This window comes from Neophocaena asiaeorientalis, unplaced genomic scaffold, assembly GCF_003031525.2.
Source record: "Neophocaena asiaeorientalis asiaeorientalis breed wild unplaced genomic scaffold, Neophocaena_asiaeorientalis_V1.1 scaffold329, whole genome shotgun sequence".
Lineage (NCBI taxonomy): Eukaryota > Metazoa > Chordata > Mammalia > Artiodactyla > Phocoenidae > Neophocaena > Neophocaena asiaeorientalis.
Window position 1 is genome coordinate 720,659 of NW_020175082.1, and position 138,425 is coordinate 859,083.

A 138,425-nucleotide genomic window follows, 5' to 3' on the forward strand; every position below is an offset into this window, starting at 1 on the left:
TCACAATATTGTCTTCCAATCCATGAACACAGGATGTCTTTTGTATTTTTAGTGTATTAGTGTAAAAGTCTTTCACCTCATTTGTTAAATTTATTTTTAGGTGTCTTATTTTTTAGGTAATATTACAAGTGAACTGTTTTCTTTTTAGATTCTTAATTGGTCTTGTGTAGAAACATAACTGGTTTTGTTTGTTGATCTTGTACTCTGCAATTTTGCTGAATTATTTATTAGCTCTATTAGTTTGGGAGATTTTCCATATAGGATCATGTCTTCTATGATAGAAATAGTTTTACTTCTTCTTTTCTAGTTTGAATTCCATTTATTTCTGTTTCTTACCTAATTGTCCTGACTTGAACTTCTGGTACAATGTGGAATAGCAGTAATGAAAGCAGGAATACTTGTCTTAATTCTGATCTTAGGAGGAGAGCTTTCAGTCTTTCATCATTGATTATATTAGTGTGGGTTTTTCATAAATGCCCCTCATCATGTTGAGGGAGTTGCCTTCTAATCTTAGTTTTCTGGGTGTTTTTATCATTAAAAATGTTGAATTTTGTTACATGCTTTATCTGAGTCAATTGAGATGATCATGGGTTTTTTTCTTTCTGCTCTATTAATGTGGTTTTTGCATTGATTTTCTTATGTTGAACCACATTTGTGTACCATGTATAAATTCCACTTGGTCAGAGTATATTATCCTTTTCATATGCTGTTGGATTTGGTTTGCTAGTATTTTGTTGTTTTTGCATATTAATTCATAAGGGATATTGATCTATAGTTTTCTCTTATTTTGGTGTCTTTGGATTTGATAATAAATAAGGTAATGCTGGCCTCATATAACACTATGTAGTATTCCTCCCTCCCTCCCTATTCTAGTTTTCAGAAGCGTTTGAGAAGGATTGATGTTAATTCTTCTTTAAATGTTTGGTAGAATTCACTGTAAATTTTTTGGTCTTGTTTATGGTTTCCCTTGTTGTGCAAAAGCTTTGAAGTTTCATAAGGTCCCATTTGTTTATATCCATACATATTGTGAAATATTTTGTTCTAGTTCTGTGGAAAAGGCCAGTGATAGTTTGATAGGGATTGCCTTGAATCTGAAGATTGCTTTGTGTAGTAGAGTCATTTTCACAATGTTGATTCTTCCACTCTAAGAACATGGTATATCACTCCATCTATTTGTATCATCTGTAATTTCTTTCATCAGTGTCTTATAATTTTCTGCATACAGGTCTTTTGTCTCCTTAGGTAGGTTTATTCCTAGATATTTTATTCTTTTTGTTGCAATGGTAAGTGGGAGTGTTTTCTAGATTTCAGTTTCAGATTTCTCATCATTAGTGTATAGGAATGCAAGAGATTTCTGTGCATTAATTTTGTATCCTGCTACTTTACCAAATTCATTGATTAGCTCTAGTAGTTTTCTGGTAGCATCTTTAGGATTCTCTATGTATAGTATCATGTCATCTGCAAACAGTGACAGTTTTACTTCTTCTTTTCTGATTTGGATTCCTTTTATTTCCTTTTCTTCTTTGATTATTGTGGCTAAAACTTCCAATACTATGTTGAATACGAGTGGTGAGAGTGTGCAGCCTTGTCTTGTTCCTGATCTTAGTGGAAATGCTTTCAGTTTTTCACCATTGAGGAAGATGTTGGCAGTGGGTTTGTAATATATGGCCTTTATTATGTTGAGGAACGTTCCCTCTAGGCCTACTTTCTGCAGGGTTTTTATCATAAATCGGTGTTGAATTTTGTCAAAAGCTTTCTCTGCATCTATTGAGATGATGATATGGTTTCTCTTCTTCAATTTGTTAATATGGTGTATCACATTTATTGACTTGCATATATTGAAGAATCCTTGCATTCCTAGAATAAACCCCACTTAATCATGGTGTATGATCCTTTTAATGTGCTTTTGGATTCTGATTGCTAGTATTTTGTTGAGGAATTTTGCATCTATGTTCATCAGTGATATTGACCTGTAGTTTTCTTTCTTTGTGACATCCTTGTGTGGTTTTGGTATCAGGGTGATGGTGGTCTCGTCGAATGAGTTTGGGAGTGTTCCTCTTTCTGCTATAATTTGGAAGAGTTTGAGAAGGATAGGTGTTACATCTTCTCTAGATGTTTGATAGAATTCGCCTGTGAAGCCATCTGGTCCTGGGGTTTTGTTTGTTGGAAGATTTTTAATCACAGTTTCAATTTCAGTGTTTGTGATTGGTCTGTTTATATTTTCTATTTCTTCCTGGTTCAGTCTTGGCAGGTTGTTCATTTCTAAGAATTTGTCCATTTCTTCCAGATTGTCCATTTTATTGGCATAGAGTTGCTTTAGTAATCTCTAATGATCTTGTGTATTTCTGCAGTGTCATTTGTTATTTCTCCTTTTTCATTGCTAATTCTATTGGTTTGAGTCTTCTTTTTTTCTTGATGAGTCTGGCTAATGGTTTATCAATTTTGTTTATTTTCTCAAAGAACCAGCTTTTAGGTTTATGGATCTTTGCTATCATTTCCTTCATTTCTTTTTCACTTATTTCTGATCTGATTTTTATGATTTCTTTCCTTCTGCTAACTATGGGGTTTTTCTTGTTCTTCTTTCTCTAATTGCTTTAGGTGCAAGGTTAGGTTGTTTATTCGAGATGTTTCCTGTTTCTTAATGTAGGATTGTATTGCTATGAACTTCCCTCTTAGAACTGCTTTTGCTGCATCCCATAGGTTTTCGGTTGTCGTGTCTCCATTGTCATTTCTTTCCAGGTATTTTTTGATTTCCTCCTTGATTTCTTCACTGATTACTTCGTTATTAATTAGTGTATTGCTCAGCCTCCATGTGTTTGTATTTTTTACAGATCTTTTCTTGTAATTGATACCTATCTCATAGCGTTGTGGTCAGAAAAGATACTTGATACAATTTCAATTTTCCTAAATTTACCAAGGCTTGATTTGTGACCCAAGATATGATCTATCCTGGAGAATGTTCCATGAGCACTTGAGAAAAATGTGTATTCTGTTGTTTTTGGATGGAGTGTCATATAAATATCAATTAAGTACATCTTGTTTAATGTATCATTTAAAGCTTGTGTTTCCTTATGTATTTTCATTTTGGATGAACTGTGCATTGGTGAAAGTGGGGTGTTAACGTCCCCTACTATGAATGTGTTACTGTCGATTTCCCCTTTTATGGTTGTTAGTATTTGCCTTATGTATTGAGGTGCTCCTATGTTGGGTGCATAAATATTTCCAATTGTTATATCTTCTTCTTGGATCGATTCCTTGATCATTATGTGGTGTCCTTCTTTTTCCCTTCTAATAGTCTTATTTTAAAGTCTATTTCGTCTGATATGAAAATTGCTACTCCAGCTTTCTTTGGGTTTCCATTTTCATGGAATATCTTTATCTATCCCCTTACTTTTTCTATCCCCTTACTTTCAGGCTGTATGTGTCTCTAGGTCTGAAGTAGGTGTCTTGTACATACTGCATATATTTGGGTCTTGGTTTTGTATCCATTCAGCCAATCTCTGTCTTTTGGTGGGATCATTTAGTCTATTTACATTTAAAGCAATTATCGATATGTATGTTCCTATTCCCATTTTCTTAATTGTTTTGGGTTCCTTATTGTAGGTCTTTCCTTCTCTTGTGTTTCTTGCCTAGAGAAGTTCCTTTAGCATTTGTTGTAAAGTTGGTTTGGTAGTGCTGAACTCTCGCTGCTTTTGCTTGTCTGTAAAAGTTTTAATTTCTCCATGAAGTCTGAATGAGATCCTTGCTGGGTAGAGTAATCTTGGTTGCAGGTTTTTCTCTTTCATCACTTTAAGTATGTCCTACCACTCCCTTCTGGCTTGCAGAGTTTCTGCTGAAAGTTCAGCTGTTAACCTTATGGGGATTCCCTTGTGTGTTATTTGTGGTTTTTCCCTTGCTGCTTTTAATATGTTTTCTTTGTATTTAATTTTTGACAGTTTGATTAATATGTGTCTTGGCATATTTCTCCTTGGATATATCCTGTATGGGACTCTCTGTGCTTCCTGGACTTGATTAACTATTTCCTTTCCCATATTAGGGAAGTTTTCAACTATAATCTCTTCAAATATTTTCTCAGTCCCTTTCTTTTTCTCTTCTTCTTCTGGAACCCCTATAATTCGAATGTTGGTGCATTTAATGTTGTCCCAGAGGTCTCTGAGTCTGTCCTCAGTTCTTTTCATTCTTTTTTCTTTATTCTGCTCTCTAGTAGTTACTTCCACTATTTTATCTTCCAAGTCACTTATCTGTTCTTCTGCCTCAGTTATTCTGCTATTGATCCCATCTAGAGTATTTTTAATTTCATTTATTGCATTGTTCATCGTTGTTTGTTTCATCTTTACTTCTTCTAGGTCCTTGTCAAATGTTTCTTGCATTTTCTCTATTCTATTTCCAAGATTTTGGATCATCTTTACTATCATTATTCTGAATTCTTTTTCAGGTAGACTGCCTATTTCCTCTTCATTTGTTAGGTCTGGTGGGTTTTTATCTTGCTCCTTCATCTGCTGTGTGTTTTTCTATCTTCTCATTTTGCTTATCTTACTGTGTTTGGGGTCTCCTTTTTGTAGGCTGCAGGTTCGTAGTTCCCGTTGTTTTTGCTGTCTGTCCCCAGTGGCTAAAGTTGGTCCAGTGTGTTGTGTAGGCTTCCTGGTGGAGGGCACTAGTGCCTGTGGTCTGCTGGATGAGGCTGGATCTTGCCTGGCTCTTTTTTAGTGAGGTTTCTTTTTCCCTTTATTTTATTTTATTTTAACATTTTTACATATACATATATGCCCATAACTCCTCCCTTTTGTGTCTCTCTCCCACCTTCCCTATCCCACCCCTGTAGTTGGCCACAAATCACCGAACTGATCTCCCTGTGCTATGCAGCTGCTACCCACTAACTATTTCACATTTGTTAGTTTATATATGTCCATGCCATTCTCCCACTTAGTCCCAGCTTACCCTTCCCATTTCCCATGTCTTCAAGTCCATTCTCTACTTCTGCGTCTTTATTTCTGTCCTGCACCTAGTTTAGTGAGCTTTTTGATTACCAATTCAATCCTTTTATTTGCTATGGGTCTGTCCAGATTTTCTGTTAATTTTTCAGTCAATTTTGACTATTTGTGTATTCCTAGGATTTTTTCTAGTTCATCTAGGTTTTCTAATTAGTTGATGTACAATTGTTTGTAGTATTCTCTTATACTCCTTTTAATGTCTGTAAGATTAGTAGCAATGATGACATTTTCATTTCTGATTTGTTGCTTTCACAGTCTCTGTTTTTTTCCCTTAGTCAATCTAGATAAAGGGTTTTCAATTTTGTTTGATCATTTTAAAGAACTGGTTTTTGGTTTCACTGATTCTATTGCTTTTCTCTTCTCTACTTTGTTTTTTCCACTTTATTAGTTCTCTTCATTAGCTTTGTGTTTAGGTTGGCCTTGCTTTTCTAACTCCTTATGGTATAAAGTTCTGTTATTGATTTTAGATCTTTATTCCTTTTTTTATAATGTACTCATTTAAACTTATAAAATTCCCACAGAGCACTGCTTTCACTGCATGAAGTAAGTTTTTTACATTGTGTTATTTTTATTTCTCCCATCTTTAAATATTTTCTCATTATTCTCATGACTTCTTCTTTGACTAACTTGTTGTTAACAGTGTGTTATTTAATTTCCAAATATTTGTGAGTTTTCTAGTTTTTTTTTTTTTTTTTGTTCTCGTATTGACTTCTAGCTTCATTCCACAGTGGTCAGAGGAGACACTTTTATGATTTCAGTCTTTTAAATATATTAAAACATGTTTTGTAGCCTATTATATTATCTTTCCTGAATAATGTCCATGTGCACTTGAAAAGAATGTGTATTCTGATGTCACTGAATAGAGTTTTATATATATGCACACAACTTAAGGTATATATAAATATATATATGTATATGTATCTTAAGACATTGTTTTATAATGCTGTTAAAGTCCTATATTTCCTTTATCGGTCTTCAGTCTAAATGTTCTACCCATTATTGAAAGTAGCATATTGAAATCTCCATCTACCATTTTAGAACACTCTGTGTCACATTTCAATTCTGTCAGTGTTTGCTTCATATATTTTAAGGCTCTGTTGTTTGAATGGTACATATTTTTAATTTTTATGTATTTTTGATTAAATAACACTTTCATCAATATACAATACTCTTCTTGATTTTTCTAACAATTTTGACTTAAATTCTACTTTTCTCATACTATTATATGTACCTCAGATCTCTTGTTACCATTTGCATCTTTTCCCATCATTTCAGTTTGAACCTATTTGTGTCTTTGGATCTAAAGTGAGTCTCTTAGCAATGTTTGTTTTGTTTTTTAAATCTATTCTGCCAATCTCTGTCTTTAAATTGGTGAATCTAATCTATTTATGTATAAAGTGATTAGTGATAAGTAAGAACTTCTCTATTTTGCTCTGTTTTTTATATGGCTTAATTTTCATTGCTATTCAATTTCTCTAATACTGTTTTCTTTTCTTTATAATCAATTACTTCCAGTGTACAATTATGATTTTCTCTTCATTTTCTTTTCTGTATAGTTTCAGTAATTTTCTTACAGATTTCCCTGAGGATTACAATAAGCAACATAAAATTATAGCAGTCTAGTTTGAATTGATACAAGCTTAGCTTCAGTAGCATTCAAAATGTCTGCTTCCATATAGCTCAATTCCCCCTTTGTATTATTATTGTCAAAAACTACATCTTTATACATCATGTGTATATGCTAAGGTTTTATAATTATTTTTTATGTATTTATCTTTCAAACCATATATTAAAAAGAGGTGTTATAAACCAGTAATATAATAATACAACATTTGTATTTATTTATGTAATTACCTTACTGGATTTCTTTATTTCTGCATATGCCTTCAAGTCACTGTCTAATATCTTTTTATTTCACCATAAAGGATTCCCATTAACATTTATTGTAGTACAAGTCTATCATTTTTGTTTATTTATTAATGTCTTAACTTTTTCATTTTTGAAGAATGATTTCACAAGATATAAACTTCTTGGTCAACAGCTTTTTTTTCTTTCAGTAACAAATATCTCATTCATTGTCTTATGGCCTTTATAATTTCTAATGGTAAATCACTTATTTGTCTTATTGAGGATTACTTGCAGGTTATGAGTCACTTCTCTCTTGCTACTTTCAAGGTTCTCTATCTTTGGTTTTTGACGGTTTGATTATAAAATGTCTCAATGTGAATCTGTTTCAGTTCATCCTATTGGAGTTTGATGAAATTTTTGGATTTGTAGATTCATGTATTTTACCAAATTGTGTTAGCTTTTCAGCCATTATTTCTCCATATATTCTATCATTCTCTTTAACTCTTCTTCTTGGAATCCCATTATGTCATGTTCGTATACTTCATAGTGCCCAGAAGGTTCCTTAGGCTCTGTTCACTTTACTTCCTTTTTTCCTAGAGTGAATAATTTCAACTATTCTACCTTTAAGTTAATTGATTCTTTCTTCTGCCTATTCAAGTATACTGTTTATCCCTCGAGTGAGTCTCTTATTACAGTTGTATTTTTTTTACTCCAAATTTTGGATTCCTTTTTATAATTAAAATTCCAGGAGTGGAATTGCTGAATCATATGGTAGTTCTATGTCTTTATAGATATTCTCTATTTCATAAGGCATAAGTCTTCTGGTTTCATTCAGTTTTTTCTTTTTTTTTTTTTTTTTGTGATACATGGGCCTCTCACTGTTGTGGCCTCTCCTGTTGCAGAGCACAGGCTCCGGACGTTCAGGCTCAGTGGCCATGGCTCATGGGCTCAGCCACTCCATGGCATGTGGGATCCTCCCGGACTGGGGCATGAACCCGTGTCCCCTGCATCGGCAGGCGGACTCTCAACCATTGTGCCACCAGGGAAGCCCTCACTTAGTTTTTTGTCAGTGGTTTCTTTTAGATATTTGAGCAAATTTAAAACAGTCAATTTAAAGTTTTATCTAGTAAGTCCAATGTCTGGGCTTCTTCAGTGATGGTTTATGTCATTTTTTTTTCCTATGAATGGGCCATAGTTTCCTGTTTATTATTATGCCTTGTAATTTTTTTGTTAAAAACAATATTTTGAATATTACAATGTGGAAACTCTGGAAGTCAGATTTTCTCCCTCCCTAAGGTTTTCTGCTGTTGCCTGTTGAGGGGTGCAGTTGTCCATTTGTTTTGTGACTTCTTGAAGCTACTTTAGCAAAAACTTGTTTTCCTTGTTGTATATAGTCACTGAATTCTCTGTTCCATTATCTCGACATTCAGCTAGTGACCTGACAAAGGTTTCCTTAAATGTTGAAATTTAGCAAAGTTTTCCTCCACTAAGCATTTCTCTAGTTGCTATAAAATTTTCATTAGTTTCTAGGGTTCTAAAAACGTTTATTCTGTCAAGGATTTTTTTTTTTTTTTTTTTTTTTTTTGAAGGGATTGAAGTGTAGTTGATTAACAAGGTTGTATTAGTTTCAGGTATACAGCATAGTGATTCAGTTTTTGAAGATTATATCCCATTATAGGTTATTATAAGGTATTGGGTATAGTGCTATACAGTAAATACTTGTGGCTTATCTATTTTATCTATAGTAGTTTGAATCTGTTAATACCATAATGCTAGTTTGTCCCTCACCCTTCTCCTTCTCCCATTTGATAGCCATGAGTTTAATTTCTATGTCTGTGAGTCTGTTTATGTTTTGTATTGCAATTCATTTTTTTTTTTTTTTTTTTTTTTTGGACCACCAGGGAAGCCCTGCAATTCATTTTTTATTTTGTAGATTCCACATATAAGTGATATCATACAGTATTTGTCTTTCTTGGTATGAATTATTTCACTAAGCATAATATCCACTAGGTACATCCACATTGCTGAAAATGCAATGTTTCTCTTTTTAATCACTGAATAATATATATGTGTATATATATACATATATGTATATTAATACATATATATTAAGAAGATATATATATTCTTAATCCAATCATCTGTTGCATTGTGTGCATGTATATTTTCAAATGAGTGTTTGCATTATTTCCAGATATATATTCAGGAGTGGAATTGCTGAATCATATGGTAGTTCTATTTTAATTTTTAGAGGAACCTCCATACTGTTTTCCACAGTGGCTGCACAAATTTACATTCACACCAACAGTGTAGGAGTGTTCCCTTTTCTCCATATCCACTCCAACATATTATTTGTAGACTTTGATGATAGCCATTCTGACAGATATGAGATGATAACTTGTGGTTTTGATTTGCATTTCTCTAATAATTTGCAATGCTGAGCACCTGTTCATGTGCTTGTCAGTGATCTGTACGCCTTCTTTGGAAAAATATCTATTCAAGTCTTCTGCCCATTTTTTAATTGTATTGTTTGGTTTTTAAGTATTTACTATGAACTGGTCATATATTTTGGATATTAATCCTTTATTGGTTACATTATTTACAAATATTTTCTCCCATTCTATAAGTTGTCCTTTTGTTTGTTGATGGCTTACTTTGCTGTGCAAAAGCTTTTAAGTTTGATTAGGTCTCATTTGTTTATTTTTGCTTTTATTTCTTTTGCCTTGGGACACTGACCTAAGAATATATGGTTACAATTTATGTAAAAGAGTGTTTTGCCTATGTTCTTTTCTAGGAGTTTTAAGGTCTCATGTCTTATGTTTAGGTCTTTAAAATATTTTGAGTTTATTCTTGTATGTGGTGTGAGATAATGTTCTAAACTCATTGTTTTACATGCGTCTCTCCAGTTTTCCCAGCACCACTATCTTTTCTCCATGTATATTCTTGCCACCTATGTCTGAATAAATTAACTGTAGATGTGTAGGTTTATATCTCAGGGCACTATTCTGTTTCACTGATCTATATATCTGATTTTGTGCCAATACCATGTTGCTTTGATTACTATGTCTTTGTAGTATGGGATACCAAAGCATAACTTTCTCAGAGGTATGGGATAGTTATACCTCCAGCTTTGTTCTTTTTTTTTTTATCAGGATTGCTTTGGCAATTCAGAGTATTTTGTGATTCTATATAAATTTTAGGATTATTTGTTCTAGTTCAGAGAAAATGTCCTCAGTATTTTAATAAGCATTGCATTAAATCTGTAGATTGCTTTTTGTAGTACAGTCTATTTTAATAGCATTGATACTTTGAATCCAAGAGCACAGGGTATCTTCCATTTCTTTGAATCATCTTCAATTTCCTTTATCAATATTTTATACTTTTCCACGTGTACGTCTTTCACCTTGCTTAAGTTTATTCCTAGGTTTTTTTTGTTTGTTTTTGTTCATTTGTTTTTGTTTTTGGATGTGATTTTAATCAGGATTTTTTTAACTTTCTCTTTCTGATATTTCATTATTAGAGTATTTAACAGAAATGTAACAGATTTCTGTATATAAATTATGTATCCTGCAACCTTGCTGAATTAACTTAATGATTCTAATAGTTTTTGAGTGGAGACTTTAGGATTCTCTATATAGAGTATCACATCATCCTCAAATACTGACAGTTTTACCTCTTCACATCCCTTTGGATAACTTTTATGTCCTTTTCTTGTTTGATTGCTGTCACTAGGACTCCTAATACTATGTTATATGGAAGTAGTGAGAGTGGGAATCCTTGTTTTGTTCCTGAATTTCACAGGAAGACTTTCAGCTTTTCACTGTTGAGTATCTTGTTGGTTGTGGGTTTGTCATAAATGGCCTTTATTATATTTCCTCTATACCCACATTGATGAAAGTCTTTATTATTCATTAATGGATGTTGGATTTTGTCAAATGTTTTCCTAGGTCTTTTGAGATGATCATGTTTTTTTGTCTTTCCTTTTGTAATATAGTGTATCATATTGATTGATTTGCATATGTTGAACCATTCTTGTGACCCTGGAATAAATCCAACTTGACCATCATGTATGATAATTTTGTGTATTGTTAGATTAAGTTTGCAAATATTTTGTTGAGAATTGTTGCATCTATATTCATCAAAGATGTAGGTCTGTAATTTTCTTCTTTTGTAGTGTCTATATCTGTCTTTGGTATCAAGATGATGGTGGCCTAATAGAATGAATTTGCAAGTGTTCCCTCCTCTTCAATTTTTTGGAATAGATTGAGAAAGGTAGGTATAAGTTCTTTGTATATTTGGTAGAATTCCCCAGTGAAGCCATCCAGTCCTGGACATCTGTTTGCAGGGATTTTTTTTTTTTTTTCAAATTACAGATTCTATTTCACTTCTAGTGATCAGTCTGTCCAATTTATCTTTTTCTTCTTCATTCAGTCTTGGGAAGCTGTGTATTCCTTGAAATTTGTCCATTTCTTCCAGGTTGACCAATTTGTTGGCATAACAGTTTATAGTATTCTTTTATGATTTTTTTTTGTATTTCTGTGGTATCAGTTGTTATTTCTCCTCATTCATGTCTTAATTTGTTTATGTAGGTCCTCTCTCTTTGCTTCTTGGTGAGCCTGGCTAGAGGTGTGATAATTTTTTTTTTTACGTTTAAAAAATAAAAGCTCTTGGTTTTATTAATCTTTGCTTATTTTCTATCTCTATTCTATTTCTTATCTCTCTCATCATTATCATTTCCTTCCCTCTGCTGACTTTTGATTTTGTTTGTTTTTCTTTTCCTAATTCTTGTAAGTGGTAGGGTAGGATATTTATTTGATATTTTTCTTGTTTCTTGAGGAAGGCCTGTATTGTAATGTTGTTCTCTCTTAAAACTTTTTGTTGCATCCCATAGATTTTGTAAATTTGTGTCTTCATTGTTGTTTGTTTCTAATTATTTTCTGATTTATCTTTTGATTTTATCATTGACCTATTTTTTTTTTTTTTAGTAGCATGTGTTAATTCTCCGTATGTTCTTTCTTTTCCCTTTTTTCTTTTTGTAGTTGATTTCCAATTTAATACAGCTAGGGTCAGAAAAGATGCTTAATATAAATTTCTATCCTCTTACATTTGTTGAGGCTTTTTTTGTGACCTAGCATGTGGTCTGTCCTAGTGAACATTCCATGCATGCTTGATGAGAATGTGTATTCTGGTTTTTTGGATGTAGTGACTGTAGGTATCAGTTAAGTCCAAATGGCTTATTGTGTTATTTAGGACTTCTGTTGCCTTGTTGATTTTTTGTCTGCATGATCTGTCAGTTTATGTCAGCGTTAAAAGTCTCCTACTCTTATTGTATTATTGTTCATTTCTCTCTTTATGTTTTTTAGTATTTGCTTTACATATTTAGGTTCTTGTGTATTGGGTGCTTATATATTAATGAGTGTTATATCCTCTTCTTGTATTGATCTCTTTATCATTATATAATACCCTTTTTAAAAAATTTATTTTATTCAAGTATAGTTGATTTACAATGTTGTGTTAATTTCCACTGTACAGCAAAGTGATTCAGTTATACATATATATATATTCTTTTTCATATTCTTTTCCATTATGGTTTATCACAGGATATTGAATATAGTTCCCTGTGCTTTACAGTAGGACCTTGTTGTTTATCCATTCTATCTATAATAGTTTGCATCTGTCAATTCCCAACTCCAAATCCGTCCCTCCCCCATTGCCTCTCCCCCTTGGCAAACACAAATCTGTTCTCTATGTCTGTGATTCTGTTCTGTAGATAAGTTCATTTGTGTCATATTTTAGATTTCACATATAAGTGATATCATATGGTATTTGTCTTTCTCTTTCCGACTTACTTCATTTAGTATAAAAATCTCTAGATCCATTCATGTTGCTGCAAATGGCAATATACTGCCCTTCTTTGTCTTTCATTATAGCCTTTGTTTTTAAGGTCTATTTTGTCCAATGCAAGTATGGCTATCCCCACTTTCTTGTCATTTCTATATGTCATTTCCATCTCCCCACTTTCAGTGTGTGTCTTTCGCCCTGAAGTGGGTCTCTTGTAGGAAGCATATTGCAAGTTATTGATTTTTTTTTAATCCAATCAGCCACCCTATGTCTTTTGATTGGAGCACTAAGTCTATTGACATTTAAAGTAATTATTGATAGGTATGTACTTATTACCATTTTATTCCTGTTTTCCAGGTATTTTTTGTTTGTTCTTTTGCTCTTCTTTTTGTTTTTCCCTTTGTGGTTTGAGTATTTTCAAACCATACTTTTGTACTACTTTTGTAGTATGCTTGAATTACTTTCGTTTTTGTGTATCTATTGTAGGTCTCTGATTTGTGGTTATGTGGGGTTCATATATGTTGACCCATAATTATATCTACTTGCTTTAAACTGATAGTCATAATTTCAAAAACACATTCTAAAAGATCTACATTTTTTACTCCCCTTCTCCACATTTTGTGTTTTAGATGTCCTATGTTATATCTTCATGTGTATCACTTTACTCTTTATTGTAACTATAGTTGTTTTTACATTTTTTTTTCAATTTTTAATCTATTTGCTGACTTATTTAAGTGATCATCAATCCTTACTATATATTTTCCTTTTCTCTTGGGATTTTCCCTTTCCTGTAGATTCTTGCTTCTTTTCCATTTAGAGAAGACCCATCAACTTTTCTTTTAGAGTAGGTTTAGTATTGCTGAATTCTTTTAGTTTTTGTATGTCTGAGAAATTGTTTATCTCTCTTTCTATTCTAAAGGATAAAATTGCTGGGTAAAGTAACCTAGATTGCCAGTTTTCCCCTTTCAGGTCTTTGATTATGCCATTCTTTTCTGGCCTGCAAATTTTCAGCAGAGAAATCAGCTGATAAGCTTATGGGGCTTCCCTTAAAATTGACTCTGTTTTTCTCTTGCTACCTTTATAATTCTCTCTTTATCTGTTTTTTTTTTTTTTTTTTTACCATTTTAATTATGATATGTCTTGATGTGGGACCCTCTGTGCTTCTGGTACCTGGATATCTGTTTCCTTCTTTACGTTTGGGAAGTTTTCAGTCATAATTTCTTAAAATACATTTTCAGCCCCCTTTTCTGTATCTTCTCCTTCTAGAATCCCTATTACATATACGTGGGCATGTTTTTTTATTATTCCATAGATCACCTGTGCTACTTTCATTTTCTTTGATTTGTCTTCTGTCTGCTATTCTGATTGGGTGATTTCCACTATTCTGTCTTCCAGATCACTTATTCATGGTTCTGTGTCATCTAGTTGGCTATTCATTGCTTCTTGAATGATTTAACTGTCAATTTTTTGTTTGAGTTATCTTTATATTTTCTATTTCCTTGTTTAAAAGATCTGCTTTTATGTCAATAATCTCTCTTAATTTAGTTAACATTTTTACTACCACCTTTTTAATTCAGTGTCTGGTAGACTAATTATCTCTTGATTTTTTCAGGGGATTTCTGTTGGCCTTTTGATTGGGAGTATTTCCTCTGCTTTTTTATTTTACCTATCTTTCTCTATCTCTATGAATTTAATAGTAACAGTTATCTATTGTGGTCTTGAAGAGGTATTTTTATGTGGGAGCACCCCTGCATAGACAGCATGTGTTGAATGTCTTTGGTATCAGGGCTGGTTTTGATGTGGACACCAGCCATATCTTTCCTCAGGATATGCTGGCCTCTATCACTTTGACAGTGGATGTGGTTGGTGTCAGAAGACCTGAAGCTTGCACAGTGTGTGAAGTGGGACTTGCTTTTTGCTCCATGGTTGTTGCTACCCTCTTAGAGGTGAGGCCTGCTCCCTACTTGCTATAGCAGAAGCCCTGAGGGTCAGGTTTGAGCAGGCTCTGTTCCTTTTGAGTTTGTGTTTTGCCCCAAAGCAGGGGAGTGCTGAAGTAAGTGAGGTTCATGTGCTCACAGAGGTCTGATGCACCATGTATGTAGAAATCCACAGCTCTGCTGAAACACAGCCCAAGGTCACATACTTTCACCTGTTTTGGTTGTCCCAGAGCTACTGCAAATGCTATGGCATGGAGTGGGTGGGGCCACAGTGTTCACCAGGCTAGGGCTGGGGATCAGGGTGTTGTGGCAGTAGGAACTGAATTGGCTGCACTGCTGTCAGGGATCTGGGCTGTTTCTGGGATGCTGATTGAGCTAGCACCAATATTGGCTGCCACTGCCCCACCTGAACCACATAACAGGACCCTGAGCCTCCTCCGAATCCTTAAATCAGGTCTTCTCCCAGAGCCTTTCTGCCCCAGATGCAGCACCAAGCTGTAGCATGAAGTGGGCAGGACCAGAGCATTCACTCAGCTGGGAACAGGATAGCAATGTGGTGCTGATTGGGGCGGTTCCCAAGATGTGGTGTGAGTAAGAGCCAACAATGGCCACCACTGCCCCACATAGACCACACACACCCCATGCTCCCAATCTGTGTCCCTAGATAGTCTTCTTCCAGAGCTTGTCTGCTCCAGACCTCGTGCTGTATGGCATTGAGTGGGTGATACTGGAGCATTTACTTGACTGGGAGTGGGGACCACAGCTTACTGGTCAGAGTGCCTCCAGTAAATGTCAAAAATGTCTGCTGCTACTCCACCCAGACCACACCCCAGGCACCCGGGCTGGTTCTGCAAAGCTAAACCAAATCTTTTCCTGAGCCCAATTGGTCCAGATCCCGTGCCAAGCTGTGTTGTGGAATGAGCAGGCTGAGGTGTTTGCCCCACTTGGATTGCAGAGTGTGGCGAGGCAGCAGCCACTAGTGTGGAGCTCTCTCCATCCTATTTGTTGGCAAGCCAGCACTTGCACCCTCTTTGTAAGTGGGGTCTAGGCTTCTCCAGCCCTTAAATCTGTCCCAGTAGTTCTCCTAGTAGCCATGTCTCCTCTGTGTAGATCTCTGGAACACCATGTGGCAAATGGGATGCTCAGTCTGTGGCTTGACCTGCTCACTCCCCAGAATGAGGGTCCACCCATGTAGACCATCTTTTCCTTTCAGATCTTTTCTGGGGGTAGAGGTTCTGATGCTATATCTCTTTTCCATCCTACCTGGTTATGTGGAAGTCTTTTTTGAGCTTTGGTTGCATAGGTATTCTTCTGCCAGTTTCCAGTTTGTTCCCTGTGAAAACTTTTCCACATATAGATGTATTTTTGATGTTTTTAGGCGGGCAGTGAGCTCCATATACTTCTATTCTGCCACCTTGCTCCAATTCTCTTTGTCAGTTTTGCCAGCTTAATGATTGTTCCAGTGGAGTGAGCTCCCTGCTTTGCCATTTTCCATGTTGTCACTCTTGTAATGTATTTTTTAAATGATTTATACAAAACAAATAACAGACTATTAAGACAAAATACATGAATTACAAATGGAAATAATTCTCTTACTTGTATTTACAACTTACTTATGAAGATATTCTCTATAGGATCTAGACTATTGACAAGTTTTGCTAAACCTTTGAATTCTATACTATAATCAAATTATTTTCCAAGCTTGTCATTTTAACAATTGTCTTTATGTTTCCTCAAAATCTACTTAGTAGAATTTAAAAAGTAGTAAAATTTCTTAAGCAAATGTCTTTTAAAGGGATCTTATTCTATGTATTCTAGTACATTTTATTGGAAGTCAAGCATATAGTATTATAGTATCTAAGAAATTTTTAATTATATAAAAATTATAAAAAAAATTTAAAGGGATTTATCATTTTCTTTTAATATAATCGTGAATGGGTTAAACCAAGACTGAACATCTTAAATTTTTTAGGCTACAAGTGATTGTAAACAACTAAATTCTCCCCTAAAGAATCATACTTCTCCCCAGAAGATGTGAGAAACCCACCAATTAACTGAAGAAGAGAACTTATTTTGTAATAAATTTTTAGAGTCAATTCCAGTTTTGTTTATGCTATAAGGATATACCACATTTGTTTATCCATTCATCAGTTGATGGATGTTACCACTTTCTGGCTACTAGGAATAATGATGCTATGAATATCAATATACAATTTTTGTGTGTGAACATATGTTTTCAGTTCTTTGGTGGTGTATTCCTAGGAATGGGATTTCTGGTCATATGGTAACCCAATGTTAAACACTTTTAGGAACTTCCAAAATGTTTTCCAAAGGGGCTGCATCATTTATATCTGTTGTTTATTTTGTTCACTGCTGTATCTCCAGCACTCAGACTATTACATAGTAGGTCTCAATAAATAGATACTGAATGAGTGAATAAATGAACGAACATAGTTCTTGTACTTATTAACAAGTTTTCTCTCAAATTAGTGACAAGCTCTTATTTAAAAGAAGAGGTTTTAAGGAGGCATTCCTTTTCTCATTCTCTTTAGTTAAAGCAGAAAAGAATCTCAGATAGTTACCTGCAACTCAGGAGCACACATTTTCTCAAGAAATAATCCTCATGAGCATCACTTAGGAATACAGGAATTACACATTCAAAGTAACATGAGAAGAAATGGTGGGAGTAACAAAAGTATATATATGATATATGTTATCATTTATTCATAATTAAAACTTACTAATATCATCTCAGTTTGTTAGTGTATATACTAATAAAAACAAGGTGAGGGACTTCCCTGGTGGTGCAGTGGTTAAGAATCTGCCTGCCAATTCAGGGGACACAGGCTCGATCCCTGGTCCAGGAAGATCCCACATGCCGTGGGGCAACTAAGCCTGTGTGCCACTAAGCCCATGCACCGCAACTACTGAGCCTGTGTGCCACAACTACTGAGCCCATGAGCCGCAACTACTGAAGCCCACATGCCTAGAACTCATGCTCTGCAACAAGAGAAACCACCTCAATGGGAAGCCTGTGCACCTCAAGGAAGAGTAGCTCCCACTTGCAGCAGTGAGAGAAAGCCTGTGCACAGCAACAAAGACCCAACACAGCCAAATAATAATAATAAATAAAAGAAAAGAAAAAAAACAAGGTGATAAGATTGAACCTCATAAAAGGTGGTTTTCTATTTGTTTATGCAGTGGACACATATTACATTCCTCTCTCTAGGCAACTGAACACTGTAAAAGAATAAAGTGATTGCAACTACATTAGCAGAAACAAATAGCTCTACTAGACAAGGTGCTTCAAGCTTATTGACAGTTTCAGAGTTCTATCTGTAATCACACAATATTTGGGTGTATATTTAAAGGTAATATTTGCCCTATGTACTCCAGATACTTGAATAAAAACAACTTGGAAGCATGTTCCTATTTTAAATTCCTAGGAAATTCGTTGTGTTCTCATTCACTATTAACGCTACTAAGGGTTATGCATGTGAATGCAAGGAAACAATAATTCCTTAATTATCAGATATTGATGTGTTGCTGTATTTTGAACACCAGGCCAGCACTTGTTTCACCTTGAAACAATCGGTGAGCTGAAAGAATTCTAAAACCACTTAACTATAAAGTAGAATTTGTTTTCTTAAATAATGTCAATGATAATGAAATATAGGCTCACATGGAGAAATCATTTTCATTTAATATTTTCATGTTTCTTGCATCTAACTTAAATGATAGTAGGATATTTATCTAAATTTATTTTGATGCTGTATAATGAGATGCAGTTCAAAGCAAAGCATTGATAAAAAGAGATGCTTGGATGTTCTTACAATCAGGATGGAAAAATGTGAACTCTATGAAAGTTTAAGGGAGACAGCAAGACTGCCACCATTTATTTAATTCCTGTAAAATATTAAGCATTGGGATCTCAGCTTTACCTACATTATCTAATTTAATTGTCACATCATAGATAAAGTATTATAATCCTCAGGTTTATAGCAAATGATTCTGAGATTTTAGAAGCTTTATTGATCAAGAATGCTAAAGGAGGAAGTGGCAGTGCTGGGATTTAAATTTAGGTTGCCTCTAAAGCCCAAACTCTTAACTACTCAACTATCATACTTCGTTCAAAATATTACTGTAATTTTATGTTTTGGGTTTTTTTTCTCCTTTTCCCTGCGGATCGCGGGCCTCTCACTGCTGTGGCCTCCCCCGTTGCGGAGCACAGGCTCCGGACATGCAGGCCCAGCGGCCATGGCCCATGGGCCCAGCTGCTCCGCAGCATGTGGGATCCTCCTGGACCGGGGCACAAACCCACGTCCCCTGCATCAGCAGACGGACCTTTAAACACTGCACCACCAGGGAAGCCCCTATTATTGTAATTTTAAAATAAGCCCCTTTGTAAACTTTAGGTTCATTCTAAATAATATTATTATTATTATATAAATAGCCTTTTCATATTCAATAGTAATACATGGTTGTTAAATAATTAGATAATACAGAATGAAACTATCTAATCTTATCAGTGCTCAGTGTTCAATTACAGAGAACAGAATCTTTTTTTTTTTTTTTTTTTTTTGAGAACAGAATCTTTTCCACCAGTCTAAACCAAAAGAGATTTTACTAAATACTAAATGGCTTACAGAATTATTGTAAAGAGTAAAGAGACAGATTCTAGGTTGTGCTGTCAAAAAGAATGCCGGAGCCATACCACAGGGAATTACTGATTCTTAAGTGATTAGAAGTTAGAATTCAAAATAATGCCATCACTACCAGGACTAGGAAACTGTTCCACAATCTACTCTATGCATGCTATACTACACAACGGCAAAATGGATGTCCCATGGTCAGCTTCTTGACAATCACATTACAAGTGACTAAACATTGGGACCCCTTTGATGATGTAGCAAAAAATCAAATGATTCTATGACTATGCTTGTGAGAAGAAATGGAAGTAACAAAAGTATATCTACTGCCTCACTTGCACCTTCCAAATTTCCTGAAATAACATGGGGTTTGTGGGTGTTAAACAGATACAGAGCCCAAGCTGCAATGGAGCCTAAGGAATGGAATTTCTAACTTTCTAGTCTCTACAGAATAGGAAAGCATCTGAGAAGAGGTTGGAAGAGGTGTTGAGCACCAGCCATCATAGCTGCTAAGCCCATCTGACATAACCACTGTGAGCATTTGTTGCTTATTCTTAATATTTATAAATCAGTAAGTTTGTGCATCTCTATAATCTGATTATTTTTTATTGAATAGCTGAGTCGTATTCAATTTTATGGATATACCACAATTGATCTAATAAATCCCCTATTTAGAAATGCAGACAGTTCTAACATTTTTAATATTACAAACAATGTTTCAATAAATATTTTTGTTGCTAAATCAGTGAACACATTTATAATATTTTCCTTAGGATAAACCCTTAGAAGTGAATTTCTAAGTAAAGTATGTAATACTAATTTTAGAGAAATATATATCAATTTATTTTCTTACTAGCAGTGTACACAATTACCCATTTCCCCCCCAAATCTGGCCTACATTGGGTCTTATCACTTTTTAAAAAAGATTATCATATTACTAAATTTTGTAGTTACTTGACTATTAATTAGGTGGGACTATTTGGGGGCTTACTTCTGGTATAAAGTCTTAGAAATAATTCTTGGTTTTAAAGAGGCCACAAAGAACAACAGTTTTCCACATGTGGTCCCTGGACCAGCAGGAACTTAGAAATGCACATTTTTATACCCCCACCTCAGACCTACTGATTCAGAAACTCTGAGAGTGTGGGCCAGGGTTTGTGTTTTAATGAACACTCCAGATGATTCTGATACATGCTAAGCTTTGAGATCACTAATTTAAAAGATAATTAATGGCTACTCCTACATCCCTTTTTTAAATAAAAATGTTTTACACTTAAATTTAAATTCATTTATACACACATGATATAAAAATTTACAAAAATGACCATATAATTCTTTTTTTTAGTGAAGTCTTTGAAATACACTCAAAATAATGGCAAGAATTTTAAAGTAGTAACCTCTATTTTTGTAAGCAAGAGATGCAAAGAAAATTATATTCTTATATGTTTCTGGTAGAAATGTGATTTTAAATGTGATTTCATATAGCAGAATTCTCTTCTTTGGGAACCTATATAATATAAATGAAATTTTCAGTATGTAAGGATCTAGGAAGTTCACTGCAACATACACCACACACTGCTACAATATGTGTCACTGCATTATAGAGGGATCCATAGTGACGAATAACTAGAAGTAAAGTGAATTTCCATCAACAGGAAAATTGCTGAATAAATTATGGTATATCATCACATTGAAAAATTTATTGTCACTTAAAATTAAAGCTACCCAGTTGAAGTGAAGGAATTTTCATTAATTACAGTTGGGTAAGACCTCTACCTTTCTAGGAAATAGACAATGATAGAACATCTGTTTATACATGTCTATCCATATACTTATTAAATCATATGAGAGAGGAGAAGAATGTGACAAGATGTATGCCAAGTTCTTAAATTGTATAACTATTGGGGCTAGTATTGGTTGCTAATGTGAATGGAGAGGTAGAGAAAGGTCATACTTTTATCATTATACGCTTTTATAAATACACCTGCCTGGTTTAATAGTCTTTTAATCTCATTTTCCTACCCTATAAGCATCTCATGAGGATAGGTGAGAAGCAGCAGCATACTGCAGTAGTTAAGAACCCAAATTCTGCAACCTTAAGGACTTACTCCAAATCTAGGTTCAACTACTAATGGCTATATCGCTTAAGGAAGGCAAGTTTAACTCTCTGTGGCTCAGCTTTCTCATCTGTAAAGTGGGAAATAGCACCTATCTCATAAGTTTGTTGTGAGAATTAAGTTAATATATGTGAAAAGATTAAACTATGCCTGTCACTGTTCTAAATGAGTTAATATATGAGTTACTATTTGCTTACAAAGTGTTTAGTTTTATTTATTTATAAAATAATAATTTATTTAATTAACATTATCATTATTAAATTAAAAAATAAAATGTATAACAGTCTTGACACAAAGCAGGTGCTCAAAAGTTAGAATTGTTCCTAAAATGCAAGTGACCACCTTCTTTCTTCTCAAAGGACATATTCCACTACTATCACATGCTGTTTCTTCTAACACCTATTCTCTCAACTTCCCTGGGAATATAACAGTTTATTAGTTTCTGCTATACTCTGGTGTTTCATTTCTTTTTTCTTCCAGTTTTATTGATATGTAATTGCCATACAGCATTGTGTAAGTTTAAAGTGTATGACATAATGATTTGACTTACATACATGATGAAATAATCACCACAATTGGTTTAGTGAACTTCCATCATCTCATATAGATACAGAATTAAAGAAATAGAAAAACATGTATGCTTTTCCTTATGTTGAGAACCCTAGGATTTACTCTCTTAATAGCTTTCATTTATAACTTACAGCAGTATTAATTATCTTTATCATGTTGTACAGTACATCCTTAGTACTTATTTATCTTGTAACTGGAAGTTTGCACTTTCCGACTGCCTTCCTCCGACTCCTCTTCCCCTCACCCTCTGCCTCTGCTAGCCACAAATTTGCTTTTTTTCTATGAGTTAGTTAGTTAGTTGGTTACACTTTGTTTCTGAATTGTAACTGACCTTCAACACTATGTTTGTTCCTAGCCCATAACATAGTGATTCAATATTTCTGTACATTTTTAAATGATCAACATAATAAGTCTAATTGTCATATGTCACCATACAAAGATATTACATAATTATTGATTATATTCCCCACACTGTACATTTCATACCTGTCATTTTTCTGGTAACTGAAAGCTTGTACCTCTTGATCTCCCTCACCTATTTCTCTCCTTTCTCCATACCCCTCCCCTCTGGCAACCAATGTTTCTTCTCTCTAACTGTAGTTCTGTTTCTGTTTAGTTATGCTTGTTCATTTGTTTTGTTTTTTAGATTCCACATATAAGTGAAATCATACAGTATTTGTCTTTCTGAGTCTGACTTATTATACTTAGTATACTACCATCTAGATCCATCCATGTTGTTGCAAATGGCAAGATTTCATTCTTTTTCATGGCTAAGTAACATAACTATATATATATATATATATATATATATTCATTTATTGATGTGCACTTAGGTTGTTCCCATATCTTGGCTATTGTAAATAATGTGCAATGCACAGGGGTGTATATATCTTTTCTAATTAGTATTTTCATTTTCTTTAGATAACTACCCAGGAGAGGATTTGCTAGATCATAAAAATAGTTCTATTTAATTTTCTTTAGCTCTATTTTTAATTTTTTTGTAAAACCTCCACATTGTTTTCCATAGTGGCTGCACCAATTTACATTCCTACCAGCAGTGCACAGGGTTTCCTTTCCTCTACATCCTCACCAACTTATTTATTCATTTGTTTGTTTATTTATTTATACTACCATTCTAACAGGTGTGAGGGGATATCTTACTGTGGTTTTGATTTGAATTTCTCTGATTAGTGATGTTGAGCATCTTTTTATGCGTTTATTGGCCATCTGTCTGTCCTCTTTGGAAAAATGTCTATGTGGATATTCTGCCCATTTTTTAATTGTTTTGTTTTGTTTTTTTTTGACGTTAAGTTGTATGACTTCTTTGTATATCTTGGATATTAAACCCTTGTTGGATATATCATTTGCAAACATCTTCTCCCATTCAGCAGATGGTCTTTCCATTTTGTTGATTGTTTTCTTCATTGTGCAAGAGCTTTTAAGTTTGATGTAGTCCGATTTGCTTATTTTCCCTATTGTTTCCCTTGCCTGAGGAGACACAGCCATACAAATATTGCTAAGACCAATGTTAAAGAGCATACTGCCTACATTTCAGGTCTTATATTTAAATCTTTAATCCATTTTGAGTTTATGTTTGTATATAGTGTGCAAAAGTTTGATTCTTTCACATGTAGCTGTCCAGTTTTCCCAATATCATGTATCGAAGAGCCTGTCTTTTCCCCACTGTATATTCTTGATTCCTTTGTCATAGATTAGTTGCCCATATAACTTTGGGTTCATTTCTGAGCTCTCTATTCAGTTCCATTGATCTATGTGGCTGTTTTTGTGCCAGTACTGTTTTGATGGCTACAGCTTTGTAGTATATTTTCAACTCAGGGAGCATTATACCTCCTGTTTTGTTCTCCTTTCTTAAGATTGTTTTGATTACCTGGGGTCTTTTGTGTTTCCACACAAATTTTAGATTATTTTTTCTAGTTCTGTGAAAAATGTCCTTGGTATTTTGATATGGATTGCACTGAATCTGTAGATTGCTTTGGGTAGCATGGTCATTTTAACAACATTTTTTCTAATCCATGAGCACGACATATCCTTCCACCTGTGTCACCTTTCATTTCTTTCATCAGTTTCTTATAGTTTTCCAAGTACAGGTATTTTACCTCCCTACTTAGATTTATTCTTTTTAATAAGATTGTAAATGGGATTATTTTCTTAATTTCTTTTTCTGTTAGTTCATTGTTAGTGTGTAGATTTCTCTATATTAAATTTGTATCCTGCATTCACTGAATTCATTGATGAGTGCTAGTAGATTTTTTAATGATTTCTTTAGGATTTCTATGCATAGTATCACGTCACCTGCAAACACTGAGAGTTTCACTTTTTCCTTTCATTTGGATTCTTTTAATTTCATTTTATTGTCTGACTGCTGTGGCTAGGATTTCCAATACTATGTTGAATAAAAGCGTGAGCATTCTTGTGTTCTTCCTATCTTAGAGGAAATGCTTTCAACTTTTTACCATCAAATATAATGTTAACTGTGGGCTTATTGTATATGGCCTTTATTATGTTGAGGTATGTTCACTCTATATCCACTTTGTTGAGAGTTATTATCACAAATGTTTAATTTTGTCAAAAGCTTTTCCTGCAATTATTGAGATTATCATACAATTTTTATTCTTCAATTTGTCAATATTGTATATCATATCGAATGATTTGTATATATGAAACCATTCTTGCATCCCTGGGATAAATCCCATTTGATCATGTTGTATGATCCTTTTAATGTATTGATGAATTTGGTTTGCTTATATTTGTTGAGGATTGTTGCATTTAGGTTAATCAGTGATATTTGCCTGTAATTTTCTTTTTTGTGTGACATCCTTGTCTGGTTTTGATATTGGGATGGTGCTGTCCTCATAAAATGAGATTGGAAGCATTCTTTCCTCTGCAATTTTTTGAAATAGTTTGAGGTTAGGTGTTAACTTTTCTCTAAATGTTTGGTAGAATTCATCTGTGTGGCCATCAGGTCCTGGACTTTTATTAGTTGGAAGTTTTTTTTGATTACCAATTCAATTTCATTACTGGCCATTAGTCAGTTCATATTTTCTATTTCTCCTGATTCAGTTTTGGGCTATTGTACATTTCTTGAAATTTGTCCATTTCTTTTTGATTGTCCATTTTATTGGTGTATAATTGATCACAGTAATCTCGTATGATCTTTGTATTTTTGTGGTCATGGTTATAACTTCTTTTTCATTTATGATTTTATTGATTTGCACTCTCTCTTTTTTATTGATGAGTCCTGATAAAGGTCTATCAATTTTGTTTATTTGTTTTCTAAGAACCAACTCTCAGTTTCACTGATTTTTTTTTTTTTTTTAGTCTCTACTTCATTTACTTCTTCTGTCATCTTTATAATTTCTTTCCTTCTACTAATTTTGGGTTATGTTTGTTCCTCTTTTCCTAGTCCCTTTAGGTTTAAGGTCAGGTTATTTATTTGAGATTTTTCTAGGCTTTTATCACTATAAACTTCCCTCTTAGAACTGTTTTGCTGGGTCCCATAGATTTTGGATCATTAAGTTTTCTTTTTCATTTGTCTCCAGTATTTTTTATTTCCTCTTTGATTTCTTCAGTGATCCATTGGTTGTTTAGTAGCATATTGTTTAGCCTCCACGTTTGTGCTTTGTGCAGTTTTTTTTTTTTTGTAGTTTATTTCTAGTCTCATAGTGTTGTGATCAGAAAGGATGCTTGATATGATTTCAGTCTTCTTAAGTTTACTGAGACTTGTTTTATGGCCTACCATGTCGTGTATCCTGGAGAATGCTCCATGTGCACTTGAAAAGAATGTGTATTCTGCTGCTTTTGGATGGAATATTCTCCTCTCTCTGTCTCTCTCTGTCTCTGTCTCTCTGTGTCTTCTGTCTCTGTCTCTCTCTGTCTCTCTCTATATATATATTCCATCTTGTGTAATGTATTGTTTAAGGTCAGTGTTTCCTTATTGATTTTTTGTTTGGATGATCTGTATTGATGTAAGTGGGGTGTTGAAGTCTCCTATTGTGTTACTGTCATTTTCTCCCTATGTCTGTTAATATTTGCTTTGTATATTTAGGTGTTCCTCTGTTGGGTGCATATATATTTACAATGATCAAATATTCTTATTGGTTCAATCCCATTATCACTATGTAATGTCCTTCTTTGTCACTTGTTATAGTCTTATTTTAAAGTCTATTTTGTCTGATATAAGTATTGCTACCCCACCTTTCTTGTTGTTTCCATTTGCATGGAATACCTTTTCTACTGTGGTATTTCTGAAACAGGTAATTAAAGACTTTTATTTCTGATAACTAGAAAGAAGGCAATAGGGCTAACAAATGACATACATTAAGTTATTCATTCATTCATATTTATCAAATGACTGTTACTGTTGGCACAGCACAAGGCAATTGGAAAAGAGCAGTAATGAATGAAGAAAAGTTCTCTATGTACTAGAGTTTATATCAAATTAATTATTCAATTTAAATTATGACATAGAGAATAAAAAGAAAGCACAGTCAAAGAATTCAGTAGAGAACAAAGAAAATAGGCAGAGGTCAAGTCAGGTAGGGCTTTACAGGCCACGTGCAAGGTATTCTATATATCTAAAGCACAATGGGAAGGCAATGGGATGACATAATCAGAACTTTCCTTTTAAACAGTTAAACATGATGGATTGAAGATGTGTTTTCCTGCCCCTCTTGAAATGACACTGAAATGACAATACAGCAATGAAAGGCTATAAATCCAATAGGACAAAAAGAATAGGAGAGGACACAGGAGTTAACAAAAAATGTCAATAGCTTTACAAGATAGAAGAAGGTGGAGTAGTAACTGCCTTCCTGAGTAGAGGGAGATTAAACCTCTAGAGGCAGATAAAAAATGAGAAGTTAGTGCACCACCTCACAGAGCCTCAGAAAAATGCAAATATGAAGATACTTGTACTGATTCTGCAGAAGTTGGGGGTAGGGTGAAAGGCTAAAAAAGGTGGGGTTAGGAGTTAGTGTAATTCTCTAAGTGTCTTGAGGCTCAAGTCTGCATCCATAAAATTCTTGTGGTCAGGTGATTACAATTCTCTAATCTTGCAAATAAAAGGGTTTTTCCCTGGAGATAGAAAGGCTCCAGAAACAAGACAATAGGATTTCAAGAGGGCAGATTGAGGCACGAGAAAAAGGAGGGTTAAGTAAAAGCAGACAGACTTTAATTATTATCCCACATCTCTAATTAAAGATTAGATAGTCCTTCTCTGATATTTTGGGATGCTCCACTTCAAAAGTACGCTGAATCATCCTTCAGTGAAGCTCACTGGTTGTAAGCCTTATTAATGCATTTCAACTCCATATTATAGTGTTCTTAAATAGAAATAGAGAGCATTTACATCTAGTCATTTTTATCAGCAGACACCTGAGAAAATCCCACAACATGAAAAACAACAAATAAACAAACAAACAAACAAAAGTTATTCAGGGACACATAGTTTTAGAGGCAGAAGCCCTGTGTGTCTCCCTTGGCCTGGCAAAACAATAAAGCTATCTTTTTCTACTTCACCCAAAACTCTGTCTCCAAGATTTGATTTGGCACCAGTGTACAGAGATGCTGAGCTTTGGGTAACGGTTTTGGCAACCATGAAGGGACCAACTTGGGGATGGTTCCAGGGGTGTCCCTGAAGGCCAGATCACCTTGGACCCTTGCCTGGAAAGGCTGAGCCCCAATCATACCCTGTCCACCACTCCAGCAGCTGGACTCTGAGGTTGGAATAGATGGTGGAAGAGGGACAGCACTTTTGCCTTGAGGATGTTCCTCTCTTCCTCCTGCCTGGACCACCCTAGACTTCCTCCTCCAAGAAATTATTTTGGGGAAGCAGAAAAGATAGCATCTTATGTTGTGACACCTCTGCCAGAATCTGGGTCTCCCCTCACCTGGAAACTTCCTTACATCCCTCCAAAGCTGGCAGACAGGATGCTGCTGAAAGTGTGAAAAAGAGCAATGACCTGAGCAGCAGCTTGAAGAAAAATGGAAGGGACTCTATGATGTTCTTATTACTAGTCAAGCTTCTCTAAAATTGCATGGAGTAAAACTGTGGGTACATCATACTGGACTAAGAAGATTACCAGAGATGAACCAGCCAAGCCTGCCTACAGCCAGTGAGCAGACTCCAAGAAGCAGACATCTCACCCTTTGTGAAATTGTTTGTTTTGACAAATGGAATGAAAGTACTGTTTTCTTATCCTTTCTCATACCTTTTACTACAAAACTATAGATTCATATACTGATTCTTTCAATAATTTTAACTGCTAGGTATGTGGTCAGCTTCCTATTTCCAGGTCTTCAGGATTGCCTTAATGGGTTTTCCCCATACAGGGAATGGTTTGAAAACAACTGGCTATAAGTCTCTCCAAAGTGCCAAGTCTGGACCAGGTTTCAGGCTTATTCCTAAGGGACTGAGATCTTAATCATATAAGACTTAGATCTGGGACTTAGAACTCAAATATTTCTAATTCAGTATCTATTCCTCCAAATTTAGGCAGGACTACACTGCATCTCAGCAGGAAGTAGTCACAACAGTCATCACCCCATTCCCTCAAAGATTTGGGAGAGATAAAACTGAAATGGGGATTAAAATCAAGTCTCCCTAAAACCAACTTCCTCTGCCGAGTTTATGATTAACATCTCTATTATCCAAAATGACTGTTTCCTTTCTTGTCCAACATCTGTTCTCCTCAAGATTGAGGAGTATCAAAGAAAAGGGGGTAATGAAACCAAGTGAGGCCCTGTGGGGCTCCTCGGCATGGAGGCCTTTTTGTCCCCCATTTCTTTGTAGGCAAGACTCCAGCCTCCATGACTTTCCCTGAGTTCCAACGGGCAGATTCAAGCAGATGCTAATCAAGAGAGGAGCAGCCAAGAAACCACCTTAGGCAAGATTAAAGGGACCAGAGTAAGCTCATCAAGATTAGGAGACAGACCACCTGAGATGAGATTAAGAGAGTGCGTTAGTCAGAGTTCTCTAGTGACAGAACAAATAAATTTCAGAGGTAGTAAAATTTTTGGATGTAAGAACCCCTGGATGATCATTTACTAAAATGAGAGTGTAATAGATGACAAGCCATTTTTTTGCAAATCATTAATGGATAATTCTAGGTCTCTCATTTGATCTGCATGAATTTTGGTTTATTGACATACCAGTTTCACAAAATGAAAGCATAGCTCGAAGTCCAAATCCCTATTTGTAGTTTTCTTTTTTCTCTTTTCTATTGAGGGAATGGTATTCTTTAATCCACACTTTTGGTATTTTGATACTTAAATTGCTACAGTTCATGATACACTAAAATGTGGTGATCATTTCACAATGTACACATAAATCAATATGTTGTACATCTTAAACTTATTCTATGTTATATATCAATTATATTTCAATAAAACTAGAGCAAAAAGAATTTATTCAGAGGGAAAAGACACAAGACAGAAGCAGTGAAAGAAAGTTAAATATAACAGTTAACATGGTCCGAAAAAAAGTACAGACTATATGTCCATGAAATAAGAAACAAAAACAATCAATAAAAAGTATGGGGCCTTCCCTGGTGGCGCAGTGCTTAAGAATCCACCTGCCAATGCAGAGGACATGGGTTCGATCCCTGGTCCAGGAGGATCCCACATGCCACGGAGCAACTAAGCCCACGTGCCACAACTATGGAGCCTGCATGCTAGAGCCCGCAAGCCACAATTACTGAGCACGTATGCCACAACTACTGAAGCCTGCGTGCCTAAAGCCCGAGCTCCACAACAAGAGAAACCACTGCAATGAGAAACCTGCGCATGGCAATGAGGAGTAGCCCCTGCTCGATGCAGCTAGAGAAAGCCCACGCGCAACAACGAAGACCCAACACAACCAAATAAATAAATAAAATAAAGACACGTGTTTCCCAAATCGCCCTTCCACTGAATGTTGGAGGTTTGCGTAAAAAAAAAAAAAAAAAAGTATGCATATCTTAAAACTATAATAGCTGAAATTGTAGAAATTTAATAGAAAGTTCATAAAAGAAAGTCAAGCGTACAGATAGCCAATAGGCACCTGAAAAGATGCTCAATATCACTAATTACCAGAGAAATGTAAATCAAAATTACAATGAGTTATTACCCCACATAGTTAAGAATGTCCATCATCAAAAAGTCTACAAATAATAATGCTGGAGAGGGTGTGAAGAAAAAAAAAACCTCCTACACTGTTGGTACGAATGTAAATTGGTGCAGCCTCTATGGAGAACAGTATGAAGGTTCCTTAAAAAATTAAAAATAGTTACCATATGATCCAGCAATCCCAATCCTGGGCATATATCCAGATAAATCTCTAATTCAAAAAATACAAGCACCGCAATGTTCATAGCAGCACTATTTACAATAGCCAGGACATGGAAGTAACCCAAATGTCTATCAACAGATGAATGGATAAAGATGTGGTACATGTCTACAATAGACTACTACTCAGCCATAAAAAAAGAATCAGATAATGCCATTTTCAGCCACATGAATGGACCTAGAGATTATCATACTAAATGAAGTAAATCAGACAGAGAAAGACAAACTTCATATGATATCACTTATATGTGGAATCTAAAGTATGATACAAATGAACTTATTTATAAAACATGAATCAGACTCACAGATATAGAAAACAAATTTATGGTTACCAAAGTGGAAAGGGGGAGGATAAATTAGGAGTTTGGGATTTGCAGATATGAACTACTGTATATAAAATATATAAACAACAAGGTCCTACTATATATTACAGGGAACTACATTTAATAACTTGTAATAACCTATAATAGAAAAGAATATGAAAAAGAATATATATATACACATACATATATCTGAATCACTTTGTTGTACACCAGAAACTAACATAACATTGTAAATCAACTATACTTCAATTTTCTTTTAAAAAAAAGAAAATAGGGCTTCCCTGGTGGCGCAGTGGTTGAGAGTCCGCCTGCCGATGCAGGGGACATGGGTTTGTGCCCCGGTCCGGGAAGATCCCACATGCTGCGGAGCGGCTGGGCCCGTGAGCCATGGCCGCTGAGCCTGTGTGTCCGGAGCCTGTGCTCCGCAACGGGAGAGGCCACAACAGTGAGAGGCCTGCGTATCACAAAAAAAAAAAAGAAAGAAAAGAAAGTCAAGGAAATTTCCCAAAATTTCAACTGCAAAGAGTAGGGGGTGGTAGAGATGGAAAGCAGAAGAATAACAAAATAAAAGATTCAATCCTGGTGGTCCAAACTCCAACATAAAGGAGTTCTAGACAGATGCAAGAAATAGAAGGAAATAGAAAAATAGAAAGCAAAGGATTATCAAAGGAATAAATCAATAGAATTTCTCAAAATTGAGTCTCTGAAATGTTCACTGAATATCTGTCAGGATAAATGAAAAAGTGAACACAATGGAAAAAGAGAAGACACCAAATCTTCCAGAGTGATGAATCAGATTGATTAAAAGGATCTGGAGCCAGAATAGAATAGGACTTCTCAATAGCAATACCCATGCCTGCAAGCCAGAAATCTGGTCATCATCATCACCACTTGGGTGTGAATGATGATGCCATTCTCCAAATTAAGAAACATAGAAAAGGCTCAAGCATGTACAGGAAGTTAGAATTGGGCCCTTATGAACCTGAGCTACTATAGAACACAGAAAAGGAATGTGGCAAAGATTTAAGTAAATTAAAATGTAATATTTGCCTCTGATCTTCATTTTCAGAGTGAGCTCAGCTGTTTTGATATTTGCTCACTCTCTTACTTCCTGTCTTTGGGGTCAAGTAATATTTGAAATTATTTGAATGAAAAAAAATGTTGACTGCCATATCAGTAAACAAAGGGTGTTGCAGCCATCAAGCCATCACACTGCAGCCACCCCAAAGGTGAGACTTTGAGGGAACTCAGGATAGAAGCAGGATGCCTGCCATCAAGCAGTCAATCACTGCAGCAAAGCTCGCAAAGGTGCACCCTGAGGAGACTCAGGATGGGAAAGCACAGGATATTGGACCCACATAGTTAAGGTGCATATCAAAGGAATGATTTCAATGAGCCCAGACTCTTGCATCTTCCCATATATAGAAAAGTGCTAAATTCCTTAACTTAAGCTATCTGGTTTTCTTTAACAGTAATCTTTTTATGTTCAGACTACCTGGTTTTTGTTGCAAAAACTCCTATATATCCTGAATCCTCCCTTACCTTTTTGGAGTGGTCCCTCAGAGTGATCTAAGAGTCCTGTCTCCCAGGCTTGGGCTTGAATTCCTCAGAAAATCCACCAAATAAAACGTAACTCTCAACTTCTAGGTTGTGCTTTTTTTTTTTTTTCAGTCAATGATAGTTTCAGGAATGATTCACAAGTTCCCCTTACCTCAGGTAGATCTCTACCTAAGAAGATAACTCCCTCTCCTCCATATTTTGAAAGGGGTATGGGAAGAGGAAAAAGAAAGAATTGGAAAAGCATTGAGCAAGCAGGGATATCAGGGAGTACTGAATGTCCAAAATTACCACTCAAGAGGCTAGTTTAGCTTACACAGGAATTCTCATAGGATCTTCCCCCCCAAACCAATTCCTCCTCTACTTAATGCAAAGGTCACTCAGAATGAAGCTGTGACAAAGACCCTTACAGCCTGTACTTTTTGACTATCAATGTCTCACATTAGCACAGCAAATGGTGTTCAGTAAGTGTCAGCCTAACCTGTTCTCCCATTCCTTACTACTTTAGCAACTCCTTCAGAGTGTTGGTGAGGAAGTATATGAAAATCTGTATTGCATGGTTTATTAGGCTCTTATAAAAATAGTTGGCAAAGAAATTTAAAGACTGTGAGTTTAAATTCTTGTCATCTTATCCTTAATCATTGAAAAAAAAATGACTTCCACTGCAGTTTCTACTTTCCCAAAACTCTTACCTGAGCTTTAATAAGTGACATAAAATCCTGACTTGACCCACCTGTTAATGAACTGTGAGATGGCCTAAAGATGCCATCTCTAGATGGCCTAAAATAAATCAAACCCTTATGGTATTAATTTTAGAAGAAAGCAAAAGTATTTCAGAAAAATGAATTCAGAAAAATGAATATCCAAGTGAAATTAACTCTGCTTGTTGTAGAAACACAGCAGTAGGAATAGTAATAAACAACCAAATATTAGGAACAGCATAAACAAATACCAGGAAAGTTATTTTCAGAATTTGCTTACTTAATAATATTTAACACTGAAATCAAACATAAGAGGGTCATTAGAGAGACATTCTGCCTTACCCCACATAAGCAAGTAAGTAGTATAAAATCACTGATTTGGTCATCCCACACAAGAGCTCATATAGTAAATATGAAAACACAGCATTACATTACAAGTTGTTTCATATGGGTCTGTCTAGAGTGTGGAGGACTGGAGGGCAAGGACAACTAGAAAGGGCCTTACTAAAATCTGTTACAGCAGGACCCTGAGGGGCCTTCCTGAGTACAGAATCTCCTCTCTGCCCCCAATTTCTTGATTGTAAAAAAAAGGCATTAGTCTTCAAGGTCTTCACTGAGTTCCAAAGAGAAGGCTCAAGCAGTTAATGATTAGGACAATAGAGTCACAGGACTGCTAGTTCCTCCTGAAGATAGATATACAATCTGATGTGTATCTTTGAGTTATTCTGTAGAAACTAAGACACCCCCCCCCCACCAAGGTGGAGGATGGTGACTACATGCTCACCACAAGCATGTAGGCCCCAGACTGGTTGGAACCAGAAGGTTGAGGTTTCCAAAACATCAGCCTATTACCTCACCATCAACCAATCAGAAGAATGTCCACAAGCTGATCACAAAACATATGACCTTCTTTCCTAACACTGTCTTTAAAAACCCTTGCCTGAAAGCCATTTGAGCATAAGCTGCCTGTTCTTCTTGCTTGGTGCCCTGCAAATAAATCCTTACTTTGCTGCAAACACCCACTGTTAGAGTTTGGCTTTCTGTAACATGGGCACAGGAGCCCTTGTTCAGTAACACTTATCTTTAAACATAGTGGATATTCAAGATTTTTTTAAATGACAGTGAAATTATTTTCTTCAGTCAACCTGATCTAAAAAAAATCCCCAAATCGATGTGCATTAAAAAAAAAAAATGAAGCCTGCAGATTTTACTTTCTCATAATTCATGATAAAAATAGTCCTAGTTATACCAATTGTCCTATGAATCAGGTCAAAATGATTCAACTAATAAATGCTCCCTACTGGGATGTTATGCTGAATATTTATAGTAAGCTTTACCAGTGTTCTTACAGAGGAAATAATTTATCACAAACTGTCAAACAGTTTAAAATAAAACAATCTATTCTACAGGAGCAAAACCTGCTGCCCCAAAATGTCTCTTTGGCATGTAGATTATTTTGAGCTGAAAACAACAGTACCAAAAAGACTCAGGAAGAAAACTTCAACCTTCCTCCCAGCTGCCTAAAATTATGTAGATAGAGCTGTCCAGGAAGGGAGCTATCATCATAGGTAACTATTGTATGAACTAGATGTGTAGACTGGGAGGAACCTAGCAAGGTCTCTTTGTTAAAATTTCTCTTGTCTCCATGTGGCCGAGAACACATTTGTTTACCAAGCATTTGCTTTCCCATCTCCACGTGAATTGCCTTCCTCCCCTTCCAGGTACCAAACCACTACCCCCAACACCCTTTTTTGCCTTTAGCTGAAGAGGGCTTTTAAGGTGAGGGCTGCAGCCATTTTGGTGAGTTACTCATTTTTCCTGAGTCTCTCCCACTGTATACATGTTATATATATATATTTTTTCTCCTGTTGATTTGTTTCAAATCAATTTAATTCTTAGACCAGCCTGAAGAATCAAGATGGGTAGGGGGAAATTTCTTCCTCCTCAACAAGAACAAATTCAGGATATTCCACTTCTAAAGTAAAGAATCCTTACCTAACAAAGGTTAAATCAATCTTCAGGTTATAATATGGGATCAAACTCTGCCTGAAAACAATTTAAAAGCAATGTAAATGCATTTCCTGTAAACTTGTGGCACATGTTTATTAGCATTATTTTGTAGCTTTAGCTCCATTAGTGATTATCACTCATTTGCATTAGAGAATTATGAGTCCAAGCCCCTCAGTCATCTTCTTGACTGAGATAAACACCTGAAAACAATTTCCTCAGGTGAAGCAGGGGTGTGTGTGACAGATTTGAAATTAACCCTCCTCCCCTTTAACAACTGTGGCTTGTCTTTTTCAGTATTTAAGTCACTTGAAAGGGTGATAAACGGGTTCAGGTTATGCAGTCTCAATTGCCAATTCCAGAGTAGTGGACAGAATCCTAACTGAATATTAATACAAATAACATATTTTGTTTTGTGATCTCCTAAGTTTAATAAAGAAAAAAATTAAAAAGGCAATAAATTAAAATTTGACTATTCAGTTTGTTTATGCATAAAGAAAAACTGAACTGGGTAATCAGTAAATGCACCTCATGGTGAATTTCACTACTAGTAATAAAAAGACCTCTTGGGTTGAATATTCTGTCTGTAAACAATCATAGTTAGAAATCATTTTTAAAATGCTTTCCTGGGATGTCTTCTATAGACATCTAGCTTTATTACTCATCTACTCGTTTTTTCAATTTAACTTTTTCAGTTTGTTTTCAGTTGGAATGACTTTTCAGAAAAGTAGAACCGGATAGAACACATCCGTAGTCACGTTGGAGAGAAGAGGGGATTGGGGTACGGAGACTGAAAAAGGTACAGAGAAAACCAAGATTTCTCGCCCTCCTGTGCCCCTAGAAGAGCATCCCCAGCCTCCGCAGGACGACCCAGCAGGGGAGCCGGGCCGCCCCTCCCCCATGGTCTCCCCCTTCCCCCGGGGACTAAAGAAGGGGGACGGCGCGTTCTATTGGGGGTTACCGGGCCGGCGCCAGGCTGTGATTGGAAGCGCCCCCTTCAGGCACCCGCCAGAAACACAAGCGCTGCAGCAGTCGAGGGCTTTAGTTTTTTTACGTCCCCCGCCCCCTCCCCTCCGCACTCCATGCCGGGTCTCTCTCCAGCTCGCTTGGGCTCGTTCGCGCCGCGTGAGAGTTAGCAAAAACCTCGCAGCAGCCGCTGCCGCCTCCGCCTCCGCCTCGCCCCGGTTACCGCCCCAGCCTCTCCCCCTTCTCCCGAGCCCTCCGCTCCCGCCATGGGGCCAACATGGGGCTCCTAAATTGCCGCCTTTTAGCTGCGCGCTCTCCGGCCAAAGTCCTCGAGGGCCGGTTATGGTTTACGGCGCTAGAGGGGCCAGCACAGAGGTAACGGGAAGGGGAAAGGACGGCTAATTGGGGGAAACAAGGCCAAACGATGAGTTTCCAAAAGGAGGACGGAGTGAGCAGCCTGTGCCAGAAGGCGCTGCATATCGTCACCGAGCTGTGCTTCGCGGGCCAGGTGGAGTGGGAGAAATGCTCAAGCATCTTCCCCACGGACAGGGGCAGCCAGGGCGGAAGTAGCACAGGTAATTGGGGGAGGGCTCCGCTCGCGACCTCCCAGTCGTCTGGGACCTGCGTCCTCTCGGCTCTAAGCTCCCGGGTCCTGAGCCTTCAGTGCGGCGCTGGCGCATCTTTGGGACGCCGCGCTTTCCTATCCTACCTCGCTCCTTCCTTCTGGTCAGCTCCTAGTGACTTCCAGCGTGGACTCTTCGGGTTTTGTCTCCTCGCCTCCATCTGCCCGGCTTCTTCCACTTCTCTGGTCCACTCCATACCCGCCGGCGCCGTCTCTCGCTCCCAGGCGCCTGCACCCCCTCTCTCTGAGCTTTCCCACGCCTCCGATCTCCCTCCCGGAGTGGAGGGGCGAGCGCGAGCGGCGTCCGACCATTAGCCGAGCGCTGCCCTCGGGGGCCATTCGCCACCCGGACTCTGGTTGCCCTAGCTTGTCCCGCGGGTGGTGGGTCGCGGCTTGGGGAGGGGGCCAGGCGGAAGAATCCGGGCGTGGACGCAAAGAACCGCGTTGGAAATGGGGCTGCCTTGGCCCCCGAGAGCAGAAAGGATCCCTGTAGGGATAACCCGCGGCCGCAAGCTGTCTAGCATTTGACAGTGTGCAAAGCCCTTTAATACATATAACTTTATAGGGCTTCATGACAACGTTGGCCCAACAGCAGGGATTATGGATCCCATTTTTGACGCGACAGGTAAGGCTCAGTGCACATACAGATTTACGTGGAACAGAGGCAAAGGGTTATAAATCCTTTCTACACACGTGCTCATATACCCCCCAACACAGGCACCCTCTCTGCTCCTTCAAGAAACTTGGGGGGAAAAAACGGGGTGGGGTGGAGGAAACACATCGACCTTCAGAAATCTGGAGGTGGAAAGAAGTCTCAGGTGACAGATTTTTCTCAAAGGGGTGTGGGGAGCGTATCAGAGTCACTGTTTTGGTCATGCTTGGGGGAAAGGGTTTTTTACGACCTGCGCTATGTGCAGCCTGTTGTGCTGTTGACGCGGGCGAGATGGATTCCGGGAGTTGCTGGCCGCGTGGTTTTAAGAGTCCCTTGTGAGAGGGTCACTTGTTGCTTTGGGAGACGAACACTGGTTGGGGATTTTCGTCATCGGGCTGGAAGGTTATCATTCCTTCTGTAGGGTCTTGTTTCTTTCCCCGTACTTTCCCGTCATTTTAGTCACCTGACAGGGCTTCGTGGGTTGAGGGTAACCAAGGCAACAGGTAAGAGCTGGACCGTAGCTCAGTGTGGAACGTGAGGTGGAGAGCTCTGTGCTGGGGAGGAGGCAAAGAGGGCACAGTTAGTGATCCCCTCATCCACTACCACCAAAGACAAAGGGAGAGGGGATGGAGGTGGAGGAGAGATGTGGTTTAGTCTTTGCGTACCATTATTTAAGTGGAATATTTGCACTCTTAAAATTCTCTGATCTTGGCAATAGGAACCACGAGAGGCTTCTGTATGCCCTTGGCAGAACCTGAGGAGTTGTTGCTATTTGGGCCCTGGAGCGGAATGATACATAATTGCTTCTGTACATATTCTGGAAACGTAGACATTTTGTGAATTTTTATAAACACAACAGAGTCTTCCATTTGTTCATCAGGTGTTAAATTGCTAGGAATGTATGAAACTCAACTACTATTGGAAGGCACTGGGTGAACATTGTGTATATGCTTGTCTTGTGCATGGTAGCTAAGCATGAGATAAACACTCAAAATAGAGTGAACTTAAAATCCTGTGTGGTGAATGGATAAGTTGCTCTGAAATGTCTTTGATGATACACTTGCTAAAGATAAGACTAAGAGAAGGAGGTGAAGTGAAAGAAATGAGAGTATTTAAGTTTAAAGATCTGTACTTTGGTCATTTAACATTTGATACTGTGGATAAAACTACTGATTTCCACCACTACCCCTTGTGATCATACACCAAATAGTGGTTTCCTGGGTCTCAAATTGATTGATAATGAGGAAAATTTGAAGGTTGGAAAACAAACACTAGCTCTTAAATCTTTATAAATACACAATTATCAGCTTAAGGTAAAGCACAGTATATGAATTGTAGAAAGTGTTCTGAGCCCGTCCTAAGCACTACAAGAAGTAGTTGTAATCCTAATTCCTTTTGGACTTTCCCTTGGGAACAAAAAGTGGACAAAACATAGTCTAAAACAATTACATGGATATTTTTCTGCCCTTAGGGGAAAATATGTACTATTCAAATGGGGTATTCAATTTAATATATGAATATTTATTCAATGGCTGTCACTAGAAAAGACATCCTACTAGGTTGTGTATGAGATATAAAGATGCACAAGATTGCTTTACACTTTCCATTTGTAAATCTATGCAACAATTAGAAGTACAATACTTTAATCTGCAAATATACTCCCAATACCAATATATATCTATGAAACGGATCAAAGATTATTTACAAGTCTTTAATTATATTAATTAGCCACTCAGCTTCACTTTGTTCTTTAAAGTAAACTTTCTTATAACTTATGTACTTGTGTCCTTTATTAAAGATCCCTACGTAAACACACAGTAGGCGAGCCTTCTACTCACCGTTTGTTTAAAGAGAAACACATTATTGGTAGGAGGACATGGACATTGAATGGTACAGTGGTTTTTTACTTTCAGCACTGCCCAGATGGTGTCAGTTATTCTAAGGTTGCAGTGACAATTGCAAGCTTCCAGATTGTGTATATTTTTAGATTCCTTCATATAAGTGTAGAGGCAGAGAAGTGCAGGTGTAGTCCTCCTTTAGTCTCCATGGGGGATTTGTTCTAGGAGCCCCCACAGATAACAAAATTTGTGATGCTCAAGTTCCTTATATAAAGTGATGTAGTATTTGCATGTAACCTACAGCACTTCCTCCCATATACTTTATATCATCTCTAGATTACTGTTAATACCTAAATCAATGTAAATGATTATGTAAATAGTTGTAAATACAATGTAAACAATGTAAATAGTAGGCTGTGTAACAAATTCAAGTTTTGGTTTTTTGAACTTCCTGGAATTTTTCTTTTTTTAAAAAATATTTTCAACCTGTGGTTGCTTGATCCCATGGATATGGAACATGGATACAGAGGGTTGACTGTAATCCTAAAGTTATTCTACCTTAAAGAAGTCATGAATCATATATATAAATAAGATATTCTCCTAATGTTTTTTTTAATGCCAGTAAGGAGCAGCTTCACCATTCTGTTTACCATTTACTACTACAGCAGTAACAGAAGCAGCAGCAGTGTTATTGACTTGAGGATCAAGCAATTAAGTCGACAGATCCCATATTTTAGTAAACTTTACAAAAACTTAACTGCAGATGGCAACACTAGTTAATTTACTCTTTTGGAATAATTTTTTTAGAGACATTATTGATGCCAACATTACTAGTACACTGGAAAGTTCATCATGTGCTATTTTTTTAGAAAATCAGATTTTTGCAGTCTTTTTGCCACTGATTCTCCCTGTCCCCCTAAATAGATAGATCACCCACTAAATTCATTAATTTATTGATATAATAGAACTTAATGTTATAATGCTTAGGGAAAATACAAAACAATATATTGGCCTTAAATGTGATTTTTCATACATACTGTGATTGAATATACATAAGAGTTTTTGAACTTCATTTGAGTTCATTTCTGGTCAGTCTTTAATTGCTTCTCCATATCCAAATCCCTATGAGGTTTTAGGAAACTTTGTTGCTTGAAAAGCAGACCTCATAAATGCAGCTAATCAAACCCACTTAAGCTCATAGTCGCACCACAACTGTATAGACCTAACCATAATTTAAATATTTTAAATAAACATTTAATCCATTAATGTTATAAATTTTCACTTTTAATTTAGTAGTAAAAATTCTAAAATAAACATTTAAACAAATTATTCTAAATTCATATGTGTGTTCTTCAATTTCTTAGATGTGGGAGCAAGTAGGTATTTATATGGCAAACACTTTCACTGAAGTTACTTGACTAATAAGAATGGTACTGGTACCATTAATTAAATGTTGTGCACAGTTGTTCAAGTTAATGTAAATGTAGAATTAACATACAATCACAGATTATAAATCATTTATAAATCATTTACTCAATTACGAATATATGTAAAGGTTTCTCATTTGGAAACTCCATTCAGTTTTCTACCTCTGTGTGAATTCCCTGTCAACAAATTAGCCAATAAATTTGGCTAATTTAATACGATATTTGGTACTATACTTGATACCATATTTTATTGAATCTAAGATGCTATTGATTATAAGACACAACATTATTTTATATGATACCAAAAAAGGAAAAAGAAGGATGCAAATTAAATTATGCTTTCTTATCACATAGAATTTTTTATTTTATACTTATGGAAAAACTTCTAAAAGTTAGACATAAATTTTTAATATCATATATCACTCTTGTACAAATATAAAAAGGAAAGTATAAAAGACATATAGGTTAAAATAATTTAAAAATTAAAGTTTTTTTTTTTTTTTTTTTTTTTTTTTTTTTTTTTACACTGGGCAGGCACGAACCTGTGTCCCTTGCATCGGCAGGTGGACTCTCAACCACTGCGCCACCAGGGAAGCCCAAAATTAAAGTTTTGAGTCTGAATCTTCTGAATGGCTTTTTGATTGAGAATTGGTGATACCTTTGTTTATCCTCTCGTCATTGGACTCTGCCATCAAGAATGCTGTCAAGACTAGTAATGATGCACTTTTTTCCACGCAGGAATTCATAAGATATAAAATCTAGTGTTGTTGTGCTCTAAAGCTAGCTGTACAGTTATGTCGAATGTTGGCAATGTTGCCAAACCCATCTGACCCAACAAAAGTTTGGCTTATGAGGGTTACGGGTCTGTTTCGCTATTTTCTCCAGTATTTTCTTCCAAGCCAATTTAGACTCATTCTGCGACTTCTGATGCTGATGTATTTGCTTTAGCACATACACAGAGAAAACTATGACACACTTACTTAATGGCTATTAGCAATTGTAACAAGCTTGTTATTCTTCATCCAGCTGTGTGGAACGTAGACATTAAGCTTGCCATCTTGGACTTTAACGAGAAAGCAAAAACCTTTGAATAGAAAAGCAAAAATATGGAAGAAACCAGGATTCCAAACACCTGAAGCTGATGTATTTGCCCTGCTTTCTTATGCTGAGCCAATTAATTAAATGAGAGAGAAATAAACTTCTATCTTGTTTAAGTCAGTATTTTTTTGGTCCCTTATTATAGAAATCAGAATTATGCCCCATTATAATAATAACACCATATGAAGAGTATAAATAAGTTAACTTCACAGATAATTCCAAATTTTCATTTTAGAGGCAGCTTTCCTCAGCTTTCTCTGAATAAGAGTTGCTGGTTTGAGTTTTATTACCTCTTGTTCTCTGCAGAATGTTGTCATAAACATGGTCTGTCATCAGGCAAAAATGAGGACAACCAAAGAAACAAAAGACTTGGAATATACAAGAAATTATAATTTCTGATTAATTGAGAAATTACTTCTTTGTACATTTTGAGAAATTAAAAAACTAGAATTTTAAAATTTAAAAAAATGATGCAGAAAGACACAGATAAGGTTATCAACTAAGGCAGTAGTAATTGGAATTGAGAGCATACAAATTGGCCTATGCTTTTCTGCATCGTAGCCATCTGCATGGTTAATAGGTAATTAGACCTAACAGTATTTACAATCCATAGTAATTAAGACCATGCAAATGTTAGACTTTAGCAAAGTTCTGTTTTACTAAAAGATTCTGAGGAATTAGCATTTTTTGGCTTATTCTATTTTCTGATGAGAGTGGTCTTTCCTGTTTTTTTCAGAGCAATGTCGCTTTATTTTGAGATACTAAGACATGATAAAAGAGTAAGATCTTTATGGCTACAAATCAGTCAGAGATATAGAGTCAGCCAACCAGACAGATAGATAAGTAGATACATATCGGTGGAAGCAATAGTTATGCATATGTATGTAGTCAAATCAGAGTTTGAGCAATTTTAAACCTAATTATCTTTGAGTCTAATCTAATTTTTGAAATTTCATTTACTCTAATTTTACCAAGATCTAATTGAGTGAATGGCATATAATGGATTCTTTTTAATTATCCAGAGACATTAAAATTTTGAGCTAGAGAGATCCTACTCATCAAGCTTGCTCATTAAAATGGGCAATTTCAAAGTCTGTGTGAAGGCAAACCATTCATATTCATCACCCTGGCCTCAGAATGGTTGGCCCCTTTGCTCCAGTGATCTTCTCCTCCTCTCCACCTTACCTCATTTCTTTTATGATCATGCTCAAACACTAGTCATTATGTTAAACAGTACTATTTTAGAATTATAAATTTAAATATTCTGAGCCCCAACGAAGAGCTGCTATGCTTTTATCTTTCTCATTTGGAAACTCCATTCAGTTTTCTACCTCTGTGTGAATTCCCTGTCAACAAATATTGCATCATACTTACGATACATCATTTCATCATCGCAATCATTTTCTCCTTTGAGGTTTATCACATTCTCCTGGGAGGGTAGGGGGTGCTCATTCATGGATAAATTCATCTGATTCTCTATTCCTACACCAAAGAAACAATATTTAGGAGGTTTTAAAACCAGGCAGACGAGTATCACTCTTAGTCTCCAATTTCAAAAGAACCCGCAATTCTGACCAGACATCCTTTGTTTTCCTATTCAATTTTCTCCTGTTCTCTAAAGTTCATATATCAGATTTTCCGCACTCTGTTTAAATATTCCAAATTATTCCCCAGTATCCCAAACTAACTGGCAGTTGACCCTAACTCTTACTTTGCAGAGAAAATTGTACTTAAAACAAGAATTCCCTTGTCTTCCTGCCTATACCTATAAACTTACCTGATTCCAGAACCATCCTCCTTTTCTTTTCTTTTTCTAACATCTCTATTGGAGTATAATCGCTTTACAATGGTGTGTTAGTTTCTGCTTTATAACAAAGTGAATCAGCTCTACATATACATATATCCCCATATCTCCTCCCTCTTGCGTCTCCCTCTCACATTTCTTATCGCACCCCTCTAGGTGGTCACAAAGCACCGAGCTGATCTCACTGTGCTATAGGGCTGCTTCCCACTAGCTATCTACTTTAGATTTGTTACTTTATATAAGTCCATGCCACCCGCTCACTTCATCACAGCTTACCCTTCCCCATCCCCGTATTCTCAAATCGATTCTCTACCTCTGCATCTTTATTCCTGTCCTGCCCCTAGGTTCTTCAGAACCCCTTTTTTTTTTTTTTAGATTCCATATTTATGTGTTAGCATACAGTATTTATTTTTGTCTTTCTGACTTACTTCATTCTGTATGACAGTCTCTGGGTTCATCCACCTCACAACAAATAACTCAATTTCGTTTCTTTTTATGGCTGAGTAAAATTCCATTGTATATATGTGCCACATCCACTTTATCGATTCATCTGTCGATGGACACTTAGGTTGCTTCCATGTCCTGGCTATTGTAAATAGAGCTGCAATGAACATTGTGGTACATGACTCTTTTTGAATTATGTTTTTTTCAGGGTATATGCCCAGTAGTGGGACTGCTGGGTCATGTGGTAGTTCTATTTTTAGATTTTTAAGGAACCTCCATACTGTTCTCCATAGTGGCTGTATCAAATTACATTCCCACCAACAGTGCACTTTTCTCCACACCCTCTCCAGCATTTACTGTCTGTAGATTTTTTGATGATGGCCTTACTGACTGGTGTGAGGTGATACCTCATTGTAGTTTTGATTTGCATTTCTCTAATGATTAATGATGTTGAGCATTCTTTTATATGTTTGTTGGCAATCTGTATATCTTCTTTAGAGAAATGTCTGTTTAGGTCTTCTGCACATTTTTGGGTTGGGTTGTTTGTGTTTTTGATATTGAGCTGCATGAGCGGCTTATACATTTTGTAGATTCATCCTTTGTCAGTTGCTTCATTTGCAAATATTTTCTCCCATTCTGAGGGTTGTCTTTTCATCTTGTTTATGGTTTCCTTTGCTGTGCAGAAGCTTTTAAGTTTCATTAGGTCCCATTTGTTTATTTTTGTTTTTATTTCCATTTCTCTAGGAGGTGGGTCAAAAATGATCTTTCTGTGATTTATGTCATAGAGTGTTCTGCCTATGTTTCTGCTAAGACTTTCTGGCCTTACATTTAGGTTTTTAATCCATTTAGAGTTTATTTTTGTGTATGGTGTTAGGGAGTGTTCTAATTTCATTCTTTAAATGAAGCTGCCCAGTTTTTCCAGCACCACTTATTGAAGAGGGTGTCTTTTCTCCATTGTATATTCTTGCCTCCTTTATCAAAGATAAGGTGACCATATGTGCGTAGGTTTATCTCTGGGCTTTCTATCCTGTTCCATTGATCTATATTTCTGTTTTTGTGCCAGTACCATACTGTCTTGATTACTGTAGCATTGTAGTATAGTCTGAAGTCTGAGAGCCTGATTGCTCCAGCTCCATTCTTCTTTCTCAAGATTGCTTTGGCTATGTGGGGTCTTCTGTGTTTCCATACAAATTGTGAAATTTTTTGTTCCACTTCTGTGAAAAATGCCATTTGTAGTTTGATAGGGATTGCATTGAATCTGTAGATTGCTTTGGGTAGTATAGTCATTTTCACAATTTTGATTCTTCCAAGAACATGGTATATCTCTCCATCTGTTTGTATCATCTTTAATTTCTTTCAGCAGTGTCTTATAGTTTTCTGCATACAGGTCTTTTGTCTCCTTAGGTAGGTTTATTCCTAGGTATTTTGTTCTTTCTGTTGAAATGATAAATGGGAGTGTTTCCATAATTTCTCTTTCAGATTTTTCATTATTAGTGTATAGGAATGCAGGAGATTTCCTTGCATTAATTTTGTATCCTGCTACTTTACCAAATTCATTGATTAGCTCTAATAGTTTTCTGGTGACATCTTTCGAATACTTTATGCATAGTATCATGTCACCTGCACACAGTGAGAGCTTTACCTCTTCTTTTCCGATTTGGATTCCTTTTCTTTCTTTTTCTTCTCTGATTGCTATAGCTAAAACTTCCAAAACTATGTTGAATAATAGTGGTGAGGGTGGACAACCTTGTCTTGTTCCTGATCTTAGAGGAAATGGTTTCAGTTTTTCACCATTGAGAACGATGTTGGCTGTGGGTTTGTCATATATGGCCTTTATTATGTTGAGGTAAGTTCCCTCTATGCCTACTTTCTGGAGGGTTTTTTTATCATAAATGGGGTTAAATTTTGTCTAAACCTTTTTCTGCGTCTATTGAGATGATCATATGATTTTTCTCCTTCAACTTGTTAATATGGTTTATCACATTGATTGATTTGCACATATTGAAGAATCCTTGCATTCCTGGGATAAATCCCAATTGATCATGGTGTATGATCCTTTTAATGTGCTGTTGGATTCTGATTGCTAGTATTTTGTTGAGGAGTTTTGCATCTATGTTCATCAGTGATATTGTTGTGTAGTTTTCTTTTTCTGTGATATCTTTGTCTGGTTTTGGTATCAGTGTGGTCGTGGCCTTGTAGAATGAGTTTGGGAGTGTTCCTCCCTCTGTTATATTTTGGAAGAGTTTGAGAAGGACAGGTGTTAGCTCTTCTCTAAATGTTTGATAGAATTCACCTGTGAAGTCATCTGGTCTTGGGCTTTTGTTTGTTGGAAGATTTTTAATCACAGTCTCAATTTCAGTGCTTCTGATTGGTCTGTTTATATTTTCTATTTCTTCCTGGTTCAGTCTCGGAAGGTTGTGCTTTTTGAAGAATTTGTCCATTTCTTCCAGGTTGTCCATTTCATTAGCATATAGTTGCTTTTTGTAATCTCTCATGATTCTTTGTATTTCTGTAGTGTCCGTTGCTACCTCTCCTTTTTCATTTCTAATTCTATTGCTTTGAGTCTTCTCCCTTTTTTTCTTGATGAGTCTGGCTAATGGTTTGTCAGTTTTGTTTATCTTGTCACAGAACCAGCTTTTAGTTTTATTCATCTTTGCTCTTGTTTCCTTCATTTCTTTTTCATTTATTTCTGATCTAATCTTTATGATTTCTTTCCTTCTGCTAATTTTGGGGTTTTTTTGTTCTTCTTTCTCTAATTGCTTTAGGTGTAAGGTTAGGTTGTTTGTTTGAGATGTTTCTTGTTTCTTGAGGTAGGATTGTATTGCTATAAACTTCCCTCTTAGAACTGCTTTTGCTGAATTCCATAGGTTTTTTGTCATTTTGTTTTCATAGTCATTTGTTTCTAGGTTTTTTGATTTCCTCTTTGATTTCCTCAGTGATCTCTTGGTTATTAAGTAGTGTATTGTTTAGCCTCCATGTGTTTGTATTTTTTCCATTTTTTTTTCTGTAATTGATATCTAGTCTCATAGCATTGTGGTCGTAAAAGATACTTGATACAATTTCAGTTTTCTTAAATTCACCAAGACTTGATTTGTGACCCAAGATATGATCTATCCTGGAGAATGTTCCATGAGCACTTGAGAAGAAATTGTATTCTGTTGTTTTTGGATGGAATATCCTATAAATATCAATTAGATTGGCCTTGTTTAATGTATCCTTTAAAGTTTGTGCTTCCTTATTTATTTTCATTTTAGTTGATCTGTCCATTGGTGAAAGTGGGGTGATAAAGTCCCCTACTATGATTGTGTTACTGTCAATTTCCCATTTTATGCCTCTTAACATTTGTCTTATGTATTGAAGTGCTCCTATGTTGGTTGCATAAATATTTACCATTGTTATATCTTCTTCTTGGATTGATCCCTTGATCATTAGGTAGTGTCCTTCTTTGTCTCTTGTAGTAGTCTTTATTTTAGAGTCTATTTTGTCTGATATGAATATTGCTACTCCAGCTTTCTTTTGATTTCCATTTGCATGGAATATCTTTTTCCATCCCCTCACTTTCAGTCTGTATGTATCCCTAGGTCTGAAGTTGGTCTCCTAGAGACAGCATATATATGGGTCTTGTTTTTGTATCCATTCAGCCAGACTATGTCTATTGGTGGGAGCATTTAATCCACTTACATTTAATGTAGTTACCGATATGTATGTTCCTATTACCATTTTCATAATTGTTTTGGGTTTGTTATTGTAGATCTTTTCCTTCTCTTGTGTTTCCTGCCTAGAGAAGTTCCTTTAGCATTTGCTGTAAAGCTGGTATGGTCATGCAGAATTCTATTAGCTCTTGCTTTTCTCTAAGTTTTTTAATTTGTCCGTCGAATCTGAATGAGATCCTTGCTGGGTAGAGTAATCTTGGTTGTAATTTCTTCCCTTTCATCACTTTAAATATGTCTTGCCACTCCCTTCTGGCCTGCAGAGTTTCTGCTGAAAAATCAGCCATTAACCTTATGGGGATACCCTTGTATGTTATTTGTTGTATTTCCCTTGCTGCTTTTAATATTTTTTCTTTGTATTTAATTTTTGATAGTTTGATTAATATGTGTCTTGACATATTTCTTCTTGCATTTATCATGTATGGGACTCTCTGTGCTTCCTGCACTTGATTGACTATTTCCTTTCCCATATTAGGGAAGCTTTCAACTATAATCTCTTTAAATATTTTCTCAGTCCCTTTCTTTTTCTATTCTTCTTCTGGGACCCCTATAATTGGAATGTTGGTGCATTTAGTGTTGTCCCAGAGGTCTCTGAGGCTCTCTCCAATTCTTTTCATTCTGGTTTTCTTTATTCTGCTCTGCAGTAATTATTCCCACTATTTTATCTTCCAGGTCACTTATCCATTCTTCTGCCTCAGTTATTCTGCTATTGTTTCCTTCTAGAGAATTTTAAATTTCATTTATTGTGTTGTTCATCATTGTTTGTTTGCTCTTTAGTTCTTCTAGGTCCTTGTTAAACATTTCTTGTATTTTCTTCATTCCATTTCCAAGATTTTGGATACTCTTTATTAATTACTCTCAATACTTTTTCAGGTAGACTGCCCATTTCCTCGTCATTTGTTTGGTCTGGTGGGTTTTTACCTTGCTCATTTTCTGCTGTGTGTTTCTCTGTCTTCTCATGTGCTTACCTTACTGTGTTTGGGGTCCCCTTATTGCAGCTTGCAGGTTTGTAGTTCCTGTTGTTTTTGGTGTCTGCCCCTAGTGGCTAAGGTTTTTTCAGTGGGTTGTGTAGGCTTCCTGGGGAAGGGGACTAGTGCCTGTGTTCTCGTGGATGAGGCTGTGTCTTATGTTTCTGATAGGCAGGACCATGTCTGTTGGTATGTTTTGGTGTGTCTGTGACCTTATTATGATTTTAGGCAACCTCTCTGCTAATGGGTGGTTTTGTGTTCCTGTCTTGCTAGTTGTTTGTCGTAGGATGTCTAGCACTGTAGCTTTCTGGTTGTTGAATGGAGCCTTAGCATTGAGATGGCTATCTCTGGGAGAGCTTTCACCATTTGATATTATGTGGATCTGGGAGGTCTCTGGTGGACCAATGTCTTGAACTCAGCTGTCCCACCTCAGAGGCACAGGCCTGACACCCTGCCAGAGCACCAAGACTCTGTCAGCTATGCGGCTCAGAAGAAAAGGGGGAAAGAAAGGAGGGAGGGAGGGAGGGAGGGAGGGAAGGGAAGGGAAGGGAAGGGAAGAGAAGGGAAAAGAAGGGAAGGGAAGGGAAGGGAAAGGAAGGAAGGGAGGAAGAAAGGGAGGAGAAAAGGGAGAAATAAAGGGAGAAAGAAAGAAGAGAGAAACCAAACCAAAAACAAATCCACCAATGATAACAAGCACTAAAAAGAATAGTAAAAACAAAATAAAGAAAAAACTGACAGACAGAACCCTAGGACAAATGGTAAAAGCAAAGATATACAGACAAAATCACACAAAGAAGAATACACATACACACTTACAGAGAAAAAAAATTTTAAATATATGTATCTATATTTTAAAAAAATAAATAAATTTTAAAAAGGAAGAGAGCAACCAAATCACTAAACAAATCTACCAATGATAATAAACTCTAAATACTAAACTAAGATAAACATAAAACTGGGAACCAGTCAGTCACGTACAGCCAACCTCAAGTCTACAGTTGCTTCCAAAGTCTACCGCCTCAATTTTGGGATGGTTCATTGTCTATTCAGGTATTCCACAGATGCAAGGTACATCAAGTTGATTGTGGAGATTTAATCTGCTGCTCCTGAGGCTGCTGGGAGAAATTTCCCTTTGTCTTCTTTGTTTGTACAGCTCCTGGGGTTCAGCTTTGTACTGGCCCTGCCTCTGTGTATAGGTCAACTGAGGGCATCTGTTCCCGCCCAGACAGGACAGGGTTAAAGGAGCAGCTGATTAGGGAGCTCTGGCTCACTCAGGCTGGGGGGAAGGAGGGGTACAGTATGCGGGGCAGTCCTGTGGTGACAGAGGCCAGTGTGATATTGCAACAACCTGAGGTGCACTATGTGTTCTCCCGGGGAAGTTGTCCCTGGATCATGGGACCCTGGCAGTGGTGGGCTGCACAGGCTCCCAGGACGGGAGGTGCAATAGTGACCTGTGCTTGCACACAGGCTTCTTGGTGGCTGCTGCAGCAGCCTTAGATCTTCATGCCCATCTCTGGGGTCTGCGCTGATAGCCGCAGCTCGTGCCCTTCTCTGGAGCTCATTTAGGTGGCGCTCTGAGTCCCCTGTCCTCACGCACCCTGAAACAATGGTCTCTTGCCTCTTGGTCAGGTGCAGACTGTTTCCCAGACTCCCTCCTGGCTAGCTGTGGTGCATTAGCCCCCTTCAGGCTGTGTTCACACAGGCAACCCCAGTCCTCTCCCTGGGATCTGACCTCCAAAGCTGGAACCTCATCTCCCAGCCCCCACCCATCCCAGCAAGTGAGCAGAGAAGCCTCTCTGGCTGGTGAGTACTGGTTGGCAGTGATCCTCTGTGTGGTGATCTCTCTGCTTTGCCCTCTGCACCCCTGTTTCTGTGCTCTCCTCAGTGGCTCCAAAGTTCCCCCCACCAACCACCCCGTCTCCGCCAGTGAAGGGCCCTCCTAGTGTGTGGAAACTTTTCCTCCTTCTCGGCTCCCTCCTCAAGGTGCAGGTCTCATCCCTATTCTTTTGTCTCTGTTTTTTCTTTTTTCTTTTGCCCTACCCAGGTACGCGGGGAGTTTCTTGCCTTTTGGGAAGTCTGAGGTCTTCTGCCAGCATGCAGTAGGTGTTCTGTAGGAGTTGTTCCACATATAGATGTATTTCTGATGTATTTGTGGAGAGGAAGGTGATCTCCATGTCTTATTCCTCTGCCATCTTGAAGGTCTCCTGCCCATCCTTGTTTTCTTACAAAGGAAGACATGATCCAATCTTTTCACCTTTGCTTCAGACTCCACCCATGGTCACCTTTTATGAGACTTTACTATTAATTATTCATTCTGCTTAATTTTCTATCTCTTCTTGTCTACTGATTCCTTCCCATAAATTTTAAAATATGCTAAAATATTGCACATCCAAACATCATCAATTCCATGTGCTACTGTTTCCCTCTTCCCTAAATACAATGTCCTGAAGGAACTATCTACACTCACAGAATTCACATCCTCATTCCCATTCATTCATTAAACCACATTCATCTGTTTAAGTCTCTGCTTCAGTAGTCTCCTTGAATGCACTAAAGACCTACTTGTTAAAGTTAATGGATACTTACCAACCTTTGTTTTAATTGAACTTACTTTAACTTTTTATGCTGTTTACCACTTCTTAAAATATTCTCTAAACTTCTGTGAAAGCATATTGGCCTCATTTCTTTTCATACTTCTACTCTTTCCTAGTCTTCTATGCAGGCTCTTTGTTCTTTAAAGTTATCTTTCTTTTATTATCGGTGTCGTCAGGGATCTGTTAAGGGGCTTTTATCTTCTCTTTCATGGATTCAGATTCTACTATTTAAGAAAGTTCTTCAATTTTATCTTGAGTTGCAGTGACCAACAGCTTACTCAAAACTTCTATTTGCATGTTGGGTATGTACTCCAAACCCAGCACAGCCGAAGCTGAAGTCATTGTCTTCCTCACTTCAACAACCTGTTTGTCTCCCAGTGAATCACATTCTTGTCCTTCAATCTTCACACTCTTTCACTAGAGCCTTGATTTCCCAATGTGCTCTGTTTCCCATTTCAGCAACCCTTGTTCAGAACCACTATAATCTCTCATGTGGATGACTACTATAATCTGTTAACTATTTTTTCATCTTCTAGCTGGCCTCCACTCTTATCTTCTCCCTAGCCAGCAGGTTATTTCTGATATACATATTCAACCATTTCATACCTTGACTTAAAAATGTTCCTGGGACTACTTATTTGAATTTGAACTAAGTCCAAACTCATAACATCCTTCATGTCATAGCTAAATACTGAATCATAAAAACTCATTTTAAACATTTTGATGACTTTATAAATTCTCACAGATCCTCCCTTAATCTTTTGAAGAGTCAGATTCTTTTTTTATCTTGTTAAACAAATTTTGTTGAAAAAAAAATCATAAAGACCTAAGAATTAAACTATTGGTTTTGTTTTTAAATACTTTTAATAATTAGTCATAATTTCAATAATAAGCAACGTAAAAAGTGTGTAATACAATAAGCTTCTTTTTATAATTTTAGTTTTATTTTTCTCAATAAAATTCTAACTGATGCAACTTCTTTCACTTCTTGCTGTTGTGGGGAAATCTCTTCCCCCCTTGCTTTACATTTCTGGATGGAAGGAGCTACAAGATAGGATAATCATGGAATCTTGGCCTACCCCATCCCTAAGAAATGACTTACATGTTTCCCCCTTTTCTTTGAGTTATAACCTTGATATCCTCAGGAAACAAATATTCTCTACTCCTTTGTGTAGTAAATTTTATAGGGTCAAGTACCCATGGGGAACACATGTGGTTGTCCAGCCAGGACTGTGACTGTATGGGCTAGTCTAGTTAATTCAAGGTGATATATTAGCAAATCCACTTTCTAATGGACCTAAGCTGATATTCACTTTTTTTTTTTTAATTGCTACCTGCTTGAACTGTTTCTCTGAGCACAACTGAGTAGGAAAATAGAATGTTATTTATTAACTTCCTGAAACATTAATATTTACTTAGAAATTTTGGTCTCCATTATAAGCAAATTCACTCCTTTCAGTACTAAATAGCATTAGAAGATGTGTTTTTTTCACACAGTACTAAATAGCATTAGAAGTACTAAATGCATTCAGTACTAAATAGCATTAGAAGATGTGTTTCTCTTCTAACTAATCTGTGAATCACCATTCAATCCATACTCAATCCATACCTATGCCTCTTTTCCCCTAGATACTCTTGTTTAAAGAAAAAAAATAGTTGACAATAGTAGCAACCTATTGTTGCACTTATGCAAATTATGATGCTAAATAATTTACATACATTTCCTTATATAAAACTCACAACATTTCTATGAAATAAATATAAATTCCCCCATTTTACTGAGACTCTTAAAGTCTAAACAATTTGTCCAAAGTCACACAGTGGTGGAGTTGACATTTTAACCCAGGTCTAAATGGTTTCACAGTATAAGTTATATTATACTATTTTCCTAGTATAAGAATTTCTACATATTCCCTGCATATCACTCAACTTTTAGCCATCTTGAAGTTCACAGACATTTGAGTGTCTTTTCAGATAATTCCCCAAATGTGTATTCAGTAACTCCATAAATATTTTTTGACCTTGTGATATATACTAGACACTAAAAATAAAAAGGTAAATAAAAGGAGTAAGTGTATTAGTAGGATGGGAGCATTTGGAGAAGCAAAATAAATAGATATCCACAATTCCTTGTCCACAATTATGAAACCTCCAAACCTCTGAAACCTGAAAATTATTTTGCAAATTGTCCAATTTGGGGACTTCCCTGGTGGCGTGGTGGTTAAGAATCCGCCTGCGAATACAGGGGACACAGGTTCGATCCCTGGTCAGGGAAGATCCCACATGCCACAGACCAACTAAGCCCGTGCATCACAACTACTGAGCTTGCACTCTAGAGCTCACAAGCCACAATTACTGAAGCTTGCGCACCCCAGAGCCCGTGCACCACAACTGAGCCCACGTGCTGCAACTACTGAAGTCCACGGGCCTAGAGCCCAAGCTCTGCAACAAGAGAAGCCACCGCAATGAGAAGCCCGCACACTGCCGCGAAGAGTAGCCCCCCCTCACCGCAACTAGAAAAAGGCTGTGTGCAGCAAGGAAGACCCAAAGCAGCCAAAAATAAATAAAATTTTTAAAAAATTGTCCAATTTGGCATCAACACCTTACCTAAATTGGCATTAAGTTGCTTACAGTCTTCAGTGATCCCACTCAGTGTGACTGATCCATACATTTCATTACATATATATTAATGTGTTTGGTTACTAGATGTTATCCCAGATAATGTATACCATACTACCTTTCCAATATCCAAAAGAAAATAATTTTTGAAACCATCATGTCCTAAGTGTTTGGGATAAAAGATTATAGGCCAATAAATTATTATTAGTGCTATGGTAGTGGGTGTGCTTTAAAGGCCCTTAGGGACAGAGGAGGCAGAGAGAGCTTCAGGGAAGAGGTACTACTGGATCTAATTTTTGAAGCATGAATACAAATTTGCCAGGCACCCAGACAGGAGGAAAAAATGCCCTGGAACTATTTGAAACAGTCCGAACAAAAATCGTGAGAGAGTAACTTGTGGTCAGGAGAAGGAGAATAGGTAGGAGAGTGGCAGAAGAATGAAGTTGGGTCAATAGCCAGGGGTCAAATCACAAAGACACTGTGGAATGCCATGCAAAGTTTAGATTTGACCAGATTGGGTAATTTGGAAGGATGTTAGGCTAAAAGAAGTAAGATGACCATTTACTAAGTTTCCAGAATATGACTTGATTCCCGCTGCTCTGGTACAGTTGATAGTACAGCCTTTCACTTTCAAAAGTGACTTGGTTTGGATGAAGTATTTTATGAACCACATTAGTGAGAAGGGAGAGGTGATATTGTGCATATATATTTAGTCTTCTTCCACAGTTCCTGGCACACAGCTCCCAAAACCCTTAGAATTTCCTTAGTGATGAGAGCCATGTCTTGTTAGGTTAATGAGGTGATTTTTGGACCCCACCTAAGGATGAGGGCTGTTTTCCAGAAGAATCAACCATGTGACTAGAGGGTTGGAACTTTCAGGACCACCCCTGCTGACCTCCTGAGAAGGGAAAGGGGCTGGAGGTTGAATCAGTCACCAGTGGCCAATTATTTACTCAATCATGCCAATGTAATGAAGCCTCTATAAAAACCGAGAAGGATGGGGTTTGAGAGCTTCTGGGTTGTACATGCAGAAATTTGAGAATATTGTGCTCTGAGCTTCCATGCCCTTTCCCCATACTTTGCCCTATGATCTCTTCCGTCTGGCTATTTCTGAGTTATATCCTTTTATAATAAACTGGTAATCCTTTTATAATATATCCTTATATCTTTTTATAGTAAACTGGTAAAGAAATTAGTTTCCTGAGTTCTTTCTGTAAGCTGCTCTGGCAAATTGATCAAACCCAAGGAGGGGTCGTGGGAACCTCCAATTTTTTGCCGGTTGGTCAGAAAACTACAGATAACAACTTGGATTTGCTACTGGCATCGGAAGGGAGGGGGGCAGTTATGCAGGACTGAACCCTTAACCTGTGGAATCTAATGCTACCTCTGGTAGGCAGGTGTCAGAATTGAGTTGAACTGTAAGAACACCCAGTTGGTATCCAGAGAATTGTTAGTGGTATGGGAATTCCGCTGCCCCCCACACACAAGTTGAAATTGGGTCAAAGAACCTAAAAACAGGGGGCATTTTCAGTTATAGACTGAAAACTGTTTCTGTCCTTTCCTCTATCCCACATTGTCCTGCAGTTTCCTTATATCTTGGCTTTGGCTCCAACTGAGTAGAAGTTAGCCACTGAAGAAGTTAACTGAGTTAAAATATCCAGAAAAATATAATGTAAGTGGAGCTGAAAATACAAGAAGGTTATGAAGCCATCATTGGCTTCCTCCATTTTAAAACTGTAGTTAATAATCAGGAAGCACATTCATTTTATAATTTTTCTCTTTCCTTCAAGGTATGGTGCTAATGGATAATTTTAAAATGTAAAAATAAACTACAAAATATAAAATATGATCACACATTCCTCACCAATGGAATATAAATGGAAAATATATTCAATGTAGCTTTAGCTAGCAATTGAAAAATAAAGGAAAATATTAGTGTCTATGTATCATAGCATGTCAAAATTAATTTTTATTCTTATAATTAAGTAGCAATAAAAACTTGGAATTATTTCAATTTCTTAATGGATTTCCATCAGCTACAAATTGAGAATTTAACCAGAACCACTTTATCTCACTAATCAGAGAAATAAACAACCTATCATTTCCCCATCAGGTCAGTGAAAATTAAAATACAACAATGTTTCTCTGAAATTGTAGGAACTAGTAAACTTATATGATGTTTTTTGTTAGTCAGTCTGGGGTTCTTTTTGGAAATACCTAGTAAAGCTAAATAATGTGCATAACATGTGACCCTGTGGTTCTATTTCTAGATATTTACTTTAGATAAATATTCACAAATATGCACAGGGACAAGAGTACAAGGATGCTCATTGTAACTATGTTGTAATAGCAAACAGTGGGCATAATCCAAATATCCATCATGATGAAGTATTATGGAATGCTGTGACATGAAGTTAGACCTCAAGTATTGTTGAATAAAAAAAAAGCAAACTGAATAAAGAAATATGCAGTAGCCATTTATATTAAAAAATTGTATTAAATAATTCTATATTTTATAGTTACTTAAGAGATATTTGTTTTTATTAGTGCTTGGGCTGGACAGACACACACCAAACTGGGGTTAGTGGTTGCTTTGTAGGAGGGGTGGGACCTCCTGGATTTACAATGGTGGTTAAAGGAAATTGGATTTATTCTTTAGTTTTCTAGGGCTGCCGTAATCAAGTACTACAGACTGGGTGGCTTAAACAACAGAACCTTATTCCTCAGAGTTTTGGAAGCTAGAAGTCTGAGATAAAGGTGTCAGGAGGGTTGATTTTTTCTGAGTCCTCTTCTCTTTGTCTTGTCGATGGCTGCCTTCTCCCTGGGTCTTCACATGGTCTTCCTTCTGTGACTGTCTTTGTCTTCATCTGCTCTTCTTATAAGGACACCAATTATATTGGGTTAGGGCTCATCCATATGACCTAATTTTGCCTTAATTACTAATTTAAAAGCCTCTATCTCCAAATACACACTCTGAGGTACTGGGGTTTAGGACTTTAACTTATGAATTTGGAGGGGATGGAGGGACAGACACAATTAAGCATATAACATATTTCTAACATCTTTATTTAAAACAAAGAAACAAAAGAAATTGGTTTCATATTTGGCACTGATGCTAAACAAAGTTGTAAAAGAAAAGTATAAGGTTATATAAATCTAGAAAAATTTCCCCTCATGGGAAATCTATTTGGTCTTCCAAACTTTAAGAGTGCTGTAACACCAGGTTGCTAACATTGGTTATTTTAGGAAGGTGAAAATGGAAGTGGGTAGGGGGATATTCTTAACATTTTTTAACGCTTTTACTTTTTAAAACAATTGCAGATGTGCAGAAAAATTTGGGAAAATACTACAGAGTTCCCATATTTCCCACACCCAGTTTCTCCTATTATTAACATTTTACATCAGTATGGTACATTTGTTACAGTTGATGAACTAATATTGATACACTGTTAACTAAAGTCCATACTTTATTCAGACTTCCTTAGTTTTTACCTAATGTCCCTTTTTTTTTTTTTTTTTTTTTAACTCCAGGATTCCATCTAGGATACCACATTGCATTTAGTTGTCTCCTTAGTCTCTGGGTTATGACAGTTTCTCAGACTTCCTTTTTTTTGGACAACATTGGCGTTTTTTTTGTAGAATGTCCCTCTACTGGAATTTGTCTTCTGTTTTTCTCATGATTAGATTCAGGTTGTTGGTTTGGGGAGGAAGACCGCAAAGATAAAGTGCCATATTCATCACATCCTATCAAGGGTATTAGCATGATTTGTCACTGTTGATGTTCCCTTTGATCACCTGGGTGAGGTTAGTATTTTTCAGATTTCTTCTGTGTAAAGTTACATCATTTTTGCCCCTTTCCACACAAGTACTCTTTAGGAGAAAGTCACTTTGTGCATCCCACAGTTAAGGAGTGGAGAGCTATGCTCCACTTCCTTGAGGGCAGAATATCCACATAAATGTTTTGGCATGCTTTTGTATGAGAGATTTGTTTCTTCTCTGCCATTTGTTTATTTATACAATCATTAACTTTTTTTTTTACTATATCCCTTTTAATTATTTTACATAGTAAGCATATATTAATTTTGTAATTATTTTAATTTTAAAAAATTAATTAATTTACTTATTTTTGGCTGCATTGGGGTCTTCATTATTGTGCATGGGCTTTCTCTAGTTGCAGGGAGAGGGGGCTACTCTTCATTGCAGTGCATGGGCTTCTCATTGTGGTGGCTTCTCTTCTTGCAGAGCATGGGCTCTAGTAGCAAGAGCTTCAGTAGTTGTGGCACTCAGGCTCAGCAGTTGTGGCTCATGGGCTGTAGATACAGTCTCAGTAGTTGTAGCACACAAGCTTAGTTGCTCCGTGGGATCTTCCCAGACAAGGGCTTGAACCCGTGTCCCCTGCATTGACAGGCAGATTCTTAACCACTGCACCACCAGGGAAGTCCTTGTAATTATTTTTAAATAAGAATATTTTAAAGATACTTAGATAAGAAATCATCAACCAATTTTGGACTTTAGAAATTAGGAGCAGGAAAGCTTATTAGAAAGGACCTATGGAGTTTGAAACTACAAATAATTGTGTACCCATTCTCTATTAGTAATGTGTTATTCTCATTTACACCACAGAAAGCAGTTTATACAAATATTTAACATTACCTGCTTAGAGAGTAAGAAGGTTGCATCTTTAGATCCAACATGAAGCAAACAGAAGCCTTTCTAGTTGTATACAGTTTCAGAGCATCTTAAGCTTCATGACTTCAAGGCAGGTTGCATGTAGTTAACCTTCATTTTGCAAACTCTTGGAACGTTTGTACTATACTTGGAAATGATATGCACATATGCTTTTCTTGTATACAATTGGAAACTTTCTGGGAAATAAATTTTTGTCTCCTTTGAGAATTTCCAAACATAATTATTAATATTTCCTCCCTACAAAGATACTTAAAAGTAAATTTTTGAAACTCTAAATCAGCAAACTATTAATAATAACCATAATATCAAATTATCCCACTGTTGCTGCCCTATTACATATGCTGTCAATGACTTAATATTTCTTTACATTGTAATTTTTTCCAGATATTTCAGTCAGCCTGTTAGCAGTTGTTGTCAGCTTTTGTGGCCTGGCCTTGTTGGTTGTTTCACTTTTTGTCTTCTGGAAGTTGTGCTGGCCTTGCTGGAAGAGCAAACCTGTGACTTCCAATGTCAGTACCCTTCCACAGAGCATGTCAAGTGCTCCCACTGAAGTTTTTGAGACTGAAGAGAAAAAAGAGGTTAAAGAAAATGGAGAACCAGCACTAAAACCTATTGAACCTGCAATAAAAATCAGCCACACTTCCCCTGATATCACAGCAGAAGTCCAAACTGCTTTAACAGAACATTTAATTAAACACGCACGTGTGCAAAGACAAACTACTGAGCCTACATCTTCATCCCGGTAAGGAAAGATCAAATATATAAAACTATTGTGTGTGTGTGTGTGTGTGTTGTATGTGATTTTCTAAGAGAAAAACTGAGGTGGGAAAGGAGAAAAGAAAAGACAAACAGGAGAATGAGAAAGACACAGGAAACAGATAATAGAATAAGGAGGGAATTGGCAGGACAGAATAAATAGGGATGAAGAGAGAGAAATTAAGGACAAAGAAGCCAAACAGAGAGCAGTACCATGAAAGGGGCTTACTGGAATTTGAGCTCTCATTAAAATCATCTAATTGATGATTTTAAAATGATTTTAAAATCATTTTTTTTTTTTGCGGTACACGGGCCTCTCACTGCTGTGGCCTCTCGCGTTGCGGAGTACAGGCTCCGGACGCGCAAGCTCAGCGGCCATGGCTCACGGGCCCAGCCGCTCCGTGGCACGTGGGATCCTCCCAGACCGGGGGCACGAACCCATGTCCCCTGCATCGGCAGGCGGACTCTCAACTGTGCCACAAGGGAAGCCCGAGATTATTATTTATTGACTTTTTCCTTTGAAATATCATTGTTTGATCATTGCTATTTGCAGTCTTTCAATTTAGTTTAAAACAACCAATAAATATCAAGAAAACAGCCATTTGCAATGCGTTTCATGAAATCATCCACAAGTTCACAGTCAAAACTGAGTAACAGAGACTAATGTTTCGTCTACAGTTGTTTAGCACCTACCCCATAAACTGCTGGAAAATTTCATTGCTTATTTGAGCTCACATAGACCAAACTCTTATACTGGTGAGAGTATGGTAAGTTCCACAAGAGCTTTGGTGAATATCGAGCATAGCAAGGCGTGTACATGAAAGGAAGGAAGAGGGAGATCTCCTTAAGGAGATACATTTTAAGGAAGTGCATTTTAACTCATCCTGGAAAAATCAGCAGAAGTTTGCTTGAAGGAAAATAATTTGCTGTGGTGTGTATTGAATTGTGTTAACTGTAAAGGGAAAAAGATTCTTGTGAAAAAACATTTTTTCTACTAAGCATGGTCTTCAATCTTTAACATGAAAAACATGTTAGTAGCAGTGTTTCTCTGATTCCCAGAAGTAGCAACTAGTTTTACACTAGGACAGGGTAAAAATCAATAGCAATGGGGGTGAGTGCTGTTATCTGCTAACTGATTGACTTCCTAATCTTACCTTCCTACTTCTCTAAATCAAAGATGCATCCAATCTTTCTGACATGACATACTTTTTGTGGGTTTGGAAATCTATCAAGTTGAAAAACTTCATGGGTCATGCTTGCTACTAGGATTGAAAGAATATTCAATATATCTTTTATAAAATAAAAAAGGATTGTATCTATAAATAACTTGTCTTCTTTCTGAAATAAATTCCAGAGGGATGAGTAAGAATAATTGTTACTTCGGGGATGAGAAACTTTGGGGTAAGGAGGATGGATGGAGGTCTTATACTTTTCTGAGCTATTTAAATTTTATAACCAAGGTATGCCTCATATTTAGTTATTATGTTGACAAGTTTTCCTGAGCACTGCATTTGGGCTCATTTTTATAATCCAGTATACATTCATTTAAATTTATTTATGGATATTTAACTATAAAATAATTATCCCATATGTCACTTCTTTATATTTATAGGAAAAACTGCTTCAAAATTATCTCATGTGGTTGGTTACTTGATTGTCGTTACTATCAGAACTGAAAACTGTGGCCAACTATGGTATTTAATAAAGCCTTAACATACCCAGAAATTTCAGGGTAAAAATGATCAATTAACCTACAAAACATTTTTTAAAAATATTGATAATGGCTTTGACAATATATCAACTTAGTATTCAGAATTATTCAACTCTTTTAGTTGATAAATGCACCCTACATAAGGACACTCAATTAATGAAGACAAATTGAGGTAAGCTATGAAAATAGCTTGCCTTTCTTTGTGCAGATTTTTTTTTGGAAACCTCAGAAAAATGAAGTACTATCTCCAAAATATTATCTGCTGAATGTAAGCATACAGCTTATCTGATTATCCCTAGCTAGGGGAGAATGAAAGAATACATACTGAGAACACATGTGTGAAGACTTGGTTTTGGTTGCAGAATTGGTTTCTAGAAATGAAATGCAATAGGGAATGACAACAGGTCATTTTAGCCCTGGATTTCTCAGTTATTACATGAAATTGAAGAAATCAGAAAAAAAAACTTTTCTCTCAATCTTAAAAATTGGATTGTACATGTACATCTCATATTTTCTTAAGAGAAAAAGTGGAGTACAAATTCATAGTTCTGCTAGAACTTTGATATAATTTCATTGACCTCTTTGAATTTCCTTGTTTATGAGTGGCTGAAGAAGGAAGAAAAAAAAGTGTTGTTTTTGAGTGCCTGCAATTTAGTCACTATGCCAGGCATCCTTCCTGATAATCCTCTGCCAGCCTGTATGAAGTAAGTATTATTAATTATCCCCATTACTTGTGCGTTAACTGAAGCCCAGAGAGATTTTTTAAATTGCCTAAAGCCATGAAGCTGGTGAAAGTTAGAATTCAGATTTATCCAGATTGATGGAACATGTTTTAAGAGTTAAAGCCAAGGGAATATGGATTTTTGCAACCAAAGATGGTTAAAGTCTGCTGCGGACAGGTAGTTTGGAGGTTGGAGAATGAGGGCCACTTCCTGCTCATTCTGCTCAGTTAGAAATGTGGTTATGTGCTTATGTGCTTATCATGAATAACAAGAGTCATGAGTTTAATCTGTTTGGCCTTGGAATGAATTCCTTGTAGAAAACTTGATTATTCCTAGTTCTCAAAACCCCTCATCTATATAATTACTTCATCATACTAAAAATTACCTTTATATAGAAAGGAAGGGGAAATTGCTGAGTTTATTACGCAGACAGAGAGATCCAGGGCACATCATTATAAATCAGATTATTCTGCTCAAATGCTAACTTTTCATCAGAACCGCCCCCTGCCCACCACCCCACCACTCACACACGCACACACAGTAAATTTAACTTTAATGCTTGGTTTCCTCACCTTATTAATATATCCCAGCTCTAGTCTGGTGTTGGGACTCCATTTTATTTGGCTCAGACAATAGATGACATATCCTCTCAAGTTTTATTTGTCACTATTCTTAAGCAGCATCTTGATTAGTTAACAGCATTGCTGGAAACTGCCACATTTCCCAAGTTCTCATCTTCCTTTTCAAATACCCGGACATTCAGCCCCATCAACCTGCTGGCAGCCAAACAACCCAACAGACGTCTGTGTTTTTCTTATTATTAACATTATTCTCACATCTGTCTTGATTGACTGTTGATTCATCCAATAGCCTTACTCAGTAGATACAGTCAGCAGATATAACTTTTAGGTATAGTCAGTGTATTCTACGTATTCTGTCCACTCTGCAAACTCTAGTGAACTGGAAAAAACTCCTCAACATAATGCAGAGAGATAAGATACCAACTTCAATATAAGGAACTACAAGTGCAAACTATGTGGTGGAGAATGTGGAATTAAGATAATTAGAAAAATCATTTTTAGCTGAGGCATGAAGTCCCATTAAACTGAGACCAAAGGAAACTAGGAATTCACATAAAGACAATTGGAAAAGGGTATGCATTCCAGATGGAAATATTTTATGTGAAAAGACACAGAACAGCAAATCTTATCATGAAAACAGCAGGTACGTTGCCTTGATCAGAAAATAGATGTCAGTGGAGGAATAATGGAAGATAAAGTCAGCTGGAATTAAAGTCTGAGGAGGCCTTGGAATCATGGCCAAAATTGTTCAAGGTCTGTCCTGTCAAAAATATTTGCAGCAAAAGAGTCCCTTGGATAAAGAGCTGTGTTTTAGGAAAATTAATTTGACAACAGTTTGTAGGACAGACCATAGAAAAAGGCATCTATTTTGAAAGTAATATAGTAGTTCAGGCATGATAAAAATCTTATAACATTTTGAGTCCATACTGCCCCACACATATAGCTCTACACTGCCTTCTTAGGCAGAAAACCTGCCAATTTTATTTCTGTACTGATCTTGATATCTAGACAAAGAACTGTAGGAACTCAGGGTATATTTGTTGAATTTTAAAAAATCAGTAAATGAATTTGATGACTTCATTTTATCTATCCAAATGGATCTTTCATGGTTGCCAGTTAGAAGGGTGCTTGGTCTTTTTATCATCCTCCTGTAGACCTCAACTCTCTGCCTCTGTGCTTTTGCTTATGCTGCTTCCCTTGTCTAGAATGATAAACTCTTTTTTATCTACTATAAGATCTTTAAGGAAAATGCATCTTTTTCTGTCCAGTTATAAGCTATTGTCCTTTAAAGCCATAGCTACAGTCTAGCAATTATTTATTTTCTTAATGTTGAACTCTAGCTGTGTGCCAGACCTGAGATGTTAATTTCTCAAAGAACAAGTCTGTATAACCCACTTTAATGTGCTCCTAATTTCTTCACTGGGTAGGTGCATAATAAGCATCAAGTGAATGATTTGGATTGACTGATGATCTCTCCACTTTGCTCCTTTAAAGACAGCATCAGATGGTGAGATAAACAGTGCTAATATTAGGAGAAGGTTAATGATGGTATACTCCCAAGGATGAGTATGAGGACCAATTCCTCATTCATTAATAGTGTGCATTCACTAATTAATTAGTGAATGTGCATTCATTAATAGTGTGAAATGAGGTGAATTGTAAGCAGCAAAATATTTGTTGAGGATGAGAAATTATGTAGGTTAGCCACTGTTAGAGAGGATTCTAAGTACCTACTGAAAATAATTTGGAAACCTAGTGACAGATCCATTTGAACATGAACAAAAGCATGACATGGAAAGAAATCATTGACTCATATGTGCTGATGGATTTACAATTAGCTATGGTTGCTTAGAAAAGTAATTCTTAATATCATCACACATAAAGTCAGAAAGAGCACTCGATGTAGATTGTTAAAAGAGAAATGAAGAATTACATAAAAATATGTAATACTAGAGTGCATAGTTTTCTTTGAGATTTTTTAAAAAGTTAAGTCCCTCTCAAAAGATAGCAAAAATTGCAATTTTCAGTCCAAGATACTGTAAGGAGTGGAAGACAAGATGTTACACAAAGGAAGAATTTAAATGGTATTTAACCAGCTAGGATATCAAGAAGCAGTGCTTGGCCAGAACAATAGAGAACCTGAGATTTAACTCCTTGAAATAAAAGTTCATAAAACATGCCGTGCAGTGCTTGAGGTGGTTAAATAATCTCCACTATGAAACATATGTATTTGGTATATAAACTAACTTCTGAAATGGGGTGGCTCTTTGATCCAAGGTCAGAGATAAAACCTTATAAAATGTATTCAAACTTGGACAGTTTGTTTTCTGGCACTGATAAATATTATCTCCTCTTTACAAGCACTAATTATAAATTGATTAGGACCTTCTTCTTCATAGTACAAATAATTCTTGGGAAGTTGACTTTTATTAGTCACAAGAATCTTGTAGTAAAGTATTTCATACAAACTCCAACAGACACTTCTTGAATCCCAGCATGTGTTTATTATGAAATTCATGAAAAGATTAATAATATTTAGTTATACTATTATAAAGACTACTAGTAGAAGGGTTGGGGATGGAAGGTACATCTGAAACAAGTGATTTCAATACACACTTTACAGTATGCTCAAGGAGATGTGGAGGAACAGGAGGGACCCAGGGTGGTAGGTCAACTCAGTTGGAGGACTACAACATTTTTCTTCAAATCCTAGCTGACCTCTCTAGGAGAGAGGCTCATGATAGCCAGCAACATACTTCCAAGTAAGTGAAGGCCTAAATGACAAATTGAGCATAGAAATTTAGAGCTAGAATACATAATTAAGGTCAAAAGACCTTATAGGGACCTAGCAATACCAAACAAAATATTCTTGGATTTATTATTCTGACAAGTAGTTATTGTGAGTTTTTTTTAATTTAGGCTTCATTTTATATTACTTCTTTTCTTTAATATAAAATATGTTCTCAGAACTTTATTTGTAGATCAAAAACTACCAACCTAATTACTTCATACTCTATTCCTTTAAATATATGCTGGATCAAAAGTAATTGCTTATCATCTCTTGTTATGATTTGTAAACTTTTTTTTAACATGGTGAAAGGCCAAGGGACAAGTATTTACAGAATAAGAACATTCATTTCCTTAATTACTATTAAAAACAAGTTTCCTGTCAATTCTTTGAATAGAATAAAGATAAGTTACTTAAATTAATTTTAAGCATTACATTGCATAATTGAGAAGAAAACCAGTTTTTTCTCGAAACAGCTTTTATTATGATTGGATTGTTAGATATATGGCTAAATTCTTCAGGGAAAATTTTTGACTTATTTATTCAACAGTATTTATAGAACACTTGTTATGTGCCAGGCATTTTTCTAGACGTTTGATACACATTAGGGAACAAAACTCAAAATTCCCTACCTGCATTCTTGTGGAGAGGAACCAAACAACATAACTAAGTCAGTTACATGATGTTTTAGAAGATAATAAGTTCTGTAGAAAATAATAGTGCAAAATAAAGGGGTTGATAGGTCTGAATGAGGAGATGGAAGGGTGGTCCATGCTGGTGTTTGTGGAGAACTTTCCTTGTGGAGGAGGCAACCACTGCAGATGTCCTGAAGGTGGAATCTGCCTTTTGTGTCCCAACCATAGCAAGGAAGTCAGTGTAGGTGTAGCAGAGAGAACCAGGTGGAGAATGCTAGGAGAAAAATCAGAGAGGTAGTAGGACCCAAACCACTTTTGGCTTTTACTCTGAGTAACATGCAAAGCCACCAGAGAGTTTTTAATCAGAGGACTGCCATGATCTAACTTGTTTTGAAAGGATTACTCCGTTGTTTTGGGTATAAACATTGAAGGAGGCCAAAGGATAGAAGCAGAAAGAACACTATGGAGGCTGTAATCCAGGCCAGAAGTGATGTTGGTTCAGACCAAGGAGATGGTAGTTAATGATGGATACATATATCTATACCCTGACTGGATTCAGGATATACTTTGAAGATAGAACAAACGGACTATGACACATTAGCTTGGGCATATGAGTAAGAAAAGAGGAGTCAAGAATGACTGCATGTTTTGGCCTGAGCATCTGGAAAGATAAAATTGATAAACATGAGGCTGTGAATGGAGTGAGTTTGGGTGCCAAAAACAGGAGATATGGAACTGTTGTGTTTAAGGATTTTGTTAGAAATCATAGTGGAAAAATTGAGTAAGCAACCAGATAATAACTCTGGAATTCTGGAGAGAATCTGCGAAACATACGTAAACTTGGAGTCCACATAGAGATGGTGTTCAAAGCCAGGAGATGATATCATCAGAGAGGTGAGTGTAGATAAGAAAGAGAAAACCAGAGATGAATCCCAGAAGTACTCCAATATTAAGACATCAGGAACAGCATTGTAGACTGAGAAGTCGAGACTAGTAAAGAAGGAAAACCAGGAGGGTATAACCTGAAAGCCAAGTGAAGAGAGTATGTAAACAATCAGGAGTGATTAACTGTCAGGTGACTATTGTAAGGTCAAGTGGGGTGAGGACCATGGATTGACCGCTGAGTTTAGCAATGTCGGGGAGACATTATTGACATTTTCAAGAGCTATCATGTCAGAATTGGTATGTGAAAAACTAGTTAGAGTGAGTTTATATAGAATGGGAGAAGATAAATTGGACAGTGGATGTACTATCCTCAACTCTTTCAAGGAGTTTTGCTTCAAATGTGCTAGAGAAACAGCAGTACAGAGAGAGGAAGTAGAGTGAATGGAAGGTTCCTATAAGATAGCAGAAATAACAGTATCCTCTTGTGCTGATGGTAATAATACATCAAAGAGGCAGAATTAATAATGCAGGAAGCAAAGAGGAGTAGTCTTGGAGGTGACATGAGAGAAAATGGGATTTAATATACAAGTGGAGGGATTGGCTTTAGATAATAGCATGGGTAATTAATCATATCAGAAAGGTAAAATATATGGATACAGATGCTGATAACAGGGTTGATGAGGTGGAAGATTTCTGCTCTTTGCTTCAACCTCATTAGTGAAATAGGAAGTAAGGTCATTAATTGAGATTGGGAATGAGGAAGGTGTTAGAGGTTTGAAGAAAGGTGAGAAGGTGTGAAATAGTCTTGTGATTCTAGCAGATTGAGAGGGAGAATGGTTTGCTGTTCAGTGGTAGGGTTTAATGAGGAATGTGGTCATGAATTTAAAATGGAACATTGCGAGTTCTTTTATGTTCCTCTCGAGTTGTATTCACTTGCACAGGTACAGGTATAGAAATGATGGAAAGTTGAATTCAACCAGGACTGTGGTTTTGCCCTGCAACTAAGAAGGTAGAGAGCAACAAGAGAATTGGGAATGTATGTGTGAGAGTAGCTCTATTGATTAACAATGGAAATGAAACTGGATAAAGAGGGAAAAGTGACATCAAGGAACTAGGGATTATGAAATAGTGATAGAATCAATGTATTGGAGGTTCTTGTGAGTTGGAAAAGTTATTTGAATTTGAGTATAAGAGGGTGTGAGCTGGAAAGAGGTGTTGCTCAGAGAGAAGCATATGTGAAATTGGGGTTGTGGAGAGTTTGCAGCTAATAATAATGACGAAATCTGGCTATGCACATGGTAGTAACTGAGGTAAATTCAGAACATCATTAGAGGAGAGAAATTAAAAGAACCTAGAGGCCAAGTAGTTGGAAGAAACTTGTTCACTGCTAGAAATCGAAGCAAAAACATTGTCAAAGAGAGTTAGTGAACCAAGTGATTAAAATCACTTTAAAGGGAGTGATTTGAGTATTAGTAAATGACTAACAATAAGTGGTAATGGGGATATGATCTGTTGACTTGAGTTTTAGAGCCTGGAGTGGTGTATTCAGGGAGAATGATGTGAATGTGGTAATGAAGGACAAGAGGAATGGAAAACTTCACTTCTAGGACCAATGGAACAAGGATTATCGCAAAAATATCAACCACCACATGAGAGGGGCACAGAGCAAACAGTGTCCTTGGGGAAGAATCAGGCTTCTACTAAGCAATAATGTGAGAAGAACATTTAAAGAAGAGATTAAAGATATAGAGGATTGTGCTGACATCAGACAATGAATTAATTTCAAAACTTCCTTGTGGTATATTATACAACTTAGTCTGCCTTCATATATGTAGTGCCCTGCATGGTATATGCTCAGATATTTTTGTGCTGAATGAGTCACTCTTGTCATTGTTTCAAATTGAATGGAAAAAATAGGAAACAAATAAAGATGAAAACTTTGTTTACCAGAAAATTAATTTAGTCTTATTATTTGAGCCTCCTTAGCTATAAAACAGGGTTACAACTTTTAATATATGGTGATAGTTTCCTATATAAATATTATTAATATTAAAACAAAGAGAGATGAACTCCTTGTAAATATATTGAATAAACAAATAAAACACACCTCTTATTTCTCAAGCAGTACCTAAGATAAATTTAATAGTTAGTAAAGACACTGCAAGTAAGAGTAGGAGGATATAGGTTTCCCACTTAAGGAAGAAAGAACTGCTGCAGCTGAGAAGTGAGAGTCAGAGGGAATCTGTTGTCCAGGGTGATAGACCAGGACATGCTCACACAAGAATGACTTTGTGCCAACTCTGTATCCCCAAACAGGAAACCTAGATTTGAGATTGTCAGAACCAGAGAGTTCATTATGGCATTTGCCCTTCAGCTCCATGTGTACTAAACTCTAGTGATAATTATTAGCAGTATGAAAAATGGTAGGTTTCAAAGTTATCTGTAATATCTCATTTGACCTTCACAACTATGAAAGGACGGTTTTATGGATGAGGAAAGTACACATCAAAAAAGTGAAGTGACTTGCCCAAAGTTGCTGTTACTCCATAGGGAGGCTGGGACCAAACTATAGTCTGATTTCAGTCCAGCATTTTTTAAATCTCATCTCAGTGTAATGCTCTTCAAGCGCTTTCTCCTGGGTAGTGTGGAAAACTTGGCATGGTTTCCAGTGAGATTCCAGGACTCTACTCACACATTAACCAAAGCAGCTCTGTCCGTACGTGTTGAACTTCTGGTCTCTGATTTTGTTTGAAAGAAAGGATCTGTTGGTGAAAAAAATACTTGAAAATTACCATATTAATACATTTTATTCCTATGGCATAATATTGACTATATCTAGTAGTTACTCTCAGATGTTTCAGGTAGGGTGGGAAAAGTTTTTCCTTCTCCATCTGGAAGAGTACTTATGCGGTGCCTTCCTAGGTTTGAAGGGTAAGAGTGGGGTCAGTAACAGTCAAATGGCCTGTACTTTAATTGGTTGGTATTTGTGTGAGACTAAATAGACACTTACCACTTTCATTCCAAAAGAGAAAAAAAAATTCAAGAAGATAAAGAGGATCTGTGTTGTCATGGCAATAGTTTAACATTGTAATAATTAAAGCTTCTCTTAACTGACTAGCTAAACTGTGACTTAAAACATGAACTATTTACTCTATAATTAGGGCACTGGCTTACTAGAACAAAAATGTTACTGCTTTTTGATTCTTGTTAGAAGGGGCTTTACAGCTGCCCATTTAGATTCAGTGGCATAAGAAATAAATTATTGAATTTTTAGGGAGAGGATAGAAGCTTAAATTTTACTATGTTGAAAAGCATTAGGGAGGTGAAATTATGGATCAATTTATTTAAAAAAAGGAATTAATTTCTTGGGGGCTTTTTGCTCACACACAAAAAAATAATTTAAAATTGTTGCATAAGTGAAAGTGATTTTGGCAGAAATATTAGACTGTTTAGTAAAATATTCTAAATCTCTCAAGAATATTTAATGTATTAACTGGATTATACTAGACCTCTTTAATAATTCACAACGACACATACTACCTGGTATTCCTTTCTAAATTCTTATTATTTCTTAAATGCTCCCTGATGGTTCCCTGACCCTAATTTAAGCCCTGATCTTGTATATCTGGAATAGATTCAGGATCAAAATACATTTCATAGCATGTTCAATGCATTAAAATGGGATCAATCTGAGGATCAATCTGGGGAAACAGATCACTTCAAGCTTTAAGTAACTTAGTAAAGACTTTTACATATATACTCACTTAGGTACTGAAACTAAAATATTGGGTCTTAAATTCAGTATAGTTTTAATTAGGAGCTTATTCCCTCATCTGAGATAAAGTTATCCTAGTTTGTTTCTTTATATAGAGATAATTTTTCAATTATGATCAAGTGGAAAAAGGTATAACAACAAGCATAAAGGATTTTGAAGTAAGTGCTGGAGAGACATTGAATTTAAGAGAGAGATGAAAGAAGGAAAGCCAAGCTGAAGGCTCCTATAGAAAGCAAAGTATGAGATGATGAGGATATGGACCAAATAGCAATGGAAATAGAGTAGAATGGACAATTATATGAGATATCTCAAAGCAAAAAATCAACAGGACTTAGAAAATTAAGCAAATCCCATGAAATAAAGGAAAAGTGATTCAAACAAGCATAATGCAGGATTCCAAGCATAAGTGACTGACAAAAATTTTAGAGCTATTGTCAGAGATTGTGGAAGAGTGAACTGGTTTGAAAGCAAAATAGAGAAAATAATTAGTTTGCTTGAGTTTGGGGCAAAATTAGGACATTTGTTTAGAAGTCCCCCTTCGAGACAAAGAGATATGGAACTAGGATTTTGTCTATCTGAGATATATCTAGGGAATCACCAGATTAAAGGTAGTAATTATAGCCCCAAAACTGATTATTAGTCTGATGGAGTGATTGAGAAGAGAAAAGAACAAAAGACCTGGAACCAGACCTTGAGGAAACACATAAGTTGACATAGCTCACGCTAGAAATCATGGAGAAACTATGAGAAGCAGATCTTAATGCAAGTCACATTTATGAGCCATTAGTAAGCTGATATACCTAATGTTCTGGAAATGTTGGAGAGATAAATAGTAACAGTGAGTATAGGAAATTCAGTTTGAATTTTAAGAACTATTATTTAGCCCCAAACTCTAAAATTCTACAGTCTTTTAATCCTTAAGAGTTTCTGAAGCCCACTCCATGTTGAAAAAAGGAAAATGTACTCATTTTTTTCTGTCATAACTATATATTCTTTTGAAAAATACACATTCATCTAGTTATCTTAAGTATTAGAAATAACACAGCATAAGAATATGTGGACTTATGTTTTTTAATATTGTCATCACTAAAATGGGAAATTCATAAGACCAAAATATCCAGATGAAAAGAAATCAGCCATCTGAATGATCTGTTTACATAATGTTTACACCTAGATACACCCAGGTAACATTTTGTAGAATATTGAACTTTTTTGGTAATCATCTTTCTTTACAATTGTGTTTAAAAGTTTTGTGCTTATTATGGTACATAAAGATACCAAAAGCTCATAAAAATGTACATAATGTGTGTTTTAGGTGTTTCTATAATTCTAGGAGAGTTTTTCTTTGAATTTTGCATTCCTGGTTTTTCAAAAGTAACTCGTGTGTGTGTTTGTGTGTGTGTGTGTGTGTGTGTGTGTGTATCCATCTGTTTATTGCTGTAGATATAATGCTCCCATTATCCTGGGTGTGGGGTAGAGTTTATATGCCACTGTATATAACATTATCATCAAAATGATCTACTTAAACGATTTTGTGTGTATGTGTGTGTGTACAGACACAATTCCTTCAGAAGACACCTACCAAGGCAAATGCAGGTTTCCAGTGTTGATTTTGGCATGGGCACAGAACCCATTTTACAAAGAGGAGAAACAACAACCAGCATTGGGAAAATAAAACCAGAGCTCTACAAACAGAAATCAGTTGACTCTGAGGGCAACAAGAAAGAAGATGTCAAGACCTGTGGGAAGCTTAACTTCACCCTCCAGTATGATTATGAAAATGAACTTCTAGTTGTTAAAATTATCAAAGCCTTAGATCTCCCTGCTAAAGACTTCACAGGAACTTCTGACCCTTACGTGAAGATGTATCTTCTTCCAGATAGGAAAAAGAAATTTCAGACCCGTGTGCACAGAAAAACTTTAAATCCTGTGTTTGATGAAACTTTTCAGTTTCCTGTAGCATATGATCAACTAAGCAACCGAAAACTACATTTCGGTGTGTATGATTTTGACAGATTTTCTAGACATGACATGATTGGGGAAGTGATTTTTGATAATTTGTTTGAAGCCTCTGATCTCTCCAGGGAAGCCACAGTATGGAAAGATATTCATTGTGCTACCACAGTAAGTTATAATTCCACCAATGTATTCCTTTTTATTTGACCTGCAGTGATATATAAAACTAATTTTTACCCACATTAGTTCTACAAATTAGGGAATTTATGTCCTAAAGACCTGCAAACAGAGTATGTGATTACATACATACATAATAATTCAGACACTTAACACTAGGTAACATTAGTGATTGTATAAATAAAATAATCTTTTCCTTCAACATCTAACCTTTGTTTCTACACTTCCTGTTTGGGGAAATTCATTACTTCACTGTATTGGACATTTCTGGTAATTTGCCAAAAATAGTAGGCTTTTTCTCTTGTAAAATATTTATCTGTAACCTATTATCAGCACTCAATTTCCTCATAGTTATTATTGACTTTCATTATTTAAGATGATTTTGTTCCTCAGATTAAACCTAAAACATACTTTGATGCCACTGGAAACTCCTCGATTTGGTCTAAAACAGTCCATTCCTTCAGATTTTGTGGAATTGATAAGATTATAGCATTTGAAATGCTGAATGATCAGGAAGTAATTGTTTACATTAGAACTTTTCCTTTTCATTACAAAATGCTTTTTCTGATTATAAAATAATTTAATATTGAAAATTTTAGAAACAGGGTAAAAAACATAAAATTAAATAATCCATAACGCCATGAATTATATGTAAAAACTTAGCATATTTCTTTCTACTTTTTTTTCTATGAATGTTTTAAAATAATTAAGATCAAACCAAGTTTAAATTTTTTCACACTCACTTTTTTTGTGCTATATATGTTTTAGTACATGATGTTTAAATATATGATCCATTTTCCTAACCATTCTTTTATTGTTGGACATTTGAATTAGGCATAAATTTTGTTAGACTAAAATTTTGTTGCATTCTCTATACATAAATCTCTTTTTTATTCAAGATTATTTGTCCAGAATAGAATTGGAGAAACACAATTAGGGAACTGGTCTCTTTAGAGGTTAGATTGCTAAATTTTTTTCATTTATTAGTTTTTAAATAAAGGCATTTAATTTTTTACTACCAGGTTGTCTTAACATCTTTTGTCTAAGTTTTACCACAAATTATAAACTAGAAATGTTGAAGTTTTGGACAGTGACAGGGATTATTTAAAAAATAAGAAAACTTTTTAAAATTCAAAATAGCTCCTTTTGTATTTTCTCCTTATTAATGTTTTACTAAGTACAACCAGTATTTAGGTTATTAAATTTTCATTATTGGGTTTTTATTTCAGTCTCCACTGTGATAATCTATTAGGGAACAAACTGGATTATATTTCAAAGGCACATTGGGGCTCTTTTGATTTCATTTTTTTTTCACTTTATTACTTATATTCCTACAGGGATAAAAGTGGTGAAGAGTGAATTTTACTGTTTTAAATATATGACACCTTCTGTAGAATTCTACAAATGCAGATAATAATTAATTATTAGGTTATTTCTCTTGATTCGCCAATCTTATATTAGTCCTTTTATTCATTCAACAAATATTTGCTGATTGCCTACTCTGTGTTTGATGTACTGTAAGTACTAGGGATGCAACAAACATTACCATAAAAAACTCTTTTGTTCATATATTTGGGTTCAGGTAAGTAACCCCTAAATGAAGTCTAAAAATTTACATAATTTTATAGGTGATTGACAGTGGATTATTTTTTTACATTCATAAGTTTTTGTATTCCATACTGGTCCTTAAAAAACAGTAAGAATCCCTTGTGGAAGCTTCAATTTTTGACTGCTAATAGAACATAAACTGTTTTTTTATGGTAAATATTAATGAATTCTTCAATTTTATTTTCAACTCTCCCATGTGCTTGAAGTATTAATTTTTTATTTCTGCTGTAAAAATTACCACAAATGTAGTGTCTTAAAATAACACAAGTTTATCACCTCATATTTCTGTAGGTTAGAAGTCCAACATAGGTCTTATTGGACTAAAATCAAGGTATTGGCAGGGCTCTGTTCCTTTCTGGAGCCTCTAAGGGTGGTCCATTTCCTTGCCTTTTCCGGATTCTAGCAGTCACGGGCATTCCTTGGTTTAGATTTAGCCCACGTGAGCAATCCAGGATAAGCTTCCCATCTCAAGGTTTATAATCTTAATTACATCTGCAAAGTCCTTTTTGCCATGTAGGTAGCATACTCAGGTCAGGATATTAGGAAGCAGCCATCTTTAGGGATGCCTTTATTCTGCCTACCACAGCATAGACATTTTCATTTCAGTATTCTGGATATGAAAGGAAGTATGCAGATAATAAAATGTATTATTAAATTATTCTAGTCAAATGACGTTTCTCTTTAACTATGTTTAAATATATGATCCATTTTCCTAACCATTCTTTTATTGTTGGACATTTGAATTAGGCATAAATTTTGTTAGACTAAAAATTTGTTGCATTCTCTATACATAAATCTCTTTTTTATTCAAGATTATTTGTCCAGAATAGAATTGGAGAAACACAATTAGGGAACTGGTCTCTTTAGAGGTTAGATTGCTAAATTTTTTTCATTTATTAGTTTTTAAATAAAGGCATTTAATTTTTTACTACCAGGTTGTCTTAACATCTTTTGTCTAAGTTTTACCACAAATTATAAACTAGAAATGTTGAAGTTTTGGACAGTGACAGGGATTATTTAAAAAATAAGAAAACTTTTTAAAATTCAAAATAGCTCCTTTTGTATTTTCTCCTTATTAATGTTTTACTAAGTACAACCAGTATTTAGGTTATTAAATTTTCATTATTGGGTTTTTATTCCAGTCTCCACTGTGATAATCTATTATTATATTAATCAAACTGGATTATATTTCAAAGGCACATTGGGGCTCTTTTGATTTCATTTTTTTTTCACTTTATTACTTATATTCCTACAGGGATAAAAGTGGTGAAGAGTGAATTTTACTGTTTTAAATATATGACACCTTCTGTAGAATTCTACAAATGCAGATAATAGTTAATTATTAGGTTATTTCTCTTGATTCGCCAATCTTATATTAGTCCTTTTATTCATTCAACAAATATTTGCTGATTGCCTACTCTGTGTTTGATGTACTGTAAGTACTAGGGATGCAACAAACATTACCATAAAAAACTCTTTTGTTCATATATTTGGGTTCAGGTAAGTAACCCCTAAATGAAGTCTAAAAATTTACATAATTTTATAGGTGATTGACAGTGGATTATTTTTTTACATTCATAAGTTTTTGTATTCCATACTGGTCCTTAAAAAACAGTAAGAATCCCTTGTGGAAGCTTCAATTTTTGACTGCTAATAGAACATAAACTGTTTTTTTATGGTAAATATTAATGAATTCTTCAATTTTATTTTCAACTCTCCCATGTGCTTGAAGTATTAATTTTTTATTTCTGCTGTAAAAATTACCACAAATGTAGTGTCTTAAAATAACACAAGTTTATCACCTCATATTTCTGTAGGTTAGAAGTCCAACATAGGTCTTATTGGACTAAAATCAAGGTATTGGCAGGGCTCTGTTCCTTTCTGGAGCCTCTAAGGGTGGTCCATTTCCTTGCCTTTTCCGGATTCTAGCAGTCACGGGCATTCCTTGGTTTAGATTTAGCCCACGTGAGCAATCCAGGATAAGCTTCCCATCTCAAGGTTTATAATCTTAATTACATCTGCAAAGTCCTTTTTGCCATGTAGGTAGCATACTCAGGTCAGGATATTAGGAAGCAGCCATCTTTAGGGATGCCTTTATTCTGCCTACCACAGCATAGACATTTTCATTTCAGTATTCTGGATATGAAAGGAAGTATGCAGATAATAAAATGTATTATTAAATTATTCTAGTCAAATGACGTTTCTCTTTAACTAGAACACTGAGCCACACACTGTTCTAGATACAGTTTATGACTTTTTTGTTGCAAAGATAGTGATGAAACCTAAATTTCTTGACTACGGGACCAAAGTTCACAATATACACTAGCATCATCTTTATGGTTAAAGTAGTATTTAATTAAAACTTCTCTTAAGCTTTTGAAAAAATATTAAACAATTTTATATTCTCAGATTAATAAAAATGAAAAAAATAATGTGAGTTGAAATTTGCTTAAGAAACTGTCTTTGCCTACTCACACATCTTTAATTTTAAGTAATTTCACACAGAAATTATAGAATGTTCTAGAAAGGAGAAAGGAAAGAAAGTAATGTAGTCATATGCCCTCACTAAATACTTGTTGAATAAATAACTTAGCATATTTGCATATAAGGCCAAGTGAAAGAATGTATGTTAGTACAAATCTCCCAGAAGAAAAAAAGAACAGTGCAATGATGTACCTTTTGATATGCTTGGTTATATTTGTTGACATTAACTACTTTCTGTAGGCAAAAATTATTCAGTGTGTAGCACAATTTCATATGTAAAATAAACCAGAAATATTTTAAATTTATTGTTAAAAATCCTAAATGGTTGAAACAAGAGGCACGTATCATGTATTTATAATTTTATTACCAATAAATTATTTCTATGCAAGAGGGGTTAATATTTTTATCAGGAATTAGCAGTTTTTTAAAAAATTTCAGGTTGAATGAAAAGAAAACAATAAAGGCGTGTCTTTATTCTGTGCAAAAAATTAGTCTTCACTTTAGAGCTATATATTACAAATATGGCAAGCCAGTCAGCTCTTCAACTAACATAAATATCTTCAACATAGGGAAAAATCACATTGGAGGACAGTGTGTACCCTATGCCTCTACTTCTGTAATGGGAAAGAGAAATATATATTCATATTCAGTTATATATACAAAAAAAGTTCTATATGAGGAGACACAAGAATTTAATAATAGTTGCTAACCTATTGGCAAAAATAGTAGAAGCTGGATGAATATGGAGAAGGAATGATTTGCAACATATTCCTTTATATACATTTTAAGCTTAAACTATGCGAGAATAATGTTATTCAGATTTTAATTAACATTTTTTCAAAAAGTTCTGTATAATAACGACTAATGTATTTTGAATATATAAATGTAGTTTTCTTATACACACTCAAGAATCCATTGAAAGTTTACATAGATAAGGAAAAGCTTTCCTTCTTATGAACAGAACCACTTCATTTTGCATATTTATTTATTTACTCATCTATTCAAATAACATTTTTTTCAGCACCAACTATGTTCTAGACACTTAGGAATTCTCAAGGGAGGAAGGTGTGTGTGTGTGTGTGTGTGTAACCACATTGACCTGGTTTATAGCTATAAAATGCTTGAATCTATTATCTTCTAACTAAGGGTCTATCAAATATTATTTTTTTGAATATTTCTGTTTTGTAAAGTTCATTTATACTATTTTTTAGATCCCACTTATCAGTGAAAGCATATAATATTTGTCTTTCTCTGTATGACTTACTTCATTTGGTATGACAATCTCTTTATTTCATTCTTTATTATGGCTAAGTATTATTCCTATTTCACTATATGTGTATATATGTGTATGTGTATATCTATCTATATCTATATATATATATATCACATCTTCTTTATGCATTCATCTGTCGATGGATATTTAGGTTGCTTCCATGTCTTGGCTGTTGTAAATAGTGCCACTACAAACATTGAGGAGCATGTATCTCTTCAAATTAGAGCTTTCCTCTTTTCTGGATTATGCCCAGGAGTGAGATTGCTGGATCATATGGTGCCTCTATTTTTAGTTTTTTAAGGAAACTCCATACTGTTTTCCATAGTGGCTGCACCAATTTACATTCCCACCAACAGTGTAGGAGGATTCCCTTTTCTCCACACCTTAGCCAGCATTTGTTTGTAGACATTTTAATAATGGCCATTCTGACTGATGTGACATGATACCTCATTGTAGTTTTGATTTGCATTTCTCTGATAATTAGCGATATTGAGCATCTTTTCACATGCCTATTGTCTTCTTTTTTTTTTTTAATCTTTATTGGAGTATAATTGCTTTACAATGGTGTGTTAGTTTCTGCTTTACAACAAAATGAATCAGTTATACATATACAACCTCCATACTGCTCTCCATAGTGGAGAACATGCCTATTGTCTTCTTTGTATATCTTCTTTGGAGAAATGTCTATTTAGGTCTCCTGCCCATTTTTTGAGTGGGTTTTTGTTTTTGTTTTTGAGTTGTATGAGCTGTTTGTATATTTTGGAAATTAAGCCCTTGTCAGTTGCATCTTTGCAAATATTTTCTCCCAGTACGTAGGTTGTCTTTTCATTTTGTTTATAGTTTCCTTTGCTGTGCAAAAGCTTATAAGTTTGCTTAGGTCCCATTTGTTTATTTTTGCTTTTATTTCTATTGCATTGGGAGACTGACCTAAGAAAACATTGCTACAACTTATGTCAGAGAATGTTTTGCCTATGTTCTTTTCTAGGAGTTTTATGGTGTCATGTCTTATATTTAAGTCTTTGAGCCATTTTGAGTTCATTTTTGTGTATGATGTGGGGGAGTGTTCTAATTTCACTGATTTACATGGGGTTGTCCAGCTTTCCTAATACCATTTGCTGAAGAGACTGTCTTTTCTCCACTGTATATTCTTGCCTCCTTTGTTGAAGATTGACTGTAGGCATGTGGGTTTATTTCTGGCTGTCTATTCTGTTCCATTGATCTTTGTCTTTTTTTGTGTGCCAATACCATGCTGTTCTGATTACTGTAGCTTTGTAGTATTGTCTGAAGTCTGGAAGGGTTATGCCTCCAGCTTTGTTATTTTTCCTCAACATTGCTTTGGAAATTCTAGGTCTTTTGTGGTTCCATATAAATTTTGCGGTTATTTGTCCCTCCCTTCTGGCAACCACCAGTTTGTTCTTTGTGAGTATATTTCTGTTTTGTTGTGTTTGTTTTGTTTTTTAGATTCCACATATGAGTGAAATTACATGGTATTTGTATTTCTCTTTCTGATTTATTTCACTTAGCATAATACCCTCAAGTTCTATCCATATTATTGCAAATGACAAGATTTTATTCTTTTTCTATGACTGAGTAGTATTCCATTGTATACATATATACCACATCTTCTTTATCCATTTATCTATCAATGAAAACAGGTGGCTTCCATATCTTGGCTACTGTAAATAATGCTGCAATGAACATAGAGTTGCATATATATTTTCAAAAGAGTGTTTTTGTTTTCTTCAGATAAATACCCAGTAGTGTAATTGCTGACCCATATGGTAGTTCTATTTTTTCATTTTTTAAAGGAACCTCCACACTGTTTTCTATAGTGGTTGCACCAAGTTACAATTTCCACCAGTATTGTATTCTCTTTTCTTCACGTCCTCACCAAAAATTTTTTTCTTGTCTTTCGATAATTGCCATTCTGACAGGTGTGAGGTGGTATCTCATTGTGGTTTTTGACTTGCATTTCCCTAACGATTAGTGATTTTGAACATCTTTACATGTGTTTATTGGCCATCAGTATGTTTTCGTTTGAAAAATGTCTATTCATATCCTCTTCCCAATTTTTAATCAGGTTGTTTGCTTTTTCAATGTTGAGTTGTATGAGTTTTTGTATATTTTGGCTATTAACCCCTTTTAATATATATGATTTGCAGATATCTTCTCCCACTCAGTAGGCAGCCTTTTTGTTTTGTTGATAGTTTCCTTCCCTGTGCAAAAGCTTTTTTAGTTTGATCTAGTCCCATTGGTTTAATTATGCTTTTGGTTTCCTTGCCTGAGGAGACACATCCAAAAAAATATTGCTAAACCAATATCAAAGAAGTTACTGCCTGTTTTCTTCTAGGACTTGTATGGTTTTGTTTCTTACATTTAGGTCTTTAATCCATTTGGAGTTTATTTCTTTATATGGTGTGATCACCATATAAAGAATCAATTTGATTCTTTTGAATGTAGCTGTCCAGGTTTCCAACAACATTTATTGAAGAAGCTTTATCTCATTGTATTTTCTTGCCTCCTTTGATGTAGATTAATTGCCTAGCTAAGTGTGAGTTCATTTCTGAACTCTCTATTCTGTTCCATTGATTGTTTTTGTGCCAGCACCATACAGTTTTGATTACTGTAGCTTTGTAGAATAGTTTGAAGTCAGGGAGCATGATACCTCCAGCTTTGTTCTTCTTTCCCAAAATTGCTTTGGCTATTCAAGGTTTTTTGTGGTTCCATAAAAATTTTAGTGTTATTAGTCCTAGTTCTGTAAAAAATGCCATTGGTATTTTCATAGGTATTGCACTGAGTCTGTAGATTGCTTTGGGTAGTATGGACATTTTAATTGTATTGATTCATCCAATTCATGAACACAGTATATTTTTCCATTTATTTGTATTGTCTTCAATTTCTTTCCTCAAAGTCTTGGAGTTTTCAGAGTAAAGATCTTTCACCTTCTTGGTTAAATTTATTCCTAGATATTTTATCCTTTTGATGCAGTTTTAAATAGGATGCTTTTCTTTTAGTTCTCTTTCTGACAGTTTGTTATTAGTGTATAAAATGCAACAGATTTCTGTATATTAGGGTTTTTTTTGCGGTACATGGGTCTCTCACTCTTGTGGCCTCTCCCATTGCAGAGCACAGGCTCTGGACACGCAGGCTCAGTGGCCATGGCTCATGGACCCAGCCGCTCCGTGGCATGTGGGATCTTCCCGGACCAGGGCACGAACCCGTTTCCCCTGCATTGGCAGGCAGACTCTCAACCACTGTGCCACAGGGAAGCCCCTGTATATTAGATTTTTATTCTTCAACATTACTGAATTCTTTTATTAGTCCTACTACTTTTTTGGTGGAGTCTTTGACATTATATATAGTGTCAGGTCATCTGAAAACAGTGACAGTTTTACTTCTTCCTTTCCAATTTGGATGACTTTTATTTCTTTTTCTTGACTAATTATTGTGGCTAGAAGTTCCAGTACTATGCTGCATAAAAGTGGCAAGAAAGGGCATCTTTGTCTTGTTCCTGATCTTAAAGCAAATGCTTTCAACTTTTCACCATTGAGTATGATATTAGCTATGGGTTTATCATATATGGCCTTTAGTATGTTGAGGTATACTCCTTCTAGGCCCACTTTGATGAGAGTTTTTGTCATAAATTAATTTTGAATTTTATCAAATGGTTTTTCAGCATCTATTGAAATGATCATATGACTTTTATCCTTTGTTTTGTTAATATGGTGTATCACATTGATTAATTTGTGTATATTGTACCATCCTTGCATCCCTGGAATGAATCCAACTTGATCATTCTCTATCTTTAACTTTTTCCATTTTAATTATAATATGCCTTGGTGTGGATATCTTGTTTGGGACTGTCAGTGCTTCCTATACCTGGATGTGCACAGGTTAGGGAAGTTTTCAACCATTATTTCTTCAAATACATTTTCCGTCTCTTTGTCTGTCTCTCCTTTTTCTGGGAACTCTGTAAATGTTATAATGCTTGATTTTTATCCTAGAGGTAAGGTCCCCTAAACTCTCCTCATTTAAAAAAGAAAATCCTTTCTTCTTTTTGCTGTTTTGATTGGGTGATTTTACTATTCTATCTTTTATATTGCTTGTTTTTCTTTGTCATATAATCTGCTGTTGATTTCCTCTAGTGTATTTTTATTTCATTTATTGTACTCTTCATTTCTGATTGATTCATTATTATATTTTCTAAGTCTTTGTGAAGTTATCACTGAATTTTCCCATTCTTTTCCTGAGTTGGGTGGACATTCTTGTGACTGTTTCTATGAACTCTTTCAGTTAAATTACTTGTTTCCATTTCATCAGGGTTTTTTCTGGGGTTTTATTTTGTTCTTTTGTTTAGAACATATTCTTCTGTCTCCTCATTTTGTTTGACTTTAGTTTTTGTTTCTATGAATTAGGCAAAACAGCTAATTCTCTACAGTCTTGATGGAGTTGCCTGTGTGTCTGAATCTCCTGTGTATATTGCTTGTGCCTAGTGGCTTTGATAGGCTGGCTGGAGTGGGAGCAGTCCAGGCCAAGTGTGGTTTCTGGGTAGTGCTGTGCCTGAGGCCACTTTGGTGGGGCACTGAAGCTGGTTCAGGTCAGTCTGGAGGGCAGTACTTTGGGAGTGCTACACTGGATGTCACCTTGGCAGGATGGCTGGTGCTGGTGCTGGAGTGGGTATGGGCTGGGAGGAGTCCCAGAGGGACTCAAACAATGGTGAGTCCCTGGTACCTCTGACCCCAGAGAGGGGTCCAGTAGTGCCCTGCTCATTTGGCAGAATCTCTAGGATTAGTAAATGGATTTTCTTCTCATATAGTTTAGATGCTCTTTAAACGGCCATTTTTTTCACGGTATCCCAGAACAGGTGAGTATGTGCCTGGGCCCCTCAGCAATATCCCTCCCTACTGCAGGTTACTGCAATGAGGGTGTGGGTCCCACAGATACCATGTCTCTGTCTTTCCTACCCATTTCTATATGGTCTTTCTATGTGCAGTAGCTGTTCAATCAGTCCTCAGGTCTTCTGGAGGAAATACTGTATATGTAAAGTGTAGATTCAGTATGTCTGTGGGAGAAGGTGAGCTTAGGGTCTTCTTATCCTGCCATTTTGCCCTTCACCCCAACACCTACTCAACATTTTTTTTTTTTTTTTTTTTTTGCTTTTTACGGGCCTCTCTCTGTTTTCGCCTCTCCCATTGTGGAGCACAGGCTCCAGACCCGCAGGCTCAGTGGCCATGGCTCACAGGCCCAGCCACTCCACGGCATGTGGGATCTTCCCGGACCGTGGCCTGAACCCGCGTCCCCTGCATCGGCAGGTGGACCCCCAACCACTGCGCCACCAGGGAAGCCCCTACTCAACTTTTAACAACAGACTGTTAAAAGGGACTTTGTCTCACAAATATTTTGTTTTCAATAAATCACCAAAGCCTAAGTTCTTTAGTGACTAGACTTCACTTCCTCTTAACTACAGTCAGAGACAGAGACAGAGAAAGACAGAGAGAGATAGAGGCCCATGAATGGTAGACAAGCTACATGGCAATTGCACTCTTTACATTTAGAACAATGTAGGAACTTAAATTGGAAATTATGTAGATGCTATGAATATAGGCAAAAAAAAATCATCTTGCTTTTTAAACAACCTCAAATATTATGATTCAAAATTTAACTTTTAGATATGCATTAACTTTGAATTTTTGTTTTGTGCAACAGAATGCTGTAATGAATATTACAGGAATGTAATACTTAAACTGCTAATAAAAGGCTAATATAATCATTGTTGTGGATTCTGGAACAAACTGACCATGGCTTTGCATCCTTGCTGTGTCATTTATCTGTATGTCTCTGAGAAAGTTACTAGATCTCTCTAAGTCTTAATTATCTTATCTGCAAAATGGGGATAATGAGAAGGTGAACCATAGTTTGTTGAATAGACTAAATAGGTGCCTAGCATAGAGCCAGACGTTTGCAAATGCTCAGTATACATTAGCAGCCAAGAAGTATAAACAGAATGATATCACTGGAATATGATTTTGGTTGTTGTAGTTGACATATTAAACAGGAAAGAAGATCTTGGTGCTAAAAATGGCTATGTCCTATTATAATAGTGAAGATAGTTTTAGGTGGTATGCTTTTCTATTTAGGTTGGAAAGTTTTGTGTGAGAGATAATTTAAATCTGTTTAGTTACTGTATGCTCTGATTCAGTGAGTAGATACTATTTCTTCTTTTATGATATATATACTCACACTGATACCTAGCATGCCCCTCATCTCCCACCTGACTTGACTCTTCCTTTCCCACTGTGCATGTCTCCTCCTCTTTTTCCCCTCACCAACCTCTGCATGCACTTATAAAGTGTATCTTATGAAACCTCAAGATTTAATGACACTGGTTATCTTCCGTATGTTCCTTTCCAATATTCTTCACCCTGTTTGGTGCCTTAAGTGGCTGGCCTATTTGTCTGCAAACTCTGCTCTCTGAGTTCTGGCAAGAGCTGTTAGGACAGAAGGAGAATGACATTTGGATATGTATTCTCTTTAGATCTTTCTCTGAGAGATTGCCTCAGGATGGCTATGTCCTTTATCTGAGGGTACCGTTCCTCTCAAATTAGGCTATTCTTATTACCACTTCTTTCTGAATTCAGGTAAGTGTCCCCACCCCCTTGCCCTTTCAGACGTAGGGGTCATTACCACCTCTACTCTTACCTGCACCGGGGCACCACACCATCTCTTGTGGTTTCCATACTTCCTGCTCACATCACTGTAGATGGGGACATCATTAAGCCCTCTGGAATTACTCTAATTTGTGTGTGTCGTTTGTTTCTTCTTGTATCCTTGAATGATACCACAAAGAAAGGAAATGATTCTTGATTACAAACAGTTTAATTTCCTGTAACGTTCTTAGACCATGCCATGTGTCTAAGATGTTTCGTGTGTTTATTACCTTTAGGGAAGCTAAATTACTCCATTAAATTCTTGATCATAAGACAAGGCCTTCAACCACAAAAAGAACCATTACATTGTTTAAATTTTCTAATCTTTTGGTTTTTTTAGCATCATTATTGGAGTATAATTGCTTTACACTGTTGTATTAGTTTCTGCTGTATAAAAAAGTGAATCAGCTATATGTATACATATATCCCCATATCCCCTCCCTCTTGTGTCTCTCTCCCACCCTCCTTATCCCACCTTTCTAGGTGGTCACAAAGCATCAAGCTGATCTCGCCGTGCAATGCAGCTGCTTCCCACTAGCTATCTATTTTACATTTGGTAGTGTATATATGTGAGTGCTTCTCTCTCACTTTGTCCCAGCTTACACATCCCCATCCCCATGTCATCAAGTCCATTCTCTAGGTTTGTGTCTTTATTCCTGTCCTGCCCCTAGGTTCTTCAGAACCATTTTATTTTTTCTTTAGATTCCATATATATGTGTTAGACTACAGTATTTGTTTTCCTCTTTCTGACTTACTTCACTCTGTATGATAGACTCTAGGTCCATCCACCTCACTACAAATAACTCGGTTTTGTTTCTTCTTATGGCTGAGTAATATTCCACTGTATATATGTGCCACATCTTCTTTTTCCATGCATCTATCAATGTACATGTAGGTTGCTTCCATGTCCTGGTTATTGTAAATACAGCTACAATGAACATTGTGGTACATGTGTCTTTTTGAATTATGGTTTTCTCAGGGTATATGCCCAGTAGTGGGATTGCTGGGTCACATGGTATTCTATATTTAGTTTTTTAAAGAACCTCCATAGTGGCTGTATCAATTTACATTCCCACCAACAGTGCAAGAGTGTTCCCTTTTCTCCGCACCCTCTCCAGCATTTATTGTTTGTAGATTTTTGGATGATGGCCATTCTGATGGGTGTGAGGTGATACCTCATTACAGTTTTGATTTGCATTTCTAATGATTAGTGATGTTGAGTATCCTTTCCCATGTTGGCAATCTGTATATCTTCTTTGGAGAAATATCTATTTACTCTTCTGCCCATTTTTGGATTGGGTTCTTTGTATTTTTGATATTGAGCTGCATGAGCTGCTTGTATATTTTGGAGATTAATCCTTTGTCAGTTGCTTCATTTGCAAATATTTTCTCCCATTCTGAGGGTTGTCTTTTGGTCTTATTTATGGTTTCCTTTGCTGTGCAAAAGCTTGCAAGTTTCATTAGGTCCCATCTGTTTATTTTTGTTTTTATTTCCATTTCTCTAGGAGGTGGTTCAAAAAGGATCTTGCTGTGATTTATGTCATAGAGTGTTCTGCCTATGTTTTCCTCTAAGATTTTGATATTGTGTGGCCTTACATTGAGGTCTTTAAACCATTTTGAGTTTATTTTTGTGTATAGTGTTAGGGAGTGTTCTAATTTCATTCTTTTATTTGTAGCTCTCCAGTTTTCCCAGCACCACTTATTGAAGAGGGTGTCTTTTCTCTATTGTATATTCTTGCCTCCTTTATCAAAGGTACAGTGGCCATATGTGCATGGGTTTATCTCTGGGTTTTCTATTCTGTTCATTGATCTATATTTCTGTTTTTGTGCTAGTACCATACTTTCTTGATTATTGTAGCTTTAGAGGTTAGTCTGAAGTCAGGGAACCTGATTCCTCCAGCTCCATTCTTCTTTCTCAAGATTGCTTTGGCTATTTGGGGTCTTTTGTGTTTCCATACAAATTGTAAAATATTTTGTTCTAGTTCTGGGGAAAATGCCATTGGTAGTTTGACATGGATTGCACTGAATCTGTAGTTGGCTTTAAGTAGTATAGACATTTTCACAATATTGATTCTTCCAATCCAAGAACGTGGTATATCTCTCCATCTGTTTGTATCATCTTTAATTTCTTTCATCAGTGTCTTATAATTTTCTGCATACAGGTCTTTCGTCTCCTTAGGTAGGTTTATTCCTAGATATTTTATTCTTTTTGTTGCAATGGTAAATGGGAGTGTTTCCTTCATTTCTCTTTCAGATTTTTCATCATTAGTGTATAGGAATGCAAGAGATTTCTGTGCATTAATTTTGTATCCTGCTGTTTTACAAAACTCATTGGTTAGCTTTAGTAGTTTTCTGGTAGCATCTTTAGGATTCTCTCTATATAGTATCATGTCATCTGCAAACAGTGACAGCTTTACTTCTTTTCCAATTTGCATTCCTTTTATTTCTTTTTCTTCTCTGATTGCTGTGGCTAAAACTTCCAAAACTATGTTGAATAATAGGGGTGAGAGTGGGCATCTTTTTCTTGTTCCTGATCTTAGAGGAAATGTTTGCCATTTTTCACCATTGAGAACGATGTTGGCTGTCGGTTTGTCATATATGGCCTTTATTATGTTGAGGTAAATTTCCTGTATGCCTACTTTCTGGAGGTTTTTATTATAAATAGGTGTTGAATTTTGTCAAAAGTTTTATCTGCATCTATGGAGATTATCATATGGTTTCTATCCTTCAGTTTGTTAATATGGTGTACCATATTGAGTGATTTGCATATATTGAAGAATCCTTGCATTCCTGGGGAAAAAAAAAACAATTGATCATGGTGTATGATCCTGTTAATGTCTGTTGGATGCTGTTTGCTAGTATTTTGTTGAGGATTTTTGCATCTATGTTCATGAGTAATATTGGGCTATAGTTTTGTGTGTGTGTGTGACATCTTTGTCTGGTTTTGGCATCAGGGTGATGGTGGCGAAGCAGAATGAGTTTGGGAGTGTTCCTCCCTCTGCTATATTTTGGAAGAATTTGAGAAGAATAGGTCATTGCTGTTCTCTAAATGTTTGATAGAATTCACCTGTGAAGCCATCTGGTCCTCAGCTTTTGTTTGTTGGACGATTTTCATCACAGTTTCAATTTCAGTGCTTGGGTTTGGTCTGTTTGTATTTTCTACTTATTCCTGGTTCAGTCTTGAAAGTTTGTGCTTTTCTAAGAATTTGTCCATTTCTTCCACATTGTCCATTTTATTGGCATATGTTTGCTTGTAGTAATCTCTCGTGATCCTTTATATTTCTGTAGTGTCAGCTGTTATTTTTTTTTCATTTCTAATTTTATTGATTTTCGTCTTCTCCCTTTTTTTGTTAATGAGTGTGGCTAACGGTTTATCAGTTTTGTTTATCTTCTCAAAGAACCAGATTTTAGTTTTATTGATCTTTGTTATCATTCCCTTCATTTCTTTTTCATTTATTTCTGATCTGATCTTTGTGTTTTCTTTCCTTCTGCTAACTTGGGGTTATTTTTGTTCTTTCCTTAATTGCTTTAGGTATAAGGTTAAGTTGTTTATTTGAGATGTTTCTTGTTTCTTGAGGTAGGATTGTATTGCCATAAACTTCCCTTTTAGAACAGCTTTTGCTGCATCCCATAGGTACTGGGTTGTCGTGTTTTCATTGTCATTTGTTTCTAGGTATTTTTTGATTTTCTCTTTGATTTCTTCAGTGATTTCTTAGTTATTTAGTAGTGTATTGTTTAGCCTCTATGTGTTTGTATTTTTAACAGATTTTTTCCCTGTAATTTAAATCTAGTCTCATAGCGTTGTGGTCAGAAAAGATACTTGATACGATTTCAATTTTCTTAAATTTACCAAGTCTTGATTTGTGACCCAAGCTATGGTCTGTCCTGGAGAGTGTTCCATGAGCACTTGAAAAGAAAGTGTAATCTGCTGTTTTTGGATGGAATGTCCTATAAATATCAATGAAGTCCATCTTGTTTAATGTATCATTTAAAGCTTGTGTTTCCTTATTTATTTTCATTTTGGATGATCTGTCCATTGGTGAAAGTGGGGTGTTAAAGTCCCCTACTATGAATGTGTTACTGTCGATCTCCCCTTTTATGGCTGTTAGTATTTGCCTTATGTATTGAGGTGCTCCTATGTTGGGTGCATAAATATTTACAATTGTTATATCTTCTTCTTGGATTGATCCCTTGATCATTATGTAGTGTCATTTTTCTCTTGTAATAGTCTTTATTTTAAAGTCTATTTTGTCCAATATGAGAATTGCTACTCCAGCTTTCTTTTGATTTCCATTTGCATGGAATATCTTTTTCCATCCCCTCATTTTCAGTCTGTATGTGTCCCTAGCTCTGAAGTGGGTCCCTTGTAGACAATATATATGTATATGCAGGTCTTATTTTTGTATCCACTCAGCCAGTGTATATCTTTTGGTTGGAGCATTTAATCCATTTATATTTAAGGTAGTTATCAATATGTATGTTCCTATTACCATTTTCTTAATTGTTGTGGGTTTATTATTGTAGGTCTTTTCCTTCTCTTGTCTTTCCTGCCTAGAGAAGTTCCTTTAGCATTTTTTGTAAAGCTGGTTTGGTGGTGCTGAATTCTCTTAACTTTTGCTTGTCTGTAAAATTTTAATTTCTCTATAGAATCTGAATGAGATACTTGCTCTGTAAAGTAATCTTGGTTTTACCCTTTCATCACTTTAAACATGTCCTGCCACTCCCTTCTGGCTTGCAAAATTTCTGCTGAAAGATCAGCTGTTAACCTCAGGGGGATTCCCTTGTATGTTATTTGTTGCTTCTCCCTTGCTGGTTTTAATATTTTTTCTTTGTATATAAGTTTTGATACTTTCATTAATATATGTCTTGGCATGTTTTTCCTTGTATTTATCCTGTATGGGACTCTTTGCTTTTCCTGGACTTGATTGTCTATTTCCTCTCCCATATTAGGGAAGTTTTCAGCTATAATCTCTTTAAATATTTTCTCAGACCCTTTTGTTTTCTCTTCTTCTTCTGGGGCCCCTATAATTTGATGTTGGTGCATTTAATGTTGTCCCAGAGGTCTCTGAGACTGTCCTTAATTCTCTTCATTCTTTTTTCTTTATTGTGCTCTGCAGTAGTTATTTCCACTATTTTATCTTCCAGGTCACTTATCCATTCTTCTGCTCAGTTATTTTGCTGTGAATTCTTTCTAGAGAATTTTTAATTTCATTTATTGTGTGGTTCATCATTATTTGTTTGCTCTTTAGTTCTTCTAGGTCCTTGTTAAATGTTTCTTTTATTTTCTTCATTCTCTTTCCAAGATTCTGGATCAACTTTACTATTATTACTCTGAATTCTTTTTCAGGTAGACTGCCTATTTCTTCTTCTATTGTTTGGTCTGGTGGGTTTTTACCTTGCTCCTTCATGTTCTGTGTGTTTCTCTGTCTTCTCATTTTGCTTAACTTACTGTGTTTGTGGTCCCCTTTTCACAGGCTGCAGGTTCGTCGTTCCCATTGTTTTTGGTGTCTGCCCCTAATGGGTGACTTTGGTTCAGTGGGTTTTGTCGGCCTCCTGGTAGAGGTTACTGGTGCCTGTGTTCTGGTGGGTGGGGCTGGATCTTGTCTGTCTGGTGAGCAGGACTGCATCTTGTGGTATATTTTGGGGTGTCTGTGAACTTAGTATGATTTTAGGCAGCCTCTCTGCTAATGGGTGGGGTTGTGTTCCTGTCTTGCTAGTTGTTTGGCATGGGCCATCCAGCACTGGAGCTTGCTGGCCATTGGGTGGAGCTGGGTCTTAGCGCTGAGACAGAGATATCTGGGAGAGCTCTCGCCAGTTGATATTATGTGGGGCTGGGAAGTCTCTAGTGGTCCAGTGTCCTGAACTCAGCTCTCCCGCCTTAGAGGCTCAGGCCTGACACCAGGCTGGAGCACGAAGATCCTGTCAGCCACACGGTTGCTGGCCTTGGAGAGTCTCCTAGGGAAGAAAGCTACTGCTGCAGTTCACCCTGGGTACATAGACACCAGCAGCGGCCATTCCTAAGATCTGATTCTACTGTGAGGAAGGCGGTGCTGGCAGGCACCCTAACATTTTCTAATCGTTTTTACACTGAGAATTTCTAAGGGCTTCCTTACACTGGAATTTCACATTTCATCGCAACTGAATTTCTGCCTTTTAAAAATCAATATTTCAGTGTTAATAATAATCGTTTATTTAGAATAGTCTAAAACTTGCCCCAATTTATGATAATTTTATAGGTCTCAAAACATATATTTGTGCATCCAGTTTCTTTAGAAATATAACCTAGAAACACATAAAATGCTCTACACATCCCTATTTTTTAAGTAGAAACTACTGAATATAATTTAACCTTTCCTTGTTAGTGGTGATCTTTGTGACCATTAATTATGATAGTAAATTTAAAAAGCAGATTTTAATTTTTGTCCATTGTTCTTCTATTACACTATTTTCTCTCCATATAAGTATATGTGCTTCCTGCATTCCTTACTTCTCCAATTTTGTTACTTTTAGGTTGTATAATAAATATCTAGGTTGGAAGAATTATATATAAGTAAAATCAATATGTGTTAAATAGTGATCTGGGATTTTGTTCTCAGAGTAAACCGCATGAGACTTATAATAAGTCAGAAGTCTTTTTATATTAACATAAAAGTTCATGGGTATGTTCTGAGTAGGATTTTGAAAGTCTAGATCTTATTATCATATTATTTTAGAATTTGTAGAGAGTTCAAGTGATCCTTTCATTTTATAGTTAAGAAATGGAAGTCCAGTGATAATAAAATCACTTAAATTCACACAACTGATTAATAGAAGGTTCAAAACTAGATTTAAACTCTTAGTTCAGTGTAGTTTGCCCTGAACTATGTTAGATTTTTACCATGCTTGAAACATGCTAAAAAGATATGAAAAGAATTAATTTTTTTAACATGGAAGTTCACTTTTGGTTTACAAAATTAAAATCTCAAAATACATAAATTGAAGACATTTTAAAAAGATATTTATGATAAAAATATATGTATAAAACCTTTAAAATTTATAATCCTGTCAGATCCATCTTATTAACAACTTTTATCAAAAATGCATGAATAACTAAGCAATGACTCTTGGCCTTATTCAAAACAGCAGTCAGAATCAGTGTTATTTCAGGAAATTTCTAGGCTAATTTTCTTCTTAGATGTAATTGGTGAAAAATCCATATTAGAAGTATAATTTAATTGGATCAGTTGTGTCTTTCTGTATTGTAATGCTTGGAGGTTATAGGACATAGAGAGAAGCTTTTTATCCCCATGATGTTCTAGCAATATACGTGAGTCTGTTGCAAGTTTTAGGAATTTAGTGTAATTCTACAGGTAGTGTTGAGTTAAAACTGTTCCTTTTTCTCTTGCATTTAACTAGTTCAATTTTTAACATTCTCTTACATAGTGAAAAGGATAAGCAGTTGATTTTTAAATGTGAATGTTCAAAATATTCTCCTCTTCCTCTATGATAGACTGCATTAAATAGCTTAGTAAAATTCAGGTAACTGATTTTCTAGTTTTTAACAAAATTTTGTAAGAAATATAGTACTTCATTCGCTAGCTCTGAAATCTAAGGCCATGAAAACAAATTTGAGTTTGTTCTTCTGGCTAGTAAAATGGGAAGCAGTATTTCCATTTGGGAAAGTCACAGAGGAAAGCAGAAAACTACAGGAACTCAAAGTGAGTGCCCTTTAGAATCATGGATTTGAGTTCCCTTTAGAATCCTGGATTTGCTACCATCAAGTCATATCACTTTGGGGAAATTGCTTAACATTTCTGAACTTGTTTCCACAACCAAAAAAAAGAGGCTTATAATAACATCAACCCCACAGGAATAATTTTGAAAATAAAATAAGTTAATAAATATGCAGTTCCTGTAAAATTTAAAGTTGCTAATTGTCAGTTATCCCCAACATGCTGTAATCTTGCAAACAAAGAAAACAGCTATTTGTTATCCACTTGGTTACTAATATCCCAATTCCTTCCATGTTTTAAATGTCTTACCTTAATATTTAACTTTCTTAAATGTATTACCATCACAATTTTTTAAATGAATGAGATATTCTTTACTGTTATCCTCAATCTTAAATTGAATAAAACATGACAAGTTATAAAAGACTGTGCTATGGCATACACTGCATTAAGTCTTTCTATAAATTTAATTAGTTCACTAAACCAAGGATCTTACTGACTGAATACCAATTTTATTTATGTTTTTGGAGTACTTTAAAATTTTTATATATTCTATGCATAACTCCACACCCCATGGTAAGTAAAGGGATCCTTTACAAGTGTAGACACCTATGAAATAACAGTCTAGAGAAGAGCTTAGATAACCAGAAGCAGAAAATTATGTCCAAATGGGCTGTTATCATACCAAGTATACTGAAAATGTTTTCATTTATAATCTATTTATTTATAGAGAAACAAGTATGATATATTGCCCATCCAGTGAAAAATAATGACTAGGAGAACATTTTTGTAACACAGGCTGGTTACCTGCTATGCCTATTTGTAGACCAAGGATCTTAAATCTATCAATTCAAAAAATTTCTATTTAGTTCTCCTATTTACCAAGCACTTTTCTGGATGTTTTAGGACATAAAATGTCCCCAATCTAAAAAGGCTTACTTTGTAGAAAAAGGAGACAGGTAATAATGAAAGAAATATTAATATGTCCAATGAATGGAAATGCTATATGAAACATGAGGCAGGGTAAAAGACAAGAAGTGGCAATTAGGTGCGGCCACTCTTCATAGGATGGTCAGATAAGGCCTCTCTGATGAGAGTGATAGATGAGGGCCAGATCATCTAGAGACTTCAAGTCATGGAAAGAACTTTGAGTTTTATTCTGTGTGACATGTGAGACCATTGATGGCTTTTGATTAGAGGTGAGCCATGGCTTCATTTATTATCAATAAGATCTCTGGCTACTATGTGGGGAATAGACTTTGTCGGGGAGGGGAGGAACCAAGTAAACCAATTTCTTATTCTTTAAAATTCATCCAGTTCAAGTATCTACATAGAGCAATACTGAGAGGAATTCCTTCAATTAGGAATTTTGTAATGATATTTAAAAGCATCAAACACTCTAAGGACTGCAGTACACAGTTTACTACACAAGTTTCTATGCCCCATCTATAAATGGTGATTAAGGTTTGAGAATAAGTCTCTAGTTCCTCTCAGCAAGAAACTTATGATATCTCTTAACCAAGTACAATGAGGAGTTCTTATCAAATTTGTATCCTCTTATTGTGTCCCAAGTTCTTCTTGTCCCAGTGTCTATATGAGGCTACCACCTGTTTGCTTCAGGGTCCTTATTATGCAGATGGTTAGAAGACTTGATTTGTTAAACCCAGGAAAGGTTGTTTTAAGGCCTCAGCTCTATCTCTTCAACCTGAGCACTTAATGACTCCTGGTACCTAAGTCTATGGCTGTGTTGGATAGGATAAGAGCTAAACCAGTGTGTCAGGTAGAGTTATTTCCTGCTTAGATTGAGGGCTGAAAAGAATTCTTCCACTTAGAAGAAGCAATAGCACTATTAAATAGCATCCCCGGCAATAATAGTTCTTGGTTGTGACCATTAAGCACTTAATGCTCAGTAGGGTTTCTAATGGTCTCATCTCTAACACTGCCACACTCTCTGCCCATTCCTGCCCTGACATCAGCAATGTTTCACCTTATCTTTGTGCCATGGCCAAGCACAGTGCTTAATATTATATGCTTAATACAAAGGCATTCCTTCCTTCTTGCAGAAATACTAGCAGATCCTGCTAAAGGACACCAGGTGAGCATTTTCTCTATTTTTAAGTGGAGATGATGGGAAAAATCCAGGAATGTAACTAGGTTTTGTGATAGGACCCTCCTCTGGCTGTTTCTTCCCCACATTCATTGAACATGCTGAAATCTGGTTTAATCAGCATCACTGGGAGAAATAGAAAGGGCAGGGAGGAAGTGCTGTGTGAAAATTTTGGTTCTTTGGAGGAAAATGAGGGAAGTGGGCTAGAAACTGCAAAAGGATTATAATGTTAATTACGTTCCCTAATTTTATTCTTTCAAAAATCTTCTTCCTCCTTCTTGTTTGCTTCCCATAGTCACTAGACTGCTTGTGCTGGCTGAGTGGAAGAGATGTCCAGATGTACAAAGAAATGAAGGAATTTGTCCACCTTAGGGATACATTTAATTCTGAAATTCCAATGCACTATAAAATTATAGCAAACATAATACCAGATCACACTAGCGTAGAGGGATCTACAAAGAAATAAGTTCAATAATACTAGTAGATAAGTATCATGTAACTTCAGCCCCCCAAACCTTAGTGTACCTTTAAATGGCTCAAAAGTGTTTTGAGCCATATATGGACATGCCCTTGCACACTTCTAGGGGTTTCATTCACAAAGCCCTCAACATTCATGAACAGTGTCTTTGCTCAGTTGATCTCTGATTACTGAGTAGTCTTCAGTTCTTCAAACAGTAGATGTCCCTGCTGTCCCTGAGGTCATGACCTGGCCTGATATTTTTATGATTTATTCATTCAATATGCTTGTTTATTGAGCATCAACCTTATACCAGTCACTGACCCTAGAAAGATTGTTATAAACAAGAAAAAATAGTATTTTTTGAACATCTACTATGTGTCAGTCTGCAAACTGGACCCGTGGCATACATTATCTTTGTCTATTATCCCCTTTAAATCTAAATGCAACCTCTCCAGGTAATTATTATTAGCCATGAAAATGGATCTCATCCTGACTGCAGAGAAAATCTGGGTTGATCTGAGTAAGTATTCCTGAGAAGGGATCCTGAGCCAGTGATCTCTGTTTACCTTCTGGTCATGCTTAGACACTTCAAAGCCTCACCCCACAGCTTCTTTATATGCTGCTCCCTCTATTTTTAATTCCCTTTACCATTAATCATTCCTCAAGATTCAGATTAAAAGTCACCCACCCCTGAAGTCTTCCTAGATCCTCATGGGAAGAATGAAGTATTTTTCATCTCTATTCTCATAATTAGAACTTAAGAATCCCTCTTAAAATTGCTTACAACACTGGTTTTAAAAAATGTACTTCAAAATCAAGCAGACAAATTCCAGTTTGTCCCCTAGTTAATTGTGTGGTGTTCTGAGAGGTTATGTGACTTGTCTAAAATCCCATGTAAGCCCTATGAGGAGGAAAATTTTGTCTTGATCATCAGTGTTCCCTCAATGCTAGAAGAGTGTGTGCCATTTTGGATGTTCTCAATAAACGTAAGCATGCTAATAAATGAATGAATGTTTACAGATTGACTAGGTATTTGATACAGCTGGAGTGCAGAGTTTGGGGGTTTGTTGTGTATAACAAGAAATTTGTAAAACGAAGGTAGAAAAAACATAGGGACAAAATTGTTAGGGACCAAATGTGTCATGTTGAGGAATATGGACTGTATTGTAGGTCCTGTGTGCCCAACACGTATCAGAGAGTTAAACACAATCCGATTGAAATTTTTAGCAGAGCCAGGGGACAATATAAATGACACTGCACATTAATTGTCCAGTATGGTCTTTTCTCACGAATCTCCAACAAAATCAACCCTATGCTCTCTGCCTTAAGGATTGGATCCTTCCTCATCTAAGCCACATTGTCTGGAAATTTAATTGATAGCCATGTTTTATGACCACTTATTCTTGAACTTGAAATCAAGCTATTAGCACCAGTTGATCCTTTCTGGTCTTTCCAACGAGGCTTTGCCAGCTCTGTAGCACACAAAGACTAAAAGGGCCTGTCCATACATTCCTGAACATATATCTGAGCTATGTATACTATTTAGTCCTCATTTTACTGGTGTTTAAGACTACAAAGTTTTAGAGCTGGAAAATAAACTAGTTTATCTCTTTGAACACCCTCATTTTATACCAAAGAAACTGAGGCCAAATGGGGTTTAAATGGATTGATTGAGGTTAAGTTCCATGATTTTCTCAGGTGGAGGAGAGGTGTGAGTCAGAGAGAAATAAGTATTTTACTGTAGTTTGAATTCAGAAGACCCACTTTGAGTCTTCATTTCACTGTAGCTTCATTTCATGAAGTAATTTAGTAACTTAATGAAGAAGCTCATTTTAGCCAATAACGTATCATTTAACGATGTGAGAAAAAATGTTTTCTTACCAACCAGGAAATGAGGAAGGCAGGCTGCATTTAGGGTGCTAGGTGGATGTGATGACTGCTGTCACCATGGCAGCCAATTGTTCATTTAAAGATTTTTTAATAAGTCTTGGTGATTCTTCCTAATATATCTCCGAATTCAAACCTGTCTTCAGCCAACACCTTCCTATGCCTGTTTATTTCAATGGTCCCTCTCTTCTGTCTTCTTCCATCCTAATCTAGCCTACTCAAAATAAAGAAACATTTTTTAAACTATCCTTTTCATTAGCATCATTATTTTTTTTGAGTGTCTGTTCATACCAGGCATTTTAGATGCATGATACCTACCTTGCGAGGCAGATGTTATTATCCCCATTTTACTTGTGATCAAACTGAAGTTAAAGGAGGTCATGTATTTTTGCCATGTGCTTGGGAAGTAGTACATGGAAGATATAGGATTTCAACTCTGGCTTTTCTGACTCAGGAACCTATGCCCTTTCCATTCTGCCAAGCTCCCAGTCTTTCATGTTACAAAATCTTTGGATCCCTATTGCCCAGAGAAGTCACCAAGCCAACTGCATCTAGCCTTAAACCTCCCCCAACAAGTCACCAAAATCCATATTTCTCAACATAAATTGCCCATTCTTATTTCTGAGTATTAATCATAGTACACACATAGAGCTTCATTCCTCTTTTCCCCTGTAAAATCCAATCTCTTTAATCCTTCAAAGCCCAATGTAATGATTATTTCCCTCCAGGAGTGCTTCCCTTGGTTATTATAATAACTAGTTTTTGAGCCTTTAAACTGCCTCCTCTCCATATCTTGAGCTCACTATTTGTTCAGTTAGTCCTGAAATAAGATATGTAATGCAACTATTTGCATATCAATTTATCTTTCCAATGATTTTCATTTTAATTTTGGAGAGACAGTACATGTAAAAACTTTATAACTGTGAATATGTTTGTGAGGCTGACTGTAGCCAGTCATCAGAAAATGATCTTTATCTCCGCAGCTCTATGTCTGTGGAACCAGGTTGAAGAAATCAAATATATAGTGCCTGACCTAACCTCAGTGTTAGCTTTTTTTCATGAGCCCTTTTTCCAAGTATGGATTCAGAAGATTGTCACTGTGAATGTTTCACCAATTACATTGGTGTGTATAAGAATGAAATAAAAGTCATCCTACTTGAAAGAAATTTTATGAAACATGATATTCTAGACTTTATAGTAGGCTTTCAAATAATTATTTGCCCAAAGGCACAAAAGTTGTTCAAAGGTTAATATGGGAATTTCATTTTTATATCGAATTACAGTAAATGAGATTACCCATAAATAAAATTTTCAGAAACTCAAAGCATTTCTCATTTTAAGCCAAAATTATCACTTCAAACATTTTAAGGGTTTTAGATAAAAATAACTCTAAAAAATAGTGTAAACTTCTCTACCTTCTTAAACAAAACATATAGGATAATTATCCCTAGCTTGATGACTCAGTCATCATTTTGAACATCAATTACTCTTCCAGTCTGTAATAAAATATCATTTTTAAGTTACTGAGTAGTTATTAGTGTTAGTTACCCTTGATACAAAATGATTCTAGATTGCTATCCTTTTTAGAATACAGTATTTGCTTCTTTTTTATACGCTTTGTGTCTTTGTAGCTATCATTTATCTCTGCCTTTGCTAGACCTAGTGCTGTTAGTTTCCCCATCTTTACATTTCACATGTGTGTTTTGAACTGCTATAGACTGATATACCAATTAAACATTCTTCTTAGAATTTTGTCTAAAATAGTAGTAAATGGGTGTTGAATAAGAGAAGATGTAGTCTCCTTATATAAGAGAATTTTATTGCATAACTTTGTTATATTTATGCTGTATGTTCAGAGAACTTTCAATTTATTTCCTGGTTCTTTGCTGGGCATTAGAGGGTTCAGATTGTTCAAACTAAGACTTTCCTTATAAACTTCAGTGATCTGGGGCAGACAGAGGCAAATAAAACTCAACCTCATTCTTGGAGGTGAGCTATAAACACACAGACAGATTCAGTGGTGGGTACTGAAATCAGTGCACATTGTAGCTCAGAAAACTGTCACCAGAATCTGGAGTTCTGATGTTACTTTTGTGATGGGACCTTTTTAAAGGTCATACAGCCATTACCTTCGTTAAATTCATTTCTCATAGTTATCTCTTATATTTCTTCCAGATTTAAAAAGTTGAAGGATATTAGTATTTATCCTAGAGAGTATTTTGCCCTTTTCCATATGTAGGCAGTTTTAGTTCTTTCACATTCATACTTCCTGAAGGAAAAAAAAATTATTCTAATGAAGATTCAAATTTTTGTGCAGTTATTATGCATGCATACTCTACATTAATTTTCCCTACTCAGTTCATTCTAGTTTCCTTAAAACTCCTGACTATATGGAATTTAAATATTTAAGTAGATTTCTTACTACTGCTGTAACAAAAAGCCAACTAGCTTGTCATACGAAGTTGCTCAGAGATGTCCTTTAATCATGCTCTTTGCTTTCAATTTATTTAGGCTAGTTCTTTGGTCACTCCCCAGTTTAACCTCTTTATATTTGCCAATACTCATTAATAGTCAAAATTATGTGGAAACTGAATTCATAGAAAGGATCTTTGAGAGATGAGACTAAAGATAGCAAACTTTCTTTGTTCCAGCCAGTAAACATGTGATACATCTAAAGAAACAGAAAAATTACTTCTACAGATGGTGTGATGTGTAAAAATAAAACCATATCTGTCAGACATGTGAAAATGTTGTAGTTACTAATCCCTTTAGATGTTTGTGTACTTTTTTCTGCTTATATGTAGTTCATTTCCTGTTGACTTCTAAGTATTTCATCTCTGAGATCATGTCTCCTATTTCTTTCCTAGCTTCTCCATCACCATCCCCACCATGTTTCTTGGTGGGACTGGTATCTTGTTCTACATTTATAAAGGGATCCCTTAAATTTTACCAGCTTTCAACAAAATATGCCTACTCTGATTGATAGTTCCAGGGAGGTGAAATGTCCAGTAAGGGAAAGAAGGATGGCTACCAGATAGAGAACTTCAGTCCATTGACTGAGCCTAAAGAAACACTTGGAAAAAGAGAAAGAGAAATAAAGAATCAGATAAAAATAAAATTCAGACTTCTTTTCTTAGCTCCTCAACTGAGATCTTCTTCCTCCTCAACTGAGATCTTCAAGGGCAGAATCATGCCATTTCTATTTTGGTATCTATAGCACCTACCAGTGCACTTAGCAAATAATACTCAATATTTACTTGGTGATGAAAAGAATGAGTACTAGAAGGAGGTTGTACTCTTCCTGTTTTTTCTCAGGCCTCTTCTCCTTTTGGATCTTTCTCGCTATTTTAGATCTGCAGCAATCAAACAGCCCAGAGGAGACCCATTTGGATATACTTTTGTTTTAAAATAATTATTTTCTTACTATTTTTTCTCAAAAAATAATGCTTTTTATTATTTTTTCACTTGTCCAGTATTACTGAGCACCTGATATGTGTAAGGCCCTGCTCCATGTGATAGCAATGAACAAAACAGCATGCCTTATCATATGCCAGATACTGTGTGCCTTGGACTTTATTTACATTATCTCAATTGAAAACCCCTGGGGAGACAGCATTTTCCACAATCTGAAAATGAAGTTTCAGAGATTCAAAGCTTAATTAAATTTCCTAGGATCTCACAGCCAAGAAGCAGAAAACAGGAATCAACAAAAGTTTAACTGACTCTAAAATTTATACTCTTAATTGCTGAGCTCTACTACTTCTAGACCATGAATAAAGAAATGGGAATTACATAAATCAGAAGTTAAACTGTAAGGGTAAGTCCAATAAATGTTAATAATTCTTCATGAAGAATTTTTAAAAAACAGTTTTATGGACCTGGATGCATAGAAACTTATTTCCCCCCATATTAAATCTACCACAGTTTGTCTTACCAGGAATATGTATATATATTTTTTATCTGAAGGATGTCACTTTATTTTATTTTTTTTTAACATCTTTATTGGAGTATAATTGCTTTACAATGTTGTGTTAGTTTCTGCTGTATAACAAAGTGAATCAGCTATATGTATACATATATTCCCATATCTCCTCCCTCTTGTGTCTCCCTCCCACCCTCCCTATCCCACCCCTCTAGGTGGTCACAAAGCACTGAGCTGATCTCCCTGTGCTATGTGGCTGCTTCCCACTAGCTATCTATTTTACATTTGGTAGTGTATGTATGTCCATGCCACTCTCTCACTTCGTTCCAGCTTACCCTTCCCCCTTCCTGTGCCCTCAAGTCAGTTCTCTATGTCTGCATCTTTATTCCTGTCCTGCCCCTAGATTCTTCAGAACCATTTCTTTTTTAAGATTCCATATGTATGTGTTAGCATATGGTATTTGTTTTTTTTCTTTCTGACTTATTCACTCTGTTTGACAGACTTTAGGTCCATCCACCTCACTACAAATAACTCAGTTTTGATTCTTCTTTTGGTTGAGTAATATTCCATTGTATATATGTGCAACATCTTCTTTATCCATTCATCTTTCAATGGACACTTAGGTTGCTTCCATGTCATGGCTATTGTAAATAGAGCTGCAATGAACATTGTAGTACATGTGTCCTTTTGAATTATGGTTTTCTGAGGGTATATGCCCAGCATTGCGATTGCTGGGTCGTATGGTATTTCTATTTTTAGTTTTTTAAGGAACCTCCATACTGTTCTCCATAGTGGCTGTATTAATTTACATTCTCACCAACAGTGCGAGAGGGTACGCTTTTCTCCACACCCTCTCCAGCATTTACTGTTTCTAGATTTTTTGATAATGGCCATTCTGACTGGTGTGAGGTGATAACTCATTGTAGTTTTGATATGCATTTCTCTAATGATTAGTGATGTTGAGCATGCTTTCATATGTTTGTTGGCAATCTGTATATCTTCTTTGGAGTAATGTCTGTTTAGGTCTTCTGCTCATTTTTGGATTGGTTGCTTGTTTTTTTGATATTGAGCTGCATGAGCTGCTTGTATTTTTGGGAGATTAATCCTTTGTCAGTTACCTCATTTGCAAATATTTTCTCCCATTCGGAGGGTTGTCTTTTCGTCTTCCTTATGTTTTCCTTTGCTGTGCAAAAGCTTTTAAGTTTCATTAAGTCCCATTTGTTTATTTTTGTTTTTATTTCCATTTCTCTAGGAGGTGGGTCAAAAAGGATCTTGCTGTGATTTATTTTATAGAGTGTTCTGCCTATGATTTCCTCTAAGTGTTTTATAGTGTCTGGCCTTACATTTAGGTCTTTAATCCATTTTGAGTTTATTTTTGTGTATAGTGTTAGAGAGTGTTCTCATTTCATTCTTCTACATGTAGCTGTCCAGTTTTCGCAGCACCACTTATTGACGAGGCTGTCTTTTCTCCATTGTATATTCTTGCCTCCTTTATCAAAAATAAGGTGACCATATGTGCATGGGTTCATCTCGGGGCTTTCAATGCTGTTCATTGATCTATATTTCTGTTTTTGTGCTAGTACCATACTGTCTTGATTACTGTAGCTTTGTAGTATAGTCTGAAGTCCCAGAGCCCAGTTCCTCCAGCTCTTACCAGGAATAATTTGATTTAATTCCTTTAAACAGCTCTTTGAAAAGCATCCTAAATGTGCATTGTTCACACTCATTTTCATTTGTCCACCATCTATGCAGCCACACACAGCAAATTTATCTATACTTGAGTACTGTGGACAGTTTTATTTTACAAATGAAACAAAGCAGGTCAGCTTTTATCCAGATTAATTAATAATCTTTTCGTTTCTTCAAAAACTGCACGGAGAGCCAGCTGTGTACCTTCATTAAGATGTAAAAATAAGATAAATAAGAGCCGTGCTCTCCTAGACCTTATGTATTGGAATTGGGGAAACAAAAAATAAATGTAAAAGGTAATTTCTGGTGATGAGAAGTGCTATGAAAAAAATGTGAAGGATATGTGAATGAGGTGGGTATAGGATAGGAAGAGGGAAGGCCTCACTGAAGAGATGCTGTTTGAGCTGAGTCCTACATGGTGAGGAGGAGTCAGCCATGTAAAGATATGAGAGACAAAAAGAAAATGCAAAGGTCAAAAGCAGGAACAAATGTCATTTGATTGAATAACAGAAAAAAATCTCTTGTGCCTGCATAAGAGTGAGCTGAGGGAGAGGCAAGAGATTAATAGAGTGATAGGTGGGTCCAGATCACATGGGGCCTCCTTATATGTATGACTTTGTAATGCATTATCTAAACAAACACATATTTAATAATGGAAATAGACATTCTTAATAATTATATCAGGGCAGTAGGTATAAATCTGGAATTTCTTAGATTACCAGGATTTATAATTACCCCATTTATATGCCTAGGTAAAGAATTTGAATTTTATTCCAATATAGTTGTGAGCCTTTAGATGGTTTTAAGCGGGAAAGTGAAATGATGTGATTTGCATTTCATAAGTGATCACTTTGCTTTTGAGATCAGTTTTAGAGACTACTGAATTAATCCTGGCAAGAAGTGATATTGGTTTCAATGAAAGTAATAGAGCTGAAAAGAAAGTCAGTAATTTTGTATATGTTTTGTAGATAATGTAGACAAGACATGCGTTCGATGTGTTAAGGGTGAGAGAAAAAGAAGAATGAAAGTGACTGCTAGGTTTTTGCCTACAGCCTTTGGGTGAATTATGATATCATTTTCTGATTTTGGAAAGATGACAGAGGAATTGGTTTCAGAAGATGATTGGGAATGAATACAATCAGCAGTTTGATTTTGACTGTGTTAAGTTTGAGTTTCCTATTAGAAATACAAGTGGATATATCAAATGAGCAACTGGGATATATTCTTTTTTCTTACTCTATTACAGCTTTTTTGCAATGCAATCTGTAACCTCAATAAAACAATTTAAAATGGCATTCAAATATTCCACTAAAGCGATTTTTCACTCTATTATATTTTGTTTTCAATATCTGGTATATGAAATTGCTAACATTACCAATTGCCTTTCTAGGAAAGTATAGACCTGGGTGAAATCATGTTTTCCCTTTGTTATTTGCCAACTGCTGGACGTATGACATTGACAGTCATCAAGTGCAGAAATCTGAAAGCTATGGATATCACCGGCTCATCAGGTATGCACACAATTGGCTAGTGGGTTCATTCCCAAATAAAATATTCCACATAGACAAAGTTATATATGGCTCTTGAATTACTGAGTTCATTTGTCTGTTGTGGGACACTATAAAAGTAGAAAAAAGAGATTACCAAATAAAGTGCTCCGAACACCTCTTTAGTTTACATTATCATTATGAAATTTTTTAAAAGTATTATCAAATAGATAGACTTTGAACTTGGGTTTTTATTTTTATTTATTTCTCTACTGATTTAGTTCTTTCTCAAACATGCATTATTTACTATACACTTCCCTGCTTCCAACTAGTCAGTTTCTTATAAAGGAATATCCTTGGACTTTAAGCCATTCAATTTAAACTTGTGTTACTCTACAAGTAAGAGTCCTAGGAAGACATATTTAGACTGAATTTATCTCCCTCACCTGATCTGCAAAGAAATAACAACATTCCAAGACCACCATTTGCATTTGCTCTCTTACCACCTTTCTAACTAAAAATTTGGACAACAACAGGGACTGAAAGAAATAATAAAGTAAATAAATACTCCTTAAAGTTTCTTAAAGATATTCTTGAAGAAATTTCTCTTGTGCTAACTTTGTTAAAGAGGTAAAATCACATCATTCTCTTTAATCCCTTCATTTAAATCACCACAGTTCTGAAGGGTTATTTGTAAGTTAATAGGTAAACTCTGGCACAGCTCTGTGGAAGAAAAAATGATAAAGACAGAGTAGGGAGTTCAGTAGCATTTGTTGAATTAAACAAATAAGAAATAGTAATGGAGATATAGTAAAAGATGACATGGGGAGTAGAATCTATAACTTTCTGGTTCTTCAGAACAAAGAAATAAACTAAATTTGCATCACAAAAAGTATGAGGAAACTCTCAGTTCTAATGTAGAGAGAACTCCAGGATATACTAAGTGAATAAAAAATGAGGTACAAGAGGGCTTCCCTGGTGGCGCAGTGGTTGAGAGTCCGCCTGCCGATGCAGGGCACACGGGTTCGTGTCCCGGTCCAGGAAGATCCCACATGCCGCAGAGCAGCTGGGCCCGTGAGCTATGACCGCTGAGCCTGCGCGTCCAGAGCCTGTGCTCCGCAACAGGAGAGGCCACAACAGTGAGAGGCCCATGTACCACAAAAAAAGAAAAAAAAGAAAAAGAGGTACAGCATAAATATGGATATCATGCTCCCTCCTATGTAAGAATGAGGAATCTTAGAATATATATCATGTTGCTAATATTTGCATGAAGAAATACTTGAGTGATACACAAAAACTGAGTGGTGGAGAGGTATGGGGACAGATGGGAGGGAGACTTCTCACTGCACATCTTTCTCTGTCTCATTTTTGAACTATGTCATGAATTTTCTATTCATTTTTTTTAATTTGCAATGCATAGTTGAAATATAAAGATAGAAAAAAAGCAAATAAATTCCACAATCATTTTGGTGAAAAGGTTATAGGTAAGTAAATGCTGACGAACTTAAACAGAACACTGCAAATTATTGTTTATTTTACTCTTTCTACCATGTATCAAAAGAGAACCAAATTTCAAGACAAGCAAACAACATCAAAGTTGTAATTAGGTGCAAGACTACTTTTTATTTATATGAAGCTTCTCATCAGGGGAGCGCATGTTTTGAGAACATCACCTCATTAATTCTCACAACAGCCTTGTGAATCAACTAAGGAGCCAGTAAATTGTCCTTGTCACTAGTAGAGAAATGTCATCAGAGACATGATGGGGGTAGCAAACAATAAACTAGGACTCGTTCTCATTGTTAATGAGAGGCCTAGGCCTGGAAGCTCATACATAGAATTATATCACAAAAATAAGCTTCTTCCTTAGAACATATTTCCTATTATTAAAACATTGAAAAGTAAATAGGAGTCCGTTTCTGCTTTATAAATAAGTTAATTTGTATCACTTTTTTTAGATTCCACGTATAAGTGATATCATGTGATACTTCTCTTTCTCTGTCTGATTTACTTCACTTCTTAGTATGATAATCTCTAGGTCAATCTATGTTGATGCAAATGACATTATTTCATTCTTTTTTGAGTATTATTCCACTGTATATATATACTACATCTTCTTTATCCATTCCTCTGTCGATGGACGTTTAGCTTGCTTCCATGTCTTGGCTATTGTAAATAGTGCTGTAATGAGCACTGGGGTGCATGTATACTTTTGGACCGTGTTTTTCTTTGGATATATGCCCAGGAGTGGGATTGGAGGATCAGGTGATAGCTCTATTTTTAGTTTTTACGGAACCTCCATACTGTTCTCCATAGTGGCTGTACCAATTTACATTCCCACCAACAGTGTAGGAGGGTTCCCTTCTCTCCACACCCTCTCCAGCATTTATTGTTTGTGGACTTTCTGATGTTAGCCATTTTTATTGGTGTGAGGTGATATCTCATTGTAGTTTTGATTTGCATTTCTCTAATAATTAGTGACGTTGAACATCTTTTCATGTGCCTTTTGTCCATCTGTATGTCTTCTTTGGAGAAATGTCTATTTAGCTCTTCTGCCCGTTTTTTGATCAGGCAGTTTGTTTTGATGTTATTAAGTTTCACAAGCTGTTTGTAAATTTTGGAGACTAATCCCTTGTCGGTCACATCATTTGTGTATATTTTCTCCCATTCTGTGGGTTATATTTTCATTTTATTTATTATTTCCTTTGCTATGCAAAAGATTTTGAGTTTAATTAGGTCCCATTTGTTTATTTTTGTTTTTATTTCCATTACTCTGGGAGATGCATCAAAAATGATATTGCTGTGATATGTCAGAGAGTGTTCTGCCTATGTTTTCCTCTAAGAGTTTTATAGTTTCCAGTCTCACATTTAGGTCTTTAATCCATTTTGAATTTATTTCTGTGTACAGTGCTAAAGAATGTTCTAATTTCATTTTTTCACATGTAGCTATCCAATTTTCCCAGCACCATTTATTGAAGATACTGTCTTTCCTCCATTGTATAGTCTTGCCTCTTTTGTCATAGATCAATTGACCATAGGTGCATGGGTATATTTCTGGGCTTTCTATCCTGTTCCATTGATCTATATTTCTATTTAAACAGACTCACAGACTTAGAGAATGAACTTATGGTTACCAGAGGGGAAGGGTTGGGGGGACAGATTGTTAGGGATTTGGGGATTGACATGTACACACTGCTATATTTAAAATGGATAACCAACAAGGACCTACTGTATAGCACAGAGAACTCTGCTCAATATTATGGGACACCTAAATGGGAAAAGAATTTGTAAAAGAGTAGATACAGGTATACGTATAACTGAATCACTTTGCTGTACATCTGAAACTAACACAACATTGTTAATCAACTGTACTCCAGTATAAAATTAAATGTTAAAATAAATAAATAAATAGGAAACAGCCATTGAACATTTCCCTTTTACCTTGTTTTCCTCTATATACCCTATTTCCAGCCATAAAATGTGTTTTTCCCCCTTGATACAAATGCTTATGAAATATACAGAAACATTTTTCTAGAGCCTAAAAATCATCCATTTCATTCATTTGCTCAAATAAATTAATGTTGCCATGTTTTTGGCTTATTCTAAGGAAATAAGTTTTGTTGCTTTGTTACATTGATGGAAAGAGAGAAAAGATGGTTGTGGTGCTACAGTTGGAGGGTAACTATAATGAAAAAAAAAATGAAGGTAGAGCAGACACTGATTGTTTTGACCACCTAGCATACTCACCCCAATGCCAATACCCTCTCCCAAAACCATGCCTCCTTTTTATAAAAAAGATACAAGAAGTAAGGCTTTTTAAAGAAACTTTTGATAAATATTGTATAATTTTCTACAATACTGTAACAGTTTTTCTACTTAAGGTGGCAGGGGTAAGAAAGTAGAGATCAGTCAGCTAGGGCAGAACTTGTTAACAATTAGTTGACCTCTTTGGCCCATAAAAATATAGCCCGACTAAAATTTTATCTTTCCAGTTGACATTATACAGACAATTCATATGAGGAAACTTCCCTGAGAACATCTGTAAACCAAATATCACCTTTTCATTGTATACTGTTGAGCATTTAATAAATGATTTGTAGTGATCATTTCTTCAATCAAACTCTTTATCAAGCACTATGACTAAAAAGTTACTAAGATTAGTACTTTTTCCAACAATTCAAGACAATTCCCACATAGTTTTTGCTAATTTCAATTCACTGTGATTATATATACTTATCTAGATACAATGTTGCTCTTTCATAAATTTTAGCCTTCTTATTCTAAATCATTTTGAAGGAAATTAAATTTAATACAATTATTTTTACTTGTTAGGATTACATTCCCTAGAAATTACTTGGGACAAAACATGTCCTCAAATAGCTCTGACTAAAAGACACATTATAGTTTAGACTAGCTCTTGATAAACTAGTGAGTTTTCTCTGTTGTATTAAACACAGTGATCAAGTTAATTCTTTTCTAGTCCATTCAGTAAGAAGTCCTAGAGAGTCTATTGCCCCCAATTATGCCATTTGAATTTAAAACCGGTAACACTAAAGGGCTTAATACACTACTTTTCTTATTTAGTAACAACCACAGTTTTATTTATGCTTTGTACTATTACTTTCATTTTAATAAAATTGCCTTCCCGTGATAGATCCTTATGTCAAAGTGTCTCTGATGTGTGAGGGTCGAAGATTAAAAAAGAGGAAAACGACTACAAAGAAAAACACTCTAAACCCTGTGTACAATGAGGCCATTATTTTTGATATCCCTCCGGAGAATGTGGACCAGGTCAGCCTCTCCATTGCAGTCATGGATTATGACAGGTACGTTCATCCCTCTACTCACTGAGTAACAGCTACATTTAGTCATATGCAGACCAAATTCAGCTTTTCAGGTTATTTACTTCTACAAGAGTTTTAATTTAAACTGGAATGAATAAAAATTATTCATTCAAAATTAATTTTATTCTATGTTATTATTTATCCTTTATCTTTTCCAAAAGACATCATTCTTAAGTTGAAGGACAGGATACCTGCAGATGGTGAAAGAATGGGATACATTATAGGAAGCACTTTTGTGAAGTCTTTTACAGTAACAACATAAATTACAATTACAACGTATTTTGCTTTCCCAGCTGGGCTGGAATATGAATATCATGATACTGAGCTCTATCATTAACTAGCACTGTGAAAGGGCAAGTTATCTCTTAGAAATTCACTTTTCCATTTGTAAAACATCAGTGTAATGTGCAGCTGTAAGCAGTGAGTATTAACGGTAGAAGGTGAATAGTGTCCATAGCGTTATGCCTTGAGGCTTTCACACCAGTCTTAAATCATTGCTTTGTGGATAGTTCTTTCAGTTCACACACTTTGATTACTTCTCCTTTCACAAAATAAATGGCAAACTCCCTACTGAAGCTCTGAAGCTTCTTCCTGCTGCAGCACCCACTCCTTCCTTTTCTGAAATGTTGCCCTGTATCAACATTTCAGATACAGGTATCTCGTGTATGCGAGATATCTCGTTTACACGAGATACCTGTGTATCTCATTTCACCCATGCTTTACAGCCCTGCTCAAGGCACCACTTCTGTGTCTTTCTTGGCTAACCAATCTCTTCTCCCTCTGAACTTTTGTCCTACTAAAGGTTTATATATCTTACTTGATCCTTGCTATATACTTCTTTTTATTGTTTTGCTTTTTATATTTATAAGACTTTCAGAAAGGAATCCTGTATGTTTAACCTACAAAATTATCAGCACATAGGCAATGTCTTATTTTGTTCTAATGATAACACAAGTGGGACAGAATACACATACACAAATATTCAAAGAGTGTCTATTTTATATCATTATGCAAATGGCAGTAACCAAGACCCTATAACATAGAGACATTAAAAATGGTATCCTCTGAATGAGAGCTAGAAAAATGAAGCGCTGAAAAATACAATGATTTATACCATCTATTTGAAATTAGTTTATATCACAGTTTACAAAACAAGTTGATACAATTTAAAGAGAGAGAGAGAGAAATCTTGAATTAGTTAAAATGGCAAACTTTAAAAATGTTGTAATGTTTTCATCAGAAGCCCTTATTCTGCTTTACCAAAAAATTACTCCTATTGATTTCTCACAGCATAGATTGCAGATAAATACAATTGAGGATTCGTCACCCAAATAATTTTAGGGAAATGGACCCTGACAATATATATAATAGAAAGATTAAAAGTTATTTCTAAAATATGCTTTTTTGGGAAACTTCATATTAAAAGAAAAGATACTAAGCCTACATATCTATTAATACATCAGTGACAGGAAGAAAGTAATGAAATGTCCTAAAATCATCTCAAAACTTTCCTTATAGATAGATGTATGTCAAAATAATCCTCAAGAAAATGCCTTTAAATTCCATTCCATTCTTGAAAAGCAGCTTACCATATGTATGCTTGAGTCAACTGTCTTGATTCAAGTCCTGCCTCTGTCTCTTACTAAATGTACAAAGGCAGGCAGGTCCCTTAACTTCTGGGTGTTCAATTTCTTTGTCTGTAAAATGAGATGATGATAATGATATTCATGGTCATGGTGTGAGGATTAAGTGAGTCAGTGCATTTAAATTACTTAGAACAGTGTCTGGCACATAACAAGCTCTTAAAAAATATTAATATCATTATGATTTTGATTTGTTGCTATGAAAACAAAGTATGAATAGAAAATAAGAATGTTGCTCTGATACTATGCAATAATAAGTCAAATGCCATGGTTCAAAATGTAGCCCTGCCCTGTTTAATTGTAATACAAGCAGTAATGTTCACTGACATATCATTTAGAATCAATTAATTATGGTCATTTATACAAGAAAGTGGGTATTGAGCTCTTGGTAAGAAATGTAGGCATCAATATAAAACATTAAACCTTTTGGAAAGAAGGAGATTAGAGTTACATCACTTAAAGTTAATAGGTCTGCTACCAAGAAAGAAACTCATCACGTAGGTAAGGGCCAGCTGGCATTTCTCATTCACACTATTCTTATTATTGTGAAATGTTCTCAATTTATAGAGCACTAAAATGGTTTGTGTGTGATCCTTTTACAGATTCATTTTTGAATGCTGATCCTGTTTAGTAAATTTTAGCCTACTTAAGACTTTTCATTTGATCTGAAGTAGTTTAATATGTAAAATTATCTAGAACTTACCACAAAATCTACTCTTTTAATCATAAGTTTAAAATTCTGTTTAAGGTGTGTGAAACTTATCTTTGAATGTTGGAATGAAAGCAAAATATTCTCCAAATCATAGGGTAGGACACAATGAAGTCATAGGAGTGTGTAGAACAGGACTGGACGCTGAGGGTCTTGGGCGAGACCACTGGAATGAAATGCTGGCCTATCACCGAAAACCAATAACACATTGGCACCCCTTACTGGAGGTAAGCTCTGGGACTCTCTCACATCTACTCTCTTCTTTATCTCTTGCTTAAATGTTATTTATCTGCTAACACTTCACTAATGTTTTATATATTCACCTATTTTTTAAAATAGATATTGTTCTTGCTTTTGTCCCACAGACTCTATCATCCAGTATGAAAAGTTCTGTGTGCCTTGTTGGTTTTTAAAAACCACTAAACTTTCTGAATTTGATATTCCTTTACAGTAAGCCCATAAAAACTGCAAGCCTATTATTTTCTTTGCATTGTCTGAAAACTCATATCAGTGAGTGGTGGAGCAATCAAGTAAATTCATTACTAACTGGAAACTGAATTTTCCAGCTTCTTTTTTGTGAAAACAGCTACCTCACCTAAACTTCTCCAGAATCCCTAAATAGGGGTACTATCACCTAATACAGCTCATCTATGTAAGGGGACAGATATACATCCACTGACTCTGGTCAGGAAGTAAAACGGTTCACAGATTTTTAAAAATATTTTTTGTCTGAGTTGAAAGCCTGGCTCTGCTGTGTGACTACATATTACACTCTGTAATAGCAGTAAACTCATAGAGTAAAACTAAATAAAATGCTGAGTGCTTAGTACAGAGTATGGCACAGTGTTTGCTCTAATTATAACTAATATTAATAGTTATATTAACCAGAAGAAGTATCAATACCAGTTTCTATCAGGATTTTTAGCCATGAAGGCAGTTGTCAGAGACTATGGGAGTCTCTTGAAGAGTCTCAAAATAAATAAATAGAGAAGAGTCTCAAAATAAATCATTTATATGACCTGATTAACTGAGAGGTAATGCAGGTTGATAAAAGGTTGTATGGTAGAGGGTGGAATTCATGCAATTTAATAAAAAGTTATGATAGCCACATAGTAAGTGAAGGATACATTGCCATCTCTCCCATGGATAAGGTCCTGCTTCTTGTTCTGTCACTAAGCACAGGGTTGAATAGGAGAGACAGAGCAGTGTAATTAAATGTCAGTGAGCCCTGGTTCTAAGCTCAGCTTAGTCACAAAAATGTGACCTTGGCTGTGTTACTCAATACTCTATAGGGAAAATTCGATGAACACTGTATAAACAGCACATGCTCAGACAACAGAGGTGAACTGTCACCATAGATAAGATATCTGATTTATTATATTAATGTTCCAAATCTTTACCTCACTTCATCATTTAATGTAAATCATAAAAGACAGACAGACATGCAAATGCACATTCACACAGCACTTTCCCCTAAGTAATAGCTCAACGAGTCCTGAGAAGGTTGTTTCATTTCAACAATGTGTATTGTCTAAAGTATAGTCTACTGCTTTACTATCCATTTCCTGATTCTCATCTTTGTTTTCATGTAAAGTTTGAAAAGTGAATATTAAATCTAAGAATCTAGACATGAGAGTAAATTTTTCTGGGCAGAGAACCACACTGAAGGGAGACATGGATTCTAACCCTTGCTCCTCCTCTGGCTGTCTAATCCTAGGCAGACCACGTACTCTGTCTGCAGCTACATTCTCCCATATTTAATGAAAATAGAAATGCCCACCCCTACAGAGTTCATAGGAATGATGTAGGGAGAAGTGACATAATGTGGCCAACAACTTTTAACTAATGAAAGGACAGATGTTGTATGACCCAAGGCATATTATACTTATGACTGTTTAATAAGAAGTTATACATTTATATGGTGAAGAGGAGCTATGAAATAGGCATGTGTTTTTGTCTGAGAACTTGTGAATATTTTTCAGTCATCGTAGAATATATAGGAAGAATAAGCTACAATATGGGCCTCAGAAGAATATCCCAGATATATTTTTCTAGCAGCTCACTATCAGAGGACAAGTGGGCCAAAAAGATTATGTAAATATACTTTCTCTAGCAAATAGCTTCTTTTTTTCCAACTCCTGTACCTACATTCACTGATCAAACAGAACATAGGGACTGGAGACCTAACAACTGGCTGGATTTTGAATTGTGGGAAAGTGTACATGTGGTACATGTGTAATTATGTTTTGTTGCCACAGCAGGGATTAAAATGAGAAGGGAACAATTATTCAAGAGCTGAGTAAGTTAGTAAGAGGAGACTAAAGCATCACTTGGAAAATCTGGCTACTTGTACCTAGATACAAAAGTTTATTCTATTGTAATTAAACTTTTAAAAGACACATAATATTTAAAGACCATGAGAAATTATTCTTTATCACTCGTGGCTCCCATTTTACCAGTCCCTCTCATCTCATTAATTGCTCCTATAAAAATCACCTCCTGCCTTAGAGCAAGTGGAATGCAGTCTCTTGTGTCTTGAACCTTCTTGTTCTTACCCAGCAATTGCCCCCGACTGTAGTAAACCATTAGTTATTTTACAATAAGAACTAAAATCCTGTGATAGAATGTGAAATGAATCTGCAGTTGCTCTGCATGCCATCTATGTACCATGCGCTACCTACATCTCTGTTAGATGTTTGTGTCCCCTCATGATACCTGAGAAGGTGAGTTCTGAAAGGCATGGGGAGTTATGTACATTTTCTCTTCAGAGGCTTGCATATCAGGGGTGAATATTCACTATTAAAAGGTAACAACAATTACCCACTTTATTATTTTTTACACTAGATCATATATTATGAAATTATTATCTTTCAGTTACCTGGTCGGGCAACCAGTTTTGATAGTCAAGGATCCTGTCCATCTCCCAAACCACCTTCCACACCATAATGCTTTCAAAATAAGACCATTATAATAAGGACCCAGGACCGTGTACTCATCAGATCAAAAAAAAAAAAAAAGTGGAAGATTTGATCTCATTTAAAATATATCCTGATAATGAACAAATGATGTGCAATTTTTATTTACCTTTTTTGTCTGTTTATTAACTTTGGACATCTTGATGTATTTTACTTGAATACAAATGGTCCTTACATAAGGCTTTTTATTCTTTGTGTCATATGCCAATTAGCACAAAGAATGTTTTCACTGAGTTGTAAATTCTTTGCATAAGCAAAGAATACATTTTTTGAAAATAATCCATACTTATCTAAAATTAAATAGTTAATGCTGCTATTGTATAAAGAAGCACATGTCACATATGTATGGTTTTGACTTTATTAAAACTATGTTCATTTCTAGCTGTGCACATGTTTCTATATATACTTTAAGGGAAATTCTGAACTAAATCCTTGAATAATCAAATTAATATTACTTATCTGATAATATATTCTTTCATTCTCAACAAAATCTTTTCTTGGTGAAGTTCGGCTCTGCTAAACTCAAAACTTTTCCTTTCAAGCTTGTTCTTTAATATATAGAGAAACAAAACTATAATTTGAAGAACCTCTTTGAGTATAAACTTAAGGAGTAATATTTAGTAGCTGGAGAACGGAGATTAAGCTATTTGGGCTACTATTTTCTATTGTCTTAAAGTTACATTAGTTCAAACATCTGTAGCACTATTTAACTCCTATTTTAAAAATTCTATTACTCTTAATCTCAAATGTAGCATTAGTATTCCTAAGTGAATAGAATCAGAACTCATGAGTCTTCATAAGGTTCTCAAGTACTGTGACATGTTTATTTTGTGACATAAAGCTATCACATAGATCCTGTATTTCTGATAGGCATACTGACACCAAAGGTACAATAAATGTCTGTGCTCATTGTCGTTTGGATTGTACAGAGTAATGGGGACTTTTAAACTCAAACAGAAGTAATTTTTAGAAGTGGGTATTTTCTTAAAGAAAAAAATGACATTTTTCAGCAAATTATAAAACTATACCATAAATAATACAACTTGAACATTTAATAAAAATAAATAATTCTTAAGGCCCAGACCCACAGTCTTTTGTGAAAGGCATTTGCCTTCATAAGGATCAAGGATCAGGTCACTAGTCGTAAAAACTATGCAAATGTTTTTACATGACAGAACTTTCTTTTAAATCATGTCAACTTTTTATTGTCTTGTTTCTGGGCCTTATTGGAATATATCTATATTGAATGACCCCCAACCTTACTTTTGAGATGTGTACCATGGATAGTGCATATTTCAAGCTTATCCCAAGAGAGAAGGTTAAACCCCACCCCCCCAAAAAAAAACTGAAAAGCAAGAAAATCTGCAGGTAGGCTATAAAAACATATTCATCAGAATGAGAAAATTTTATCAGCAATTACAAAGTTTTGATTTTAGTAAAATCCTTTATTTTTAAATATTAAAAATACAAAGTTTCAAAAATCTTGAAATTTTGTATGTTGGCATCTCTCATATGATGGTATTACTATTAATTAAGATGTAACTATTTTACACATTAACATTTTAAAGTCAAACACAGTTCCCTAAAATTTTTCAAAAATGCTTGTGCCATCTTAATGAAAACTATTCCTGGTTAACATTTTCTAATTTAAAATAACTAAAGAAACCTGTTGGACATACCTGGTTACCTTATCAAGCCTAAAAGAACCACTTGCTATAGACAGAATGAGGATGACACTTCCATTTTGTAAGTCTTTGTTTTACTGGAAAATAAAATTGTCAAATGGGAAGACTCAATGAAATAACATATTTGGAGACAATTGTTTATAGGTATTGCTGCAACTTACAATTAATTAGCAATTCTATTTCCTTAGTATAATAATTATTTTCACCTGAAAATATATTTTAAGGGCTTTATATTCATGCTTTTCTTTGCCTCCTATGGAGATAAAGTCAATGTTTATGATGAAAAATGCAAACAATCAGCCAAACAGGAGACGTTAATATGGCTATTGTAGATTAAATGTTTAAGGTAATTTTTTTTAATGTTTCCTAGGGATTAGAATAAACTCACCATGACTGAGCATTTGTTAATCTTTGAGAGATTAAGGAGAGAAAATTAGTAACTCAGATTTCATGCATCATTTAAAATGGTAGTTCATATTATAAAAATGTAATTCTACCATTTTCAATACAATACACCATCACTCTGCACAGTCGTGCATCCATACAAACATAACTTATCCTCTTTCTACCTGTGGTTGAAGATGGAATGTTTTTCATTTCAGTATTTAAAGTAAGGTTTGATGTTACAGATATCCTCCACTAATTTGTGTGGAACACAACATTTTAATGACAGCACTGACACATTATGAAGTTACAATTTAGGTATATAATGAATACCTAATTCCAGGGACTTATTCAGGGACTTGCCAAACATAAATCTAAGAAAAAGGAACAAGTGTTGACTAATTAGCATAACAATACTGATGTTTTTTTTGGTTTTGTTTATTTTACCTGATTCACTAAGTAATCAGGTGAATGAGGAAATTGAGTATGAAAAAATATTAATGTTTGTGGAGTATATAATCTTCTCACAAAAATCTGAACAGCTGATGCTTTTTTTACCCTGGTTTCTTAATACTTTTATGGACAATTTTAATTTTTTTGTCAGGTCAGCCCTGTTTCTAGTACTTTATTTTACATATAAAACTTATGATGTTAATACATTCATAGTTCAGTAAAAAATATCATCAGGACTAGTTCCAAGGAACTAGAGATGGGAACACAGAACCAAGCACCCACTTTCTTATGCAGTTTTTGGGAGTGATTGCATGTTCTAGTTACTGGAGGGAGCTCACAACTGATTGCTACTGACTCACGTATTAGATAAAAGCAAAATATGTTTGAACCTACTTGGTTGTGATGTTTAATTGACACCTGTCTTTATTCTTCTGTAATGTCTGTTATTTTAAAATTGCAAATGCAATAAAAACTATCAGCCTCTTAAGGCTTTAATTTAATGATTAATTGCTTCAAAAATGAAAAATCCAAACTTTCACTTCTTTCTCAACTTTTACTATCCATGAGACAAAATATAACTCATTTCAAAATGAGTTATCAGAAGAGCCAGAGACTATTGCAAATAAAGGGACACAAAATCTTAACATTGAAAACATTGTTATTTCTTTACCTCTTTAAAAACAATATTTGATATCATCTCAAATATATTTTCATGGAATGGATTTCCATATGATTTTTTTGCCACTTTAGTTGCAATTATGACCAAGTAATTTAATTACCTGATAATTTTAAAAAATGAAAGAAAGAAAACTAGAGGTGATGAGGATTTAAGAAAATCATTCATCGTCCAACTAAATCTGTTCTTGAAGCAGCTCTGGTTGTTCTCATGTACTTTAATTGATTTAAACTTTTGTAGTTTGTAGGCTGCCAAAAAGAAATGATACAAAAGCATGGAAAGTAAAATAATTTAAATTAAGAATCTATATAACTAAATGGCAGTTAAATGCAGATGTTAAAGCATATGGAAATAAAGATATTGAATGCAAAATCAAAAACCACCTTTGTATTTTAACTTTTAGGAGAAAGTAAATTCTCTAACACTGTTCAAAAAACCCATGACATAGCATTTTAATAGTTACTCAGTGATATGGCTCAGGATGTGATTCATCTGAACCTACTAAGACCCATTATTTAAAAGAAACTAGTGAGTTTTTATTTTATATGGGAAAGAGAGTTAATTAAACTAAATGTTTCCAATATGTTATTCAGTGATACTCTTTATGATAAGAATTTTCTATTTCATTAAAAGACTTCCTATATTTGTTCAATCTTATATTAAAGTGAACAGAAATTTAGTTAAAGATGCATTGGTAATACCTGTAATCTGGCAATTACAGTTAACCAAAAGGATGTGCATTTGAACAGTGGCAATTAATTAGTATTCAGTTCAAAGGTTTTCTCATCAAAGCAAGAAATTGTTTTTATTTCCACCCTGTTCATTATGAAGATTGGTAACCAGGGTTTGACTTAATAGCATGATAATATCATGCTGTAGAGACCTTAAAAAGAAAGCAGTAAATTAAGGGCTGAGGTGGGACTTAAAGATTATTGAATGCAAACATTTTGGATATTAGAAATGGTGACTGAAAAAATAAGTAGAAGATATATATGAGAAAAGATAGGTTTCTTCATGCTTGAAATGATTTAAAAACACTTCTATAAGGAGAATTGATTACAATAGTCCTATTTTTATCTCTTCTGAAACACTGGAAATGACTTGCCATTAATGGATCTAAAGCTGCAGATAGTATTTATACGGAAATGTTTTAATCTCAAACTGACGATGATTTCTTTGAAGCTCAACTGGGTCATGAATACCCTCTCCAAAGAACAAACTATGCCTGATTTTGTCATAAAAGGGTAAAAATAGATCATTTTCTTCAGAAATTTTGTTGTGATTTTCATCTGCTATGCACAGGATCCCTATTTACTGTACAGGATGGTGGATTTCAATTATATATACAAAATATTTGCATTTATACTTTTTTATAAACAAAAAGTCCAACTTAAGTTTATGTCATTAACTTTTTATTGACCCTTCCAATTGAGATAAATTATTGGGTTCATCTGCAAAATATAGATAAATTATGGAACACATGAAGTGAGATCCTCATTGAAGAATGAAGAAGTCAAATAGAAATATCTCACACTGTAAATATGATGATTCCACTAATGAATATTCCAAAATATTTGCCAGTTATTCTAAACTGGCAGAATACATGAAAATTCTTCATTTCATACATGATATTGAATAATTTGGATCCATCATATTTGATTTTTTTGTACCCTTCAGTCATTGTTCATAAGGTGGCTTTTTAACTGAAGTTTGTGATATAATATGTAGCCTTTGTTCAAATCAAGATATTTGACTTCTGTATTATAGAACAAAATTTTTTTAATCTTTTGAAATTCATGTTTCTGGCTTTTGTACATGGTAACCAGCCATTTGTGAAATTTGACAGCATATAATTGTATTACTTAGAACAAATGTTTTGCAACCACCTTTAAAAGATGTTACACATTTCAGTATTTTTACAATGTCTCCTTTAAAATGTGTGAACATATTTGTTAGGTTCAGATGAATTATGAAACAATGAAACCTCAAAGCTGTTGTGAAGTGTACAGTTTATGAGATTACTTTTGTAAAAGAAAAAGGGAAAGCACTTGAAATATAATTTTACTGTTTCACATGTATTTTGAAAAATAAAGTGATTATAAATTATTTTTTCTTGCCTTTGAAGAAAACATCTTTTTCAGATCTAATTTTGAGACCTTTATGTTGCTAAGTCTTTCTTTAATAGTCATTATTTCTGGCACTTATTAGAGAGCAGAGTAATTCATTTATCAGTAATTCAGTAACTAGAGCAACTGAATATACTTTAAAAACCTCACTAATACATATCATTATTTTAACAAAATTATAAACTTAAGGTCCTGGATTATTTCCATTAAGGTATAATGAAACAATCATTAGTCAAGTGTTAAGAGAGGTAAATGCCATTTACACATCTTAGCTACATTTTTTTCATCTGCAAAAACTCCCTATAAATAACTTAGCAGGTGATTCAGTAGTTGGGAATACCAGTTATTTTGTTTGGTTCTGTTTTACCTCAGATTTTCAAAAATATTTTCATAAGGATTATACATACAGCAACTAGTTTTAAGCAAGCAACACAGCAGTGAATCAAAGGAAATCATAATCATTGATAAAACAGATGCTCTGTACCTAGAGTCACTGTTTAAAAAAAAATACAACTCCTAAGAAGAAGCAAATAAACAAGTCTATGCCTCTGTTTAGAATGCAGGATAATGAAGTCAATGATCTGACTTGTCTGGCCTTGCTTAAGTTCCTACATCCAAAAAGTTTGAGGAACCAACATGAAATCTAAGCTGTTTAGATTAGTTTTTTAAGTTGCTTCTTAAAAATATTAGTCAAATGGCAACTCTTAAAGACTTTTTGTTAGTATTTCTAAATGTCTCCCCAGGAAGTGTTTATATTTGCACTAACAATATATGAGAGTTTCCAGTTACCCTAGTCAGTACTTGGCATTATTATTATTTGAATCTTTGCCAATTTAAACACAACAAAAATGATATTTCATCAGTGTTTTAATTTTATTTCTTTTTTATCCAGTGGTATTAAACATTTTTCATATATTTTGATTGGAAATTTGAATTTTATTGCTTAAGACTTTTCTCATTCTTCTGTTGGAATTGTCTTCTTTATTCTTTTTTTTTTTTCTTTTGTGGTACACGGGCCTCTCACTGTTGTGGCCTCTCACATTGCAGATCACAGGCTCCGGATGCGCAAGCTCAGCGGCCATGGCTCACGGGCCCAGCTGCTCCGCAGCGTGTAGGATCTTTCCAGACCGGGGCATGAACCCGCGTCCCCTGCATCGGCAGGTAGACTCTCAACCACTGTGCCACCAGGGAAGCCCTTTATTCATTTTTTAGAGGTTTTTATTCCTTTTTTTTTTAATGCAAACATATTCTTCATAGGACCACATCTCAAACTGATTTCCATTCTGCAAAGCTGAAGGCATATAATATTAGGTTATACTCTGTAAAAGCAGTTTATACAATCTATACAAATGAAAAATATAAAATAAAAATATATGTGAGATACAAAGTGCAATCAAAAGTTACCATGTTTTATCTTAAAAAGCAGGAGTTATTATCTTGACAGTATACTAGATCATTTTGTGCTGTCACTACCAGTGTATCTGAAAGAATTTAAGGACATCCAGTTCATGGATAAGCCATTATTTATGCTATTTTTTAAATTAATTTTTATGTTAGAGTTGAACAGTTTCAAATCTATCCACTTTCATAAAATAATACAGAATGAAGGGAAGATATATCCATTAATGTCTATAGAAAATAAAACCAAAACTGTAAACTGTAACCACAATAGGACACTTGCCAAACAGTTTTCATGTTTTTTTAACCTCATTTTTCCTTCAAATGAAAAAAAAATCATCCAAAATTCTACATACAAGTATAAATTATGTGGACAGAATCAACCCCAACTGTGAATGAACTTAGCAAGTCTAATTGTTTAGCTTGTATGCATTTCATGAGCAAGATTTGAGGGGAGGTGGTGTTTGTTTGCTTTTTATAATTTCCAGGATATATATGACTGAAAATTGTACCTTAAATGAGAAGGTAGACTTGAGTCAGTGACAGGAACTTAAACCAGGATGTAAAGGAACTAATAGATAAGAATTATACTGAGAACACAAGATACAAACAGGCCACCAAATTGTACAACTTCTAGAGGTATTGATCACACTACTCTATGTAAATGGTGCCTGCAGCAGCACATGAATCTAACCACCTTAAATTAGTGAATAACAAGGAAAAAGCATACTGAAAGCTATAGAGGTACCTTAACCAGAAGCAGTAATTAAAATCTAGAGTTAAGAATTGGGGAGATTTTTTTTTTTTTTTAAACTGCAGAGCACAGCTTTGATCAAATGGTAAGTCTGGGCTTTTATTCTCTGCATATCATGAAATGTAAAAGCTTATATTTACACAATTTTAAAATATTTTCACATTTGCTGTTTCTTAATTCTTACCAAAGTCATGTGGGTTGTATCACTCCAATTTTACAGAGATGGTGATTGTGGTTAAGAAAGATTAAGTGAAAGCCCAAGGTCACAAAGTAGATGGTGAGACTGGGCTTCAAATCTAGATCTTTGGGCCTCAAATTACAAGCATAAGCAACTTGATGCTTTTCAGTATAACACTTTAAAAATAAAAAAGAGAGCTAATTGGATTTTGTGCCTCTTAGATAAATCACCAAGATGAAAGATGTATAAACTTTATTACCTTTACTCTTCCCTAAATTGAGATCAGTTGTATCTGCCTGATCTACCAATTAGTTAAAGTATATGTCATTTTTATAACATGTAAACCACTATGCAAATAGTAGCACTAGTTTTATCACCAACATAATTCTCATCATTAATACCTAAAACCCATGAATGGGGTAAATATTTTCAAGTGCCATAAGATAGCATTATCTGCAGATCAATTTGCTAAGAAGAAGGAACTCTCTTCTGATACTGAATTTACCCTGACCTGATGAAACAAGAGCAAAGATGGGAAAAGAAGGAGCATAGAATCCTGCTAATAATATCTCATTTAAAAATTAGTTTTTGGAAGAGAGCTTCAAGATGGCAGAGGAGTAAGAGGTGGAGATCACCATCCTCCCCCAAAATACAACAGAAATACATCTACATGTGGAACAACTCCTAAAGAACACCTACTGAACACTGACAGAAGACCTCATACTTCCCAAAAGGCAAGCAACACTCCACATACATTGCCATGTGGCTGACAGGATCTTGGTGCTCTGGCCAGGTGTCAGGCCTGTGCCTCTGAGGGGTGACAGCCAAGTTCAGGACATTGGTCCAACAGAGACCTCCCAACTCCATGTAATATCAAACAGGGAAAGCTCTCCCAGAGATCTCCATCTCAACACTAAGATCCAGCTCCACTCAATGACCAGCAAGCTACAGTGCTGGACACCCTATGCCAAACAACAAGCAAGACAGGAACACAATGCCAACCATTAGCAGAGAGGCTGCCTAAAATCATAATAAGGTCACAGACACACTAAAACACACCACCAGATGCAGTTCTGCACACAAGAAAGGCAAGATGCAGCCTCATCCACCAGAACACAGGCACAAGTCCCCTCCAACAGGAAGCCTACATAACCCACTAAACCAACCTTAGCCACTGGGGCAGAGATCAAACCAATGGGAACTACGAACCTGCAGCCTATGAAAAGGAGACCCCAAACACAGTAAGTTAAGCAAAATGAGAAGACAAACACACAGCAGATGAAAGAGCAAGGCAAAAACCCATCATACCTAACAAATGAAGAGGAAATAGTCAGTCTACCTAAAAAAGAATTCAGAATAATGATAGTAAGGATGACCCGAAATGTTGGAAATAGAATGCAGAAAATACAAGAAACGTTTACCAAGGACCTAGAAGAACTAAAGAGCAAACAGAGTTGAACAACACAATAAATGAAATTAAAAATTCTCTAGAAGGGATCAATGGAAGAATAACTGAGGCAGAAGAACGGATAAGTGACCTGGAATATAAAATAGTGGAAATAACTACTGCAGAGCAGAATAAAGAAAAAAGAATGAAAAGAAGAGAGGACAGTCTCAGAGACCTCTGGACAACATTAAATGCCCCAACTTTCTAATTATAGGGGTCCCAGAAGAAGAAGAGAAAAAGAGAGGGACTGAGAAAATATTTGAAGAGATTATAGTTGAAAACTTCTCTAATATGGGAAAAGAAATAGTCAATCAAGTCCAGGAAGGGCAGAGAGTCCCACACAGGGTAAATCTAAGGAGAAACATGCCAAGGCACATATTAAACTATTAAAAATTAAATACAAAGGACAAATCTTAAAAGCAGCAAGGTGAATACAACAAATAACATACAAGGAATCCCCATAAGGTTAACAGATACTCTTTCGGCAGAAACTGTGCAAGCCAGAAGGGAGTGGCAGGAAATATTTAAAGTGACAAAAGGGAAAAACCTACAACCAAGATTATTCTACCCAGCAAGGAACTCATTCAGATTTGATGGAGAAATTAAAATCTTTACAGAGAAGCAAAAGCTAAGAGAATTCAGCACCACAAAACCAGCTTTAAAAAAAAATGCTAAAGGAAATTTTCTAGGAAGGAAACACAAGAGAAGGAAAAGACCTACATTAACAAACCCAAAACAATTAAGAAAATGGTAATAGGAACATACATATCAATAACTATTTTAAATGTAAATGGATTAAATGCTCCAACCAAAAGATATAGACTGCCTGAGTGGATACAAAAGCAAGACCTGTATATATGCTGTCTACAAGAGACCCACTTCAGACCTAGGGACACAAACAGACTGAAGATGAGGGGTTGGAAAAAGATATTCCATGCAAATGGAAATCAAAAGAAAGCTGGAGTAGCAGCTTGTTGTATCAGACAAAATAGACTTTGAAATAAAGACTATGAAAAGAGCCAAAGAAGGACACTACATAATGATCAAGGGATTGATACAAGAAGAAGATATAAAAATGGTAAACATTTATGCACCCAACATAGGAGCACCTCAAAACATAAGGCAAATGCTAACAGCCATAAAAGGGGAGATTGAGAGTAACGCAATCATAGTAGGGGAATTTAACACCCCACTTTAACCAAAGGACAGATCATCCAAATGAAAATAAATAAGGAAACACAACCTTTCAATGATACATTAAACAAGATTGATTTAGTTGATGTTTATAGGACATTCCATTCAAAAGCAAAACAATACACTTTCTTCTCAAGTGCTCATGGAACATTCTCCAGGATAGATCATATCTTGGGTCAAAAATTAACCGCTTGGTAAATTTAAGAAAATTGAATTCGTATCAAGGATCTTTTCTGACCACAACACTATGAGACTAGATATTATTAACATGAAAACATCTGTAAAAAATACAAACACATGGAGACTAAACAATACACTACTAAATAATGAAGAGATCACTGACAAAATCAAAGAGAAAATTTAAAAATACCTAGAAACAAAAGGCAATGAAAACACAACAACCCAAAACCTATGGGCTGCAGCAAAAGCAGTTCTAAAAGAGGGGAGTTAATAGCCATACAATCCTACCTCAAGAAACAATAAACATCTCAAGTAAACACCTTACACCTAAAGCAAATAGACAAAGAAGAACAAAAAACCCCAAAGTTAGCAGAAGGAAAGAAATCATAAAGATCAGATCAGAAATAAATGAAAAAGATATGAAGGAAACAATACCAAAGATCAATAAAACTAAAAGCTGGTTCTGTGACAAGATAAACAAAACTGACAAACCATTAGCCAGACTCATCAAGAAAAAAAAACAGAGAAGACTCAAAGGAATAAAATTACAAATGAAAAAGGAGAAGTAACAACTGACACTGCAGAAATACAAAGGATCATGAGAGATTACTAAAGTAACTATATTCCAATAAAATGGACAACCTGGAAGAAATGGAAAAATTCTTAGAAAAGCAAACCTTCAAAAACTGAACCAGGAAGAAAGAGAAAATATAAACAGACCAGTCACAAGCACTGAAATTGAGACTGTGATTAAAATTCATCCAACAAGCAAGAGCTCAGGACCAGATGGCTTCACAGGTGAATTCTATCAAAAATTAAGATGAGAGCTAACACCTATCCTTCTCAAACTCTTCCAAAATATAGCAGAGGGAGGAACACCCCCAAACTTATCATACGAGGCCACCATCACCCTGATACCCAAACCAGACAAAGATGTCACAAAAAAGAAAACTACAGGCCAATATCACTGATTAACATAGATGCAAAAATCCTCAACAAAACACTAGCAAACAGAATCCAACAGCACATTAAAAGGATCATACACTATGATCAAGTGGGGTTTATACCAGAGATCCAAGGATTCTTCAATATACACAAATCAATCAATGTGATAGACCATATTAACAAACTGAAGGACAAAAACCATATGATCATCTCAAAATATGAAAAAGCTTTTGACAAATTCAACACCGATTTATGATAAAAATCCTCCAGAAAGTAAGCATAGAGAGAACTTACTTCAACATAATAAAGGCCATGTATGACAAACCCACAGCCAACAGCATTCTCAATGGTGAAAAACTGAAATCATTTCCACTAAGATCAGGAACAGACAAGGTTGTCCACCCTCACCACTCTTATACAGCATAGTTTTGGAAGTTTTAGCCACAGCAATCAGAGAAAAAAAGAAATAAAAGGAATCCAAAATGGAAAAGAGGAAGTAAAGCTGTCACTGTTTGCAGACGACATGATATTACACATAGAGAATCCTAAAGATGCTCCAAGAAAACTGTGAGAGCTAATCAATGAATTTGGTAAAGTAGTAGGATACAAAATTAATGCACAGAAATCTCTTGCTTTCCTATACACTACTGATGAAAAATCTGAAGCAGAAATTAAGGAAACAATCCCATTTATCACTGCAACAAAAAGAACAAAATAACTAGGAATAAACATTCATAAGGAGACAAAAGGCCTGTATGCAGAAAAATATAAGACACTGATGAAAGAAATTGAAGATAATATGAACAGATGGAGAGATATGCCATGTTCCTGGATTGGAAGAATCAACATTGTGAAAATGACTATACTACACCAAGCAGTCTACATATTAAGTGCAATCCCTATCAGACTACCACTGGCATTTTTCACAGAACTAGAGCAAAAAATTTCACAATTTGTATGAAAACACAAAAGACCCCGAATAGCCAAAGCAATCTTGAGAAAGAAAAACTGAGCTGGTGGAATCAGGCTTCCAGACTTCAGACTATAATACAAAGCTACAGTAATCAAGACAGTATGGTACTGGCACAAAAACAGAAATATAGATCAATGGAACAGGATAGAAAGCGCAGAGATAAACCCATGCACATAGGGTCACCTCATTTTTGATAAAGGACGCAAGAATATACAATGCAGAAAAGACACCCTCTTCAATAGGTGGTGCTGGGAAAACTGGACAGCTACATGTAAAAGAATGAAATTAGAACACTCCCTAACACCATACACAAAAATAAACAGAAAATGAATTAAAGACCTACATGTAACACCAGACACTATAAAACTCTTAGAGGAAAACATAGGCAGAACACTCTACGACATAAGTCACAGCAAGATCTTTTTTGACCCACCTCCTAGAGAAATGGAAATAAAAACAAAAGTAAACAAATGGGGTCTAATGAAACTTAAAAGCTTTTGCACAGAAAAGGAAAACATAAACAGGACAAAAAGACACACTTCAGAATGGGAGAAAATATTTGCAAATGAAGCAACTGACAAAAGATTAATCTCCAAAATATACAAGCAGCTCAATATCAAAAAAACAAACAACCCAATCCAAAAATGGGCAGAAGTCCTAAACAGACATTTCTCCAAAGAAGATATACAGATTTCCAAAAAACACATGAAAGGATGCTCAGCATCATTAATCACTAGAGAAATGCAAATCATAATTGCAATGAGGTATCACCTCACACCAGTCAGAATGGCCATCCTCAGAAAATATACAAACAATAAACTCTGGAGAGGGTGTGGAGAAATGGGAACCTTCTTGCACTGTTGGTGGGAATGTAAATTGATACAGCCACTATGGAGAACAGTATGGAGGTTCCTTACAAAACTACAAATAGAACTACCATACAACCCAGCAATCACACTGCTGGGCATATACCCTGAGAAAACCATAATTCAAAGGACACATGTACCACAATGTTCATTGCAGTTCTATTTACAATAGCCAGGACATAGAAGCAACCTAAGTGTCCATCAACAGATGGATGGATAAAGAAGATGTGGTACATATATACAATGGAATATTACTCAGCCATAAAAAGAAACGAGAGCGAGTTATTTGTAGTGAGGTAGATGGACCTAGAGTCTGCTGTCATACAGAGTGAAGTAAGTTAGAAGGAGAAAAACAAATACCATATGCTAACACATATATATGGAATCTTAAGGGAAAAAATGGTCATGCGGAACCTAGGGGCAGGACAGAAATAAAGACGTAGACCTAGAGAATGTACTTGAGGACATGGTAAGCTGGGATGAAGTGAGAGAGTGGTGTGGACATATAAACACTACCAAATGTAAAATAGATAGCTAGTGGGAAGAAGCTGCATAGCACAGGGAGATCAGCTCAGTGCTTTGTGACCACCTAGAGGGGTGGGATAGGGAGGATGGGCAGGAGATGCAAGAGGGGGTAAATATGGGGATATATGTATAGCTGTTTCACTTTGTTAGAAAGCAGAAACTAAGACACCATTGTAAAGCAATTATACTCCAATAAAGATGTTAAGAAAATTTTTTTAAATAGATAAAAATTATATTTCCATTGGCACAATTCTGGTTCAGGCCATGAACCCTGTTATCTACATTTTATAAATCTTGATAATTGGTTTAGAAACCTCCAGATTCTCACAGCTGTCACTCTCTACTATCCAGTGTTGTTAGATCCACCACTAGAAATGCAACTCTGTACATCCCATGTCCTTACACAAATCCCTAAATGAATTTTAAAGGAGAAAATTATTGTACTGGATCAATTGCAAATCCATAAGGAAAAAATAATAATTTGACTCCTGCCTCATATCATACATAAAAGTTAAATTCAGATACATCAGGCCTCAATATAAATCTTAAACCTATAGAACTTCTGAAAGACCAAGTATATCTTCATGATCTTGGTATAGGCACACCTGGCTGAGATGTTGTTTCTTAAAAGTAGCCAAGGAAAAATATAGAAAGTCTTAAAAATGTAAAGATTTAAAATTCCTCCAAATTGATCTAAACCAACTCAACTTTTCAAAGCAACTCCAATTAAAATCCCAATGAGGTTTTTTTTTTTAATATTTATTTTTTAAATTAATTTATTTTGGCTGTGCTGGGTCTTAGTTGCAGCATGCAGGATCTTTAGTTATGGTATGCAGGCTCATAGTTGCAGCATGCGAACTCTTAGTTGTGGCATGCATGTGGGATCTAGTTCCCTGACCAGGGCTCAAACCCAAGCCCCCTGCCTTGGGAGCACAGAGTCTTACCTACTGGACCACCAGGGAAATCCCCCCAATGAGTTTTAAAATTTTTCTTTCTATGAAATTTGACAAGCTGATTCTTAAAAGTGTATGGAAAAGTAAAGGTCTATGAACAGCCATACTGCTGAAAAAGAAAGAGAAAGAGGAAGAGGAAGAGGTGAGACTTACTCTAAAAATATGGTTTATTCTGAACTTATAGTAATTTAAAGAGCGTGACACTTGTGTGAGGATAGAAAAATTGGCAAAATAAATAGAGTAAAAATATGTCAAATACATATGGAAATTAGATATGTGACAAAAGGGACATACAAGGTTGTGGGAAAACAAATGAAATTATTTATTTAATAATTGGCAGCTGTAAGAATGATTATTTTTAGGGAAAAACATAAATACCAATCCCCTTTTCAGTTCACGTACTAAATTCAACTTCAAATGGCATTAAATATCAAACAAAAACTTTCAAAATTCTATTATAAAATATTTAGAGGGAGGGAATGGTTTCTTAAGACACAAAATATGTTCAAATTAAAACAAAAGACCAATTGTATTACATTAAGTAATTTGACACCAAAAGCAATGGCAACCAAAACAAAGATAAACAAGTGTGACTACCTTAAGGATAACCTTCTGCACAGCAAAGGAAATTAACAACAAAATGACAAGGCAACCTACTAAATGGGAGAAAATATTTGCAAATCATATATCTAAAGGGTTAATATCCAAAATATAGAGAAAAATCATATAACTCAATAGCAAAAACCAAAAAATCCAATCTAAAAATTGGCAGAGGGCCTGAACAGACAATTTTCCAAAAAGGACATGAAAAGACACACACATCACTAATCATCAGAGAGATGCAAGTCAAATCTGCAATGATGTATCACCTCACACCTGTTAGAATGGTTATCATCAAAAAGACAACAAATAGCTAGTGTTGGCCAGAATGTGGAGAAAAGGGAACACTCATACACTGTTGGTGGGAATATAAATTGGTGCAGCCATGATAGAAGACAGTATGGAGGTTCCTCAAAAACTTAAAAATGGAACTACCATATGATCCAACAATTCCACTTCTGTGTTTTTATCCAAAGAAAAAACAGTAATTCGAAAAGTTCATGTACCCCCATGTTTTGCAGCATTATTTACAATAGCCAAGATATGGAAACAACCTAAGTGTTCATCGACAGACAGATGGATATAATTCAGCCATAAAAAATGAAGGAAATCTTGCAATTTGTGACAACATGGCTGGACTTCATGGATATTATGGTAAATGATACTATATGATTTCACTTATGTGTGGAATCTTAAAGCCAAACCAAACCAAAACAAACAAAAAAGAACCACACAACAACAACCAAGCTCAGAGAAGGGATTGGTGGTTGCCAGAGGTGGGGAAGGTGTGGGGTGGTGGTAAAGGGGTGTCAAACTGATGAAGGGAATCAAAAGATATTAAACTTCCAGTTATAAAATCAATGTCATGGGTGTGTAATGTACAGCATGGTGACTATAGTTAATACTGTACTGTATATTTGAAAGTTGCTGAGAGCTTAAAGGTTCTAATCACAAGAAAACCTATATAACTATGTGTGGTGACAGATGTTAACTAGACTTATTGTGGTGAAGAATTTGTAATACATTACAAATATCAAGTCATTATGTTGTACCTCTGAAACTAATATATGTCTATTACACCTCAATTAAAAAAAAAAAACTTAAATAACTTTTCATTATCAAAAATTACCTTTAAGAAGTGAAAAGTCAAGCTACAAATTAAGGATAAGATATTTACAACACATATGATTAAGAAAGAGCTGCAAATTGTATAAATAAATCCTACAAATCAATCATAAGGGCTTAAATAACCCAATTTAAAATGGGCAAAAACATGAAAATCATGAGAGGTATTTTATGGGGGAGGAAATATGTATGGCAATAAACTTATGGATATTCTCCACCTCATTAATCAAAGAAATGTAAATCAAGCTTGTAATATGGCATTAATTGACAAACTCACAAAGTCTCACAATCCCAACTCTGAAGACCAATAGACCAATAGAATTTCCAATACATTTCTGATTGGAGAGTAATAAAAAAAAACCCCAACAATTTGGAAGTATCTATTAAACACTGACATATCCAGGTTGGAGCAATTCCACACCTGAGTATATACCCAGAGGAAACTACTTCATCCATGTGTATTAGTTGATAGGAACAAGAATTGACATTGAAACACTGTACAAAATGGGGCGGGGGGGGTAAAAATAGGAAATGACCTGCACACCTATAGAAAAGTGATGGATTTTAAAAGTATGGCATATTCAACAAAAAATGATACATAACCATGGAATAACTGAATTATTGTTACCAATGACATGGATAAATCTTAGTAACAAAATGTTGACTGGAAACCTTAAAACTGAAGAATTTCTGTGTACACTTTTGTATAATTTTTAATCTTGAAAGGATGTATCATTGCAAACAAAAACTACATACAAACTAATTTAAGAAAGCAATAAAATTAAAACTGTGATAACTGACTAAGTATATACATATAAATCAATGGAACAGAAATTAGAGTCCAGAAATAAACACTCACACTTATGATCAACTGATTTCTGACACGGGTGCCAGAAAAATTCAATGAGGAAACAATAGTCTTTGTAACAAATAGTGTTGGGACAAATGGATGTCCACATCCAAATAAATGAAGCTGGAGCCCCAGCTCACACAATATACAAAAAAATAACTCAAAGTGGATCAGACACATAAATGTAAGAGCTAAAATGATAAAACTCTTAGGAGAAAACATAGGGGTAAATCTTCTTGACCTTGGATTTAGCAATGGTTTCTGAGATATGAAACCAAAAGCATTGACAATCAAGGAAATAATAAACTGAACTTCACCAAAATTAAAACTTTTTATGCTTCAAAGGATACCATCAAGAGCCTAAAAGGACAGCTTACTTAATGTGAGAAACTATAAGCCAGTTATATATCTTATAAGGATCTTATTAATAAATATATAAAGAACTCTTATAACTCAATAATAAAAATTACAAACCCATTTTTTTAAACAGGCAAAAAATATGAAAAGACATTTCTTCCAAATGATGTACAAATGGCCAATAAGCACTGGAAAAGATGTTTAGCAACATCAGTCATCAGGGAAATAGAAATCAAAACCATGAGATACCACTTCACACCCACTAAAATGTCTATAATTTAAAAGACAGATAAGAACAAATGTTGACCAAAATGTAGGAAAATTGGAATCCTCATTGGCAGTTGGTAGGAATGTAAAATGGGCCAGACACTTTGGAAAATTTCTGGCAGTTCCTCAAAATGTTATACATAAAGTTCCACATTACCCAGCAACTCCACACCTAAATATATACACAAAAGAAATAAAAACATATGTCCACAAAAACTTGTACATGAATGTTCATAGCAGCATTATTCATAGTAAGCAAAAAAGAGGAAATGATCCAAATGCCTGTCAACTGACGAATATAAAGGTAAAATGTGGTATATCCACATATGGAATTTTATTTGGCAAAAAATAAAAATACAGTACTGGTGCATACTACAACATGGTGAATCTTGGAAACGTTATGCTAATTGAAAAAAGCCAATCACAAAAGATAATGTATTATAATGATTCCATTTATATGAAAGGTACACAACAGGCAAACCTATAGAGACAGAAAGCAGTTTAGTGGTTGACTGGGGCTGCCTTGGATGAGGAGACTGGGAGTGACTACAAAAGGAACAGGATTAATTTTTGAGCAGATGAAAATGTTCTAAAATTAATTGTGGGAGGAGGAGCTTCAAGATGGTGGAAGAGTAAGATGCGGACATCACCTTCCTCCCCACAAATACATCAGAAATACATCTACATGTGGAAAATTCCTACAGAACACCTACTGAACTCTGGCAGAAGACCTCAGGCCTCCCAAAAGGCAAGAAACTCCCCACATACCTGTGTAGGGCAAAATGAAAAAGGATAAACAGAGACAAAAGAATAGGGATGGTACCTGCACCAGTGGGAGGGAGCTGTGAAGGAGGAAAGGTTTCCACATACTAGGAAGCCCCTTAGCAGGCAGAGACTGCGGGTGGCAGAGGCAGGGAGCTTCAGAGCCACGGAGGAGAATGCAGCAACAGGGGTGCAGAGGGCAAAGCGGAGAGTTTCCTGCACAGAGGATCAGTGCCGACCAGCACTCATCAACCTGAGAGACTTGTCTGCTCATCCACCGGGATGGGTGGGGGATGGGAGCTGAGGTTCGGGCTTCGGTCGACTGGGGTTGGCTGTGTGAACACAGTCTGCAGGGGCTAGTGCCTCACAGCTAGCCGGGAGGGAGTCCGGGATAAACTCTGGAGCTGCCGAAGAGACAAGAGACTTTTTCTTGCCTCTTTGTTTCCTGGTGTGCGAGGAGAGGGGATTAAGAGCTCCGCTTAAAGGAGCTCCAGAGATGGGCGCGAGCCACGGCTATCAGTGTGGACCCCAGAGACGGGTATGGGACCCTAAGGTAACTGCTTCAGCCACCAAGAAGCCTGTGTGAAAGCACAGGTCACTATCCACACCACCTCGCCCGGGAGCCTGTGCAGCCCACCACTGCCAGGGTCCTGTGATCCAAGGACAACTTCCCCGGGAGAACGCATGGCACACTTCAGGTTGGTACTACGTCATGCTGGCCTCTGCCACTGCAAGCTCGCCCTACAAACGTACCCCTCACTCCCCAGGTCCTGAGTGAGCCATAGCCCCCAAATCAGCGACACCTTTAACCCTGTCCTGTCTGAGTGAAGAACAGATGCCCTCAGGCGACCTACATGGAGAGGGGGGTCCAAATCCAAAGCTGAACCCCAGGAGCTGTGCGAACAAAGAAGAGAAAAGGAAGTTTCTCCCAGCAGCCTCAGGAGCAGTGGATTAAATCTCCACCATCAACTTGAGGTACCCTGCATCTGTGGAATACCTGAATAGACAATGAATCATCCCAAATTGAGGAGGTGAACTTTGGGAGCAACGATATATTTTTTTTCCCCTTTTTCTCTTTTTGTGAGTGTGTATCTTTATTTTTCTGTGTGTGATTTTGTCTGTATAGCTTTGCTTTTACCATTTGTCCTAGGGTTTTGTCTGTCCATGTTTTTTTGTTTGTTTGGTTGGTTGGTTTTTGTTTTATTTATTACTAAAATTTTTTTTCTTAATAATACTTTATTTTTTATTTTAATAAATTTATTTTAATTTATTTTATTTTCTCTTCTTCTTTCTTTCTTTCTCTTTTTTCTTGCTTTTATTCTGAGCTATGTGGAGGACAGGCTCTTGGTGCTCCAGCCAGGTGTCAGGGCTGTGTCACTGAGGTGGGAAAGCCAAGTTTAGGACACTGGCCCACAAGAGACCTCCCAGCTCCACAAAATTGCACATGGTGTAAATCGACAGTGACACAATCATAGTAGGGGACTTTAATACCCCAATTTCACCAATGGACAGATCATCCAAAATGAAAATAAAGAAACACAAGCTTTAAATGATACATTAAACAAGAAAGACTTCATTGATATTTGTAGGACATTTCTTCCAAACAAACCAGAATACACTTTCTTCTCAAGTGCTCATGGAACATTCTCCAGGATAGATCATATCTTGGATCACAAATCAAGCCTTGGTAAATTTAAGAAAATTGAAATCATATCAAGTATCTTTTCCAAACACAATGCTATGAGATTAGATAGCAATTACAGGAAAAATATCTGTAAGAAATACAAGCACATGGAGGCTAAACAACACACTGCTTAATAACCAAGAGATCAATGAAAAACTCAATGAGGAAATCAAAAACTACCTAGAAACAAATGACAATAAAAACACAATGACCCAAAACCTAACAGATGCAGCAAAAGCATTTCTAAGAGGGAAGTTTATAGTTATACAAGCCTACCTTAAGAAAAAAGAAACATCTCAAATAAACAACCAAAATGCATACCTAAAGCACTTAGTGAAAGAAGAACAAAAAACCCCCAAAGTTAGCAGAAGGAAAGTATCATAAAGACCAGATCAGAAATAAAGGAAAAAGAAATGAAGGGAACAATAGCAAAGATCAATAAAATTATTGATTCTTTGAGCAGATAAACAAAATTGTTAAACCATTAGCCAGATTCATCAAAAATGAAAAGGGATAACAGTCAAATCAATAGAATTAGAAATGAAAAAGGAGAAGTAACAACTGACACTGCAGAAATACAAAGGATCATGAGAGACTACTACAAGCAACAATGTGCCAATAAATGGACAACCTGGAAGAAATGGACAAAGTCTTAGAAATGCACAACCTTCCAAGACTGAATGAGGAAGAAATAGAAAATATGCACAGACCAATCACAAGCACTGAAATTGAAACTGTGATTAAAAATCTTCCAACAAACAAAACCCCAGGACCAGATGGCTTCACAGGCGAATTCCATCAAACATTTAGAGAAGAGCTAACACCTATGCTTCTCAAACTCTTCCAAAATATAGCAGAAGGGGGAACACTCCCAAACTCATTCTATAAGGTCACCATCACTCTGATACCAAAAGCAGACAAAGATAACCCATCTTTCTCAAACTCTTCCAAAATATAGCAGAGGGAGGAACACTCCAAAACTCATTCTATGAGGTCACCATCACTCTGATACCAAAAGCAGACAAAGATGTCACAAAGAAAGAAAACTACAGGCCAATATCACTGATGAACACAAATGCAAAAATCCTTAACAAAATATCAGCAAACAGAATCCAACAGCACATTTAAAGGATCATACATTATGATGAAGTGGGGTTTATCCCAGGAATGCAAGGATTCTTCAGTATAAGCAAATCAATCAATGTGATACACCATATTAACAAATTGAAGGAGAAAAACCATATGGTCATCTCAATAGATGCAGAGAAAGCTTTTGACAACAATCAACACCCATTTGGGATAAAAAACCTCCAGAAAGTAGGCATAGAGGGAACTTTCTTCAATATAATAAATGCCATATATGACAAACCCACAGCCAACATCATCCTCAATGGTGAAAAATTGAAACCATTTCCACTAACATCAGGAACAAGACAAGGTTGCCCACTCTCACCACTGTTATTCAACATAGGTTTGGTAGTTTTAGCCACAAAAATCAGAGAAGAAAAAGAAATAAAAGGAATCCAAATTGGAAAAGAAGAAGTAAAGCTGTCACTGTTTGCAGATGACATGATACTATAAATAGAGAATCCTAAAGATGCTACCAGAAAACTAGTAGAGGTAATCAATGAATTTGGTAAAGTAGCAGGAAACAAAATTAATGCACAAAATCTCTTGCATTCCTATACACTAATGATGAAAAATCTGAAAGTGAAATTAAGAAAACACTCCCATTTACCATTGCAACAAAAAGAATAAAATATCTAGGAATAAACCTACCTAAGGAGACAAGAGACCTGTATGCAGAAAATTATAAGACAGTGATGAAAGAAATTAAAGATGATACAAATAGATGGAGTGATATAGCATGTTCTTGGATTGGAAGAATCAACATTAGGAAAATGACTCTACTACTTAAAGCAATCTACAGATTCAATGCAATCTCTTTCAAACTACTACCAGCGTTTTTCACAGAACTAGAACAAAAATTTTCACAATTTGTATGGAAACACAAAAGACCCCGAATAGCCGAAGCAATCTTGAGAAAGACAAACGGAACTGGAGGAATCAGGCTCCCTGACATCAGAATATACTACAAAGCTACAGTAATCCAGACAGTATGGGGGCTTCCGGGAAGATGGTGGAAGAGTAAGACGTGGAGATCACCTTCCTCCCCACAGAAAAAACAGAAATACATCTACACGTGGAACAACTCCTACAGAACACCTACTGAACGCTGACAGAAGACCTTAGACCTCCCAAAAGGCAAGAAACCCCCCACGTATCTGGGTAGGGCAAAAGAAAAAGAATAAACAGAGACAAAAGGATAGGGATGGAACCTGCACCAGTGAGAGTGAGCTGTGAAGGAGGAAAGGTTTCCATACACTAGGAAGCCCCTTCATGGGCGGAGACAGCGGGTGGCGGAGGGGTAAATCTTCAGAGCTGCAGAGGAGACCACAGGAACAGGGGTGTGGGGAGCAAAGCAGAGAGATTCCCACACAGAGGATCGGTGCCAACCAGCGCTCACCAGCCCGAGAGGCTTGTCTGCCCCCCCTCTGGGGAAGGCGGTGCTGGGAGCTGATGCTCGGGCTTCAGTCGGAGCGCAGGGAGAGGCCTGGGGTTGAGGTGTGAACACAGCCTGCAGGGGGTTAGTGCGCCACGGCTGGCCGGGAGGGAGTCCGGAGAAAATTCTGGACCTGCCAAAGAGGCAAGAGACACTTTCTTCCCTCTATGCTTCCTGGTGCGCGAGGAGAGGGGATTAAGAACGCAGCTTAAAGGAGCTACAGAGATGGGCACGAGCCACGGCTAAAATCGCGGACCACAGAGACAGGTATGAGACGTTAAGGCTGCTGCTGCCGACACCAAGAAGACTCTGTGTGAGCACAAGTCACTATCCACACCCCCCTTCCGGGGAGCCTGTGCAGCCCACCACTGCCAGGGTCCCAGGATCCAGGGACAACTCCCCTGGGAGAATGCATGGCACACCTCAGGCTGGTGCAACATCATGCCAACCTCTGCCACCGCAGACTCACCCCGCACTCCGTGCCCCTCCCTCCCCCTGGCCTGAGTGAGCCAGACCCCCTGAATCAGCGGCTCCTTTGACCCCGTCCTGTGTGAGTGAAGAACAGATGCCCTCCAGCGACCTACAAGCAGAGGCGGGGCCAAATCAAAAGCTGAGCCCCTGGGAGCTGTGAGAACAAAGAAGAGAAAGGGAAATCTCTCCCAGCAGCCTCAAAAGCAGCGGATTAAAGCTCCTCAATCAACTTGATGTACCCTGCATCTGTGGAACACAAGAATAGACAGCGAATCATCCCAAATTAAGGAGGTGGACTTTGAGAGCAAGATTTATGATTTTTTCCCCCTTCCTCTTTTTGTGAGTGTGTACCAGTATGCTTCTGTGTGAGATTTCCTCTGTATAGCTTTGCTTCCACCATTTGTCCGAGGGATTTATCTGTCCGTTGTTTTTTTTTTTTAATTTTTTTCTTAATAGTTACTTTTTATTATAATAACTTTATTTTACTTTATCTTAGTTCTTTCTTTCCTTCCTTCCCTCCTTTAAACAACGAATCATACCACATTGAGCAGGTGGACTTTGAGGGCAAGATTTGATTTTTTCCCCTTTTCCTCTTTTTGTGAGTGTGTATGTGTATGCTTCTGTGTGAGATTTTGTCTGTATAGCTTTGCTTCCACCATTTGTCCTAGGGTTCCATCAGTCCGTTTATTTGTTTTTTTTTTTTCTCTTAATAATTATTTTTTTATTTTAATAACTTTATTATATTTTAATTTCTTTCTTTCTTTCCTTCTTTCTTTCTTTCTTTCTTTCTGTCTGTCTTTCTACTTCTACTAATACTTTCTTTCTACTTTTTCTCCCTTTTTTGTGAGCCATGTGGATGAAAGCCTCTTGGTGCTGCATCCAGGAGTCAGTGCTGTGCCTCTGAGGTGGGAGAGCCAAAATCCAGCCTCTTCCACCAGAACACAGACACTAGTCCCCTCCACTAGGAAGAATACACAACCCACTGAACCAACCTCAGCTACTGGGGAGAGACACCAAAAACAACGTGAACTTCGAACCTGCAACCTGCAAAAAGGAGACCTCAAACACAGTAAGATAAGCAAAATGAGAAGATAAAAAATCACATAGCAGATGCAGGAGCAAGATAAAAACCCACCAGACCTAACAAATGAAGAGGAAATAGGCAGTCTACCTGAAAAAGAATTCAGAATAATGATAGTAAAGC

General features: G+C 35.8%; 1 protein-coding gene across 1 annotated transcript; it reads left to right on the forward strand.

Moving 5' to 3' along the window:
- Window positions 1-35,946: 35,946 nt before the first annotated feature.
- On the forward strand, window positions 35,947-113,833 carry SYT10 (synaptotagmin 10). Its single transcript, XM_024764157.1, has 7 exons — window positions 35,947-36,425; window positions 58,700-59,057; window positions 71,725-72,292; window positions 103,538-103,658; window positions 108,289-108,460; window positions 110,928-111,057; window positions 113,705-113,833. Exons 1-7 carry the CDS (start codon window positions 36,275-36,277, stop codon window positions 113,774-113,776), a joined length of 1,572 nt encoding a protein of 523 aa, XP_024619925.1. The 5' UTR covers window positions 35,947-36,274; the 3' UTR covers window positions 113,777-113,833.
- Window positions 113,834-138,425: the final 24,592 nt, after the last annotated feature.

What these genes read in the sequence shown, in the direction of transcription:
- SYT10 (XM_024764157.1), top strand. Translation starts at nt 36,275, where the DNA reads ATGAGTTTCCAAAAGGAGGACGGAGTGAGCAGCCTGTGCCAGAAGGCG. An exon ending in CCAGGGCGGAAGTAGCACAG is followed by an intron (nt 36,426 to 58,699) that starts GTAATTGGGGGA and finishes AATTTTTTCCAG; the next exon opens with ATATTTCAGTCAGCCTGTTA. An exon ending in GGATATCACCGGCTCATCAG is followed by an intron (nt 103,659 to 108,288) that starts GTATGCACACAA and finishes TTCCCGTGATAG; the next exon opens with ATCCTTATGTCAAAGTGTCT.